Consider the following 128,244-nt stretch of genomic DNA (forward strand, 5'->3'; position numbering starts at 1 on the left):
GTCACATGGATTACTTTAATGATGTCTTTACTACCTTTTTGGGGGTTGAAAGTGGTAGTTGCATGGGCTGTCAGTGGAGGGACAGAAAGCTCTCAGATTTCATCAAAATGATCTTCATTTGTGTTCCAAAGATGAACGAAAGTCTTACAGGTTTGGAATGACAGAATGAGTAAATAATGACAGAATTTTCATTTTTGGGTGAATTAACCCTTTAAATATGAGAAGGTAATTGGGTAAGACAGTATATTAGATGTATGTCTATCAAACAAACCTCTTGCATTCTCCATGAGATGGCGCCACCTCCTAGATGATTACGGTGCAGCAGTTGTGAAACACTTAGGGCCTGAATGACAAGTTATTGAAAACTATCTAAAGGTCTGTTTAAAAAAAAAATCCCAAAATTATAAAAGATTATAACTTTATCAGCATATTTTCCAATTTATCCAGATTGTACAGTGATATTTTAACTAATCCGAGACCATATTTTTAATTTGAGACTAACATTATCTCTCTCTCCCACCCTTTCATTTGTAGCCTACGTTTCTTTACTCTCAGCACCTCAGTCTATAAAGAAGGTGGATGGAAGTTAAAGTTGTAAGCCTTCTGAAAACAATTATACAGTGTATTGAGAATTAAGGAGGGAGGGAGGAGATGGACGTGTGTGTGTGTGTGTGTGTGTGTGTGTGTGTGTGTGTGTGTGTGTGTGTGTGTGTGTGTGTGTGTGTGTGTGTGTGTGTGTGTGTGTGTGTATTTGTTGAGATAAGGAGGCATTCTATGTGCACAAAATGAGTTCATTAGGCAGTGGGCTGCAATGAAGAAACCCAGTTGCTTTTGATAAAGGGGCTGCAACTGGGGAGGAATGAAAGGTTTCATTTCCTGTCTTCGCAAGGCAACATATCACCCAGATCAGTTAGTGGCAAGGCAAAGCAAGGCGGCTGGGTGACAGACAGGAGAACAGAGGACGAGGAGGAGAAAAATACCAGGAATCAAGGAGCTAATACAAAGAGAAAAAAACAAACAAATCAGACTTCTATGCAGAAAATGTTCACAATCTGTTCACAAATAGGTTTCTATAAAAGAAAATACAGCAAATGTTTATAGGCCTATATAAAGATGAAACTTTAAAGTCACCATGAAATCAAAATTGTTATTTTTGTGGAATATTGTGTTATGAATTATTCATCAGTGTACATTATTATTATTATTTTAATTCATGTGATTTTGTAATATTTAATTAAAATAACTCCCTCTTGCAGCGACATCTCTTCTCTGATGAAATGTGTACTGGAGCGAGGGTGGGACAATTTTAGTCTTAACCCTATTCCTACCCCTAAACCTAATCCTTCCCATAACTTATCCCTAAAATCAGTGGGGAAAGATAGGTGAATAACAAGCACCTAACTCTGGTTGCAAGCCTAAACTTGACATAAACGGTAAACTTGTCCCTCAAATCTGATTGGTTGATTGGACTGTTGTTCCAGGATCAACAAAGATGTTGATCCAGGAATATGTCGTACTTGGCAAAATCATGGTGACCTGAGAGGAACAGCCAACCACAACAATCCAATCAATTCCTGATGAACAAAATCAAGTCTCGCCCTACAGTTTGTCTTGTTGAGAAGTTTCAGGCCGCACACAAAAAAATAACAAAAAGTCACAGCACATGAATGGATAGGAATGAATTACAATCATTAAACCACATGCAATGTTAAATGTGTGCAGTTTTGAATTCGAAAACGGCTTCAGTATTAATTTTTCCACCCACTACATGCAAACTGAAATAAATCTACATGTTGCTCTGACATTCTCTGATTGTGTTTCTTGTTTGCTGTTTAGTGTTTATTCGTCACACATTTATAGCCTGTTTGGCACATGGTATAACTGCCTGTGATGTTTATGAGGTATGATGTGATCTCTCCATTAAATATTCCAAGGCAACTTCGGCTTTCATAATCTGCCAACATTTGTAAGGGTCACTAAAACACAAAATACAACAAGTATAAAGTGGTTTAGAATGCAACTATTAAAACCAGCATTGTAAATGTAACACGTGTGTACTGCCTTTGGTTAAGATGTGGTTTTTCACTTTGTCTTGATCAGAAAATTTTTGAATGAATAGCTTAAACCTATATGCTTTCGTGTGCAGTGCAACCATATGTACTTGCAGAACTGGAAACCCATTTCTGCCTCAGAATGAAACAATTAATGTAATCGTTTAAAAATACGAGAATTTTTTTTTTTGTCTGGAAGCCTTCCATACAAAATATTTTAACATGTTGCTTCTGTTACATTCTCAGGTGAACGTGATTTCTATTTCTGTACTTGTATATAGTAAATTTCAATATAAATAGCCTATATATGAATAGTACATTTACTGGTAGGGAAAAATTCTTGCAGTTGAACATGTTCCCTGCAGTTTCGGAGTGGCTAGCAAGCTAGCTTTGAAAGCATAAGAGCCCACGGAGCGCTCTCCAAAGCCACGCCTCCTCCAAAACACATGAACGTGCACAGCAGATTCTGCAAACTGCAAAGCGTCACAACCAAGCGGCAACCTCTCCCAGTTTCTCTTGAAGAAACAATTAATTGGAAGTGACAAATTCATCGACTGGCCGCTAGGGACAGGCTCCAAAAGACAGAAGAATCTGGTCCCACTTTATATTAAGTGGCCTTAACTACTATGTACTTACATCAAAAAATAAGTACAATGTACTAATTTGGTTCATACTGAATTGCAAAACACTTTTGCAGCTATTGAGGTGGGATACGGGTGAGGTTAGGGAAAGCTTTGGTGGAATGGGTAGGGGCAAGGGTTAAGGGATTGGTCAACAGAGTAATTATAAATGTAATTACAGAAATTAATTAAAGATGTAATTACATGCAGGTGTTTTTAAAATATAAGTACAATGTAGAAACATGTATGTACACAATAAGTGCATTGTATCAAATTATTCATTTAAATGTAAGTACATAGTAGTTAAGGCCACTTAATATAAAGTGGGTCCGAATCTTATTGACCCCCATGTTAAAATGCCCAACGTTACAGCAGAAAAAATATGTTTACAGCCTGGTACAAATTGTGGTTTTGGTCTATATAGCTAATTTTGCCCTTCATGACAACTCTGAGGGGGGTGAATTTTTTAATAACTCATCTGTTTAAATTATATTAAGCCATAAAGTTCTGCATAATTAAGGGCGTGGACACTTGAGTGACAGCTAATTCCAGCTGTTGAATTTGGCATCTCTGCCCAGTTTGTGCTTTTTTCGGGATTATTTTATACAATTATCTGTGCGGTTATATGGTCGAGACAGATGTGCATCTGTGCGCATATGCGGAAGATAAACAGAACACATGTTGTTGGCTAAAAGTTTTGTTTGTGAGATTTACTACTATGACAATGGCTGGAAAATATGCCTCTCAAGGCATCACAAACTCTGACAGCACTGCTTGGATATTATAACTAAAACTGCTGCACTATTTTGAAAAATTATACTTTGGACGCAGGCTCATTTGTTTGTGAGAGTCTAATGTATACGATTATATACAGTTTTACAACATAAACGCTGCTCAGGTTGCATAATTTCTTGAAGAACGATGATGGACAGCAGATCGTTCAGAAGAAATGTGATGCAAACAATGGATAATATATCAATATTTCATGGATTTAATGCTTTCGTGGACAAAAAGAGCTGTTGTTTGTTTTTCAGTTGGCGCTAATGGACATTTTACCCAAGTGCGACGGATTGGATTCTACTTCATTACAAAGGTATGAAGTTCGGTTTTGATTTTGCGTGTTGTCATTTGCACACCCCACACATATTGTAAAAAAGACACCGTAGATTGTCAGTAAACCTTTAGCACTTTCAAATGATATAACTTGTTATCTTTATTAATATTTTAGATAGTGTCTAAGATAGATAGATAGCTTCTTTAGCCTGCTAACATGATCATGGTTTCAGCAACCAAGCACCTCAGTTCCAACCAAGTCCCGCCTCTTTGCCCATTTTCAGTTATCCGAGAGTGAGTCGCTGCTAAGATGGCAACGGACACTTTTTAGCTTCAAAAATGCTCTTCACAAACCTATGGGTGGCGTCACGGACACTATACGTCCGCTATACGTTTTTACAGTCTATGGCCACGGCATGAGAGACGCCGTTAAATTACCTCATGTCTAAAAGCACATAATATACAATAATAATGAACGTAAACAACTTACAGAGCTCTAGCTGTACCAACTGACTGCTGCAGATTCATTTCGGCGATGACAGTGTTGACATAGAAACACATAGGCCGCTAAATCAAGTCTGAGGACGTGAACAGCTCTGGGTAGATTGTCACAGCTTGTCCTCTTGTAATTACGGTTACAGCATAATGTGAACGCAACATAAGCTTGTTTCTGGTTCGGAAGGAACTGTAAAAGGTGGCAGCTGTTTGATTTACAAATCTGCATAGCCTATGAATGTGCTGATGACATGTGATGTCTGAATGCAATGACTGTACAAACTTTTTTTGGTCCCGAGACTTCCGCAGAAGATACATGTTTTAAAGGTGCCCTAGAATTAAAAATTGAATTTATATTGGCATATTTAAAGAGTTCAGTACATGGAAAAGACATACAACGAGTTTCAAACTCCATTGTTTCCTCCTTCTTATATAAATCTCATTTGTTTAAAAGACGGAAAACAGGCGAATCTCAACATAACACCGACTTACATAACAGTCGGGGTGTACGCCCCAATATTTGCATAATGCCAGCCCATGATTGAGGCATTACACAAGGGCAAGAACGTCTGGATGTGCACTGCTGAATAATCAGACTATGTAAGCAAGCAAGGAAAATAGTGAAAAATGGCAGATGGAGCAATAATAACTGACATGATCCATGATTACATGATATTTTTAGTGATATTTGTAAATTGTCTTTCTAAATGTTTCATTAGCATGTTGCTAATGTACTGTTAAATGTGGTTAAAGTTACCATCGTTTCTTACTGTATTCACGGAGTCAAGAGCCGTTGCTATTTTCATTGTTAAACACTTGCAGTCTGTATAATTCATAAACACAACTTCATTCTTTATAAATCTCTCCAACAGTGGAGTGTTAGCCAGTTAGCCACAGAGCATAGCCTCAAACTCATTAAATATCAAATTTAAACACCCAAATAAATACAATACTCACATAATCCGACGCATGCATTCAGTATGCATGACGAACACTTTGTAAAGATCCATTTTGAGGTTTATATTAGTGATGTGTCGTTCTTGAACGATTCGTTCATTTTGAACGAATCTTTAATGTGACTCGGGAAGAACGAGTCGTCTCGGGGGGGGGGGTGATTCGTTCAGTCGCGCATGTGCAATATTCTACAGGTTCTGTACTGCTAGTAGTAGTTCACCTGATGATTCAATTGATTAGTTCATTTCATGAGTCTTTCGGGTTTTGAGGTATTGTGCATTCCAAGTAATAACAATCAAACTGCAGTTGGGCTGTTTTGATTAAGTAAAGATAACTCTAAAAAATACAGGTAAATTAAAAAATTAAAATTCAGTGAAAGTATGTTTTATATATATATTAAAACTTTGTTTTTTAGCAAAAGCAGATAACTCCAACAGTCGTTTTTTGGCAAAAGCAGATAACTCCACATTTCACGTTTATAGTTAAACAAAACCCAAGTAATTGCATTTAAAACACTCTCAAACACACATGTGCACACAAACGCACACACACACACACACACACACACACACACACACACACAAACAGATCGGCACACACATACACACATACGCACGCTCTCTCTCGCTCTCTCTCTCTCAAACACACTCAAACACACACACACACACACACACACACACACAGATCGGCACACACAGTAGCGGTTTTAGGCACGGGCGAACCGGGCAGCCGCCCGGGGCGTAATTTTTTCGTGACACATTGGGGGCGGCAGCACGAGCAGATAAAAAAAAAAATCCTCTGCGTCGCGAGGCGGTTTTTCATCATTTATATAATTTCACTGTGTTTGGAATTGGCAAATTGGCGCTCCCTGCAGCTGCCGGCGCCCCTGCTTGCTGAAAATGTACCATGCACAGAAGCTGTGTGTGTTGTGAGAGAAGTGTAAAAGGGGGTGGGGCGAGAGGCGCGGGCGACATTTCACCTCTGGGTCTCTCTCAAATGGAACGTACAGGGCAGGGGGGTGGACGGGGACGGGGGATCCACACCAAGGCTGCGTTCCAGTTCGGTTTTTAAATGCCCTTCCCTCGCTAACTTCACTCGGTCTCGTTGACTCGGATGTACATCATTGCTTACGTTGCACGAGTGCCCACTTCTGGCGGAACCTTTGTATGGGCTGAACTGGAACGTCTTAAGCCCTTGATCACTTGGAATCCGTAATGGAGCTGATTTATTATTTATTTTTTCCCCTTACAAAATTGTTTAATACAGCATTCTATATGTATATATGTGTGTTTTAAATGTTTAAAAAATAATTAATATATCATAGAGTTGTTTGTGGTGGGGTAAAATAAACGCGATGTGCGGTGACGTCACAATCGTGTTGCATTGTGGGTTATGGAGCTGCCTGAAGTGTACATATGAAGTAGACTCGCTCCCTCGGTCAAAATCGAGGGAGCGAGGGTCTGTCCATATAAACTTCCCTCGTCCACTTCACGAAGTGGAACGCACTTCAAAATGGCGGCAGGGATTCCCCCGAGGGGAAGTGTGTAGGGAAGAGAGCGTGTCTAAAACCGAACTGGACGCAGCCCAGTAATATAATTAATAATAGGCTAAAGTCAGTCACACACCTCGACTTTCTTCCAAACAATGCACATTTCATTCATAATGTTATAATACATATTTTATTTGTATAATATTCTTAATAATATTGCTCGAAAGGGGTCTCGCCCAGGGTGTATTTCAATGTAGAACCGCCACTGGGCACACAAGTACACACACACGCACTCATCTACACACGCACACACACACAAGCAAAAGGACAACCAATTTTTCAGCATGTAAGTCGTGTATGGTGTAACGTTACAAGGACTTATAGGAGTCGAAATCATAAATCCTCGATCACTTTTAGTGAGCTTTGATAAAACTTCCCTCAGCTAGCGCGTCTTTTTGAAGTGACTAGAAGCCTTGTCACCTGACCTGAATACTGCGCGCTGATTCGCTAAAACGGACTGTACACAAACAACATGGGCGCTTGTCGGCTTCTGCTGTAAAACGTGAACTTGCGATGCCTGAAAGTGGGCAAAACCGGCTCTTCTGACAAAATGGATTTAGGGTACAGAACGTGCTATATATGGAGAATAATGCACAACACTTAGTTCATTTTTTTTTTTTTTAAATGGCGTTTATCGGTTTTTGCAAATGAACTCTTCAGTTCTTTTTATGAGTCTTTCGGGTTTTTGAGTCGTTCCTTAATCACGTGACAGACCCATACGCTATGCTGTGTGACAAGCACATTATATTTATTAGTAAATAACGTTAACTATCCAGTTTTGTTTGAGTTTGTGTTACAACTGTTAAAGCTAAAGTTATCATAACCTTGATGTCTTAAACTAACATTAATAATTCAAATTCAAAATGTTATTTGCTTTTAATTTATGTCATTATGTCCTTTTTGAGCAATCTTCTTATACATATATTAGACTAATATGTCAAGTCTGACTAGGAAAAGCAATTATTATAACAGCAAACTCAAAATTGGAGTAAAAATGAACAAACTAGGCTATAAATACTTTGTATTGTAGGCTTGGATTATAATATTATTATATATGTTTATTTACAGATAGACAGTCAAAAAGATAAATTAATCAATACTTTATGTATAACAGGGCTTTATTTATTTATAATAACACACCACAGATCCTCAAGAAACAGTAACAAAAACAGTGACAGAAATAGCGTATGGGTCTGTCACGTGATTAAGGAACGACTCAAAACCCGAAAGACTCATAAAAAGAACTAATCAATTCTCTTTCCGGCTCAGAATGCATTGGCTTAGTGTATGGGTCTGTCACGTGTTTAAGGAACGACTCAAAAACCCGAAAGACTCATGAGATGAACTAATCAATTCTCTTAACGGCTCAGAATGCATTGGTTTAGCATCGGACTGCCTGTCACGTCATTAAGGAATGACTTAAACCCGAAGACTTGTCAGACAAGAGGTGAGGTGAGCTTAATCAGCTTGTCATAAACTGAAGACCCAGGTAAAGAATGAATTAATCATTTCTGAATCTTATAGCATTGTAGTTTTGTATTGTTTGTAGTGGGATCAACGTTTGCATAAGTAGTAGATGTGTTGGGGAAGTAACACGTAACATTTTAATTACATTTTGCTAAAATGAACGAAATGACTCGAAAAAAGATTCGTTCATTTTGTTGAACGAGACTCAAAAGTCAGAGTTAGTAAAATGATCCGAACTTCCCATCACTAGTTTATATTAGCTGTGTAAACTTTGTTTATGCTGTGATAAGAGTCGAGAGCTCGGGAGGGGGCGGAGAGCGCACGATTTAAAGGGGCCGCCACCTGAAATCGGCTCGTTTATAATTATGCCCCAAAATAGGCAGTTAAAAAAATTAATTAAAAAAAAATCTATGGGGTGTTTTGAGCTGAAACTTCACAGACACATTCAGGGGACACCTTAGACTTAAAGTTCTAGGGCACCTTTAATATTTAGACCACTTCTATTATTGATTGCTATCTGAATGCGAAGAGAGTTTAAACCAGTATAACAAAAAGTGTTTATAAAACAAATTACCTACCCTACCAAGTGACATGATTAAGCGTAGTCAGAACTGAGAAAAGGAAACTTTCTTGAGCTAATATCAGTGTGAAAGGTCAAAATGATAGGCTTACAAAATCACAGAACAAAAACATTAAAGCAAAAATATGAGCACAGTGGGCGTGTGAGAGCAGACGGACAGATAAAGAGATGGTGTGATCGTTGCAGGGGAGAGAGGGAGATGTGACAGGGTGTTTAATATAGATCCTCCAGTCTGATAAAACTGACAGGAGGTTCCCATTCCCAGAAGGGACTCATAGGAAATTGCCAGAATGAAAAACAGAGAGAGAGAGGAGAGAGAGAATAGTTACGTGACTGACACCCCTCATTACTCTGTATTTCTTCTCTCTTTTTAAAAAAAAAAAAGTATTCTGATATAAAAAAAAAAGTATTCTGATATGTTTTTTGTCCAAAAACCTGCTTGATGTGGTTGTACAACTTAATTAGTGTAACATTTTGAGTAATAAAAAAAGATAGATCCTAAAGAGACATTTCATTGCAGTTGCTGTAACTCAACACCGTATGTATCTGAGTTAAGTTAGTGTGAGCGCAGTGTTTATTCATTCTCTGGGTTCAGAGGCTACACATACAATGTATTGATTAGTCCTTGATGACAGAAACTCTGCATTACTGCTTGTCACAGGAGTGTTTTTGCACATCCAGAACTTGAGATGCAATAATAAATATTAAACAAAGTTTTTACCCATACAAATGAGTAATTGTTAATTTTTATAAGTTATTATTATTATGGAAGATAACATATAAAAATCCAAATGGACCCTATTAACTTATATTAATAGTATGATTAAAGTTTATTAATGCATTTAGTCCATTAAGAATAACCATTTAAAACACACCAGTAAAGACAGTAATTTAAGCATAAAACATATATGAGAATTAAATGTATCATTTAAGACAGCCAGATTATTCCATTGGTTTGATAATCTATCTCAAAAACCAGAAAATGCTCTTGTAGTTCACTATGTGGAGAGGCTCTCATAGGGAATTAGGAACATGACCGATAGCTCACACGAGGAGAAGCTCGGAGTCCTCTGTGACTTGTGGTGGAGAGTACCAGTGTGTGTATATGTGTGCAATGTCTTTGAGCCAAACCTAATTTATCTGTGTCCAAACCCACCTGATAACAGGCTCTCAGGGAGGAGAAGTGGGTTTCTAAAGATGGGATAAAGTGAATACACATGACTTAGCTCGAGGAAGTTAGATGTGATTCATCTATAATCAAATTGTCAAAGAATTTAAGTGAGTTATTTTTTATTTTATGTTCTGTCATAATGTTCTCAAGTTTTGGGTCAGTAGGATTTCGGAAGTCTCTTATGGCTGCATTTATTTGTTCAGAAATACAGTAAAAAGTAACATTTAATATAAATAAAATGCAAGTTATGATACAATTAAAATGTATAAATATACCTTTGATGCAAAGCTGAATTTTCAGCATCATTACTCCAATCTTCAGTGTCACATGATCCTTCAGAAATCATTCTAATATGCTGATTTGATGCATAAGAAACATTTGTTATCATTATCCGTGTTGAAAACAATTGTGCTGCTTAATATTCATAAATATTTTATTTTTTATTTTTTGATGAATGGTATTGCTTGAAGTACCGTAAAGTAAATAACATTATATATGAATTATTCAGTACCATGGTAATACCACAGTATTTCCTGTAAGCAACAAATTCTGTACTTTAAAAGTGAAATGATAGTAACCCATTGAAAGCATCCAGGAAGGCAATCAAATGCCTCCATATTTGTATTATAAACTCAATAAAGACACACGTCCATTATTAATACATATACTTTTATTTTATATCTCTAATAACTCATATATGTCTTTGTCCTATACATATTTTCTCGTAACAGTCTTGGAGACATACATACATCATAGTACAATAGATTTTCAATATTTGATAGACAGAATATTCAATTCTGTTGAGAAAGAAGAGGAAAAGTCAGCACTGGACTGAAGCGCGCACACACACACACACACACACACACACACTCACACCCACAGATGCACAGTATAGACTCACGTCTACGGCATGCACACACACACACACACACACACACACTGATAGAACTGACCATGGCTTATTACTTCTCTACCTCAATGCACAGCTCACACACGTCAGTTCGACAGAGAAATCGGCATCCTCACATTTGCCCACTCTACAAAATCAAAGAGTCAGCACAGAACGTCAGACCGCACAAACAGCAAGACTCACAAAATACACATGCACATACTTAGATGTCCAGTCACACCATTTTTTTCTCATGAAAAAGAAAAAATCTTGAGAATCAAGGCTGAAGCATTTGAAACAAGCACATTAGTTTTTGGTTTCTGCTACTATGTGTAACTCGCATAAAGAAATATGTAAAAAATAAATGCTCAGAGCTCCCCGTTGATATTAAGGAGCATGCTAGTGGTCGATCAATGTGAGTTTTTCAATAAACGAGTCTTCAGACTTATACATTTGGTCTCCCCAGTCCTGAATATTTGGTCCCCTCCTTGTAAATGCTACATGTACATGGAAACTGGTATAGGACAGAGTTATGACAAAGGTATATGACAAAGAGTTCCAGTTGTAAATAAACTAAATCAGCAATATGTGGATGAAATCCCCCACAAATAAATACACATGCCCAATTGGTACATATGCACCAAAAGTAGGCTAAACACTTAATAACTGTTACATATACAGGATTGGTGGACAAAGACATACACATGCACACATATTCACTCAAACATACCTGTGCAAAACAAACAAACCAAAAAAAAAACAAAAAAAAACAAAACACATCTGGACAACCTAAATAAAAATGATTTGGGCTCTTGCTTCTCTCATAAAAATATTTCTCTCTATCTGTGTTACATTACCACATTTACCCTTTCCACATCTGAAATGTAAAATAAAACAATTATTTAACAAATATAAAAAAAAAATAAGACAATATATCCATAATTAGTGATGGATTCAGTCCCTAAACCAGAAACAGATTCATTGAAGTCATACTTGCTGTACAAAGTCCGGTTATAACAATAAAGAAACAAAATCATTTTTGGCCTTATATAAATGTGTGTAAAATATACCTGAAATTGGTCACAAAACCATAATATAGCAATCTTTATGTATTTAGGTACTATTTAAAGAACAAATTATTGTAGAAAAACAATATATATGAGTAAACTGAATCATTTGTGCATCCATTCTTGTTCCTATCCCAAACATCACTGAACAGATATACACCACCATTCAAAAGTTTGGGGTTGGTATGATTTTTTATTTTTTTTTAAATGAAAGAAATCTCTTATGCTCACCAAGGCTGAATTTAAAACAGAAATATTGTGTAATATTATTGCAATTTAAAATAAGTGTTTTCTACTTTAATATATTTTAAAATATATATAAAAAAGCAGAATTTTCAGCATTATTACTACAGTCTTCAGCATCACATGATCCTTCAGAAATTATTCTAATATGCTGATTGTTGCTCAAGAAAATGTTTTTATTATCAATGCTCAAAACAGCTGCTTAATATTTTTGTGGAAACCGTGATAAGACATTTTTCACAGGATTCTTTGATTTGAATAGAAACTGACTGTCACCTTTGATTAGTTTAATCCATCCTTGCTGAATAAAAGTAGTAATTTCTTTCAAAAAAAAAAAAAAAATCTTAGTGACACCAAAATTTTGAATGGAACGTACATATAATCATGAGCCACACACGCACACACACATATTATATATATATATATATATATATATATATATGCACATATGCACAATGTAATGACAAAAACACAATCTCAAGAACTTTCCACGGTGGTCATATGAGCAATGACACACGGACGGCAAGAATACAAATAAACATTGGCTGTATTCAGAGGCCTGGCCCCACCATCACACAATACAGGTAGCAGACTCCTCTGGGGTGAGGTGTGAAGGGAGGTCGGCCGGGGCCCTTACAGGAGCCACGGGTCCTTCGCGTTTGTGCTACATGTCCAGCAGAGGACGAAATGTGTCACACGGCATTGGTGATGACAATTGTGTCTCTCTGAGGGCCGCTGGACCCCGAAGCCACAGGGGTAATGCTTTTTAGCAGACGCTACGGGGGTAAGCATTGACATTTTTGGAGTGGTACAGAGTGGCACAAAGATTTTACATCATAAACAGTGAAAACATTTAAGCTACAGGTGGTTACAGCAAGTTAAGTCAGTAACATCTCAACGTTCTCGAGATTATTTATAGATTAAAGGATTTCATAATGCACTAAGTGATATGTTGCAACACTTTCGCAGTAAAGTACTGAATAGCTGTGGGCTAAAACTCCTCTGCGAGACACATAATTACTCACCCAAAACCTGACAGGATAAAAGCACTGGTAGTTACATCACAGAAGCAACAAAGGTTAACCTTGTTACATTTTCACCATCTGCCAAACACAAATCCTGTGACTAAACACACTCTCAAAGTCACTGTACGGATGCATATAGTGATGGACAGCCATGAGGCCCTTTGATGTCTATCTTCACGTCTCAAACAGAGGAAGTTTACTAATGCATCGCAGAATAATTGTGTTTGCGCTGATGTAATGTGTTTAAATGTCATAATTATGTCTGTCTCACTTATTAGACCTGACCAGTTACATTCATGTATGCGTTTTGATGTTTTCGTCTGTCTAGGCTCACCTGTTTGAAGGTTCCTTTGGTGGTGACCAGATAGTAGACCATATAGGAAGGCACACAGATGAAGGAAGATACTCCAATGCAGTAGCCGAGCACTGTGGTCCAAAAAGGGTACTTGTAGTCAAACAGCTTCACCTCAGGAGGGAATGCGAGGAAACTCCCAATAATAAACTACAGGCAAGAAACCATGAGGAAAAAAAAAAAAAACATTTTAGCAAAACCTTATTTGCATATCTGACATGCTGGGATCTGTTAACTGATGAATGCAGTATGTGTGAAGTCTGTCTGATAAGTTTAAAGGAATAGCTCAAAATAAAATGCAGTCATCATTTACTCACCTTCATGTAGGTGCAAACCTGTCTAACTCAATTTATTATTATTATTTTTTTTTTTTTCACACAATAAAAGTCTGGGTTCCAATGTTAATTTGGACCTCATTGACTTATTGTCAGGGCAAAAACATTTGAAACAAATCTTCAACAACAACAACAACAACAACAAAAATCCTTCTGTTGTGTTCTGCAGAAGAAAGTCATACATGTTTGGAATGACATGAGGGTGAGTAAATAATGACAGAATTTTCATTGTCAACAATCTCTTTTAGTGGATTTGTAAGTGAATGCACTTTCTGGGCTGGGTTTCTATAGCCCAAGCAGCATAACATATGACAAGGTCATGGGTATGAAACCTAGGGAATACATAAACTGATACAATGTATACACTGAAAGCAATGTAAGTTGCTTGGGAAGTCACCAAATGCATAAATGTTATGTAATGGACTGACCAATAGGAAGCAGGGACAGATGGCTATCCAGCAGACCCTCCAGAAAATACCAGGGGAAAAGCCAAGCATCAGCTGCACGTCGTTGCAGAAGCGTGTCGTCCCTGCACGTATTTTACAAACACACTTAGTGCACATTGCCTGAAGCGGCATATCAAATTATGAAACTATTGAAGTGCATGATAAAATCTTGGGACTTATAGACGGTAGCTGGATAAGAAAGAACAGATGGACAACAGCATAGTATAAAGTGATAGAATGACTAAAGTGTTTTATAGTTTGACATTATGACTTCTCTCCCTGAAGTAGTGACTAAAATAGACTCTCATAGGAAAGGGTGCACAGTCCAAAAGAATCAGAATGCTCAGACTTGAAGAGTTCTGAAGGAGTTGAAATACTGTAATGCAAAAATTGTGACATATCAAAAGTATTCAGTATATTTTCTGGCTCCAGCTCAAAAGCCTCTAAGGATGATCTTGTCTAGACAAATCATTAAGAAACTATGTAAGAGTTTGCGTGCTCTTGGTTGCATCAAACCGACACTGAATTAGACCAAAGGAACAATCAAAATCAATTAAAATGATGTTTTAACACATGATTTCTCTGGAATCTAATACCTACCATAGAACCAGGAAACAGCAATGACTTCAAGGAAGACTACGGTGATAACAGCAGGGCCTGTGGCATACTCCTCAAATAGTTTAACAACAAACGCACCACCCTACAAACACATTACCTCAGTATTAAAAGGAATAATGAATGTGCACACTTTGGAAAATGACATGTTATTTTGGTTTGGTTTTGGTTTAAGTTCGGTCTCTGGACAATGTTTAAAGACTTTAGTTAGAAGAACTAAAAAAAAATCCTCCAATGCAGAACAAGGTTTTTGTTAGCTGTGCCGTTAGACTCACGTAGGTGAGAGTGGAAAGAGCGCCCAAATAACAGACACACACCAGGCCGAGCACAAACCATTCTCTTCTTTTGGCCAACAGGTGGGGGAACTCGTCCAACATGGCTGTAATTACACCTTCCAGACCTGCAAACTGTAGTGCGTAACACACACAAGAGAGGCATGGGATAACAGAAAAGTAGGTCAAGGACCCATTGAACCTGTACCGGCATTAATCCAAATAACGGTCCTTATGGTAAATGTAGCACTAACTCAGTGGTTTTTGACAGGGACAAACATTATAATGAAAGAAGATTAGACTAAATATGGAGTGATGTCATTAGCAGACTGTAATAAGCCATGCTTAACATGACTTCCATAAGGACAGGAAAGGGTTAACTCGGCGCACTAAAGACCTAATGTAATGAAACACTGTTGCAATACATCATACTAAATTCAGAGACAATAAGCTGCGTAAACAGAAGGAAAAAAGCTCATTCTTTAAGAGAAAATTGTCAAGAAAGAAAGAAAGACTGACCGTGCTGTCCAGCCCCAGCATAATTATCATGAGGAAGAATATGATGGCGAAGAACGTAGCAGCCGGCATATTTGCAATAGCCTCAGCATAGATAATGAAGAGCAGACTGGGACCTTAAAACAAATGCATTCAATCAGCACAGGTACATCAAATGCAATTTCAGTGTAAACAGTCATATCGCATTGTATGACTTTCATATGCAGTGATTTATTTCATATTATGGTTTAAATAATTTGGTATAACTTATTTGAATGGAAATGGGAGCAAGCATAAAGAAATGTGGTGCTCACCAGCATCCTTAGCTACAGTCTCCACACCTTGATGGCGCATCTCTGCCATATATCCCAGCACTGTGAAGATCACAAAGCCTGACAGGAAACTTGTCAAACAGTTCACTGAGCTTGTGATCAATGCATCTCTGCAATTCAAAGAGAGATATAAAGATTTGAGCGAAAAGAAAAAAAGACATAAAGACTTAAAATAGGGAGCAACAGAGAAAAGGGGTTCTAGAAAACAAATCTAGAAAATCTGAGTGGTGAGGCTGCCGTGTGGTTTCTTATAGCACCAAATCAAAAGATCCCAACCCTCAAGTCGCTATGATATTCTGGACCCCAGATAAGTGAACATAATTTCCTACCACCTGTTTTATCATAAATAAGGTTGCTTAGAGAAGCAATAGCACTCCTCTCCTCAACAAGCATTAATAATTCAAGGTAACATATTGGCTGTAGCCTGAACAGTGCTGGAAGATTTAGGGCCAGTTCACACAGAACACATTTTTCCATTCCACAGCGCTGCTTTTCCATTGTTTTATGTAAACATGCGCTAGACAAACGTCATTAACCGTTGCGCTCACGTCTTTTGCAGCATCTCGTGCATAACACGGCGTTCTAAAAAAGCAGCGCTCAAGTTAAAATACGTTTTTATTTTACTGTGTCTTGTGTTATAACCCCAAAAAAACATGTTCTGTGTGAATGGCCCAAAGTGTAATTTTCAGAATCAGGGTTTTCTTCAAACAAAAGCAAATGATGCAAATAATAAAATTGAGAGAGAGAAAAAAAAAAAGCACACTTCAAACCTGCATAGAAACACATGTAAAAAGTTGCAGGGGGAATAAAAATGGTGCAGGGGGAATAAAATTCACATTTTAAGCTAAAGTTCGTGATGACAGAACCTAACAGAAAAGGTATGAATGTGAGCCACGTGTACTTGTAGCAGTTGTTATGAAAGGGATTGTAGCTGGCAAAGGCCAGGAGAACGCCAAAGCCTGGGCCCAGAGAGAAGAAGATCTGTGCAGCTGCATCAAGCCAAACCTGAAAAAACATGAATGGAGTCATTTGTCTGTAAAGATTTTCATTCATCCATATCATACCTGACAGATGGCAAGAAGTATGTGTTTAGGGGGAAGACGGGTACAGGAACCAACACGGATTGTGCAATATCTTATTATTCAGAAAGACTGACTTAGTTTCCACTCACTGAAGTGGTTAGAAGTTTGTCCCAATCAGGTTTCAAGTAGAAGATCACTCCTCTCCATGCTCCCGGCAGGGTGGCCCCTCTTATCAACAGGATCACCAACACCAGGTATGGAAAAGTAGCCGTCACCCACACTACCTACCAGAGAGAGTCATGAAGAAGCTGCTAATCAAAGGGTCTAACAGTGCAACTCCTGAACAACAGTTTAAATTCCTGTGGAATTTGCCATTTTCCCCTTTAGGTTTTCTGTATAACTTACCTTGCCGGATGTCTTGACCCCCTTCCAGATGCTGAAGTAGACAACAGTGAAGATGAACAACAGACAGAGGGCTAGCTGCCAGCTCACCCAGCCCAGTTGATGAAGACCAGGGGACAGATGAACCTGCAACACCTGCCGTCTGAGGACATGAGAGAAGTTGGTTGGGAGTTTAAAAAGGTGGACACAAAGGCCTGTAGAAGCTACTATTGGGAGATAAAGGTGCCACAGAATAGTAAAATAAAAGCCGGAAGGTGAATCTTATTGCGCGGGAAAGGACAGTTAGACATAAACAAGGAGCAACATTTATATGGAAAACAGGAAATTCCGGCATCACATAAAACATATGGGAGCAATCAACTAAATAAAGTCTCTAAATCTCTCCTAAAGCAGCGGATACAGAGCCAATCCCACTGCATCTTTTGAGAGGGAGCAACACATTCTCTTTCAATCACAAGAGTGTCTTGATGGTACAAGAAGCTTGGTGAAGGCAACGTTCTTAGTTTATATCCCTTTAAACCTTGCACTAACATGCACTTACATGCACTTACATATAGAACTCCTCAGCGGGAGAGATGGAGTTTTCGGTCCAGGAGACATTCAAGTCGGTGGACAGGTAGCGGGTGCAGTTGGGAGTGTTCCACCGGTTGTTGCAGGTGGTCCAGGGCAGTGTAGGGCGAAAGGAAGACAGGAGGTAGTAGAGAGCCCAGGCCATTATGGTATTGTAGTAGAAGGCAATGTAGAGTGCAATGATACAGATGGCAAAGCCTATACCTGGAAAAGAACAGGAAAAACTTGTCTAACTCAGCTTCAAGCACCTTCCACTTTGGGGCAGTGGGTGACATTTAGGAACAAGTTCCATTTACATCTAATTAAGTTTCTTAAGCAGTTGGCATTTTACTAGGTAAATGTGACAATTTCCATAATAGAGTCTTGGCTATCAACAAAGAGAGAGTGGAATCAGTAAGAAGTTTTTGAAGAACGTCAAGAGAGAGTGTACTATCAGCCCAGCACATGTCAATCTGCCGTTATCTGTCTGACTGTTAACCTGGTCCTCTGTCTCAGAAGTCTGAGCCTTGTGAAGTGAACTGTTCTTACCCTTGAAGATGGGGCAAATGTGTTTCCAGATGGAGATACACCCACTGCGGTGAAACTGGCCCAAAGCCAGTTCCATGTAGAACAGAGGCACGCCACCAAACACAGCCATCAGCAGGTACGGCAGGAGAAAGGCACCTGAAGCACACGGATTTAGACAGGAAGTGAGACTTGAACTTCACGGTTGCATTGCATTGGTCTCAACATATCCTGAAAGCACTATTATACCTACGAAAACAGCATAAAAGGTGCTAACATACACAAAAAGTTCCTGTTCAGACAAGTCTCCAGTGCTTGATTAAAGCTTTATATGTGAGCTTTGGACATGAACGCTAGATAGCTGTTGATTGAGTAGCAGCGGGCCAGATTATTAAACAATATAAGAAAGTCTCACCCATGAGAGCCACAATTAATGGTGTTGGATGCGACGAGTGTCTTTCTGCCTGCTCTATCTCTCATGCACTCCCCTTGCATGGTGAAACAGGAAATTACAAAGATTTTATTACTTCAAATTCAATGAAAGGAGACTAAAGCCTGTTTGCACCGACGAGGCGAGCTGGATCACACAAAGAGCAGAGACAACAGCAGAATTCCCCATTGTGTGTTTGTTCTTTTTAAACAAACAGTACCTAGTTGATCTTGTCTTAAAGACGGAAATCTTTCTTTTAATGTGATGCAACACAATATTTGTTTAACTCCTCAAGAGTGCATCACACTTATCTGTCTCAGTGTCACCTGCACTATTGCCTAGTATTCCTCTCTTTTGACCTTACCCCCTCCGTTTTGGTAGCAGATGTAGGGAAAGCGCCACACGTTGCCCAGGTCCACCGCATACCCGATTACCGACAGCAGGAAGTCCATCTTTTTGCTCCAGGTCTCCCTAGGTGGATCCAGGCTGGTCTGCTGGACCACCAGAGTCCTGAATGTTCCAGGGGTGCTGCCCCTGTCCGTTCCAGCGCCTGCACCTTCCCTGGGACTTTGTGGGGATGTGCTGGGATAACCGTTGGAGACCTGCCCAGGCCCGGAGCAGGATTTCTGATCCTTCTCCGCAACGCTGTCCGCAACCAGTCTGCCGTTCTCTTGCGACTCCTGTTCTTTCTCCTGCTTTCCCCCGTCCTCTTGATTCATCATCATTGGTTGTTTCATCTCCATGGTGAGGACTGCTGTTAGGGCTGAGACGGTGGTCCTCTTGCACTGGCTGATATCGTGCCCATGAGGGGATAGAGAGCCTGGAGAAGAGGGGCTGGGTGCGGAACAGACCGGGCTGGGATGGAGAAAGCAAGGAGAAGGTGACTGGTCCTTAACCTGTACGTTTTAACAAGCTCAGGTGGGAAAACAAGGAAAGACTGCTCAGGCCCAGCTGCAGGACAAAGAAAGGGGAATTTCAGATTGTGCTGAAGGGAATTTAACATGGATTTACCCCTGTCATTCTCAGAAAAAGTGTTCTTAAGAAGTGACACATCATCGTTGACAGAAAAAACATATGTTGTTTTGAATGTTTTGATTAAATGTGCCCTTAAAACATGGCTCTAAAAGCTAAGTGAACTCTGTACATGCCACAGCAACATTAAGCCTTGGGGAGCTGTCAGAACACTTATTTATTTTCATTATCCCTGACACTGCTGATACTTAAAATTACAATAAGTGACTGTACCCGATGTTACACACAGATGCATTACATCAAAAACATACAATTAAGCCAAACTTGACAATGATTTAAAAAGATCACGTATACAGATCATGTATTACATTTAACAGTGCAACATGTGAGAGTTAAGTAATACCAAACATTACACTCATGTAAAAGATAGACTAATACAACTATTTTACTTTTATTTCAGGGCAGAAATAAAGGATCAAACAAGTTTAACACTTGTTGATCAATACCAATCAACTATCACTATCCAATACAAATATATTTCAATATCAGAAATTAGCTGGAGGGTAAGTTGCTTCCAGCAACTGCATTACTTTCCGCATAGCATTCTCTAAAAGCTGTTTGTAATTACTAGCTGAAGTTGAGGGAGTGAGAAGATATTAACCAAGTACTATTCATCACAACATAATGATTATCATAATAACGTCAGGAATAATTGAAAGGGGAATACAAATTTTCCCTGCTTTCCTTTTCTTCATACTATTGCCTAATTATAAACAGCTAACGCATTTCATTTAGTTTCCTTCAGGGGATGTTTCCCGCCAAAAATGTTTATTATTTATTCAAAGTGAATAATTTGTTCCGCTAAAACACATTTTGAAAAAAGAAAAATACTATTAATGATTTTATGATAGCTGTGGAGAAGGTGGAAAGCGTTCCGCACTATTAAAATCAGACAAAAAGTGAAATGTTAAAATGCTTGCGCATATCCAGCATGGCAACTTATCAATACAATTAATTTGAATATAAAAGTTGAATTGTCAAACATACAGGAAAATTACACTCAAGCATTTTTTATGTGGAATGATTAAAAAAGTTAATTAAAAAAGAGAACATAAGGACAAGCAAAAATTAAATTCCATCATGCCATAATATCAATAATTTAATTAAAACATAATTAATAAAATGTAAAACAAAATGTCGTGTTTGAGCAGCCTCCAGTCATTCTTTTTATCCAAGTTTCACAAGAAGAAAAGATAAACAATATTGATTTATAAGTTTTACCTAAGATGGTTTTCTGGAGAAAGATTATCTGATTGGCAAACTGTCGGATTTTTATTATTTACAGCTGTATCTCTTTGCTACTTTCTATCCATTCTTCCTTTTCACACACTAAATCAACCCACAAATCGGCTCTCTTTTACACAATGCTAAGACACCTCAGTTCATTTTTTTTGTCCATAATCATAGATAATAACAAGGTCGAGATCAGTGCAGCTTTGTTATGGAAGGAGTTTGTTCGGTTACCAGGATAACAAGATTACCAGGATCTCAAGCCAGATGTGTGTAAAATAAGCCATTACTCCACTATCTTCATTATTACACATCTGATATTCACATAAATGCCAAATGAAATAAAGTTAATATGAACAGTTTTACAGCCACTAGATATTAAGATAAAACACTTCCAGCTCCATTATAGCATCATTAGACCCATTAAAATTAGCTGCCAGAGTTCTTCTTGGTTCTCAAAAACCTTCACTACAGCAGAACTAGACTTCCACATTTTAATGAACTTAAAATGTCTGTTAAAGTACAGCTTGAAGATTTCACAGCACTACATAAATTAACATAAAACTTTGGATAAAGAATCAACGGCGTACATAGAAACACCAAAATGCCCCCGTTACACATGCAAGCGCGTACAGACACACACAAGCAAAGACTTGCCACCCAAAAGCGCTTCTTTAAAACACACACAGAGCCACAAACACCATGCACAGTGCAACCCTACCGTGCTGCGGTTGAGCAGTTCTGTGGGGGTCTGTGTTAGGGTGGTGACCAAAAACATCCCTGGGAGCCCAGCGCTCAAGACACACCCCCTTCACCCCTGCTCGCTCTCTTTCTCTCGCTCACTCTGTCTTCCTCTACTTTTTCTGCTCCCAAAGAATCTTTTAAACTTGCTTTGTGGTTGTCACCCTAAGGCACTTCAGATGTAGTCACATAGAATTAAGCTCAATGATATAATTATGACCCCTACTACCAAGCATCTGTTCATGCAAAACACACAAGGCATGAATGGAGAGCTCCAGTCCTCATCAAATGGGTATCCGCATAGTATTTATACGTGTCAAAAGAAGCCTGACCTACATTCTCAAAATCCCACTAAGATATTTGACTTACCCATAGGACCGTAACTGACGTCAGGTTTAAGAGGGTCTGCCTATTAGTTTAAAAGAATCGCTTATGTCTTAATACACATGCAGGTCAAACGTTTGGATACACTCACTGACTCTATCACTTTTTAATTATTGCACTATTTCAAATTACGTAACAATAAAATGCTTAGCAAAAATGTTTTAAAACAGTACTGAATGAGTTGGTGGGCGCTTGTTGTTGCCTGTTTTTCCTTCATTATCCAGACTTGACTTGTACTGTATATTACGTGCAAACAATGATCTTGCTGGGAAGCTCACTGTAGCCTACAAATAGACTAAAAACAGGTAAAATATAGGCCCTGTTTGTCAATTAATCTTCTAAGTGCCATGGCAAATAAGTGAATTACGCACACAATTGGGAGTCTAATTGTAAACAAGATTTTAGAGATAAATATGAACACGCAACATGGTTTCCACATTGACTTTTAAGCTGTACATAATGTAACAACTACATATTAGATGTAAACAATAAGGGTTGAATCAACAGGAAAAGATAAATACATTACCCTTCTGTCCTCCTGAATGATCTGCAATCCAGAAATAACACAACTTAGTGACTGACACAAAACATATCTATCACCTTTTGAAAATTCAACGCCATGCACTACAACACAACTGACACTTCAGCTTCATCAGCAGGCTATGAACTTTTCTAATACAGCAAGGTATTTTTTTTTTTTTTTTACATTGCATTAGAATGCATTGTTTACTTGAATAAAAGCCATTACCTCAGGCAAACATACAAACTAAACACACACACAAAATAAATATTGTAAGATAATAATTAAAGATTTGCATTTTGGAATACAGAGCAAGTAAGTCAAGGAAAGCTGGATATTTTGCTATATAGTGTGTGACCTGTACAAAAACTTTCAGGGGGGTCAACTATTTTGATCATTTCTAAGTAATTTATGCGAAGAAAGAAAGAAATTCTAACCGTTTGCTGCATTAGTAAAAGTCATTTTCGAGGTGCAATCTGTCAAAATGCACTTTGAGCCCTGCAAATTAGCACCAAAAACTGTTTGTGATATGAAAATCTATAATAAAGAGTTAGAAAAAGACAGCATGTCTAATGCTTCATCAACATAAAATGAACAAACTGACCAACCGAACCTGATTAGATGATAGTACGAAGTTCACACAGGTGTTCCACTTCGTCATATTAAAAAGGAATGTTCCACTAATGTCCAACAAAGCTGTCCAAATACTTTTCTGTCTTATTTTTTTAACAGCATACCTATGTTGCTGTTGTTCTTGCTATCATTTAAAATCGTACTAGCATCTTTTTGTATGTCAATATATGTCATAATCTGAGCAGAAAACAAGACAAGTTGGCAGCTTTGCTAATCTCTTACATATTGTTGTGCTTGTTCTAGTGCCCTTATATAGACAATAAAGCCTACAGAAGAAGGGACAATGGAATCAGGACAGAAGAAGGAGTGCTGGCAACATGATTAAAGCCCAAAAATGGACCGAAAGAGACAGGACGTTTAATCTGTATAATGACCCTACAGGGAAAAGTGCAGAGAATCACCTCAGGTGAACCGCATCACAGATTTTTATTTTTTTAAATTTACCTGCATAAAACCGTTTTCAGGTGTTTTCCAGTTTCTTCCATCCATCCTTATTCATTCGCTATCAAATTTTTTATTTTATTTATTTATTTTTCTATTTTTTTTATCTGTGAGTTCTTCTATCCTATTGAAAGCAATGCTCTCTGGACATGTGTTGAGAAGAAACAGCGCCCTCTACAGAGCACTGAATTTACAGGTAGCCTACATATAACACACTCGATTTGACTCAATTCTTTTTAAGATTTACTTAGCGTATAAGATGGAGAAAGTGTAACCTACCTTACAGATGTCAAGTTGAGTTCTTCAGCTCATGCTAATTTGATGTTTTGCAGCATCCCTCAGGGCTCACAGTGGGAGGGGACATACAGGGGACAATACAAACTATTTCCCCCACATTAATGATGTAAAGAACCAATAACATTTCCATTACATCCAGTTTTTCTTGCCCATCTAAAGGTTCTGATAATATTGTGTCTCAAGCGTCCCCAAGAACTAGATGCAATAGATGCTACAAACCTGTTTTAAATCCCCAAAGACAAACACATACAAGATCCGGCACACAGACAGCTCTTCTCGAAGAACCAAACTTCTCTGACAGACATACAAATACACTTACAGTGTGGAGAACAGCGAGTCTTTCCAATCTGTCTGAGCTAGTAGGTTAATCCACAACAAGACCAATGAACTGAAAAGCAGCAGGGAAACAGAGGGGTGGGGTGGAGGTATCTAAACTAGGTGAAACAGATTTTTAAGGAGGGAAATAAGAAGCTTAGATTGTGTCTGTGACAAATGCACTCCCCTTAAACTTTCTCTTTAACAGTGGCAGATTGGGATGTGAAAGAATTAAGGGCACAAACATTCAGTCAAGAGTCTCGTCCCATATCAACACTCAACAAGAGAGTTCTTGGAATCACTCTTTGTTGGGATGAGGGCTCGGAGGCATAGTTGTTCCATGGATTGGCCAACACAAAGGTACCATTCCTCAGAAGTCTTTATAACTCCTTCCACTCGTTTTAATCTTTTGCGATACCCTGGTATTTCCACAGTCTCCGCAAAGTTCAAAAAGATACTATCTCTCCACTGTAGTGGAAAAATTGTATTAAATCCATGCAAAATAGTCTGATAATATCATTTTATGTTGTTGGAAGGCATTCTTAAAGAGACGCTTTGCTGTTTTGAGGCATTTAAAAATGGAAGCGAATTGTTATGGTAAAATAATAAATTGAATTAAACAAATACAATTATAAAGAAATTTCCTAGCAAAAGATTATTTTTTCAGTCAGTTATCTGATATAACCTGGTGAACAGCCCAAAATAAAAAAATAAAAAAATCAGCCTGATCCTCAACAGACCATGATTTCTGTGACCAAGATTTTTTTTTAAAGAAATTTTAATGCCTATATTAAGGAGCTTCTGAGAGAAAATGTTAGTAGACTCTAAAATAAACTAAAATATTAGAGATAAGACCATAAATCATTTAAATTTTTGATACTTGATATCAACTTGCCTGCATTAAACATAAAATTGCTACTAGATAGTGATAACACTGTACAGCCCTGAGAAAACCTACATTGTGAAACCTACTTAAATGACTAATGTATTAACTTGCCCAGCCCTGAAATGTGACAACTCTATATTTAATTAATATATTAAATGAAAATATAAAAGTTGTTTATACATTACATCCTATCTATATCAGTCTATTATATGTCTCTTAAAACTGGCTGATTTTAGACTCAGACTTGAATTAAGATCAGCATAGGTAAGACTTTGGAGTTATGCATATGCAACATTTTCTGAACCCATATTCTAATGTGAACTCCAGCATATAATAATCATAGATCTCAGCATATGCTATGCTGAGAGTCATCCAAAGGGATCTGAAATGATCCTGTCTGTTGGTAATGCCCTTTGCACTTAGGATGCTGTTGTAGGGAAATTGACATGACTTATAGCAAGTCATGGCGACTACATAACCCAAGAACTGTTCAAACCACAAGCACAAATAGCATCTTTCTTTATTGATGGCCATTCAAAAACATATACACTACTGTTTGGGGAAAGAAGTCTCTAATGTTCACCAAGGCGGCATTAATTTGAGCAAAAATACAGTCAAAACAGTAACATTTTACTACAATTAAAAATGTTTTCTATTTTAATAGATTTTAAAATGTAATTTATTCCTATGACGTCAAATCTGAATTTTCATCAGCCAGTTTTCAGTGTCACATGATCCTTCAGAAATCATATGCTGATTTGGTGCTCAAGTAACATTCTTATTATTTTCAATGATGAGAAACAGTTTTGCTGCTTTGAAAAATGTGAGACTTTTGATGAAGAGAAACATTCATTTTGAAATATGTTTTTTATTACAATTTAAGAGTTATCACTTTTGATCAATTTAATGCATCCTTGCGAAATTAAAATCTAAAAAAAGAAAACTTACTGACCCCAAACTTTTGAACAGTAGTGTAATATATCATCTGAAAGAAGCCAGAATAAAAAAAGAGATGCTAGCAGGTGACCTCTAAGCAAACGGCGCATTGAAATGACTCGTCACTCAGACTCCAGTGATAATAAAAAAGAGACAAAAAAACTTTATTTTTTTTATCTAGACCAGGCTTTTTGTGAGAGTTGATGGGAGGGTTAAAAACCAGTTGGAGGCAGAGTCAAGGAGACCAGCCTGAGACTGGTGCCTTTGGCTCCTGTGGTTAAGCCAGGGCTCCCATGGGGTCCCAGGCCGGGAGGACGACGGGGTCTTGCTGCATGACGTCCAGCACTTCAGGAGGGATGAAACTCTTATCCACCACCACCTCGTATACATACTCCGAGAACCACTCGTCTGTCATGATCAGATATCCTGCAGGAAGAGGAAGAGATGAGGCACGGACAGACCGAGATAAACGGGTAAAATAAGAGAGGAGCAAAAGAAAGATAGCAGGATGGAGAAGGGGAACACTATTTAATTTGCCACAGCAGAAGCTCTTCAGATTGCATAGGTTTGAACAGAGCTCAGTCTACTAAACTTGTAATTAAGCTATATATGCCGCTATATATGCCACTATATAAAGTCCATGCATGAGAGATGTCCGATTTAGCGCCCACCTCGTGAGACAGGATTTTTCGTCACACTCTGAAAGCCGATTAAGCTTGTGAGTAAAACTTAAACAGCAAACAGTGTTTAACCAAATCTGATGTCAAATGAAATCCTGATCCAATTAGCGCGGCATGTTCTCCATTGTTCCACACAGAGGGAACGAGCCACACCCTGTCTAAATCTCCGTCTGTTCTCACCTCTCAAAATTGAAAAGGTTTGATTTTAAAACAAGCAAACACACGTATTTGAACATTATTTTTATTCAGGGTGTGTCTGGATCCTCTCGTGTCTAACAGTGGCTCCCAATAAAGCCGGTTCCTTTCTTAATCGCTTAAAGAATGCACAAACTCTTGATATCAAAGTTTTGCCCTGCAAAAAGCAGGAAGACGATGTTGATAAGGTTTATTTCACACAGCGCTCCCTCTCGGGTCATGTCCGGTTGACTAAGACGCATCAACCAGGCCAACGAACAGAAGAAAAACACCTAGTGAAACAGAGCACAACATGTACTAGAACAAATAGAGCAGTAGAGCTTGAATTTCCATGTATCGGTACCTCAGCTCAATGCTTTGGTAATTAAAATACTTGTAATGTGTGTGAATGGAGCAAAATTTTTGGACTTTTAACGAGCCAGAGTCAAGCCTCAGTGACAAACTGTTCTAAATCTTAAGAACAAACTGATTTGTGTTACAAAACACCTTATTTATTTATGCAGCTAGCAGTTTTTGTATTTGCAGTAGAAATCATCCATTCCTGGGGGACTCAAAGGATCTTAAAGAATATTTATCTTTCTATTCATCACTCCATTTTTACAAGCATAAAATCTACAATCTTCAGGGCCCCCAGTGAGCCACTGAACACATTATAAATATACGGTCAAAATCAGTTACACAAATACCTCTCTTCAAACTCTTGTTCGTGCCACAGTATGTAAACAGGCAAAAATAAGTGGGAACGAGGCAGAAATACAGCTCGAAGCCTGTATTTCTCCAGAAACGTCAACCCGGCCCCTTTGAGTATATCATGTTATGGTCTAATCTTCAGGGGAAACAACTGTTATGACCAATTTGAGAGCCCTTAACCCCTTTAACCTCAACAACACATTTTTTAAATTCCCCTCCTCTTCTAGCTGTCAAACAATATTGCTCGAAAACCACAAAAAGTCCTGATTTATGTGCAGCTGTGATGTTTTGAATTCATCGGCAGCTGTGATTAAATGTGATTTGTCATGTATTAAAACGCCATGTGTGGTGTAAGATAGCTGTTTTTATGACATTGGCAGATGATTCTACTGAACTCAGTGGGTTAAAGGTGAACCGTGATAATTCTGCGCTACTAGCAGGATGTTGGAGTTGGCACTCAGAATGTTCTAATTGTTGTTAGGGTGTTGCTAGCAGTGTTGGGGGTAACGCATTATATGAAACTTGAGTTATGCAATCAGATTACTTTTTTCAACTACCTAGTAAAGTAACGAATTCTTTTTAAATTTACAACAAAATATCTGAGTTACTTTTTCAAATAAGTAACAAATTACTTTTTCACATTTATTCACTGACAGCTCTCCTGTCCCCATGTTGAGAGAAACTGTAAGTGCCGAGGCTTTGAGTTTTGTTCTGATTTAAAGGTGCTAAGAGGATCTTTTCGTCGACTGAGAAACCAAAGACTGTTAGTGAGTTTTTGAAATGAGCGCATGCGTAAGAACAGCCCCCCTCCTTCACAGCTCATTTCGAGGAAATGATTCCCAAAACTCGTGCGTGAGTATTGGAGCACGAGTGTTTACCACCGGCATTCGCTATGTCGTGTTTTTTGGATTTATTATGTCGGACTCACCGCAGGTAACTCATAATCTGCAGTTGTTACTCCTGTCTCCGGACAAAAGCATCGCATGCGGCGCCTGTAGAGTGTGGAAAGTTACTGGAGCGCGCAGCCGCGCACGTCTCTCACAAGGAACGTCATGGGGCCAATGTGATGATCACGTAAACGATTGGCTGATGTTTTTAAGGCCCTACCTCATGCACAGATGATGTATATTAATATTATTACTTTCAGTGCATCTAATAAATAGTCTTTTATCAGTTAGTAAAGACAGTTTCAAGTAATATTGCAAAAATGTATAAAACAAAACATCCTCTTTAGCACCTTTAATCTCACTTTATTTACAAATGTCTTTGCTGCTGACCTTCAATGATTCAATTCAAACATACTAATAGCAAAAAAGACTTTATATAAACAACACATTTGTGTTCAGCCTGAAGCTTATTAATTTCACTTTTGATCTGAAAGGGCCTTTACATTTGCTATAAATAGAACTTTTTTGTTGTTATTAAAAAACAATCAAGCCCAGTCCAGGTGAGAAAAAGTAATGCAAAAGTAATGTAACGCATTACTTTCCATAAAAAGTAACTACTTTTTTAGGGAGTAACTCAATATTGTAATGCATTACTTTTAAAAATAACTTTTCCCAACACTGATTGTAATTTGATAGTAATAAAAATAAATAAATAAATAAAAAAAATCAAGTGGTTTCAAGTGAATTTCAGCATCACAACAATGTACAGCATGAAAAATGAATTTTCATTTTGATATCTGCTAAAGAATTTAACAGTTATTAAATTATTTTAAGATTAACCATGTCAACATTAGGTAATCTAAAGCTGGGTGCACATTAAAAGTTACATGCGGGATTAAAATGGTGGCTAGCAAACAATAATCAATCTGTAGTTAATTTTGATCATGGCTTGTCTTAAAAAAAAAATGAAAAAAAAAAAAATGAAGACATTGTGTGTGAAGGGGTGGTTTGTTGTTGTCTCACTAGTTGCATCATCAGGTTCTGCGCTCCTGTTGGTCTTGATTTGACGGTTGTCGCAGTGACACTGCAGGACTGTGCGTCAAATCTTCTGACACTCCCAGAATTTCATCTGAGGTAAAATTTGATCGCGATGGTCATTAATCAGCTGTCAGGGAACATGTCAACTAGTGATCAAAGACTTTAGATTTTGGCCTAGGATCAGAGGATATTTTAGGATTCTCAACATTTGTCTCAGACAGTCAAATTGTGGCCAAAAAAAAAAGTGTTTTTAAAATAACAGTTTTCTATTTTAATAGATTTTAAAATAGATTTTATTCCTGTCATGGCACACCTGAATTTTGGGTATTTATTATAGTATTAATTACTTTCCAAAAAACATATCTTACTAACCCCACACTTTTGAACGATAGAAAAGTGAAATAGAAACAGCAACACCACAAAGCCATAACAATTACACTCTTTGAGGAAGTCAACCTATGAAAACCTTTTTATAGTTGTCTCCTCCCATTAAACCACCATAGGAAAATAGTATTTTATCATGGAAACAATGACATGCTTCACCTTTAAGGCAAACTTTGATCTTTTTAAATGCAGAAATTAAGCAATCTGCAAGGAATAATTTTCTACGATAAACGAGCAGGCCAAAAAAAATCTTTATAATCTTCTGAGGAATGCAGGTCTAAGTAAGCAGAAAGAAAATGGCCATGTGTGCATGTGCACACACTCTTTCTCTCTCCAGGCAGCCAGAGCTAATTAAACAGCCCCTCGATGTAGCGTCTGTTTTAAATAAGACAGTGGGTATAGACATTGGGTCCAGCTGTGAGCGGGTCTACAGATGTGCATGACAAGACTAGCGCACACAGCGTGCTTTAAACCTCTGAAACAAGAAAGGCCCAGCATAGACCCCATGCTAAATCAAATATCCGACTCCCAGTGTTCTCAGACAAGGGTAAAATTAAGTCATTGAAGAGCGGACTAAGGAGCTTCAAGAGCTAATCCTGCTGCAAATTGAATTATTCAATGTCAAAAGCCAAATATCTTTAAATTAAGAAGCATGTGTAATTGTCAGACAGATGGCGACCCCCTCACCTTTATTCCCACGATCGTCTCCCCACGAGTTCTCCACACGCCACTTCTCATAGCATTCCTCCTTTCCATTCTGAGAATGAGAGAAAAAGATGAAGAAACAGAGAAAAAGTCCATCCCATTCACATGACACTCATATTGGTTGTTTTAACATAGTGGATGTGGGCTTGTAATGGAAAGGTTTTAGGTTTGCAACGGTTGATCTGTGAACTAATACCAATGTGACCTTGGGAAAAGCACACCGTAAGTTATTCCAGTTGTTTAGGATAATAGCACCTGTTGAATTGACTACTTACATGAACAAATGGAATGAAATGAGACTTTCATAGCATACACTACTGTTTAAAAGTTTGGCATGGGTAAGACTTTTGGTAAGACATTTATTTAATGAAAAACATAATTAAATAGTATAATTGTGAAATATTATTACAATTTAAAGAACTATTTTCTATTTTAATATATTTTAAAATGCAATTTATTCCTGTGATGCAAAGCTGAATTTTCAGCGTCATTATGCCAGTCTTTAGTGTCACATGATCCTTTAGAAATCATACTAATATGCTGATTGGTGCTCAAGTCCATCAATCAATCAATCAAGAGAATAAAAATAAAATGTAAAAGCAGTTTATCAGAAGTGCTCTAGAGGGTGAGTGAAGGAAGAGGAGATCACTAATAGGGGTGCAAGGCCTGTTAGTGCCTTATAAACACAGGAGAATTTTGAAATCAATCCTAAATTGTAAAGATGCTAATATGGAAGTAATAGGGTCCCTTTTTCTCACCCCAGTTAAAAAGCTGTGCTGCTGCATTTTACACCAATTGCAGGTGATTTAACGGGTCTGGGGGAGACCCATTTACAAAAAGTTATAACAGTCTAACCTTGATGTGATAAGTGAATGGACCACAATTTCCAGTTCGCTTCTGTTAAAGTGCTTAAAGGGAGAGTTCACCCAAAAATGAAAATCTGATGTTTATCTGCTTACCCCTTGGGCATCCAAGATGTAGGTGACTTTGTTTCTTCAGTAGAACACAAATGTGACCTGATCCAGCAAAATGAGTCACAGTGACCCAAATTTCAAAATTGAGATTTTGGTATCAATGGAAAGATGAGACAATAAGCTTTAAAATGATATCCTAGTCAAAGTCATACCTTGAATGGTTTTAAAGATTTGAAGACCCATTTGAATTATGGTCGTCTGCCCTCTTTTTCCAATTGAAAACCTGAGAAAGTTTTCTTTCTTTTAAACTTCTTTTAAAGTTTTTTGTTAATATCTTTCAAAATCCATTGCATTTAAAAGGGACAAACTATTTATTTTACAGCTGATTTGACCAAAGACATTTTTATATATATAAATGCTATTAAACCAGGCTGAAACTCAAATTATTTTAAAGTATTTATTTGAATTAATATTTTTTAAGGCATTTTTACAAAGATTTACTAAAATCAGAAAGATTGAACAGAGGTGCTACATTTTTGCTTGAGAGAGAGGGTGTGTGTGTGTGTGTGTGTGTGTGTGTGTGTGTGTGAGAGAGAGAGAGAGGCCATAGACTGACGTTTCTCGTAAACGAAATCTTCATCAAATGACAGAAAACACGGCTCTCCATTGTTGAGTTTACACCCTTTACAGCAAAAGGCAAGTATTTTGGCTAACTCAACATCTCGATCACCGCTAACTGATTCACAACTAAACATTGAGGAGATTTGCTAGCTTGTTTACACAGAGCCGCGCGCTAGTCTGACAGGATGGCTGGACCGATCGCGTGCCTGTCAGTCGAAACGAGGCTTCCCATTGATAATAATCAGCGTTTATGTCAGTGTGTTTACATTTCTAAGCTTTTTGATTGGTTCTATACAACGTGTAACACCATATTTGGAGAGCAGAGACGTTTCAGGGGATACCGGGAAATGCTCATAAGTGACGAAAGGGGTTCCATGTCAAATTTAATAGCCATTTAAATACCTTTACTCAATTATCTGGACTACGAAACTTTGGGAGATTATTTTTGAAAGTCTGTTCTTTGAAATTAGCTTAAAAAAATTGATTTTTTCATTGTTTTTCCACATTATCGGCCCATATCTTAAAATAGAACGTTGCGACTTCCGACTCATTTCGCCAGAGCGGGTCACAAATGATGATTTTTAACTCCAACCGCTGCCGTCTGTCAGTCTGTCAGCACAAACCGATCGTTTCGTGTCTTAGGACATCAATGTGTCGTCACGAGCCGCAGGGTTTCATTTGGATTTGTCTAAGCAAGTTTTATTTACTCTTATAGTAGAAGTTCCAATTCACTCCTATTATTTGACTGACAGATGGCAGCGGTTGGAGTTAATCATAATTTGTGTTCTACTGAAGAAACAAAGTCACCTACATCTTGGATGCCCTGGGGGTAAGCAGATAAACATCAAATTTTCATTTTTGGGTGAACTATCCCTTTAACTTAAGTGATTGATCTCAAAAGAAGCTACACACACAACAACAACAACAACACTAATCTGCTTATTAAAATTTTTTAATTACCCCAAGACTCCTTACGTGATCTTCTAAATTTAAGGACAAAGGTTAACTGACCTGCCAGGGTAGATAGAGATGATGTGGAAGGGCCTACAATCAGAACCTCTGTTTTACTCTCATTTATTTGAAGGAAATTAGCCAAAGCTTAATTATAGCACACAAAAAAGAAAATGTCTAAAAGAAAATTTCTTATTTATACTCACTGGAACAGTAGCAAACATAGAAAAATAGAACTCGAAAGGAAGAATATATAGGGAAAATGTATGGGAGATGCCTCATACTAAAAGGGCAGATTTAAATAACATTTCTTATTATCATCAGTGTTGAAAACCATGATTCATTTTTTCAGGATGATGAATAGAAAGTCTAAAAAAAACTGCATTTATTTGAAATAGAATTTCTTGCAATATTATAAATGTACTTACTATCACTTTTAATGTTTCCTTGCTGAACAAAAGTATTCATTTCTTTTAAAAAAATCTTAATGACCCCAAACTTTTGAACAGTAGTGTATATTTCACAAAGTGTAATGTCAAGGTGCTCTTTAAACCTGGGCTATCTTTTACTGATTAATGGACAGACTGAAGAAGGCTTTGCTTTACAGCTCAAGTACACTGGGGCTGCCAGAATAATGAACTCTGGACATGCATATGGTGACTTATGAGGGGAAACAGACAAACTGTTCGTAATTAAAACAGCCCGGATGTCAGCAGAAAGGGAGAAAAAAAAACTCCAGGTCACACTGACTGTAAGAGCTGTTAATGAGCAGGCAGGGTCATAATAACCCATGCGATATAGTGGTAGATAAAGAACTTGCTCAAATTTCTGTACTATCCAACCCGAGTGTGTTTGACAGTGTGCGCTGTGTTTTTGAGCATGCTGTTCTCTCAATACCTTGTCAGTAACGGCAGTCAATATCATAGCGTGGGTCATCATGGAGTCTCCATAGATCAACCTTTCTGCCTTAGATAGGTTTTTCACTGAGATGCCAAACACCAAGTCATGGTTAAACCTACAAAAACATACAGGGAATCCTTAGTGTCATAAATACATTCAGAAATAACTTACTTTTTAACTGAAGGAAGAGGCAATACTTACACATTCATGTCATTGATGCCCAGTTTGCTATGGAAATGTTTGCCTACGTCACAGCCAAACCACACCGCCTGATGCCAGAAAGACATTCATTAATACAGACATACAGAAATCCACTTTCAGCTGCTCGGTAATGAAAATCACCATCCTAAAGCCCTAGCTAAACAACTGCATCACTGTTCTAAATCCCAACAGTAACATTGTCAAGACAAACATGTACAACAAGACTTTCAAACAAAACCCAGACAGAATGCAAAATATTGCAACAGCAAAAAAATGGTGATTTTTTGCATGCCAAAAATACACTTAGGCAGTATAAACCTCACCAAATTACTATGGGAAAAAAAAAAAACTTCAAGAATAATTTATACTTGTGTCATTTAGTGGGATCAAACTCAGTGTAAAAAAGCACATTAAGTCTCATGAGGATGGAATATGTGGCTAGAAATAGTGATGGGACAATCATCCAGCAAATGGCTGTTTGGTTAGTGAGGTTTATCAAGAGATTTTACATATTTTTAGCTTTAATATTTTTTAAATAGTAGTGCTTTAAAGATGTATTTTGATAAGCAACTTTTTTGTAATTTATCTGCACTACAACCATCAAAAAATTTCTTTTGTAACAAATTCACCACCTTCAAGAATAGAATTTAGTCTCTTACACTCCCCAAGGCTACATTTATATGATCAATAATACAGTAAAAACTGTAATATTGTGAAATATTATTCAAATTTAAGATGATCGTTTTCTATTTTAATATATTTTATAATGTCATTTATTCCATGGCAAAGATGAATTATCAGTATAATTTTTCTAGTCTTCAGTGTCACGTGATCCTTCAGAAATCATGCTAATATACTGATTTCTTATTATTATCAATGTTGAAAACAGTTAACATTTTTGTCAAAAACATTTTTTCATAAAGTTCAAAAGAACAGCATTTATTTGAAATAAAAACCTTTTGTAATATTATAAATGTCTTTACTGTCACTTTTAATGAATAAAAATAATAAAATGCTGAAAAAAAAAAAAAAATCATACTATCTCCAAACATTTGCAAGGATGACTGTAAATCAGCCTAATTATAAAGACCTAACTGTTCAGACAACCCATCAACTAGTTGATTTTACCTCTCCATTCTTGATGGAATTTGCTGCAGCTTTTTTGAGCAGGTCGATGGGCTGGTTGTTGTAAAGTGTTTTACGGCCGCCCACCATGTTGCCCAGAAACTCCACACTGTACAGCTTCCCATAGGGGTTTTGGGGCCGAGGGTCGTTTACGAGGCAGACCTGCATAGAAATTACACAACCTGTGAGTGAGCACTACAACACGCTGAAGGTAACTAATGCTGAAGCTGAGGTAGTCTGTGCTGCTTGAACCTTGTCCTGGAGGTTATAGAGGGGTTTGACATGCTGTGTGTAGAACTCCAGAGGAGTTAATGGGCCCATGCGGTGAAAGTTCTTGTCCTTGTCCCGGTATTCCCAACAGATGGTGTCTGGAGGACTGCCCAGACACACACTGGCCACTCGAAACACCTGGCATTTAATGAAAAAAAAAAAAAAAGACATGAAATCAAAATTGGCCACTATTCACACAATCAATGGATTTGGTCCACGGATAAAAATTATTCTGATTTCCTCTTGCTAAAAACAGTAATATTGTGAAATATTATTACAATTTAAAATAACCATTTAATATTTTTGTGGAAACAGATACATTTTTCTTCAGGATTGTTTTAGAAGGAAATCTTCTGTAACAATATAAATCTTTACCAACATTTTTTTATCAATTTAATGCATTCTTGCTGAATAAAAGTACTAATATCTTTCAAATAAAACAAAAACATATCATACTGATCCCACACTTTTGAATGTTAGTGTACATTTTAAAAGCTCAATCTAACAAGTATCCAAAATTCAAAAATGTTTGATTGAAAGCTCACATTAAGTTTGAACTCTAAAGATGGATGACATATGGATGTGATATGTTAAATAAGACCTGGGAAAACAAACCACATTAGAGAAAACTCTGGCTTTGACTGGATGTAGCAGAGATGAGCACTAAGAACACAAACACTGTGTGTGAGGCGTCTAATGTTTGACTATGGTACTCTTTATTCTGAACTCAAACTGTTTTTAGTTCTCAGAACTTAGCCTTTGTTACTCCAATCTCAGGCATTTCCTGGCCTCTCCTGACCGTGGCCTCGGCTTTACATATTGGAGCGCGGATTTCTCTTAGCCAAGATTAACTTGACCTTGATAATACGCGCTTCTTGGTCAATCACAAATTCGCAGGCAGTAAGGCAAGAAAATGGACAGATAAGATGCGCCTGTCTTCTTTCTTTAGGCATATTCAAGTAGGTGGATTGAGAAAAACATGCGCCACATGAACTGAAGTTTACAGACACTTCTGGTTGACACTATTCACACTGTGTGAAATAGTAAATAGAAAATAATAATTACAATTCTGAAGCTTGTAGGAGATTTTAAAGGGAAAATTGGGAGAACAACAGCTTAATTTTTTTAGATGTTGAGGGAAAACTACATATTAAATAAAAATAAAAAAAACTACCAACCCAACAAAATGATATAAAACCCCACAAAAATAAACAAAAACAAAAGAAAAAAATCTGGACATACAGACTCATGATAGCTACTTTTAGTGGTGCTTTTTTGTCCTATTGAGAGTTTGACAGCATAAATCATCCACTTTCATTTGCAAAATGTCATTTGGACACAGAAGGCTTTGGAAGAACATGAGGATCAATAAACCAAAATATTTCACTTTAATGTACTCTTTAAATGCTCTTTTCTCCAACCAACCTTCTCTGTTCTCTCTCACCCTATTCCAGCACTATCCTGGAAAGAACACCCTTTAGCATTACAGTTTGTTTTCTCTATCCAGTCTACCCAGAGGGAGAGTAAATACCAGCGGCGCCCGGCCCTCTTTCCTCCCCGTTGACCCGGCATTGGACCCAGATGCTCTAACCGCACAAACAGCCTCTGCGTCGCACGCTCTCACATCCTCTCTCCTCCTTGGCAGGTTAGATAAACTTGCAGGACCGTCCAAACAACACGGGCGCCTGTTTTTTTTTTTTTTGGTTCTTTTTTTGCCTGTTGAAAAGTGCCGCTTGCGCAAAACAATGGCTGAGGCTCACTGACGTCAGTACAGAGCCAGAGAGTCAATATTGAAACACCTGTCTGAGGATGGGTGGCCACAGGGCAGCAGGAAGGGCCGAGGGGCACAACCAGGGAGGAGCGGCTGGCTCACAGGCCAGTAAGATGAGCACGTATATAAAGCTTTTTCTCAAGAAAAACAAAATGTCTCAACTAAAAGCACTAAATCTCATATCCTCTGGTTGTTCTGTCATGCCTTGACTTGGGATAATGTAGGATCTGTGAGTCAGAGTAACTTAACAAAAGCAAGGTGTACGGAGGCAACGTTTGTTTTGAAATCAAATGTGCATTTGTGTGTATAGAATAAGCAATAGGCACTTGATCTAAAAGAAGGTGCATGAAAACCTACTATATCCTAAGCAGACTGGCAAAAGCATTTGTGAGATGTTATAGGAAAACATTTTAATTTTCTCCAAACGGCCAGAGCTTGGTGCTTATGCAGGGCATTATGAGATCAAATGTGGCTTATGATATTTAGTAGTCATTGCCACTATAAATAACAGTAGTATAAAGGCAAAAAAACTAAACCAATATTAAAAAGAAAAAGAACAAAGGACTAAAAAAAAAAAGGCAAATTAAAAAAAGCAACAAAGCACACAAAACAACAATAAAAAAATAAATTACAAAGAAAAAATGAAATAAACTAACTTAAAAAACAAACAAATAAAATGAAAGACCCCACAGAACTAAATAAAAATAAAATACAAAAGAAAAAATTATTAAAAAAACTAAATAAAAAAAACAACAAACTGAAAATATAGCTGCAAACAGCAATTGGGGGCCAAGCACCGAAGGCATCGAAAATAAGAATAGAAAGAAAAATGAAATAAATAATGAGAAAAATGTTTGGGTTGTAGCGCAGTGCGGAGCTAGAAGAGAAAAAAACAGCAGAAATTGAATGTACATGAAAAAAGCTGGTTCAGAAGTAGAGGTGAAAAAGAACTCAAAAGAACAGAATAAGAAATAATCAGAAAAATGTCTGGGTTGTAGTGCAATGCAGAGCAAGAAGAACAAAAAACAAAAAAACCAACAAACCAGAAGCTGAGATGAAAATGAACACAGAATGAACAAAAACAGATTTATTTCTAATCAGAAGACGAAAGACTAGTACAATACTTATTGGGATAATAAAGGAATTGAAATTACACATTTCAAACAATTTCAAAAGTTGCCCCACACAGGACTTGAACCCACAGTCTATGGATCTGGTGACTGACACTCATCTCATTGCGCCATTGGGTAGACGCTTTTGCACACTTACCAAATTTGAGTAGTTCATGTGAGAATGGACTCACAATGAAGATTTTTTTATGTAATAAAAATGCACCACATGTTATATTTATTCATTTTAGTTAATAATTCTCTTTTTCATTTATTTCAATATGGTGGACATTTACGGAAAATGATGTACATTTAAGGAAAATGACAAGTGACACATCGTCGGAATTGGCATTAGCGAGAGAATAAAATGACAAAGCATATACATTTTGGAAAATGTTTTCAAAAGTTATAAGCATTTTTGCAAATTTGGAATACTCTCTGGAATACTAGGTGGAGTTAAGTTTAAACTTCTCAGGTTCCTTAAGGACATTCAGATGATGATACGTACCAATTTTTGTGAAGATATGTCAAATTGTTTAAAAGATATTGCAATTTATGACAAAATTAAAAAATTCAGCTGATATTGACAGAAGTGGTATCCTCGGATTCCCAAGGAATCCATAGACACCAAGATTTTGATTTTCTGACAAACTGTTCAAAAGTTATTGGCCAAAATAGCCATTTTTCAGATCTCATGACCTGTAGGTGGCGCTGTTCCCATATTTGGCATGGACCCTCAGATCCTGGTTCTGATGAAGCGTACCAATTTTTGTTTCAATTGCTCAAAGTTTGGCCGAGATACAGCCTCTGAACCAATTTTGAGTCGACCTAGATAACTTTTTTTTTCCAGTACATAAAAAAAAATTCTATTCAGTCATTTTTGTGCAGCTTGGTCCAAAGATTATGTGATCAAAGTTTGGACAAAATTTGATGGAGTAGCAAAAAAAGGGAATACTGTACTTTTCAAAATGGCCGCTACTGTAATGGGTGGAGTCTTAATGTAAGATGTTGAATGGTATCAGCATAAAGAGACGAATCAGATGTACTAAATTAGATTTTTCTAGAGCAAATGGTTAAAATGTTATAAAAGTGAATTTTTGAACTGGTGGTGGCGCTATAGAGTTGGTCATAGAGACTCGAAATTTGGTCCATTGACTTTTCTGGATTATCACTACAATTGTGCCAAATTTAATCATTTCTCATGTTACGTTGCCATTGACTCCCATTCGGGAAGTATAATAAGAAAACCAACGGATACAATAGGTGCCTTAGCACCTTCGGTGCTTGGCCCCTAATAAAACAAAAAATAAAGTTAAACAAATAAATTAATTTACAAAAATGAAAACTAACAAAACAAAAAAGTTCATGGAGTGGAGTGGGACTGATGCGTGGATGGTTCAGGTCACCTACGGTCATACCCATCCAACGCCACACACGTCACCTCTCATTCTAGTGAGTTAAGATACCGGCTTATCTGGGATCACAAGCACCTGCTCCTGACTGAAAACATGCCTTCATGTGGGCATGACGTGCTCCAGGTATGATTATAGCATACAGGTGTTTGTTGACAAGGAAAGGAACACACTGGCTGACTGTCTCACGTCAAAGTAATCGATGTGCAAGCAATCAGCTATGCAAATTGCTAGATATATGAAAACATAACATGGCACGATTCCAGTAGCCTGTGCGAAAGTATGTGGATCTGTTTACAAGCTCTTCATTGTAAATACTGTTCTTCTATACATTTGCCAGACCCTTGTACCGAGACCACAGAGCATATCCTTCCATTTTTGTTGTCTGCATCTGCTTCTCAAACATAGCTTTGCAAGTAAACAGTATGGAGTTCAACGAGGGACAGTGTGTCAAAAATTTTGCTTTTGTTACATGGCAGATATGACACAACGCAAGCCAAAATATAATTTAGAGCATGACTGGATGAGCCATTAGAGGCTGCGAACAGCTGACAAATTCATCTGATTGATTAACTTGAGCTTTTCCTGTAAACATGAAACACATTTGGCCCTTGCAAACAAACTCCTCAAGGGAATTTCAGTATGTGTTTGCAGAGAATTATGCATAACAGTGATGAACCAGAGCTCAACCCCGCCCAAAAAAAACAAAAAAATCATATCTCTATCATAGCTAGACTATGACAGAAAACGGAATGTTTATAAAACACAATCATGATGAATCGATTGTGTGATTAAAGCGGTTATATCAGCAAATTTCCCTTGGAGTTTGATGTACTATAAAAACATATTGTAACTTTCAAAGCTCTACATACACTCTCACACACACACACACACACACACACACACACACACACACACACACACACACACACACACACACACACACACACACACACACACACACAAAAACCCTTCAAAAGATAACTTTCATTTCATTTTCAATCATGGATGCATTAAATTGATTAAAAGTGACAGTTAAGTTTAAAATTTTTAGTCATTAAAGGATCATGTAAAAGTGAAATATTAAGCAGCACAACTGTTTTTAACATTGTTAATATTAATAAATGTTTCTTGAGCAGAAAATCAGCATATTAGAATGATTTCTGAAGGATCATGTGACACTGAAGACTGGAATAATGATGCTGAGAATTCAGCGTTGCATCACAAGAATAAATTACACTTTTAAATTATACATTTTTTGTATCAAAAAATTTTAAAATTGTAATATTTCAGTATAACAGTACTGTGTGTGTGATTTTTTTCCCCCTGATAGGTGTAGATAGATAAATAAGCCTCAGGGACAAAAAAAAAATAAAAAAAAATATATATATATATATATATATATATAATAAAAAAACATTGTCAAAGGCTGGAAACCTGATTGTGTGTTCTGCTGCACAGAGTCCGGATAGTGTAAAGAGTGACACTGTCCAGTCCAGCACTGCCAACACACCAGTTAAACAAGGGCACCTTTGATCTACTAGAGATTATGAATGGAATGACAGATAAAAGCCAAGGGAACATGATACAGGCTGATTTTGAAACTTCGACTCTCATACAAACTCAATGTGCAAGACCACAGCTCTGACTTCATGCGTAATGCTCCTTTCATTTACGCTAGACTAGCATCCAATCTTAATTACATAAATAATATGCCCCCCCCCCCCCCCCCCCCCCACGTGTTCTCATCCACTGTAACTCACTATTTTGATAGGAATAAAAGTAACATCTCTTCACGTCCCTATTAAATACACAAACAAACTTCTCAACAACTCCTCCGCCAGTGAAGTGTTACAGAAAACAAACCAACACCAGGTGGACAAACAAACATCCCGTCAAATACAAGAAAACACACAAGCGGGTGAGAGGAAAGTGTTTCACAATCAGATTTAAAGGGAAGCGGATCGTACTTGGGTATGTGTTTGTCCAGGGAGAGAAACGCAGAGCATGAGCCTAGAGATATTAACTTAGACGTGTGCGCTGTGCGTCGTCCCTTCACAGATGGCGGAGGTATAGTAATAATGCGAGTGAGATTGCCTTTGCCACTCAACGACAGGCACCGGGTGATAACAATCATGTTTGTGGAACATTCTATCATCAAGTCCTGCAGGCACTTGCTTTCTCTCTGCCCAGCTCGCTCTTTCTTCCGCTCACACGCACAAAAACACGTGCAAACTTTTAAATAAAGCTACGCAGGTCTTCACAAAACCGGGGCATGCTTTGTATGTGCTCATTTTGGGACACAGGTGGTTAACAATGTTATTGTTTAGCTTAAATCATTAGCGATTTTTAATTATTGATGTGCATGTTTTGTCAGATCAAGTTCTTACGTCACTTACAGTTTGACATACATATACAAACGACTGAGACTATTTAAAGTTTAATAGGCTACTATTTATTCTTTCAATTCTCAATATATATATTAGCAGCATAGTAAATTTGCTTACCTAGAAATATTGCAGAATCTTAAGTATTTCAAATTCCTTAAACTTTATGTCCAATTTGTTTTTGAATGATATATTTGCAATGAAGTTTCGTTTTTTTTGGACCTCATCGTATGCGATTTTGAAGAAGAAAGGTTTCTTTTTAAAGTGAAATGTATAATACTGTTTTATAATGGAATTGTTTTACTTTGTACATTGTCTTATATACATTTCATGTTAAATATTACACCAGGTATATGCTGATCTTTGAAAAAAGACCTGTGAAAAAACTGTAATCATACTGCCTGTCTGTTGGTTGATTCTGGAAACATGTCTAAGAAAATCTTTTATGTTTCTGAGAGCTGATATGACAGGGAAGTTCTCAGAGCTGGCAACCGCCGATAAGGAACAAACAGTTGCAAATCCCGTCATTTTAGAAAGTAAGCTTGACTGTCCTCATACAGTTTATGTGAAATATGCAAGAGTTTTCAGCCAAGACTGTGAACGATAACCTTGCAATATTGTCTAGCAACCTCAACTGGTGGTCTCATCAGCAGTGAAACAGCTCCCTCAACAGGCATAAAAGAAATGCACAAATGAATATTTCAGCTAAAAATAGTAATTATCTAATTATGTCATTACAAACTCATATGGTGTTATCTTTTTAGTGTGAACACAAAGGAATTATTGAAAATCAAATCAATATGTTGCCAGGATCTTTAATGATGTAATTTAAGTGCATATGCATTTAACAGCATAGACGTTTAGAACGACGTGAGGGTGAATAAATAATCAGCAAATTTTAATTTTAAGCTCAACTATCCCATTGTGATAAAACAAAGCTGCAAAAATAAACTCACCTCCTCAATCATGGTGTCTATAGTGTCAGATAGCTCAGTTTTAGTGGCTTCACTGGCCACCATGTTCCTCAGCCTTAGACAATATTCCCTCAACTGCAAAACAAACAAACAAATGCTAATCATTAAAGCAATTCAAAAGAAAATATATGTTACTTGTTAATATATATAGTAGAGAATGTGCCAAATTATATAAGACCATACTAGGGGTGCAACAGAACACAAAATTCTTTTTTGGATTATATTACAGTAATTAATTCATGGATCTGATAATTTTTCGGATCAGCAAAAAAAAAAAAAAACCTTTCCATTCCATTTATTAATTAAAGAACACAGCAAAAACTACTAGCCTAACAAACAATTAAAGACAAGTGAACAGTTTGTAAAATAAGAGCAAGTACACACATTGGGTCTCATTCGTGAAACATTCGTAAATATATGAGTAAATATGTGAGTGATTTGCGCGTAAAGAGACCTTCCCGAAAACTCTTCTCCTGATTCACAAATACTTCGTAAACGTCAGAAGTGATAGTGAAATGTGTGTGTGTGTGTTAATGAATTCCAATCAGTCGTAAATGGGACGCGCGTGCACGCTCATTCTCAATTACCATAAATCCCGCCCATTAAACCCGACTGACAACTATATATGGGCATCATATTATGACACCAAACGAAGGATTTTGGCCATTTGGGGCCATTAGTTTGCCCAGCCCTATTGAAATCAATTAATTATTTGATTAAAGTGCTCCGTTTGCAGATGCTATTACTGGCTCTAACAATAAAAGTAAAAGAAAAAACGTATGTAATTACTATATATAATATTTTTTCAAAATACTGTGTAAATATATACCTTATTAAGGTGAATTAAAATGCAGCCTTATTAATGAGCAAAACGTTCGGATGTTAAACGCACTATTTACGCGTGGCTGGGAGCAGGTGTAGATTTCTTTCGTACCAACTAATATTTGGAAAATACGAACATTTTAATGAATCCGAAAATTTACGCCAGAACCACTTTACACACGATTTACACAAAAATTCGTTCTGCTCGTGTTTCATGAATGAGACCCATTACAAGCATAGATAAATACAATAGAACAAAGTTACAAATAGAATAATGTCTAACAGTAATATTCAGGAACAGAAATTTAAACAGAAACAGACTTTGGTGCTCCGAACCACTTATTCGATTCATAAAGCTCCGAAGCTTGAAGCAGTGTTTTGAAATCGGTCATCACTAGATACTGTTAAAAAGTTGTTATTTTGTTTTTTTGGCGCACAAAAAATATTCTCATCGCGTTATAACATTAATGTAGAACCACTGAACTCACATGAACTGATTTAAATATGTTTTTAGTAACTTTTTTTGGATCTTGAGAGAGGAAGTACTGGCAAGTTGCTGGCAATAGAGGCCTCACTGAGCCATCAGATTTCATCAAAATTATCTTAATTTGTGTTCCGAAGATGAACGAAGGTCTTACAGGTGTAGAACGACATGAGTGTGAGTAATTAATGACATTATTTTCATTTTTGGGTGAACTAACCCTTTAAGACCTAATGGACAGATTGAATATAATGATAAACATCCGATTTCTTTCTCAACAGTTTACGTTCACTTCAGACATAACCAACTGTGTTTACGAGAATACTGGCAGAGATGGGAATTTTGAGATAATTGTGTGCAAGTGTCCATTCAAGCGCAAGGAGACATGAAAGAGGAATTAATTCTGTGTTCAGAATCGAGTTCTCTTTTGCCTCTTCATGTGCTCTGAATGATTTAAAAATCCCTTGAATGCTTAAATTGGTAAGACTTAGAAACATGTGCAAATGATAAACTTTCACTTTATGATGGTTAAACTTAAAATCATTTGTTGATCCGTGGGGTCTGGTCCATATGGAAGTATGATCCGTCACACCCCTAGATTAGATGCTGACAATCTATGTCTGCCTTTCTCATATTTTTTTTTTTAAATAAATAAATAAAAATAAATATATATATATATATATATATATTTATATATAATATATATATAATATATATATATATATATATATATATATAAACCCCAGACAAACAGTTATTTATAAGGCAATGTTGGCAATCACATTATCAATATACTCATTTTAGAAACTTATTTAATGACTCTTAATTAGGCTGTGAAAAAAGATTCAGCCTTCAATCTTTTCAGGTTGCCTTCATAGTATAGTTATGGTTAACTAAAACTAATAAAATCGTTTTGGGTAATTAAAATAAAACTTAAATAAAATTAAATATTAGATACTTAAACTTTTTAATGTTTTTTTTTAATGAAAATTAAAATGTTGCCTTGGCAAATAATTGAAAAGTAAGTTTAAGCTGAAGTACTAAAATAATTAAAATAAAGCTAAACAGAAATATAATAATGAAAAAATAAAAGCACAAAATTGCTAAAATTAAAATAATATTAAAATGAAAACTGAAAATATAAACAATAGTGAATTAATTAAAAAAAAACAGTATATAAATACTATTAGATTTATTTTAATATTACTTAATACTAAAATAAAACTGGTTGCCTTTGTTTAATCGTTTCTGGTACATTATCTCATATTTGTTTTAGTTCTTCATTAAATGTCATGCGGACCAAAACTGCCATCTTCTTCATTTATCTACAAGACAAGGGAAGTGACATTCTCCTCTGCTCATCCGGTGACTCAAAGAGTGCTTCTATGATGGAGTCCCCGCTCATACACAGCCACTAAATCCTCATTCGGTAAATGTCAACATGAAAGCTTGAGGGGATACAACGCTGCAGACTCAGAGTTGAGCGTAACTTCAAACCCACCTTGTGATTGAGGATATCGTTCATTCTACGGGAAGCCTCTGAGCTGTGAGACTCTGGGAAGCACTTCTTAGGGACGACACCGTATTTTTCTGAAAAACACATAGAAGTTTAAATGTATCTCGAAAGTGAAGAATTTCAATTCATATATTTAAACCAATTTTGGTCTGAAGTGAACGACATGGATATCAATTATCACTTATCACTATCAATTGACAATAAACTCTTTAGCTGCAATAGTTGCACCAATGCAACAGAGCTAAACTGACCAATGAGGTTAACCAGCATATCCCACTGTCCACCATCATTGGTAGGATTTGATAGCAGGAACTGGACCAATCTGCCATCTACTGACTCCTTCCGCTGGGCTGTCTCCACACAGGCATGCAGAAAATAATAGCACCTCTCCACCTGAGACAAAAACAGAAATACACACAATCAGGGGGTGTGTACCATCAAGGTGAAGGGCCAAAGAGGGGACACAGTGGGCCACAAACATCCAGGCAACACAAAACATTTCACACAAAAAGAGGATTTACTGCACCTTTACCATTAACACAATGAGAGAAGGTAAAACACAGCAAAAACAACACAGCACAGTTACAACCTCGGAACCTGGTGCCAAATAAATAGTCAATTCTCAAATTAAACATTGTTTTTGAAAACGCAAATCACAAGGAGTGGTAACGCTGACTTACCTTATCCCAGAAAAAAAGATAAGACTGACTGAATTCAAATTCTTCAATGTTAAACTTCTTCATAAATGGAAGACGCATTACATTGAGGCATGAGAAGATCCAACATCTCCCTGATGGAAAAAAAACAAGCATAGACAGTGAGGCCAGGTCAAATCTAACAAGAAAGTAGTTAAAGGGTTAGTTCACCCAAAAAATACATTTCTGTTATTAATTACTCACTTATTTCTTTTCAAAACCGTAAGACCTTTGTTCATCTTCGGAACACAAATTAAGATATTTTTGATGAAATCCAAGGGTTTCTGAACCACACAGGCAGCAACGTCAGTGCACCTTTAAAGGCCCAGAAAGGTAATAAAGACATCGTTAAAATAGTTCACATAACAGTGGTTCAACATTAATGTTATGCAGCGATGAGAATACTTTTTGTGCACAAAAACAAAACAAAAATAATGATTTTAATTATTTAACAATATTTTCTCTTCTGTGTCATTCTCATATGCTGTTTACATTCAGCACTTCTGTGTTCTACGTCAGAACGCCGACTCATTATTGGCCGGCTCCTGCGTCAGCATCACATGTGTGCGTCGTGCTGCTCACATGATCAGCGTCAGCCAATACTATGCCGTAAAACGTAAACAACGTACGAGAATGACACAGAAGAGAAGATATTGTTGAATAAATTTGTTATTTTTGTTTTCGCACACAAAAATATTCTCGTCGCTTCATAACATTAAGGTTGAACCACTGCAGTCACGTCGACTGTTTTAACAATGACTTCAGTACCTTTCTGGACTTCGAAATTGGTCTATGAAGGAGACAGAGAGCTCTCGGATTTCATCAAAAATATCTTAATTTGTGTTCCAAAGATGAACGAAGGTCTTACGGGTGTGGAACGTCATGAGGAACTAACCCTATAATGGATGTTTTTCAAATAATACATAATACTGTATTTGCTATGCAAATATTACTCCCGTGTACTTCCATAAAAATATCCTGCTATAGCTTACTTCCTTGTTCCAAACCTAGTACAAGTGAAATGTGTCTTTTGAAAGGGATAAACAAAGTAATTTTGTTGTTTTGCTGATTCTTAGGAAAAAGTTAAGCAGTAGTCTTGGACTTCACATCATGCAAAAACACAAGTTTTCATTTACTGTTTTGACTGACACCTTCCACTCAAGTGGACATCTTTTTAAAGAAACTTTATTTTAGTATAGGTTGGTACCTGAGTTTTTCTGGTTGGTAACAGGTTTGCCCTCTGTGGGAATGCTGTGCTGGAAGATGTGTACTGTGTCCTGGACTGTCTGCCGATGCAGACACACCTCTAAAGGATCAATGCAAGTCGAGACGTTCTGGGCGAGCAGATATCGAGGCTCCGAGCGGAAGCGCTTGACAAAAGCTGATGCTTTCTCCTGACTCAGTCCTGGGCAACAAACAAGGGCACAAACACCAAAGAAGGGCACACAGTTTACAGTCCTGCAGTGTGATACTGTCCATTTAAACATTCACTTGTACATTGCGTAACGTTAATCATAAATGGTCAGACATGTTGATCTATATATGACTTTCTGGGACACAAAATTTGTTAGACAGAATGACAGTGTCAGAAATGACTGACAGCCAGCTCTCTTGACTTCAGTTTGACTCCATTCATGTTTCTGGAGTTTGCCGGTGTTTAGCTTCTCTTTCACTTTACAAACCTTTCCTTTTCATATAATTACACGTAGGCACTCATTTTAACCCATTAAAAGTGTCAGTCCAGTGATTAACTCGAGCATAAGCTATCAAAAGTTAAAAGTCACATCTTTGCTTAGTCACTTTCAGCTGTAGTAGTAAACAGCCCGGGCTAGTTAGCCACACAATGCTACTACATTCACATGAACATTTGTGAAGCTCTGAGCCCTCAGCCCACACCCACGATCTGCGAGAGACAATATTTACACATACGCACCAGTGTCCATGTTTGCAGGTGAGGAGAGGAGGTGTTGGAGTCTGATTTGTAAGTCTTTGTTTATTTCATTCGCCGACAGCCAGTCAGTCCGTTCGGAATTCCGGAAACAGGAAATCCAGTAAAATCGCGTGTCTTTCTGTCTAGGTTGCCATGTCTGGCGAAACCCCTCCTTTCGGGAGGGTACAAACCTTACAGTCTATGGTACAAACTTTGAACCCTACTCGTGGAAAGTAACCTTGAGTAGGCTACCAGGTAAATACCATGGTATTCATTAAAATACACTGCCCCACTGAAGCTCCTGAAAGGAGGGATTTCAGATATGGCAACCTCAAATTGAATTTAAACTATTAAGTACTTTGTATTTTCTTTTTCAACAATGGTTTAAAATAAATAAATAAATATATAAATGTGTGTGTGTGTGTGTGTATGTATGTATGTATGTATGTATATATATATATATATATATATATATATATATATATATATATATATATATAAACTATTAAGCACTTTGTATTTTCTTTTTCATATATATATATATATATATATATATATATATATATATATATATATATATATATATTAGAGAGAGAGAGAGAGAGAATACCAAAATATATAAATATACAATAGAAAATATGATTTATTATATATTAAATATAATAAATTATTATATATTATATTATTATTATTTAAAAATATTTAATACCACAAAACTTTTTACATATATATATATATATATATATATATATATATATATATATATATATATATATATATACAAAGTACTTAATAGTTCAAACATAATTCAATTCAACATCCTGCCCTAAATATGCACAAATTAGGGACACTTTCTATCCCGATTTCACAACTCACCACAAAGCCTTTCAACAGAAACCAAATGTGGACAAACTCCCATACCTGCTAGGAGAAATCCCAGCAAGCTCAAACCTGGCCGCCAGGTATGTGAGGTCCTGTCACCAGGAAAGAGCCTCCAGCGGGACAGAACTACCAACACACTCACTAAATGCCTAGAGAAACTTCTATAAATATTGTAAGATTTAACATTTTTATTGCAATTTTATTATTGTTATTATTATTGCTATTTTATTGCTAGATTTTATTTATTTATTTATTAATTTTCTTTATTATTTTATTTTATTTTACTGTACAGTGTTATTAATGCTCTGGCAATGTAAAGATTTCTTTCTCCATGCCAATAAAGCTATTTTGAATTTGAATTTGAATTTGAGAGAGAGGGAGAGAGAGAGAGAGAGACTTTTACAACTCTTTATTTTAACATATACTAAATCTCTATAGTACAATAAAGTCTACCCATATAGACAAACACCCATTTACAAAACAAATTTCAAAGCCAGAAAGAGAGAGAGAGAGAGAGAGAGAGAATACCAAAATATATAAACGAAAATTAAATGGTTTTACTTATTTAAAAATATTTAATACCACAAAACTTTTTACATTTGTGTAAAACATACCTATAATAAATGTTATCACACAAAAATTCAAACATGAAGTTCCTAAACTTAATAAAATGTTGACTGTCAGCTTCTGTCAAACAGATTTATAAGCATAAAAAAATTCTATATTCTGTTCATATTCTGGTTTTGCCATTTAATTCATCCAATTAAATGGGCATAAAAACAACAACAACAAAGTAACAGGGTAAGAAATGTTGGCCAGATTAGCTCATTTAGGATCAAAACATTTTAAATAATACAAAATAATAGTTTCATTATTTTCTCTTGCAACATGAGTAACACACTTAAATGGTTGAGCTTGATGAATGCAGCTCTGACTGCGCTTACAGGGCTGTAAAATGCAAAATTAAATATTTGACATGTTGATAATTAAAAAAAATAGTTGTTTTTCTTTTGTTTCAGTTGATGAAAATGACATTTTATGCATTTAAAACTATTTTAGTTATGCACTCCCCCTTCAAAGTCAATTTGTAACATTGTTTAATGTTTGTTGTTGTTTTATTATTATATGGACTCTTGTTTTGTAGTATGTTGTATTTCCTGTACCTCATTTCTGTTTCCTGGTTGTTCCCCAGGTATGCTTTTCTCATTTATGCTGCCTTCACGTGATATTAATAATTTCACATTCTACATTCTTGTCTTGCCTTGTTTAATAAAATAAGTTTCAACCAGATTCTCAAACTTTGCTCCTTGAAACGCCAGTTTGACATTATAGTGGTTATACTGTGGTTATGAATATGATAATGCTACTTTTTTCATATGCAATGAGAAATGTTTCAGTATTTTTCCAACTGCTATGACTACAGGCCTAATTTATTTGATGCCATCGCCCAATAACATTTTAGACTTTGCCCTGAAAGTTTAGCTTCTAACTAAATTGGAATAAGGGTGTGTGTCACTTAAGTCTGAAGTTTAGTACATTCAGTAAAGCAAAGGCAACAAGGTTGAAGTCCAATACCAGGTAACATTATCAGCAACAGATTCTTTAAATCATTAAACCAAACCAGGGCTTGCTTTCTTTCTTTCTTTCTTTCTTTCTTTCTTTCTTTCTTTCTTTCTTTCTTTCTTTCTTTCTTTCTTTCTTTCTTTCTTTCTTTCTTTCTTTCTTTCTTTCTTTCTTTCTTTTACTGTCATAATCATGAAAATGAAGGAAAAAATTCAAGCAAAAAACGTTGTGAAAATGCTGCCCTCTAGTGGCTGTAAATTTTACTGTCACATGAAAACTACAAATTAAATGCTATAACCTCTACAGCTGCACTGACCTGAGTAAATACAATGTTTCTTAATAAAAATTTTTTTTTTAAATTATCAATTCAAATAACTTTTTTTTTTTTTTTTTTTTTTAAATAGTATGGATGCTGCTACCGATATAGGCAATGTTTACTGAAGTGGAACATTGTGTTGTAGTTCATGTAGATAATGTGCATCAAAATATGAAGAGAGCATTGAAATGAATTGTTAGAACTGTACTTAAAGTTGGTGTGTTTGTCGTCTCTGCAATCCCACATTCTGTCAGGAAACGCTGGACAAAGAAGCAGCTCTTCTCAGTCTTTGACTGATTTCACAATTCACCCACAAGATGGAGACTCTTGTGTATGTCCCAATCTGACAAACAAATGATTCCATATTTATTATTCTAGCTGAGGCAGATAATAGCAATGTATAAGGAGTAACTCAGTATTCTCATTGGGTTTATAAGTAGTTGTTTATTTGTAAAAACAACTTGATAATGATTCGAAAAAAGCCAGTTTGTGCCAGATGAATTATCAAATACCCTCGCCTCCTTTTAAACCTGCATAGTGCAATGTTGTTGCTCATAAATAAATGTGGAATTTAATGCCAGATGTTGCTCAGTCCGGCTAATTCTTAAGGTTTTTCTGTGTTAGTTGCAGAAACAATAGTGCGGGTGCTCTTATATAGAAGGGGGCAGATGGGGTCCCCTCTTCAAACAATGTGTGTAGCGTGGGGGAGGGTGCGATGCATTGAAAGTCATCCTTGACGAGATATCACCCTTTCACTAGTGTGACAGAGGGGGGAAAACTGCACGGGTTTATGTGAAAGCTCATAAACCCATATTACAGGAATGGAGAGCTTTAGCCACCGCCATCTGTCCGAAATTAACATTTGCGTGCAATGAGTTACTGGTAAACAGAACGTGATTTTTTTATTTTTTTGCTTGTTTCATGGTATGTAACTAGACTTATGAAGTGTTTTATTTATTTGTCAGATTGGGTGCATATATATGGTACATATCATGCAAATATATTTAGTTTATTCTACAGGAAAATAAAGAAGTACACTATACACACACACACATATATATATGTATTCATGCATCCCCTTATGAGGTTCCTCTGAGGGTTTCTTTTTTCCTCTGTGGAATCTGCTTATATCAGTTAAATGTAACACGGATAAACCATAGCATATGTGAACATGCTCTAGTCTGACTGCATCATCCCAATCCCATCCTATCTGGCCTGTATTCAACTGCAGATCCGTGAAAGCACACACCATTTTTACGCAATGGCATCATGTATCATGATTTCCACATTACTAAAGCTTCTGTAGTTTAAATGAAATAATCACCCATTTTATTTCCTGAGTAATGAGCTTTTCTACAGTGCGACTGGTAGAATAAACAAAGAAACCGAGTTTGATTGTTTCACATTGATTGCATTTCATGGATGGCCAGACTCAAAAGAACACAAGTGTTTAATAGTCATTTATTTTGCTCAATTTTCCCTCTGTAAATAGGAGCCAAATGTCTCAGTATCGGCTTGCCACATACCTCCACTCACACTGAGCGTAGGCCTATGTATTTCAGATGACACTGGCGCACTGCTGAGTTTTTCCACAGAAATGTGAAATTGCGTGAGGTGGCTCTTTGTGTTCATGTAGTAGACGGCGCAGCATCACCTTGATGCGAATCTGGAATTAGAGAAGCGCTCGCCTCTGGCCCTGTGTTGACACAGGAGGAGAGTGAGTGTGTGTGACAAGAGGAGCTCACTGGGCACTGAGGACACTGTAGAATATGTATTCACTCTGTTTGAACAACATCCTTTTGTCCATCCATTCATTTATACTCAATTTTATGATTTTATTTTAAAGTGATTTTTGTTTTTATTAGTAATGTAAATTCAAAGTTGTGCAACCATTTTTACTTTTAATTGTTTATTTGGTTATCTACATTTTTCAGATTTCAGTTTTTGTTGAGTAGTATTTTGCACATTGAAGTTTTCAAAGCTCAAATACTGCAATAATAATAATAATAATGTAAAATTAAATAATAAAAATAAAACTACATTAAAAATTAAATTAAATAATAATGATGATAATAATAAAGTTATTGTTAATAATAATACAATTACATTAAAATACACTGGGTTATTTAAATATTTAAATGCTGGGTTGTTTCAACCCAAGTTTGGGTCAAAAATGGACAAACCCAACCATTGGGTTAAATTTTTAAATGCATTTTTTAACCCAACGGTTGGGTTTGTCCATATTTGACCCAAATTTGGGTTAAAACAACCCAGCATTTTTTAGAATGTACATATATCAAAATGTTATTTTATTGGTACACATTGGTACTAAGTTTTCAAAGCTCAAATACTGCAATAATAATAATAATAATAATGTAAAATTAAATAATAAAAATAAAACTACATTAATAATAAAATTAAACAATAATGATGATAATGTTATTGTTAATAATAATACAAATAAAATTACATTAAAAATACATATATCAAAATATTATACATTGGTACTAAGTTTTCAAAGCTCAAATATGGCAATTATAATAATAATAATAAAAGTCAAATTAAATAATAATTATAAAAATAAAATACAATTAAATAATAATGATGATAATAAAGTTATTGTTCATAATAATAATAAAATTACATTAAAAATACATATATCAAAATATTATTTTATAAGTACACATTGGTACTAAGTTTTCAAAGCTCAAATACGGCAATAATAATAATAATAATAATAAAGTCAAATTAAATAATAATTATAAAAATAAAATAACATTAAATAATAATGATGATAATAAAGTTATTGTTAAAAATAATAATAAAATTACATTAAAAATACATATATCAAAATATTATTTTATGGGTAGGGTTGGTACTAAGTTTTCAAAGCTCAAATACTGCAATTATAATAATAATAATAATAATAATAATGTAAAATTAAATAATAATTATAAAAATTAAATTAAATTAAACAATAATAAAGTTATTGTTAATAATAATACAAATAAAATTACATTAAAAATACATATATTAAAATATAATTTTATTGGTACACATTGGTACTAAGATTTCAAAGCTCAAATACTGCAATAATAATAATAATAATAATAATAATAATAATAATATTAAAATAATAATAATAAAAATAAAATAGCATTAAATAATAATGATGATAATAAAGTTATTGTTAATAATAATAATAATAATACAAATAAAATTATATCAAAAATACATACATCAAAATATTATTTTATAGGTAGGGTTGGTACTAAGTTTTCAAAGCTCAAATACTGCAATAATAATAATAATAATAATAATATAAAATTAAATAATAATAAAAATAAAAATACAATAAAACTTTTAAAAATAAAATTAAATAATAATGATGATAATGAAGTTATTTTTCATAATAATAATAATAATAACAATAATAATAATAATAATAATAATAATAAAATTACATTAAAAATCTAAATATTATTTTATTGGTACACATTGGTACTAAGTTTTCAAAACTCAAATACTGACATAATAATGTCAAATTAAATAATAAAATTAATTATTTATATAAGAATTAATAATTAATACAAAAATAATAATAATAAAATTAAATAATAAAATAATAAAACAAATTTTTAAAGATATTGTTAATAATAAAAATAAAACAATTACATTACATATCAAAATATTTATATAAAATATTTTTTTAATATTATATATGCATATTTTTATAACAACAAAAATTATTATATTATTAATAATAACAATTAAATTAGATTAAAAATACATATATCAAAATATGTATTAAAATATTTATATATTTTTCTTTAATATTATATATATAATATATGCATATTTTAATAACAACGAAAAATATGATATTAATAATAACTATTATGGTAGAATTCTTAATCCACCATTATTCTTATTCTACCACGTATCAGACAGAGACGAGCTGCGCATTTAGAACTACGACTTTTATTTTTCACAACCCTGCGCCTATTTTTCAATGATGCTCTCGCATTTTTATCACCACCACCACCTCCTCCTGTGTTGTCATGTGACAAGCAGGATTTATACTTCGCTTTGCCGGAGAAAATCAAATCTCGACCAATCGCAGCCCGAGGGGGGCGTGTCTGCTGCTCCACATTTGACAGCCGCGGTCTCGGCTTCACATGACGTCACCCGCTGCTCTGCGCTCCTCCGGCAGAAACGCGCAAAGATGCTCTGAAAGCAAGACTGCAGCATCTCCGAGTCAGAGCCTACAAAAACATCGCATCTCCTTCAAGCGCTCGTCCAGCGCTTCAACACCATCCAGCTCTATCTGCAGGGTTCGCATACCTGCATGCGGGATCCGCTCTTTTCCCCTTTCGCCTCTTGTACATTTCCCGTTGCTATTTATTATTCGCGCATCTTCCCAATTTTTAGCAGTGAATCTTTTGAGTTGTGCTGACCACTGAGGTCGCATTTTGTTTTCAGCAGGAGAGCGCCATCGCAGAGGCACGAGTGAGGACGTTCCCCACATCACTTGTTATTAATATCAGTAACAGCCTGAGCAAAATCGAGCCACTGGATATCGATGCGTCTCTCGTTCTGTATCTAGGCTGCTACGGAGGATCGACGCACCCCAAACATTCATATCATCGTGGTTTCACATTTAGAAACAACATATCTGCGTATCGCGTGTAGGGAAAACGAGAGCGAGCCTACAGCTTCTTTATAAAAAATGATGGCCGGTGGGGCAGTGCAGCAAAACGGGATTTTCTCCAATCCGCATCATCACAATCAACAGCCGCACATGGAGTCTGATCCCCCCGATTCCCGCAAAAGACCCCTGGAGACCCCGACGGAGGCCAGCAGCACCAAACGCACAAACACAGGAGGTAAGAGCCAACTGCTGCCTACACACATGCAACTCACTCTTCCCAAAGACAAGTGCTTTGATGGGAAAGATGAAAGCGAAATCCTTCATGGCAAATTCATTCATTTTCATCGCCATCTAACGGGGTCATGCTTCACCGGACATGTGCATCTGAGATTTTAAATTCATATTTACACTTCGCGTCCATTTTAAGTTGCCCTGAATTGGCGCTTGCGTCTAGTCTTACGCACCTACGACAGTCGTTTACCAAACACATCCTCGGTATTCCTAAATTAAAGGCTTATGTATGGAATAAAGGGGTTGTATATTACTAAATATAGGCTAATATCATGAGCACGACGTACACAAACATTAGAAAAAAATGGCTCGTGCGTTTACGCATCCTTGCTATCACCACAGATGACCTTGTGTTATGCTCCGGTGCCTTGAATCTATACTCTTTTATTTTGAAATTTAGCCCTGGAGACTCCGGTTATGAATGATAAACGATTATAATATTTGTGTGAGGTATAAAAATATAGTGTTATACCGCTTGTATATATGAATTCTAATATAGGTTGCAATATATGTTAACGTAACTCAATTAAATTAAGTAAAAGCCTGATTTTTTTACGCATTTGCATGCTTCACCTGCTAAAATGATATTTGAAATTTCAGTGCTTGTATTGTTTACACTGGACCCATGCTTGCTTTTTTATTATGCATTCCGGCAGATGCCATAAGAAGTGCACTACACTTGTCTGCTAAACTGTTATACAGGCTAGTCACCTAATTAAGCAATTAAAAACAACATTAGCTTGTATTTCTTTAACCCTTAAACTGTTTTTCAGCCGATTGGTGGATCTTAGTTTGTTAAGAGTGTAAAACGTTGTTTTTCTGATCTGTGATGATTAAATCCCCACCTTTAGTGTCATTAAGCAGGAAATCATTCTTATTTGAACTTCATGATATTTAAGGCAGAGCAGAAGATCTTGATATTAGTGATATATCTCAGCTGATTGGCTGAGGTCAGTGTTTGTTTTCAGTAAAGCCCAGAATCTCTTATTTCACTTGCCAAAAGGGTTATTTGAAAAAAAAAACAAGTATTAGTAGTTACAGTTAAAGGGTTAATAATGGCGCATAGATGAAGCGATAGGCGGATGTTTACATGTGAAAGAATCGATGCAGAAAGCATAATGAATTGTCAGTCAGAAGAAGCATGCTGGACCCGTGGGAGGCATAACCTGCAGATCCATTTGCTCAAATGAAAAGACTTTGATGCTTAAGAGATCTAGGCTTCACTGGAATTTATTTACCAAGTTCCCATAGCTATGGAAGGCCTGCAAATGACAAAGAAATTATTCAAATCTTGAAATGTCATGGAAGGATAATGGAAATTTCTATTGGTAATGTACAATTTTGTGTTGTTATGCTTAACTGTTAAATATCGCCAGTTAGAAATTGCTCTTTGTGCATGCAATCTCTATTAAATTATTTTTAAAAGCCTTAGCCAGTTACGTAGTGTAAAAGTTATGGAAATTCATTAACCAAAAGCTGTATATTCTGTGATTCCATTTTCAAATTTATTTCCATTCATTCAAAATAGTGTATTTATATGGTATCACATACAGTTAAAATTACATTTTACTTATTTTAGTATTATAATATGACATTGTTGTTCTGTCTTTAAGCATCTATATTTATATTAATTTATACATATTTTTTAACTTAAATGTTAGGAATTCTGACAAATAATACAATGCAAATGTTTATTTTAAAAAAAATGATTAATTTAGTGTTTTGCATCTCTAAGACATGTTGATAAATATGTGAAAGGGAATTTATATTTATATTAAAAAAAGAGAAAAGAGAAAAATATGGCCTTTATTAACACGGTTGCATGTTTAGAGTCAACATACCCGAAGCTTCTGTTTTGCGGCTCATATTTAAACACCAGCAGTTACACAGGCAAATCTTCAGCAAAGTTAGTGTAAATCTGAACCAATTATGTCATTTTTTTTTTGACTACTTTTGAGTTAAAACTAAGGATCCAGCATAGCATACTGAAAACGGGAATAGCAACAGTCCTGCTACGACAATAAGAGGTCTAATTTGTTTTCTTATAACATTTACTCTTTGATTTAATGTTTACATACACGTAGGATTAGTATCATATTTTGTATGAATTGCATATTGTTTTAACTCTTTATGTAGTAGATTAAATCATGATGTGCCTGACAAAGGATTGCATTTTGAAAAGCTGCCTGAAAACAAAGTTACAGACATTAAACTGAAAGTCAGTTGGCTTAAAAACAAGAATCATTTTCCTGCCAATTGTTCGTTAAGGCTTCGTCTTCAAGTTCACCAAAGAGCCTCTCTCCACGTTCCCGAGCTGTCTCATAAGATGTAATGTTTTAATTTTGTAAATGGATGGACTGGCACAGGACAGTGCTTCCATTTACAAAAGGTTGTTTTAGGGGATACATGTCCTCGCTGGATGGCGTGAGGGGACTGTGACCCTTTGAGGTCGCAAGAAAGCGTGGACGTGTGTGGTTGTACAATCCTGTGTTGTTTTTACTATATAAAGACATTTTCGGATGCTGCTCGCCACTAGCGAGTAGCCTCTTTTTTAGATTCTCTTGCTTGTGCATTTCAGCCCGCAGGATGAGAAAATAGACGCAGGATCCGTCTTAGAATGGGTTGTTACGTAAACATGATTTGCCAGCTGTGTTTGAAGATTCACCCCCACCACCTCAGACATTATACGGGGGACCAATAACCGATTCGTCGCTGTCGCCCACCTTGTTCCCTCACATCCTACAATGCAATACTCCCACTGGTTTTCAGATTAAGTGCACAGTTTTTGATAGGCTCAGCAGAAAATACATTTAGGGTGCGCTGTGTTCTTCTCCCGCATCATTTGTTTGTTTCGCCTCTAATCATGATTGTAGGTTGGGGCGATCGTTTCTTCCTCCTCCCCATCTCCCATCAATAGTTGCAATTCATTGATTATCCATGCAACCCTCAACCCATTGATCACCATCTTCAAAATGAAGGGGGCGCTGCTTCAGTTTTTTCTTTAATGCACTGCGTCAAAGAAAAAAAAATCTCATGCAGGATGGCGAGGATTTGGGAGGGCGTTGTGAAAGGCAGCCCCACATTGGATGATTTGCTCGCCTCTCTCGGCTTGCCTGCCTTGGAATGGAGGACGGGACCTGAGATGAATATGGATGAGATGAATGAAAGAAGCAATGCGAAAGCTTCGCGTCTTTGCGCTTGTTAGAACAAAGCATGCTGCTTTCTCTCACGTGCAGCGGTAGAATGTTTTATTTCGGAGTGCAATGTTTATATCGGAAGCCATTTTGGTCAGGCAGTTGCTTGGACAGCCGTGCAGGGAAAGCGGTCCTTTCATCACTCCACTAAAATTAGATGTTTGTTATGCTTAAGCACAAATGCTGTCTAACCCAATGATTAATTTGAAATCGAATACAGTATAGTCAAAGACTAAAAAACAAAAGCAAATGTAAAAACAAAATATTCATTGCGTTGTGTCTGTTTTTGTAAAACCCCCAACATAAGCTCTCAGGAACCTTCAATCCTCAAGCTGACGTTGCTTATTCTTGAACCACAGGTCTCTTGGGAGTCTCTAGCAACCAGTGATTTGTTTTTACACCCACTGGTTTATTATGAGTAATACCCATTTGGGTTTTTTTATTAATTATTCAGACTTCTCAGTGAGTATATTGCGTGTAATCATAGATGTACACGCAAGATGAGGCTTATTAAGATATGAAGTAGGTTGGAGGAAAGAATAACAGCATACCAACTTGTTCTTGTTTTGTTCCCGGTGTAGCACAATGGGAGGGACTCATTTCCCTCAAAGGCACTGCTACGGATATGCGTGTAGTGTAATCCACTGATTTTTCTCAGCCAGGGCTTTGTGTTGACAAGTGACAGGAAATAGGATTGATCCAACTCAAACTTGGGCTGTAGATGCTCCATGTTTTAGAAGAGAATAAACTGAGAATGCCTTTCGTACTAATGTACTGATTATGGTTTACAGGCTTGTTTAAAGGAATATTCCAGGTTTAAGTTAAAGGATTAGTCCACTTTCAAATAACATTTTCCTGATAATTTACTCATGTCATCTAAGATGTTCATGTCTTTCTTTCTTCAGTCGAAAAGAAATAAAGGTTTTTGATGAAAACATTCCAGGATTATTCTCCACATAGTGGACTTCAATGGGCACCAAACGGTTGAAGGTCAAAATTACAGTTTCAGTTTCGTTTTTTTCCGTAAGTAGAATAGGGAAGGCGTAGGACATACAGCGTAAGCTTTTTGAAGAATACGGAAAGCGGAAGCACATGCAAGGCGATCATTTGTGTTTATAAAGCATATACAGTTGTATTTTTTTCTAAAATGACAGATCGTTTTGCTAGATTAGACCCTTATTCATCATCTGGTATCGTTTAAAGCCCTTTGAAGCTGCACTGAAACTGTCATTTTGACCTTCACCCGTTTGGTGCCCATTGAAGTCCACTATAAGGAGAAAAATCCGGGAAGGTTTTCATCAAAAACCTTCATTTATTTTCGACTGAACAAAAGAAAGACATGGACATCTTGGATGACATGGGGGTGAGTAAATTATCAGGAAAATTTTACTTGAACGTGGACTAATCCTTTAAGCTCAATTTGTGGCATAATGTTGATTTTCTTTTGATTATTGACTGGTTCTTCATTAAATTTAGTTTTTGAAAAATAAATAAAAAATCAGTTAGGCACTTACAATGGAAGTACAGTGAATTTAAAAGCAGAAATGCTTAAACATAAAAGCACTTACATGAATTCTGTTAAATTGTATTATTAGCAGTAGTATTTGAGCTGTAAAGTTCTTCTATAACTGTACCCAGAAAAGTTTAGTTAGGGTTTTTTCCCGCACTGAAATCATGTTAGCACGCATATTGTGGCTACACTCTAAAAAATGCTGGGTTAAAAACAACCCAAGTTGGGTTGAAAATGGACAAACCCAGCGATTGGGTTGTTTTAACCCAGTAGTTGGGTTAAATGTTTGCCCAACCTGCTGGGTAGTTTTACTTAACTCAACTATTGTTTAAAAAATACAGTATTACTTACTTAAAATAAACCCAAAATATCTTGAAAATTAACATTTATGTTTACTAAATAAACATTTTAATTTCATTTTAGATTCATTTTAAGTCAGCCATATAGTCATTTTCAAACAATAGTTGGGTTAAATAAAACTACCCAGCAGGTTGGACAAACATTTAACCCAACAGTTGGGTTAAAACAACCCAATCGCTGGGTTTGTCCATTTTCAACCCAACTTGGGTTGTTTTTAACCCAGCATTTTTTAGAGTGTATGTTGTTAAAACAATGATTAATCAATATATCAATGTCTACAGATTGGTCCTCTTTACTAATTTGTTTTTTTTTTAAGAAAATGAGGCATTAATTCCTTTTTGTGGTAATCAACATTATGCCACAAGTGCTGTTGTTAATTGAGCATTGAATAATTTTTGAATTTACAATAATGCCATTGTATCTAGAACATTGTTTTCAGGTCATGTTTAATTTAAAATAATAGTGAAAATCATTGGAAACCAAGAAGTCATTACTATAAAGTTCATTATTACTGCATCCTGTATCTTAATCCATGACGTCAACATTCATGTTCTTGATTAGAGCAGGAGGTTTGAAGGTAGACTCTGTCATTGACTCTGTCATGTGTCACTTTGTTTTGTTTTTCTATCTGACATTTCCACAAAGATTAATTTTCTCATTCACATTCTTTTAGAGAGATGCAACCAACCGGCCATCCATGATCCTCCATTTTCATCAGATTTTGTCGGATTTCACGGTAATGTTTAATTTTCTGCCAAAATTACATACAGATCTTGTTATCTGCAAACCAGAGTCTACCTTTAACTTTATGATGTTTCTTTCTTTCTTTTTTCACTGCATAACCGCCACAATGCTTTGCTGCTCATAATTAAAGTAAAATGTGTAACCTTTAAAAATGAAAATGTGATGCTTGACATAATATCATGTGTCTAATGTATTACATTAATTAGAGTAGATAATGTCAGTCTGGATGCAGCCCCTTGGTCCAATTTATGACAGACTTTTGTTAGATGCTTTTTGAAGAGAGAATACTTATGTATGCATGATACACATTATTTATGAACCCCACGCCATATTAATCAAGGTTAAATTTAGACTCATCCAAATCAAAAGGAGGACAGTCTTAGCTCTGTGAGAAATCTGGGTCATTGCAGAAAAGCATGTATCTGTAGTGTTCTGTAGACGCAGTTTGAACCGCCTGTTTATAATGTGTGAAAACAACAGCAATTTTTAGTACGTGAGTGAAAAATCAGAAGTTGTCATTTAGAGGTGTTTGGGAGCCTAGTTCTGAGTACATTTATTTATGTCACAGTAACCTCCATTATTCCCTTGTTGTTTATGTAACTCATAATCTGGTAGCATCCAGTACTTGTGTGGCTAAATATGAGATTTCTTTAGTTAGAGATCTGCTTTGTTACACATCCAGATCAATTGGCATGTGATTCTAACGAGATTACATAAAGAAGACGTAAACATTGTTAAAATCGTCCCATTGCCTACTGTTAAAGGGATAGTTCACCCATAAATCTCACATCATTTACTCACCCTCATGTCGTTCCAATCATGTTTGACATACTTTCTTCACTGAAACACAATATGTGTTGTTTTGATGGATATCCAAGCCACTATGTTAAATATAATCAAAGGGAACAAGAACTGTGATTTTCAAGTTCCAAAATGACAAAAAAGCACCATGAAAGAAAGTTTCATAAAAGTGCTCCATATAATAATCTTCTGAAGTTATAAAATAGCTTTGAATGAGAAACAGACATTAAGTCATTATTCATTGAAAATGGCATTTGCTTGTTGAAATTACATCTGAATCATACAGAATCATTCTGGCGAGTCAGATCTTTTCAGTGAATCAGTAGATCACAAAAACTCACTGAATCACTCATCAGTTACCAGCTCACCAGAGGCGACAACTGTCAGTGAATTACGAGTTAAATTTCAGTTAGTTCGCCACGCGAACCTGCGCACAAATCATATGGACTACTTTTATAGTGCCTCGTTTTTTTCAAGCTCAAAATATCTCCGGTCCCCATTCATTGTAATTTACATTGAAAAGAGAGATCAGTATATTGTTCAAATTTACACTGTGCTCCACAGAATGCCTAATATGTAGTGTCTATTTACACTAAGTGCAAATAGCATCCCTTGTTGGCAAAGGCTATTTATACTAGCTCCGCCGAGTTTTGGTCTATTAATGTTCTAAAAATGGAAATAAACTGCGAACGAGTGTTTAATAATATAAAAACAAAAAGGGTTTATTGGGTAGGATTAGGGGAAGGTGTATGGAGGGTTTTTAATTTCCCAATAAGGCAGCATCCATTTAATAATTTTAATAAATATTATCATTTACACTCTATGATACTACTGCATCCTGTTAATGTACAAAAATACTGAGGTGCAAATAGTATCTGCTAATATAAAGTATAGATAGCATCTAATTATTATTTACTCTTATTGCAAAGAACTGATACTTTTACATGGTGTAAATAGAATCTATTGCTATTTTCACCTAGTGTAATTAGCATATCGCTAAGAAAATGCTGCTATTGTCACTAAGTGCATCAAATAGCCGCTGCCTAAAAAATATCAGTTACGGAGCCCCTCACATGATATGCTAGAAAATAATATGTACTGTATATCGTGGCCAATTCGTTTAACAATTCATTCCCAGGACTAATATGTCAGCATGTTTTTACTAATTTGTTCCCTCGTTGTGCACACAATATAATAATTTGTTCCCTTGATTTACTAAATCGTGGCCATGTTGTAATAATTTGTTCCCTTGTTTTAGTTAAATCAAAATGAGGCAATGAATTAGTTCAACGTGGCCATCATGGGAATGAATTCTTAATGCATGGCCACAATATATATATATATATATATATATATATATATATATATATATATATATATATATATATATATATATATATATATAGGTGAGTAAATAAGTTATTTTGAACTATCCCTTTTACCTTAAAACAAATCTCAAAACTCTCTATGATTTCCAGCTCAAAACAATCTGATCTGTGACGTTCATCTTGTTAACAGAACACTAACACTTCTCTTAATTTGGCTCACACGTAACTACAGACATGTGTCATTACTTTGTCAGTGATGCAGTTAAGTCAGGCTTTCGACCAAAACATGCCACGCATCCCGCCGTTGTTGCTGTTGTTTGTCCAGCTGCACTCTGAGATTAGTACTCTGTGCAGTAGTCTATATCAATTTTACCCAATCATCAGTATTGGGCTGCAACTGCATGTAGCTTAGCCTAGCCATCAGCCTAGCTTGACAAGATAAACTGCTTCTCCAGAATAACAATCTAATCTAAAGCGGCCGTCTTCTGGGAGCCGACACAGATTAATTGTGGTGGAATATTAAGTGCGTACCCAAGCGGCCCAGGCTGAAGGATACAATGTCATGTTAAAGTCACGGTGTAGGGACCATGTACTGTGCTTCTGCTGACCTGGATATGCTGCAGCCAGGTAGAGCCCAACAATAGATGAAGCACTTTTCTGCCCCACCGCTGCTCCACTTTCAAGAAAACCTTTGCTGACCTTCCTCGAGAGGGAAGTGAAATCAGGATGTCTTGTGCTACATTATATGTGCCATGCTATTCACTTGCTGTAAATGGCTACTTCTATATATTACAATGTCTACTAATAGGTGTTTTCAAATTCACCTTCTCTTTGCACTTTGATTGACATGTTTAACAAAATGTACCCTCATCCCTGATACTTTCCTACTTGCATAACTTGCAATTTTCTTTTCCTACTAACCTGCTCTAGATTTTTTGTTCCTCTCTTGACTGTTAGCAGCCCTGCTTAACTTAAGCATTAATACTTGTGGTTCAGCTTTAATTACAACTCGTTAAGTCCACTGATCTTATTATAGTGGTCTTGTAGTTCTTTGCTGGTTTAGTATTTCAGTTTGACGTTTATTTATAGCTACCTTCTCTGATTGCCACTTAGCCAATCTGTTCATTTTCTCATAAGTCAGGCATTAAAGCGTCTACCAAAAATGTAAAGAGTCGAGCAAAAAAAAAGTGCTAGCATATGGTAGAGCTACTTTCTTTTTTCAGATAACAATTCAATGCTAGACACTCTAAAAGCCATAGGAAATAAATTCATGATGCATATAGTCACTACCTGCTAAAATTTGGACATACTTTCTAATTCTTTACTACTTTATTCTACATTTCAGAATAATAACAAATAAAATCAAATCTGTGATGTAGGACAAATGGAAGTATGTGAATTATGTAGTGGCTAAAAATGTTTTCTTAAAAAGAAAAGTCTTGTTTTAGCTTCTTTAAAGTAGCTACCCTTTGCATAGATTACAGCTCTGCACACTCTGGGCATTCAACCAGCTTCATGACGTGCCACCTGGGATGCTTTTTAAACAGTATATATTATTAAAGAAGTTCCCATGTATCCTGGACACTTGTAAGCTGCTTTTCTTTCACTCTCCCTGCTAAAATTAATCCATTAAAAAACATTAAAATATTAGGTTGTAGATATAAAATGTCTATAAAACTAATTTCATACATTTAAGCGCAATCTTAAATTTAAACAATGTCAGATTACATAAAAAAGTTAAAATCTATTGCAAATATTTATTATTATTATTAATGTCAGAAAAATGTTAAAAAATCTATTGCAAATATTTATTTAATAATAATCATAATAATAATTATTATTATTTTAAAATATTTTATTATTTATTTTGTACATTAAAGAAAAATGTTTATTTAAATCTATTGCAAATATTTATTATTTTTATTATTAATGTCAGAATTTGTTTTAAAATCTATTTCAAATATTTATTTAATAATAATCATAATAATAATTATTATTTTAGAATGTTTTATTATTTATTTCGTATATTAAAGAAAAATGTTTATTTAAATCTATTGCAAATATTTATTATTTTTATTATTAATGTCAGAAAAATGTTTAAAAATCTATTGCAAATATTTATTTAATAATAATCATAATAATAATTATTATTTTAGAATGTTTTATTATTTATTTCATATATTAAAGAAAAATGTTTATTTAAATCTTTTGCAAATATTTATTATTTTTATTATTAATGTCAGAAAAATGTTTAAAAATCTATTGCAAATATTTATTTAATAATAATTATTATTATTTTTGAATGTTTTATTATTTATTTTGTATATTAAAGAAAAATGTTTATTTAAATCTATTGCAAATATTTATTATTATTAGTAATAGTAGTATTGTAAATGTTTGATTACAGAATATGTTTTTTTAAATCTTGATATTTGTTTGTTTTGTTTATTTGTTCATTTATTTTTTATTGTATGTGTCAGATTTTGGTAAATCTATTGCTGAGTTCATTTTTCCCCCTTTTTCTTTTTCCAGAGGAAGGCGAATATTTCTTAAAGGTGCTGATTCCAAGCTACGCTGCAGGCTCCATCATTGGCAAGGGAGGTCAGACTATTGTCCAGCTACAGAAAGAGACCGGGGCCACCATCAAGCTGTCCAAATCCAAAGACTTCTACCCGGGTAAGTCTCCTAATTCCAGAAAGCCTTGAAGGGAACCCTCATCAGCCTCCTCATGTTTACTGCACCACTCTACCATCCAGTCTTTAAAGCACCTGGATTACTTTATATCTTAATCAATCCATGTTATTAGTCTATGCTAATACATTACCAAAGGTACCTCGCTCCCCAAGTCACTGCGACTCGTTCTTAATGAGAATCATATGGGACGCTGTCACCTTTGGGCTTGCAGCCACACCATATGGCCTTTATCAGAGCTCAGGTTGCACATAGTGCCAGATCAAGTGAGGACAATGAGCTGAGAGACTCACAAGTATGGAGTTCAGAGCTCAAATGAATGCCGATACGATGTTTGAATGCTACTTGTAAGTACTATTAATATTCCGAGAGAAAAAGAGATGTTTTGTGTCTGTGTGTGTTGGAATTCTTTCAGATGTTTTTAGGGATGGGGTGACAGAGGAAACGAGAAGTGGTGGGGGGTTTCTGGGCTTTTACTTAAAAGGGCTTTGTGCGATTTGCTCATCCTCCCATCATCCTGGCACGTCCAACAGGGCACCTCTGTCCCTTTCCCCTTGGGATGTAGAGCACAGAGCGATGGCCAGCCATGGCAGATGCCAAATGCAAGACACCCCCTACCCACCCCCCCTTTCATTGGTTTTGGCAACCTTGAGTGCTCCAATGTCTAGAGCGAGGGGGTGGGGGGGTTGCGATGGCTACTGAATTAAGGGAGAGGAACGTAGGCGAATAGTTGCCGGTGCTGTGCTAGGTTGTTCGAGTGCTTAATGGGGGGTTCTTCCTCTCCAGTGAAGCGGGCATCTGTATGGAAATTAGCTTGAGCTTTTCCTTGGGTGCGAGTCAAAAGTTCCACCTGCTGTGCTGCTTTCACAGTGGGGAAGGAGAGAACTCTTTCGCTTTTTAGGAAAGAAGTGTCCGGCGGTATATCTAAATCGCTAAACTGTTTCAATAGGCGCATCACATCTCCGAAGACATCGTCTGTGATAGAAGCCGCACTGGCATTTAATTTTGGCCAAAGCAGCGCTGACCAGAGCAGAGACATCCATTATTTCTGCAGAATGGATTTATTAGTTGTCTTCGCTCCAAATATAGCTCCTGCAGCATTTATTGGGAAACAGCCATATTTGACAACGACCTTGCATCTGTAAAGAACACCGTTCCATCTTAAAGACACCACAAGAGACTGCATTAATGTAGTTTGATATGTTGACTTTTTTATTAATTAGCATGCAAATTCAAAACATAAAATGGGATGTTACAATTTTAGTCATTATTTTTACACCCAAATGCAAATTCATGCAAATGCTTAAGCAGGATGTTAGTGTTAGTATTCACTACTTAAAAGGACAATTCACACAACAATGAAAATTTGTTCATTTACTCACCCTCATTGTTCATCCAAACCTGTTTTCTGTGTAACATTAAAGGTTATTAAAGGACTTTTATCCACAGAAAAAAGTCATACAGGTTACAAAACAACATGAGGGTGAACAATGATGACAGAATTTTATTTTTTGGGTTAATTACTAAAAACACACTTTGAATTTAAAGACTTATGTTCCACAGCCTTTTGCATGAAAAAGCTGCTCCAAAAGTCTCAATTTTTCTCACAGCATTTTCATATACGAGTCCAGAGAATTGCATCACCCTTTCTTCTTTATAATTGGCCAGCGCTCTTCCTCTCAGGTTTCCTGAGTGTGTGTACATTCTGATTTTTCCCTGTCCAAGTCACTGATCCCCATGCAGCCTTTCTGTCCCTTTCAGCAGCATCTAGCACAATATTAAAGCTCACTCCTAATCTAGCACAGTGATTGCAGTTTTTAGTGTTTAATACCCAGAGAGCCATGCTGCCCTCCCCCACACATTATCAACATTACTGATTTCTCTGCTGTGTAATCTGCTTAAGACCTAAGCTTTGTGGCCAAAAGATGAAAAGCCGCAATATTACAAATCTAGGGGTAGAAATTAGATTTCTGTGTTTTTTATCTTGCTCTCTTACTTCAGCCTCATTTACTACCTTAGTGTTGCTTAGTATAATTCAAGCTGAGTCATCTTGTGAAAAAGAAGAACACTTTAGTACACTTTTACAAAGAGTACTTAGTATGTACTTTAGTAGAAATTTTAGTAATGAAAACTGAATGTAATATTTAAGTTGCAGTTGCAGTCAAATTAATGTCTTATCAATTTAAATTTAAATTCAGTGCAATTAGTTGCACTGAATGGTGTACATTAAAGGTGTACATTTTTGACATACTTAAGTAGGACTTAAGTATATTTTTATATGTAATTTCATAATTATTACAATTGTCTTTTCCATATGGTTAAAGTGTACGGCCAAGCATTTAAAATTGAAACTTGTATGTCATGTATTTAAATATATTTGTAATAAACAGTTTTTTTATGATGTTGCTGTTTAGTACATTTACCCCTGGTTTCACAGACAAGGCTTAAGCTAGTCCTAGACTAAAATACATGTTTGAGCTGTTTTAGAGGGATAGTTCACCCAAAAATGAAAATTTGATGTTTATCTGCTCACCCCCAGGGCATCCAAGATGTAGGTGACTTTGTTTCTTCAGTAGAACACAAATGATGTTGCGGTCTGTCAGTCGTATAATGCATGTCAATGGGAGTAAAAAAAAACCATGCACAGACAAATCCAAATTAAACCCTGCGGCTCGTGACGACACATTGATGTCCTAAGACACGAAACGATCGGTTTGTGCGAGAAACCGAACAGTATTTATATCATTTTTTTACCTCTAAAACACCACTATGTCTGACTGGCAGTTTGACATAGTGGTGCAATTCTCATTCACTCGCATTATACGACTGACAGAACGCAACGGTTGGAGTTAAAAATCATCATTTGTGTTCTACTGAAGAAACAAAGTCACCTACATCTTGGATACACTGGGGGTAAGCAGATAAACATCAATTTTTCATTTTTGGGTGAACTATCTCTTTAACTGAAAGCCACTTACAGTGACATATCTTAAAATATGTCAGTGCCATTGTTCTGTATGAAGATGCACACCAGTAATGTTTTTTTCTAGTGAACGTTTATAAAAGATATTTAAATATCCTAATTGAACTAAGGCCTATAATCCTGGCTTAGGCTAAGCCTTATCTGTGAAACCGGGCCTTAAAATACTGTGTTTACTTTAAATATAATATTGGACAACACACTAAAATTAAAATCAAGTACTTTACATGTGTTTTAATATGTTAATCAACACATCAAAATCAGTGCACTTCTTTAAAGCATGATAAAAGGTTAGTAAAACTTTTGATTTGACGTTATTACAAAGTGTAATTAATATATATTATTTGCAAGGACGTATACTATTGGGCGTTTTGGAATGGTGTTTCTTAGGGTTTTAATGTAAATACCATGATATATATATATATATATATATATATATATATATATATATATATATATATACATATATATCAAATTACCTTGTAATTACCATCGCTGTACTATAGTATCACCATAAAATGTTTTTTTGTAAGGGAGCGCTAACACTTTAGAGGTTTGTGATAGAGTTAGCCCTTATTGCTACTTAATTAGCAAATGTTAGCAAGTAATTATGCGACTTTTGTTTGTGTCTTGTATTCAGCCTGTGGAAGACGGTCATAAAAACTTTTCACACTCGAGGAGTGTTATGTTCAGAAGGTGAAGTCGCTCAGGTCGCTTGTTAATCAGCCTGTCTGTGATCTCCGTTAATATAGTGCTATGTGTAAGTGCTAGCCCACATGCTAACTGTCTTTAGCATGTAAAAGCACCATTGTCAGAGGTGGCGGGATAGTCAGCATCTGGGTTGTGGAGGAGAGACGAGGTACCCTTAATCCCTGTGGCTTTGTTTTCTTTTTCAGGCTTGTGACGTCATCTTTTGTGGCCGTTAGCCCACAGTGCCAGCCAGTGCCTGAGACTCACACAGTCAAACTGTCTTGTACAAAAGAGCCTTGCTTTCTAGAGCGAGTTTGACCCGAGTCTCATCATAGACAGAGTGATATAGAGAGAAACACTTAGCGAGGGGGATGATGGGAGTGATGGCGCAGACAGTGATCTTGAAAATGATGAAGATGCTAGTACATCAGAGTACATTTGTGATATAATTAGCATGTTGCCCACTTAGCCTGCTGACGCTTCCAATTAGATATGACTAGACCTTTTTCAGTGATCATCAGGAAGATCTTTAGAATGTGACACTTTCTTTCTTTCTTTCTTTCTTTCTTTCTTTCTTTCTTTCTTTCTTTCTTTCTTTCTTTCTTTCTTTCTTTCTTTCTTTCTTTCTTTCTTTCTTTCTTTCTATCTTTCTTTCTTTCTTTCTTTCTTTCACGATTTCTTTTCTTATTTTTTGTATTAAATTGTACTAAATTACAAATTCATCAAATAATTTCACATAATAATTAAGTGAAAAGTATATTCTTCAAGGTATATTATTTAAGTACTCTTTAAGTATACATCTTTTAAAGGGTATCTTCCTAGTTTCCCCCTCTCTTTCATTTCTCTTTCCTCTTGGGTGTTGTACTTTTGCTGCTGTAATGTGTGGCTTTTCCGTCAGATGTAATAAAAAACCTCAGAGGGACCTTCCATTAATAGAACACAGCAAATTTATTCCAGGGATCAATTTTTGCATCATGGGAGTGGTGCCGTGTCCTTTAGTCCAACCCTCCCCCTCGGCCGACCAATACCTCCAGTGCATCTCTATGAGGCTTTAGTACAAATACTATTGATTGATCCTTCCACTGCAAATAGACAGGATAAAGGAGAAAATTCACCATGAGAACCGAAGAGAATAGCAGGTGCATTCCCTTTAAATTTGAAAAGCCAGTCTCCTTCCACCCAGGAAGTCCACTGACTAAATCATTTTGATAATTTGCTCCTCGACTCAATAGCGTTGATGGGGGATGCGAGTAACAGAACAATAAAATGAGATCTTTCACATTACTGGCTTAGAAACAATGAGGCTTATCTGCAGCCCCACACTTTGTCATTATTTACATACCGTCATGTCATTATAAAGCTGTATATGGAACACAAAAGAAGATCATTGAATGAACATTGAGAAGTAAAAAAACTCACTGACTTTTCATTGTAGTTTTGTACAATTGTATTGAGACATTCTTCAAAAGATCTTCTTTTGTGTTCCATAGAAGAAAGCCAGTTATATTGTGGACTACCAATAAATCACCTTGTAGAAATGCTGACCAATATTTGACATTTTTATCACATTGGCGGATATATTTTTCTGTTTGGCCGATAAGTGTCTGAAGCGAGACTTTTATTTTGACAGAGCTAACAAGACACAAAGGAACTCCAATTCGCCATCTTTGTTAGTTTACTAGAATCAAAAAGTTACTATTTAAAATGTAAATCTTGTATTTAATATTTAAATTGAATATTGTGAATATTGTCATATATATCGAATTTATATCGGCCATCGGCTCTCTAAGATATCGCTATATTTGATTTAAAAAAAAACATTGGTTGTCTACTAATATGATTATACAGGTTTGGAACAACATGAGATTAAATAAATGATAGAATTTTTATTTTTTGTGTAAACTTTTACTTTAATCTATTTTTTTTCTTCTGAATTTCAGCACCAGTTTTGTTGGAAAATCAACTGATTGACTGCTAAATTGACTTAAACTTTGTTTAAAATATGTTAGAATCATAAAATAAGTCAAAAAATGTAAAACACACACATTGAAATAGCGTATATATAAAGCTTTCTGAATATTGACCAATTCAGTTCCTCCAGCAGGCAGTGATTGCGTATGGTCCCGCTTATCCGGAGCCAGTGTTTCTTATTGCGCTTGTAATAATAGATTTTCTCATCATGCAACATGTTTGGATTGTTTTTAATAGTTTCTCATGGAAACTGTGAAAACAAACGAATTGATGTCAGTCCTGGAAACTAAAGCCAGTTATGAGATAACGGTAAACCATTTTGTAGATCTGAGAGCCTTTAATCCAGCATTCCTGTAGGTCTGAGCGGCGTTCCCTGTCTGTCATCCCTCAGAGTCTGCATCATTAGACCAGGCACCGAGTGGGCGAGAGCTTATGGGCACAGAGCTTAGGACCTCAATAACTGTCCCATGCTTGGGCGATGTGCGGAATAGTAAATTCTGACGAGGAGGATGTTGGATTTGAGAGCCAAAAATATCCCTCCCAAGGTTTGACCCATCTGTAAGTCCTTCCCGTGGTCTAAATAATAACCTCTGACACTGAGCTTACCGCCTGACACTCCTGTCATCGCTCATATTAGACTCTAAGTTGTGAGTGTTTGTGTCTCTGTCGGAGTATATCAAGGGATTTGAGATATTTATGACGGTGCAGTTATGTCTGGTCCCTCCGAAACACTGGGACAAAAAGATGCAGACATGGAAAGAAGTTGAGAGGGGAATGTCACAGTGAAGGGGGAGGAATGATTGAATATCTAATTGTTGGAATGGTCAATGATGGGTCTAAACTGTGGAGGACAAAGAGGAGTGGTGGGCCACTCTTAATGACAATAGAAGCTTTTGACATTGTTGACGACACAGCTCCTCAAGTGTGGGGGGAGGTGCAGGCGCGCAGGCTGGTCTCCCATCTGCCTGAGGAGGTGTTGGTGTGTGTGTGTGTGTGTGTGTGTGTGTGTGTGATGATGCAGAGACTAAAAAACAAGAGTGAAAAGGAGAATGGCAAAAGTGAGAGTGCTGTGCATTGTGTAAATCTGAGTTTACTTAATTTGTTTAACATGACGTATAGCAGTTATTAACTCATTTTGAGATTATCAGCATTATTATTATATAAAATAAATGTCATTTATATATATTATATATATATATAGTTTCTTTATATATAAATATATTTATTAGATCATTATAGTAGAGTTCAGTATACAAATCTAAACATACAATTACCATCAATAAATTATTACGTATACATCAGCATCTCATCAGACATCAACTAGCAAGCTCTTTATAGCAAATGTCTGTAACTCATAGTAGTGTTTGTAGTTGTATCGAACAAGTCCTTTTTTTTTTTTTTTTTTTAATGCATTCTGGGTGTCAGTGGGAGTCCTGACGTGTTACATAAGTGGGCCTGTCTCTGTGCTTTTGTCTGAGTCTGTCAGTGGAGTAGATATGATGAATGTGTCAGTGGGAGACAGCCATCCTCATCTCTCGCTGCGTTCACTCTGTCATCTGCTGCACATTTTATGATGAGCTCATCAGCAAAACCCACCCCCCACGCTCTACGCTCAGCAATTCAGGGGCTTGACAAATTTTATCTATATGCATGGATTTTTACATACTTTTGGTGGGAGAAGCTTACGTGCAACTTTTGGCAAAAGTGAGTCACTTAGTTTGGATAAAATAATTTATAAATTTAATGTAAATGTATATCGATTTGAGTAAGTGGATATATTTTTTGGCACGAATACAGGAATTGATTTTGTGATACTGAAATAAAATGACCTTCCTATTCATATTTTTAAGATAAAACAGGGTATATATATATATATATATATATATATATATATATATATATATATATTAGAGGTGTAACGTTACCCTCATGTCACGATTCGATACATATCACGATACTGAACTCACGATACGGTATTATTGCGATACTCCAAGACATATGGTAAATGGTTAACAAAAAATGTACTTTTGATTAAAATGCTAAATTTGGTATATTATTGGTGGAAATGAATAAGCTCAGGACTCGCACAGGTCAATGATGACAGCAGAATAAAAATATTCACGATTCTGAAGCTGAAAATACAGAATTATTTTAGACGAGTATGCTTGCACTCTGTCACTCACTAGATATATTTAAAATAATATAAGCCACTTTTTACTGGTAACATAACACATTTGGCATTATCAGGACCCACAAATATTCCCCCATTGCAGTATTATACATTATATTCAACATTATATAGTAGTTTAATGTAGCACTGACACTAAAACTCTGTTAACTTGATTTTTTCTCACACAGTAATCTTCATTTTGGGTGAACTATACATAATACATATTGTTACTATCCATGATACATATTGTTGCAGTTTTATATTGTGATATATTGCGACACAATAGATTGTTACACCCCTAATATATATATATATATATATATATATATATATATATATATATATATATGAAGACTTTAGATGCAAAAGCCTCTAAGTGGCATCTGAAACATACAAGCTCGATAAAAATGCTCATTTTATAAGAAAATTTCAGACAGCACTTAGAGGCTTTTGCATCTAAAGTCTTCATATATATATATATATATATATATATATATATATATATATATAAACATATCTATATATATATATATATATATATATAACCATGTATTTATATATTTGGAAGAGGCTTAATAAAGTCTTGTAAATTTTCATATTTTTTTCTCAAATTTGTAATACTTTAAAAAGTGTTTTTAATAATAAGCCCCCCCCCCCTTTTGTGATTGTAAACAAAAGCTTTAAATTATTCAAATAAATTATCTAAAAAGAGCATAAAATTTCCAGCCTTGTCTAGATTGTGCAATGTGACTCTGATGTCTTATAGCTGCATGCAAGGTGCACAGGATCTGTCCCATGAAGGTGGGACCTCTCCTGGGGTTTGTTGCAGAGCTGATGGGGGCGACACCCCCCATCCCCCTTTGTCACAGACACACCCTCCTCCCTACGGTTTCTCACTCCCCCCTTAGAGACAAAGCATGCTTTGTTAGTCTCTACACTCGGTTGCCTCAGAGATGGGAATTAAAGTGACGGCTCTAGAGGCAAGAGGTTCCCCTCTACCATCATCATTATTGCCGTCTTTCTCTGTTTCCCCAGCTACAGCAGGCAGGTAGACAGGCGACAAAGATGTCTCTCGCTTCTGTGCCGATGTCTGCCTCTGGGTTTAGAGCGAGACAGATGCGTGGTCTGAGAGAGAGAGAGTCAGCCGCAGTAAGGATGGATATTCTCGCAGTCCGGTCACGTAGAGAGGCCTTAGACTCCCATAGCCAATCGCATAACGGCATGGCGTCCATTTTGAAGTTCCCGCGAAGGAAAAAAAAAAGCGGTGGCAGACGCCCTGCTGCTCTCACTCGCAGATTAAAATGTAACGCAAACCATACAACAATTTTGCATTGAGATATAAATTCAAATAAAAAATTATGTTATGTAAAATATATATTACATTAAATAAAAAATATTTTCTTAAAATTTACTTGAGAAAAATCCTATTCAACAGGGTTCTCGTTAGATTTCTGAACTAAAATAATATAGATATTCTCAAAATTGCTTACAAAATATACATCTCATTTTGAGTAACATTAAGATGAATGTATAATTAATATAATTGTTTTATTTTGACACTTAATCCAAAGAAAATTATTCAGAAGCAATCTTTAATCAAAATCAAACGTCATCATGTTAATCAAGCCATTTAATTAATAATCATTTTTTCACTGAAGCACAATCAAAAGACACAAAGGCCTCCAGCACATTTCTACAATCGTAGATCCACCATAATGACACCTGGCGGTTGCTGTGGCATGCCCTCCCGTTGCATAATGAGGTTATAAGTGCAAAATCATTTAATGCCTGTGTCCTGCATCGGGGCAATTTAGCATTTGCGCTGAGACATTTGGGGCTTAAATAAGAAAAGCCCCTTACATAAGATTAGGACAATGGAAAGCTGCATTGTGTAGAGTAGGGGGGCACCTTTCCTCTAAAACGGAAGGTGGTGAGGGATGACAAAGAAGAGTATTGAGTTTTGGCGGTGGGTTTCTTTTTGGAGCAAATCCAGCCTCGTCGCAGAGGGGACAAAGCTCCCCCTCTGTGCCTCAACAGAGCCTCTAAAGGCACCGAGTTCCGCAGCTGCCTCCCGCTCCGCCCATTTGCCTCCCAAAATCTCTAATCCCCACTGAATGACCCCCCGAACTCCCTTTCCCTCTCTCATACACACACTACCACCTTGAGCCCACCAGACTAGTGATTCATTTCTCCTTCGTTCCCCGTCAGCTGTCGAAACGTTCCCTTCAACACACCGGCTGTATGCTCGTATTAATTGCAGCAGATCGGCCATGGCTAATTATCTTTGACCCCTTTAGCCTTGTAGGAGTACTGTGTGTCTATGCGTCGACTACGGGTTAGAGAGTGTACAATCGTGCACAGATATCTAAATGCAAGACTGCTATTTGATATATATCCAGAGATATTGTACAGCCTTTTTGATCATTTCTGGCACTAAAGCACAGGTTGTTAGAGCTGTTTGTGGGTCAGCTTTGGAGCTGAGGAGAACAGTTGTTCCTCAGGGGGACTCCTGAGATGGTCATGTGACCATGGCCTTCTAGAATTATTTAGCATGAGGACTAAGAGGGGTGCGGCCCATTGACCTTAACCAATTGTCACATTGATTTGATACCTTTGATACCTTTAATCATAAAAAAGAAATATATATATATACAGTCAAACCAAAATTTATTCAGACACCTTGAATATTTCATTCATTAATACAGTTTATTCACTATAGTTTAAAAAATAAAATATGACAAGATCTCAGATGTCAGATAACACTTGAGCAAAACATGGTCAGGTCAAAGTGTCTGAATAATTTTTGGTTCTAGATTTTTATAATTTTTACTGGTAGTTTTTTGGGTATAATATGTCACAGTTTACTTTATTTTGCTATTCTCACTTACATAAATGAACTATAGTGTCCCGCACACACTAGTAAAATATACAAAAAATATCAAAAACGTCTCTAAAATAATTTTTGAGTTGACTGTATGTGTGTAATATATATATATATATATATATATATATATATATATATATATATATATATATATATATATATATATATATATATATATATATATAGTTGAAAATATAAAATATATTTTTTGTATATTTTAAAGTTTAAATAATTAATTCAATATTCATATATATATATATATACAGCCAAACCAAAAATTATTCAGACACTAGATATAATTTTTTATATATTTTTACTAGTGGCTGCAGGACACTATAGTTCTTAAGTGTTATCTGACATAATTAAGAATAATTTTTTTTCTAACACAGTTTAACTCTGAGATCTTGTCATATTTTATTACCATTTTTTAAACTATAGTGAATAAACTGTATTGATGAATGAAATGTTCAAGGTGTCTGAATACATTTTGGTTTGACTGTATATAGGCTATATAATAGTTTTTTGTGTGTAATTTCTAGACTAGTAAAGTGAAAAAAAGATGCAGATTATAGTTTGCTATTCTTGTTGCAGCAAGGCTGTATGATGTTGCCTTTTCAGTCACATGAAACTTACGACCGCAGACACAAAGGAGATTGCTAATTGCTATTTTGCTGATTGCTAATTGCTATTTGCTTCTCAGCTATCGCCAAAGCCAAATGTTCCCCAAAACGTTTAGTTGATGCACCACTTGGGCTTTCCCAAAAAACTTCAAGCAAATAAGCAAGGATAAAACACCTAAAAAGATTGATCTTTCAGTCATTCCTGTTTGTCTTCTACTACTAAACTCTCAGTTTTCATGCCAAAACTTGAAGCAGAGGGGGGGAGATCCACACGTGCACTGAAGACTTCACAATCAGTGCTTTCAACCTTCGTACCCACTGTTTCACCTCCCTTGCCCACGCAGGGCAGGTGCAGGCAGAGGGGGCAGCTTTCAGAGCCTCCTTTGTCATGAAATGTTAGCACTATACTGCACAGGGTTTGCCTGGCCAGCTCCAGGAGCTCTATGCCAAATTTCAGGAAGGAGGATGAAAGCCAAGTCGATTGTGAAGACACCCACACCCTTTAACCGTAGAAACAAGCGTAATGCTTCTGTGTTCCTAACGGGGAGCTTCTTCATTCGGAGTGGCGTTTGCTAACTCCTGAAACTCCCTCAGCAGAGCTGAATAATGGTTCTGGTTACGTATGCATTTTGGCAGCCGCAGCAAAATGAAACTTCTCCTGACAGCCAGTGCTGATCGCATCCTTTTAGACATGAGCTGTAGGTTTACCTAAGGCAGCCTAAAGGGGCTTTGGAGCTGAATCCTAATTGTACAGCAAGTCAAGCGCCTCTCGGTTGTGTCTATAGAGCTGCACAAGCTGAGTGCTGACTGCTGTAGTGGTGACCTGAGGCAGTATCATGATTGTCTGTGCAGCAGGGATGCTCAGAATTCAATTGAGAACGTCTTTCAAATTCTTGTTCACTTTCTAAATTTGAATTGAATTTAAATCGAGGTAGCAAACAGGATGCACAACTGCAGTTCGAATTCAAATGTAAAGAAGTAGAATTAAAATAGAGCGTAGATTTCAACTAATTTTTAAAGAGGTGGTTGATTATGATTTCACTTTATTAACTTTAGTTAGCTTGTAATGTTGCTGTTGGACCATAAACAACATCTGCAAAGTTACGACGCTCAAAGTTTAATGCAAAGGGAGATATTTACTTTTAGAGAAATTGCCTTTTAAAGGGATAGTTCACCCAAAAATGAAAATTTGATGTTTATCTGCTTACCCCCAGTGCATCCAAGATGTAGGTGACTTTTTTTCTTCAGTCGAAGGCAAATTATGAGTTTTAACTGCAAGCGCTGCCCTCTGTCAGTCAAATAATAGCAGTGATTGGGAACTTGAACAATAAGAGTGAATAAAACTTGCTTAGACAAATCAAAATTAAACCCTGCGGCTCGTGACGACACATTAATGTCCTAAGAGACAAAACGATTGGTTTGTGCGAGAAACCGAACATTATTTATATAATTTTTACCTCTAATACACCACTATGTCCAACTTCGTTCAGCTTCCTGTTAGTGAGGTCAAAAAACGCGTTCTGGTGACAGAAGTGATGTCTCACCCATATACTTCAATGAGCGCGAGACATCACTTCCGCTGTCAAAGCGCGATCAGACCTCACTAACCGGAAGTTGAACGAAGTTGGACATAGTGGTGTATTAGAGGTTAAAAAATGATATAAATACTGTTCGGTTTCTCGCACAAACCGTTCGTTTCGTGTCTTAGGACATCAATGTGCCATCACGAGCCGCAGGGTTTAATTTGGATTTGTCTATGCAAGTTTTTTCGACTCTTATTGTTCAAGTTCCCAATCACTGCTATTGTTTGACTGACAGACGGCAGCGGTTGCAGTTAAAAATCATAATTTGAATCCTCTACATCTTGGATGCCCTGGGGGTAAGCAGATAAACATCAAATTTTCATTTTTGGGTGAACTATCCCTTTAAGGACTACAACCAACGGCTGGTAGGGACTACAACGACCTTCCAGTAACCATTTAGCAACGTCCATTTGCATTCTAAAACTTCTTCCTGAGTCTATCCATCAGTGTCCGACTCCGGTTTGAACAATGCAAGGCTGAACAACATGACTAACAATCATTAGATTCTCCAGCTTTGTTGTTGTTGAGCAACCGAAGCGTGAGCTTAAAGCTCCACCCTCTTCTGGAAAGTGGGCCGGGAGCAGCAGCTTATTTGCATTTAAAGGAACACACACAAATAGGGGCAAATTTGAAAAGCTATAATAAATGATCTGTGGGGTATTTTAAGCTGAAACTTCACAAACATGTTCTGGTGACACCTTCATTACATGACCCCTTTAAGTAGAAAAGCAAAACAAGACAATTGCAATAAATTTCAATATTGAATTGCAAATGAATTTGAACTACAGTAGAGTGCAACAACTGGGTTCTGGAAGTAAAAAATCCCATTCATTTTCTCCAAAGGGGAATTGATATTTAACAATAACTTATAAACCATTCAAGATAGACCTACTGTGAGTTAAGAGGTTGTTAATCAACAGTATATGCTTTTGTTGAAGCCATGTATTTTTTAAATAATTCTTTTTAACAACGGGCATCCTGGTGAGAATCTGTATTACCAATTTTTCTGCAAAGAAATCTGCAAACCAATCAGAGAACAGAAACAAGCAAATCACACCAAAAGAAACTTTTAGTGCCTGTCTACTCCCATGATGCACTGCAAATAACGTAATCATGTCAGTCTCCCTGTCAAACTAGTGTGTATATATATGCATATTTTTATATATATAATTCACATGTTTATATTTATCCATCATATTTAATTTGATTGTCATTCGCAATGCTTCATGGGATTATAGTTCTTTCCCTCACTGAAGCTGTTAAATACACAGTCCTTCTCTTTTTGTCTGATTTTCAACTTTTTTGCTTCAAATCAAAGCATTATGTTGTGATTCACTTCGTAGCTGCTTGGTTTGGCTCATGGCCTTGTCTCTTTAATGAAGACCCTATGGGAAAAATGCATGTAAAACATATTTCCGGAACCAAGGTTGCTGAAAATGCGGGTGAGCACTGTTGCATTTTTTTCAGTAAATTTTCTCTTCTGCTCATTCCAGTTCAAATTTCAGGTCAACTTGTGTGGTGTTGCCAAATAATTTCAGATTCACACTTTGAATTGAAAAGGAGACAATTCTTCAATTCAACCCCAACCGACTTTCAGAAGTGACGTGGCTGCTACCAGAGCACAGTTCTTGGACCGCCAGCTCTGCATTACACAAACGCCTTCTGTCTGCACATCTGCATGCACATGCGAGATCCATTCATATGTTGGCAGATGCATTCAGTTGCATGGTCATTTCAAACACTCTGTATTTCTGCACGAATGTTAGTATATTCTCATGGTGCTGAGAGCCTTAAAAGGGGGTGGGGGTGTCTCATTTTCAGGTTGACTTCTCCGGCCTTGCTTGGCTCCTTAACCCCATTGCCTCACTCGAATTCCAGCTGTACGAAATGGGGAACAGATTGTGTGCATGATGTAAAACGGCAGGCATTCTCTCGTTGCTATGGATAAGGTCAACTGTTGAGTAAACTCTAAGCAGATTAATACACATTATGAAAAGTAGAAAACTGAAAACATGAGACTGAAGAATAAAAACAGAAAGCTTTTCTGGTGGTCTCTTGTAGCAGACAAAGAAATAAAAGAAGTTAGTGGTAAAGGGTTACGATAAGGAGTGGGCTGGAAACTGAATCTTGGCTCAGGGTTCGGAGACACTGAAAACACTGATAAAGAACCAGAGCAGAAAGCTGGCCCTGGACCTTCAGGCCTCAGCGCCTCAATCGGCTCGGAAGAGATGACTCACAGGCCAGTGGAGGAGGCCCAGACCGAAGAGGACTTAGCAATTAGCAGTGCTTTTATACATGACAGCTTTGGAGGAAAGTGGCAGCGGGTTTGAATGTAGGTCTTGTTGTAGGTTGTTTGGGGCAGCCATGCCAGCTGACTCAATCCGCCTATCGTTCAGGCGGGCAATGTTTAGACATCTTTGATGGACAGCAGGCAAGCAGAGACAGGTGTGTGTTGGGCTCCGAGCACTTGTGTGGAACCCAATACCTCCACAGGGAGATGCGCTCAACGAGTTGAGGACACGGAATATTGGGGACGGGAAAAGCATTTGGATGTAGATTTAAGAAGGAAGTGTTTTGAGAGTGCCAAACAGGCTATGCTACGTTAGCATTCTGATATTCTAATATTAATGCCACGTTTTCCTGTTGCTCGCCATAATCTTCGCTTAAAATTAGATTTTTTGAGCTTTCGATTTTCTTTTTCAATCCTCCTCCACTCTCGTTAACTTGCACTTTATGGTTAGCAAAATGTGCTAATGTTGCTAGCGCACTGCTAAGCGTTTTTACTGAGATGCTTGGTTTAAATTCAACTCATTTTGCAAATTGAGCTCTTTTTGTTTAGTGTTTTCATATTGTCTCTCTCATGTTATATGGCACAGTGTCGATTTTACCAGTTACACTAGCTAGCCTGAATTTATTGAAGCTGCAACCATTCATACTGAAACATAAATAAAACTTTATTTTGCAGGGATGTGATTTTTTTCTGTATTTTTACGGATTTCTGTATTTTTAAATAAATACTATACAATTTTAGACCATACAATTTTTAGAGAAGTAAATCGGATGAAAAATAATTAATTATTATTAATATTATTATTAAATAATCATTTTTATTTTATAGTACACTACTAAAATTAAAACAGTAATGCATTTAATGGTTTCATTTTTAAAATTTAAATAATAATAAAAAATTATTATTATTATTATATAGTCATATAGAATAGAGAAAAACATCTTATTTTTGTCCTTAGCTGATGATCACATACCGGATTATGGAAACATTGCAATTTAGCATATTTTATATTTGAAAGGAACAAAACTCTTTAAGTAGACAAAACAGAGGGACTGATGGACATTTATCAAGTGTCCCAAGAGTTTCGCACCTCTTATGGGGCAGACTGGGAATGTGATGACAAAGGCATTGTGACACAACCTCTCCATCTTCTTGCTTAGTTTTCTCCTCTCTACAGCTTTCTTACAGCTGTATTATTCATACTAAAGGACGAAAAGAGGTGGAAAAGGGAACTTAATTGGGTTGTCCACGCTTTATGTACTGAATTATGGGAGCCAGTGGGTTACTCTCTTCTCTGTACCCTAATGTAGATGACCATCAGTGACTGGTTGAATCATTTGTGCAAGCCTGGAATTCACACCAGCTCCGGTTACCGCACGGCCTTTGGAGATTGCAAATGCGCCATGGGTTACCAGGCGGTGTATACTGAGTGTATGTGTGTGTTCAAGTGTGATAAAATTCCTGCTCTTGTAGCTTAATTCAAGCACATTTTGAAGTGAATTGATACATGGTGAATAATGAAGAGAGTTTTTGTGTAGGTGTGCGACAAGCAAACATTTCCGAACATAAGTGTATTAGTGCGTGTGCATGCTGACACGTGGGTCAGGCATTTTACTTGGGTTAGCGTGCTTTCAGTATAACAAGCTGTTATACGTGCGATGGATCTTCTTGTATTTGGCTGAGCAGTTGTTTGGTTGTAAACTGGACCAATATGCTAACTTAACATCCACAGGACCCTCTTGAGGATAAATGGTTTTGATAAATCTTCACAAACACAGATGCAATGGATTTGCAATGGAGTCCCAGTCCCAGTGTTCAATGCACATGACTAGAAACAATTAAAAATTCACATAATCCCTCTCAGGTGTGCGGAAGGTCTGACTGAAACCATAGTCTGTGTAGCACTTGAAATCATTTCAGCAGTAAATTCATTGGCTGCAAAGCAGGGTGGCCTCTAACAAGGAGCAAACACTAAAGCATCTATGGATTTTACACCTTCTCTCCGTTCCCCTTGCAAGGCATAGGCAACTGGTCTGTTTAAACGTCAGCAGCCGTAAATCAGGGACTGTAACTCTTTCGAAAAAAGATCTGCTGAAAATACCTTTTGATATTTTTATTAGAAGACATAACTCATGCCGCGATCGATGATGCAAATGCCAAAGTCGTGAGTGTTAAGTGAAATGCTGCTCAAGCTAGTTTGTTAAACTTTCGATTCGATGAGTTCACGTTGAGAGAGCTGTCTGTCAGAACCTGAGGTATTCGTCCAGTAATAACATCACATTCTTGTTTGAGTTTTACATTTGTATGCAACAGATTTATGATAGTAAATAGCTGGTTGTGATCTTCAGGGCTTAGGTTAGGAGTTTAAGAACCGAGTCACATAGGATAACAGACCCAAATGTCTTTTGAAAACGACCCGTTTTGGCAGTCGTGTCCCTTTCTTTCTTCTGTCCCTTGAGATTAACCATCTCCAAATGCAGTTCCCTCTTCAGAAATCTGCATAACACACCCGTGGAGTTGGCCTGGGCTGCCTCTTGAGTCATTTCCTCATCAACAGTGAGTCAGTGTCTAAACCCATGGACCTAGTCTTTATTTTTATTCATTTCATATGTGAAATGTAAGAAATATATCCGGTCTATCACTCGGTTACATTTTATATTTTAATTAGTTAAATGAAATGCCAATAATTATTCTGAATGATCACAAGATGTCATTTATATAATTATTTGCCCACAAATGAAGATAAATCAAAGACATTACATAACATTAAAAGGTTTGAAGCCATTTTTTTTAAAATTATTATTATTTCAAATAATAATAAAAAAAAGTTTTTTACTTTCAATGTATCAAATAATCTTGATTATTAATAGTATGATAATCCTGATCCTAAAATGGTTTCCATAAAAACTGTTTTCAACATTGATAATAATAATAAGAAATGTTTCTTGAGCAACAAATCAGAATATAGACACTTAAGACTGGAGAAATTATGCTAAAAATTCAGCTTTGCATGGCAGGAATAAATTACATTTAAAAATATATATATATTTTTACAGTGGTCATGTCAATTTTGAATTCTAATAATATTTCACGATATTATAGTTTTTACCTGATTTTAATCAAATAAATAGCAGCCTTGGTGATCATAAGAAAAAACAATTAAAAAACACTTACCGACTCCAAATGCTTGAACGGTAATGTAGGTGGGTTGAAAACAGTGATAAAAACAGATTATTCTGAATTTTAAGGGGACCATTTTTAAACCTTTTTTTAGTTGTTTTTAATTATTTTACGTTTCGTTTTTCATCATCTCGCACCACTTTGAAGAACATGTCTTGAGATCCTTGCACTCTTTTTTTTTAAATTCTATTCCATTCTTCCCATCTGCTTTTAAATGCAAGAACGCATGCTGTATGACTCAAAAACATCACGGAGGTTCTTAAAGCTTTTATTACTCTAATAATGAATTTTATGTGATGGTCAGGGGGCGTGACTAATTAATTTTTTATTACATTTCTTAAACTGACAGCCCTAAATATATCACATCTCACATCTAAAATGCACAGATTACAACAATCGAGGAAAATATCCTCTTTTAAGCTAAAGTGGAAAGCTCCCTGGAGCCTTTGAAACAGCGTTAGGCACCTGGCAGGAAAGTGTAGACCCCCCTTCCCATCTCCTACCTCTTTTTTCATTCTTCATCTTTCTTTTGGAGAGTTTAGTTTCTCTCTGAGTAATGTTACCCCCTCTTTCCTCTCTTTATTGGTGGGTTGGACATATTGAATAAAGAATCTCTTTTGCTTTCCCTTTTATCGCGTTCCCTTCCTCACTGTGCTTCTTTCTCACTCGCTGCCTGTTGTTTTGTCTCTTGCTCTCTCTTTGTCCCTCTGTGAGGTCTTGGAGGGTGTGCAAGAAGGTCTTGAGAGGGTGAGAGAGAACATTAGGGAAGAGATGAGGACAGGATCCCTGCCCAGGCCAGGCATCTCTTCAGCTGTTTGCACGACATGGGCCCCGTAACTATGACGACGTCACTATAGATGTGGGGGGCTGGGGGACGGCTTAGGTCAAACTGAGGAAAAAGGGGTGGACAAACCCAGCACTTCTCAATAAGAGTGACATCACTGAAGAGGAATTCACTCTTTCTTCCAGATCTTTTGTTATTCTTTGGAGACCCTTCTATCCTTCCTCTGCTGTTTAGAGAGGCTTGATGCATTGGAAAGGCAAAGCCGAACTGATTCAGGTTCGCTTAAAAATAAAAATTCTGTCATCATTTACTCATCCTCATGTTGCACTAAACCTGTATGACTTGCTTGTTTCTGTGGAAAACAAAAGAAAAGTTTTTTTGTTTGTTAGTTTAATCCATGCAATGAAAGTCAATGAGGCACAATGTTTTTTTTGGACCCCATTAACTTTCATTTTATCGACAAAAACCAGTTCAAAATAACTTTTAGTGTGTTCCACAGAAGAAAAGAAAGTCATAAAGGTTTGAAACAAAGACTGAATTCTCATTGTTGGGTGAACTATCCCTTTAAGAAGACTTGGAAAGCAAAATTCCCATCTGCCCTAGTGACTGCTTACATGGGTTAGTTTAGGCCCATAAAGAAACGTCTGGAACTGGAGCGTCCGTCCAGCCTGACAGACTATAAAATACCGGTTCAAATGGCAGAAAGAGATTTGAATGGAAACTCTTTCCGAATTTCCAGTCCCCATCTTTCTTCTTCCTCTTTACTGTTCATGATTACATAAGCACATGCAACACCCCGTCCTTTCTGTTTTAAAATAAAAACACATTACGTCATTAGCAGCTGCCCCACAATATTTTCAGGGTCTGCCAGTTGCTGTGGTGATGTGTCTTATGTCATATGCCTGGACTGGCACCCCTCCCAAACATTCATGTAGTTATTAACATAATAGTGCACACTGACACCAACAGGACCCAGGTGTCCCCTGTTTTAATTTGCCCATCTCTGCAGTCAACACTTCATCTTGTAGTGGGTGCTTCATGCTGAAACAATGACCCATGTGCTCCTGTGGGACTCGTACGTGGAGGCTGCAATCAGCCGCTCTTTGATGGGCGGACAGGAAAATACGAGTCACTGAGGAAGGGAGATGGCTAGTTTTTTTATTCCCCCCACCTCCCCAACTCATTCTTCCTCTCGCTCTTGTCCCCCCCCCCCCCCCCACACTTTTTTTCTTTCTCCTAACACCAAAGCCAGGAAACATCTGTAACCTCGTCCATGGGCAGGGTTGTATGTTCATTAAATCTCTAAGGCCGCTGTTGGAGTCTTTGGAGGGAGGCAATCAGGAAGCTTGTCAAAATTTGCTCGCACTGAGATACAGTTTAAAGACATTTCTTGGACAAGCCTGTACGGTGTATCTTCTGAAAGATTCTCCATGTGTCCCGGCAGCTGGTCTCGTTTGTCATGTGGTACGCAGCAGTTTAATTGGTTATTAAGCCTCCTGTGGTCTTTTCTATGGGTTCAGAGCCCAATCTGAATCTTGTCAATCAATGGACCGATCCATCTTGCAGCTTTGGTGTTGTGGGACTTGTGATCAGCATTTGTGATCTCCATGACAGTGCACTATTCTCCCAGTGGACAAGCACTGGACATCTGGTTTGGGAAGCATTTAGTGCTTTAAACCTGCTAATGAATTTTTTTTATCATTATTATTAAACAAAAATAATTCAACAAATTCGTCTCTCCCCTGTCATTCTGTTATGCTATTTATGCTGCAGAGTGTCCGTGTTTTATGTCCGAACGCCGGTTCAGTATTGGCCGAATGCGTGTGATGCTGACACAGGAGCCGGCCAATCCTGAGCCGGCGTTCTTATATAGAACGTGGGAGCTCTGCAACGTAAAAAGCGTAGCAGAAAGACAGCGGAGAGATGAATTTGCGCAAAAAAGTATTTCATAACATTAAGGTTGAACCACTGTAGTCACGGTGACTATTTTAACCCTTAAATGCATGACTGTTTCGCCAATCATTCTTGCATATTCGGGTCTTTATCGATCTATATCTAACACTGATGGATTTCTACCTGTTGCGATAATATAAAACTCCTCTGATATTAAAGTAACAATTACAGAAGAATAAAATAAAGCATATTTTGTTACCTTTTGGAGCTTGAAAGTGCTCCGTTTGAGCAGATGTTTTATGCCATCATCACTGTCCTCGTCAGAGCTCATTTCCCAGTAAATTCAGCATATAATGGGCTATTTTTATATTTGAGGTCACGAATATGAGCCCATTCGCGAACGTATTCTCAAAACTACATAATTTTCAACATCTTCACCAGATCCATCCAGTAACAGTTACAGTCATATTTTATTGCGTTCAGTACATGCTCTGCAATAAATCGCTGAGCCATTTCATGTTTTTCTTATTATTTCGTTTTCTGTCACTTCAGCATTGTGTATCAGACATTGCCACCTTGTGGAATAAAGGTGAATTCCACTTATTCCGTCATCTAAGATTTAATTATTGTTGTGCAGAAAAAATATATGTACACTCATACACACCTCGGGTCGTTAGCGACCCTATACAATTTTTACAAAAAATAAATACAAAAATACAAAAAATTCTTTATAATGAATTGATTGAGGAATACCAAGAAGGTTGATGTCTAAGTTTAAAAAATGAATGAGGAGGAGGGTATTGAATGACATCCCGGGTCACTAAAGACCCGAGGTATGCATTTAAGGGTTAACAAATGTTTTTACTAGTTTTCCAGACCTTGAATGTGGTAATTTCGTTGCTTTCAATGGAGGAAAAAAAAGCCCCTCGGATTTCATCAAAATATCTTAATTTGTGTTCTAGTCTTATAGGTTTGAAACGACATGACGGTGAGTAATTAATGACAGAAATTTCATTTTTGGGTGAACTAACCCTTTTAAAAAAACACCTTATCGGGGGGAATTGGTTATGGCATCATTTTCAAAAGTACCTATCATCCTGACAGCAGTTTGCGGCAACACTGACTCTTCATCCGTGGCAGCAGCAGCAGCAGCGCTCTGAGGAGAGATTAGAGGGTGTTCACACAGGACGCTTTCTCTTTTTCAAACAGCTAGACAGAGCTGGAACAAGGCGATGTCTTGTGACACGTTTCTGCTAGACTATTTTTAACCTGACACACCTTAAAAATTATGCCTGGCTATGCATGTCTGTACATAGACCAACAAAATAATGCAGATCTACCCTCTTCTTTCCACCTTCCTTGAGTACTACTAAGATTTATATGTGTAGTGCTTGAGTAAACAAACTGATCAAAATATCCATCCATGTAGATAATTGGCAGGATATAGGCATTACCTCATATTGCTGCACTAGTATTTACCAGGTTTAATTGCCTCTTTTTTAATGAGCTAACATTACATTCCATACAGTACATGTTCATGTTTTGTACATGCTCATGTGGTTTTGTTTAGTGGCCCTTATAGACTTCCATTGTCTGTTGCTGCAAGTCATGATGGAGTTGTTCTTTAGAACAGCCTTCCAGACACTCCATCACTCAAGCAACTACAGAAAACAGGCCCTCAACCCCTCCTCTGTTTTACATGCTTTTGGGAAAAAAAGATTGCCATTCCTGTGAAGAAAGATAGGATAGCCTGTGCAATAATAATAATAATAATGTTCTCAATAGCTAAATCACCAAAGAGAAGCTCCATCTAGCATCAAGAACAAGGAATGAATGACTCATCATCTTAACAACTGTATAAAAACTACTTAGTATAAAAGTGTACAGAGCCAAGTAGGCATTCCCTAGGCAACTATATAAACTCCTCCGCACTGCCCAATACCTTTTCTTAGTTGTAACTCTTGGTCTGCTCTGGAAGCTGATTGTGTTTCCTTTAATGCTACTAGCACAAATCTCACACTTATTCTAAAATCAAATGATGATTAATAGGTTTGTTAGATAGTCTCTGGCCTCTGTGTCTATATGGATGGAGACCAAACCCTTAATTTCAGAAGCAGCACAGTGACTCACAGGGCCTGTATTCTAAATCTAAATCTAAATCTAAATCTAAATCTGAATCTAAATTTTAAACTACCACCTGCGCAACTAGCATTCATTCTCTATGTACTTCGGCTATGCAGGAAAAATATATCTCTATTTTTTATCCTTTTCATGATATATATATATATGGAAGAATTTTAAAAATGTTAAAAATGTATGTACACTGTAAAAAAAGTCCCAGTAAAATTTACGGTAAAAAACCGGCAGCTGTGGTTGCCAGAACTTTACCGTAAAAAATACAGTAGCAATGTAAAAAAAATCTGTTAAATTTACGGTAAAATAACATATTTCATTAACTGATATAATGTTAATTTACCAACCTAATGAAGTACTAATATCTGTTTTGTACCTTTATAATACACTAGCAATCACCAAACACAGTGGTGATAAGAGTCACATGATGAATCAAAGTTCATCACAAGCTGAGAAGGACAACACTAACATATAGAAGGAGCACACAGTGTCATTCACACACATACTAAACACCATCATGGTAACATGCATGAAATTTTAAAAATGCAATAAACATTAATTTAACAACATTAGATGTAACATAAAACCCTAATGTACATAACTGATTAGAAAAAAATGGGAAAAAATAAGAGGAAACAGAGTTATTTCAAAGAAAATATATCAAATGTGAAGTGTCACACAAGGAATTGTGGGAATGTCAATTTACGTTTTTTCACTGTAAATTTTACAATGAATTGTTATTTTTCACTTCCAAAAACTGAATTTAACGGTATTTTACTGTAAAATTACATTAAATGTACCGTTAGATGTATTACAGTTATTCACCATATATGGTACGGAAACTTTCTGTAAACCAATTGACAGTTTTTCACCGTAGCATTTTTACAGTCTTTTACTGTTAAAATCACGGTCATTTTTTACAGTGTAATGTAATAAAATATTATCTGTAATATTATTTAATATAATTAGAAGCCAGAACAATCAACATTAATATTTTGAATGCTCTTGAAAGCCTTTTCTGCTCACCAATGCTGCATTTATTTGATCAAAAATTATGTAAAAACAGTAATATAGTGAAATATTACACTAATATAATTTGAAGATGTAATTAATTCCTGTGATGCAAAGCTGAATTTTTTAGCATCATTACTGCAGTCTTTAGTCACATGTTCGTTCATACATTAAACTAATATGCTGATTTGGTGCTCAAGAAACACTTCTTCTTATTATTATTCTGTTATTATATTATTCTGATGAAAATGTTTGTACTACACGATTGTTTGATGAATAGAAAGTTCAAAAGAACCATGCATTTGTATCAATGTAAAAGTCTTTACAGTCACTTTGATCAGAATGTAATGCATCCTTTTGTTTAAAAAATATATGCTCCAGTCCAGTTTTTGTTTGATCCGTTCTCTCTCATTTAATAAGTAAATTTTATATTGTCAACCAAATAATATAAAATATATTGTGTATACTGTACATATAGTATTGGCCAGCCCTATGTGCTGTGTCTTAATGAGGAGGCAGAGAGCTGCTGAGGGGGGTGTTTATGTGTTTGGATGGGTGGTAAAGCAAACTGCCCATCACTTTCAATGAGCTTCATAGGCAGAAACTTAAACGTGTGTCAGAAAGTGTCCCTTCCGTTTGCAAGAGGGAAGAAGATCCTCAGTGACCTCTTTCTAAACCCCCCACCCCTTTCCCATATCCCGCTGAGTACACAACAGACACATCACAACCTCTCCAGGAACTCTTCATCCAGACAGTCAACACATCACATAAGCTTTCTGCTTGTGTACAGCTATTTGGTATTTAACAACCATTTAATGGTCATTGTGTGTGTATACGGTATATATATATATATATATACACCATAAACTTACAAATGTTTCAGAACTAGTTCTCCATCTCTGACAGTTGTTTGACTGGTGTTGTCCACAACCAACCCCCCCTCGTCTCCCTGCCAAAACAATGGTGATCTCTGCTCTAATAATCTACCACCCCGATTGGTCCGTCACAGATTACTCTTGGGCCGCCAGCTGTCAGGAGCTCAGCAAAGCTTTTTTTCCATTTCTTTTTTGTAAGATCACATCCATGATCCTGAGATTCCTCAATTTGTGCGTATTAACACGGCTTCATATAGCTAGTCTGGGACAGAACCCAATTATTTTCATGCTAGTAAACAATAGAAGGTTAAAGGAAACCGGAAAACCCTACTGCGCCGTGCCGATAAGGCCCGATTCGCTTCCCAGCCTCTCGGGAGCCAAAAGATCCTGGCTTCGGATCAGTCTGCTTTCATTTTTTTCCCTCTTGCCTTCTACTTCAGGCTTTTGTTTTATTTCAGAATCTGAATGGCAATGTTTAACTGCCTCACTTATGGTGCAATGTGATTTTGTGTGGGTTTTGTAGGATAAATATCCCAGAAGCACTCTTTCAGGCAAAATGTTATAGTGTATAAGGATTAGTAACCAATCAGAGAACTGCAGTCGGCTAATTCCTTTAGAGTCTGCACCGAAACACAGTTAAACAATGGTGATTGTATGTGTGTGCATGCACTGAACATCCTCATGTTTTGCAGGAGAGATGGTGGAATTAGAGTTGAAACGCCGATATTGTATCAGAATTAATTGAAAGTGGAGACTTTGGGGCGTCTAATGGAAGGCTTTCTGTGAATAGGCTGCCAAAAATAGTAGCATTGCCAGGCGACTGTTATTGCAGCTGCTCCCATAACTTAAGTCTGCATGTACATAGATCCATGGTATTTACATGGGCAGATGCTCTAATGCTGCTTGTTTGACTCCTAACACAATGTCTGTAGTCTCTAGTGTAATGTGATTGATAGCCCAATGACTGACGGGTTCACTCTATGATAACACATACTACTCTGATATGCTGTGCCTGTCATACAAACAATGCTCTATAATATTATATGATTTGGTTGAGTAAAAACAGAAAGTAATGAACAGCCATTTCTGATTTTGTCAGCTGATGATATTTTATGTCACTTCTACGTAAGGAAAAAAGTATTCCATTGCAGTTTCAGCTCCAAACACCATCAATCGCAAGAACATGCTGTACGGCCTCAGTCTCACGCCAGCAGCCGTAAAATAACTTTGGGTTACTGCAGAAATGGGTTCATATATAATTCTATTGAGGTGATTTTATTACATTTAATTTTTTTGATGACATGGCAATCATCTTGGACTTGTTACGCACTGACATTACTAATTTAATCTGTTAGAGAAAGCATTCGAGAATAAGTATTTTTTGGCTGGTCATGTGATCTTAATATGGCTGCTCCAATGAGGCAACCTGAACTAATGTTTCCTTTAAAAAAACATTTTTAAAAACAATTATTCACATTTGAATGAGGAAAAAACATGCTCCTTTGGCCCTCACCTCATCACAGCACTGCGATTTTATTAATCATTTTACAGGACAACATCTGTAAATCACAGTGAGGTTAAACTGGAGTTCTCTTTGTGTGTGTCTTTCAGGAACAACAGAGCGTGTCTGCTTGATCCAGGGCACTGTAGAGGCACTGAATAGCGTCCATGACTTCATCGCGGAGAAGGTGCGGGAGATGCCGCAGAGCGCTCAGAAAACAGAGCCAGTTAGTATACTTCAGCCACAGACCACAGTCAATCCTGACCGTGTCAAACAGGTGAGGCTTCACTTCCTTTAACTCGCCCCATTTCCTGTTTCTTTCCATTTCCAGTTTCCTCTATATCCTTGCTGAATTGCAGAGCACATGTACTAGATTGTGAACTTCCTTTTTATTTATTCTATATTTATATCAGTTGTTTTTTCGCACTTCTTTTTTTGATCTTATTCCCATTTGATAAGTTATAATAGAAAGCACAAGCAAACAGACCTATGAATATAGCCACAGAATGAAATGAAGTGTGAGGAGGGACATTTTGATTATATCATCCCTTCTAATAAACTGTTAACTCAGTCAAACAGGCCCCACTTGGTTTGGCCTTTGCATTACACAAGCAAACAAACTCTCGAAGATTCTGAGTGTGTTCCAATTAGACAAGTCATTGATTGTGTACCGGCTATCTGTTTAGGAGATTATCGCCACCGGTCACTCCATTATTATGGTCCATTGATCTGCTGGGCTTCTGCATTGTTGTCATCCACATCAATGATTCTTCTCCTTTATTTATCAGTTGCTTAATTAAATCACCCTTAGGACAAAGAGAGAGAGTTGGCTGTCTTCATGAATAATTTACGACCGTTTTCTGTTCTTAATTTTTAGTTAAGCCTGTCCATTAAGGAAGTTTCTTCTTTGTGCTTATTGAGCAGTTTCTGTGAATACAGCACCATAACCTGAATTCCTAGAACATAAGTCCAAGACGCTTACCCCTGCAGAGTTACCGACCTAATTTTTTATGCATGTAATTATAGGGCTTATCAGCGGAGCAACACATCTCACTTAAGTGCACACTATTGTCTCTGCTGGGACAGCATCACTGCATTCTGCTGCACTCTCTGCAATATGACAAACTATATTTGTATGATATATACATACAGGGATGCAGAGAGATTAGATTCTGGTGATATATTAAAAATGTGCAATATGAGAATGTACAGTTGAGCCATAACTGACTGTCCTTGAAAAAGTTGATCAAACTGTTGATAGGCATTAATACTTCAATTCAACATATGTTTTAGCTATATGATTAAATGTTATAATGAATTTTTTTTTTTTTCACTAAATATGGTAAATAAAATGATTCCATATTTAATGAATTTTGGTATACAATATTTTATTATTTATTTAAATGTATATTCATTTATTTTTATATATTATAAATTACAGCATGATGTTTATTTTTTTAATTTTACAATGACATATTCAGTTGTATAATGAAATATTTAACAAATAAAGTTTATTCCAAAATATATATAAGCAATACCTTTTTGCTTTTATAAAACGGTTACTACACAATACAAATATTAAAGCCAGAAATATGTATCAATGCAACTTGAATGAAAACTTTTTCTAAAAGGCTTCCTTCCGCCGGAAAAATTCCGTGACCGTGAACAGCAACAGAAGTTACATTATTACGCCATTAGATGGCGGCAAAGACTCTCTTTATGAGCGTGTCATTCAGTAGCGAAGACATTTATACTGAAAAGAATGAATTGTTGTGAACACAGAACAAGACGCAACCGACAAATGCTTTGACTAGCGCTGTCAGTCACGGAAATCCCCTAAACTGTTAAAAGGACAAGATAATACATCGGACATTTAAACAGATTTTTTATCATGAACATAGGACTGACCTGAAGGAAAATGCTAAATCTGAATGCAGGTAATAAACTCGCTCACACAGTCTCTTTCTCACAATACTCTTCTACATAATACAGTAAGCTTCAATGAACAATATCAATTGAGAACATACAGTTTACGTTGCTAAGAGTGGTTGCTAAGGGTGTTGTGTACTGATACACAGAATCGTTGGGTGAAGCGGTCATAGCTGTGTTTTATCGTAAACACAGCTATTGACCAATCAGATTCAAGGACAGGAACACTAACCATTTTATAATATGTATATATATATATATATATATATATAGAGAGAGAGAGAGAGAGAGAGAGAGATATTTATAAGGGGTGTAATGGTCCAAGTATTCGTCCTGAACTGTACAGTTCAGTTCATGCAGACAATGAATATATTCAGTCACAGGTGAGCCACACTTCAGTTCAGAAGGGGGTGACTGCAGTAATGCAACAATGTTTGCTAACCACCACAATAGGAAAAAGTGCAGAAGAAGAAGAACAGAAAATCTAGATGTGTAATCTCTCAACCAGTGTTTCAATTCTGAAAAGACATAAATAAAACAGCTTGAGAATAATATCTCATGTACCATTACATTTACCTCAGGCAAGTCATTTAGTGTCCACAGCATGTTAATTCACTAAAGAAATTAACTCCAGAGGGGAGCATTTCAGTAAGTATATGCACTATATTAGCTTATATATCCATTCATTATATTTAATTTACCTGTTAATAATGTATTAATTATTTAATATGTTTAAATAAATTCGTCATGAAAAGTTATTACAGTAACTGTGTAAATTATTATATGAATTGGAGTAATAATTTTATAATTAGATTTAGAAGTTAATGCAAAACCTGCCTTATGTGCAATTTACATTTTTTTTTGTTTGAGTGTTGATTATTATATCTAAAAATAAATAGCAACTGAATTTAATAGTTTAGGCTCTTTTGTTATTTGTAACCTTTAATATCATAGTAATGTGCAATAAAAGGCTCCTTGTATATAGTTTACAGCATTAGCTGATTTTATCTTTAACAAAATGTTAATTATAATTGAATTTATTTAAAGGGAGAGACACAATTTGTTCAATAAACCACTGTTTAGTAAAAAAAGTAGGGAAAAAAGCCATTTTATGTTTAGTTTTCTCCCCGCTGCTGTACCGAACGCGTACTGTACTGTGACTTCAATACCGAGGTACGAACCGAACCATCATTTTTGTGTACCGTTACAACCCTAAAACATATGTGTAATTCATTAATTCATTATATATTTTATGTCAGTATTTTGTTTATATTTATTTCATTTGGCATCTCACTTTTTGCTAGTCAGAATTTTGCCAATGCCAGTCCAGTTTAGGCCACAGTGAGTTGTCATATGATCTTGCATTGCCTTTGCGTTCTTTTCCAATTGTCATCACACGTGCGGCTGTCGTGTGGCATGTATCTCATTGCAGTACACACTGATTGAGAGATAGAGGGCAAGAATTAAAGTCATATTAACCAACAGCTGCTGATTTCGGGTCAGGAACGTCAACCGCTGAGCCTGCAACCAAATGGTCAGGGCAGGAGTGTGGCTGACACCTAACTTAATCCACCCGCCCTTCCACACACACCCATCGGCACAGGAAATCAATCTGATCATCTAGATGGCTCATTGTTATGGACTTCTCATTGTTTCAGACAGAGTTTAACTAAACTCAAATGTTGAATTGCCAGCCTTCAGTGGCTTCCTCTTGTCAGCACAGGTTTCCTCTGCCTGCTTCCCACATCCTGTTTTTTCCTATCTACAAAGGAAATGGATCATTAATGCACAGGAATGCGAGAGTCCCTCATGTTGTCTATAGGTGGACACAGTTGGGCATTTTCGTCGCTGGCAGATACTGTATATATGCGAGCAAAATGATGCACTTACTGCACACCCAAACAAATCAATCTCATTGTAATTTATTCAACTGAAAATCTTTAGTACTGCATATTACAATAATTCACTAAGCAATAAAGAGAAAAGAAACGCATATTCTGGACTTTCATTAAAGATCAGCTACAAGATTACTTTTGAAGCTTATTCACATAGTATTTATGAATATTTTGATTTGGCACTGGAACTCCTGCTTCGCTAACAATTTCTCTGTAATCTCTATTTCTACATCAAAGAGAAAAGAAGGATTTTCTCCATGCATCACTGGCCTTTTCCATAATAACCCACAGCTTTACTTCTATTATATTGATCAGTGGGATTGCCTTAAGTGGCTGTGCTGTTTCAAACCATCCTTTCCCTTCACGACACCACCAAAGCCAGCCTATTTAATTATCCTGCATCGTGAATCTAATAAAAGTTCTCATTGGAGCACTACGCCGCACACACACATAGACAGCCAAGCGAAACACTGCTGTGTTCCCTGCTCATCTCCTAAATTAAAAGCGACATCAGGAAAATTGCTATAACGTCTAAAATTGAAAACAAACAAAAAAAAACCTCTCTCTCACCCGATAGCCCAACCTTCCCTCCCCTCCCTGCTCCGGTCTCTGGAGGGATGGTGACTGGCTAAAATATTTTATGCCTTTTTTAACCTTCAAATCCATCAGCCTGCCAGGAAAAAGGTCACTGTCTCTCCACGGAGTATCGATCTCATTTCCAGAAGAGCCAATGGAGAGGGAGAATCTTACACAACATTGGTTGTTGGACAAGGAAGTACATCCTCTAATGCCGGGCTCAAATCTCTTTTGGGTGAAAGAAAGGACAGATGCTGTCTGTGTTGTGTGTCTTTAGTATTTGCAGACTGGCAGTTTTGTTTGTTTATACAGTCACAGCGTGTTTGTGAAAAGCATGTGTAGATCTTACGCATACTACCTTACGATTTTTACAGGGTTCTCGCAGTCATAGAATGTATGGACATATCAGGGAATTATGGTTTCCAGGTCTTGGAAAATCATGTTGTTGTTTTTTTCATTTATATAAAATAAAATATTTAATTGGCTAAAATGTTTTTTTTATGAATGTAATTCACAATTTTTCTTTTAGTTTTATTCACATTTAAACATTCTTTGTGATTGCAATAACTAATAATTTCAAGAGTTATTGCATTCACAAATTGCACTCAAATACCAAGCCAAATCTACATTAACTCTAATTAACTTGAGGCCCATTCAAACCAAGAACGATAACTATAAAGATAAAGATAACGATAAAGATATAGTTCTAAATATAATTCTAAATATAAAAGAATAGCACTGTCCACTTCACAACTATAACAATAACGATATAGAGAAACGATATCATTAGGATCACTTTTAGAACGATAAAACACTGACAGCCAATCAGATTCCATTCTAATTTAAGGGCTCACGCATTGACAACATTGCGGAGAGGTTAATCGCCAAGGTCCAGAAAAAGCCACCACTGTTTGACAAGTCAAATCCCCTTTTCAAGTATACTTTAAAGAAAATGGATACATGGAAAACAATCCGTCATACCCACGGAATAAATGGTGAGAAGTATTAATGATTATGCTTGGCTAGCAAACAGTGTAATATAAAATAACCTCAGGTATCCAGCGCTAGTTTCGACAACATTGTCTAGCTTCCTTTAAAGTCTAGGCGTTGTTTTTATTCCACTATATTGAATTTGTCAGCTAAATTCTCTGTTAGATTAGATCGATTACACTAGCTATTCACTCGAAACATAGCATGCTGAGGACATCTGCTGGTTAAAGGCTTGTAAATCCAACAAGAACATGATGTACACACTTTGAAACCGCAGCGTGAGCTTAGAATAAACAGACTGTTATTGTTCGTTGGTGTGGACGCAAATATAGTTATCGTTACAGTTATCTTTATAGTTATCGTTCTTGGTGTGAACAGGCCTTTACTCGGTTGTTTGTGATCTAATAATTTCAAAACATTATTTTATAACCAGAAACACCAAAAAGTCATAAAAATGCTGTTGTCATTCTACAATATATGCAACATAAAGCTCTGAAATCACATCTCCGATGGATGAAACAAGAGGATATTTATAAGTCAGAATGTTGAGCATTATTATCAGGGATTATATTGGCCATTCCAGAAGAATTGACAGGTCTATATCAAGTCTCACAGCAAGTGTCACACTTACCTTAAAAGCAGGTCGTCCTATTGATATTGGACTGTGGTGATCTCGTATTGTCTATGTGCGAGAGGATGTTCTCTATCCGAAGCTCGCACATCTCTAATCCTGAGCCAGACCCCTGGAGATATGAGTTGTAACATTCTTTGATGGATGCAGGACTTGAGCTGTCCGGAATGGCAGAAAAATCAATAATAAATTAGATCTTTATTAAATATGCATTTGCAAGGCGCATACTTCATTTAATGTTGCTCTGTGTTTGATTTCTGAAGAGATGTTGATGTTTCTGTGTCAAGGCTAGATCATAATGTCGAGATGGATATTTTCTGATGAAGTTTATTTTATGTAGATATCCATATTTAAATATCTTCAATCATGCAACCAAATCCTGTCATCATTTACTCACTCATTTCATTCCTGTATGACTTTCTTTTTTCTGTGGAACACAAAATGAATTCTGAAGAATGTTTTTTCTTCAGTTGATGGGATCCGATGTCATTTAGGACCTCAGTGACTTTATTGTATAGACATGTTACAGAGAAGAAAGTGTCACATGGGTCTGAAAAATATGATGTACATGATGACAGTATTCTCATATTTTTATTCCCTGTATTTTCCATTTAAATAAGATTTCAGAATGTTTTTCACATTGTAGATGTTTATTCAAATTAATGTCAATCCGAGCCTTTTAAATATTAATATTTATTGCTGAAGAGAGCAGCGCACTGGATTTTGGGGAGGCTGAGGACCTTATTTTAGTGTACTATGAGCTTGGCTATTACAGGACAGACTGTAGTTTGTGATTTGGGGTTGTTTAATGCAGTCTAAAGAGCTGAGGGTTAAAATTGCTTGTTTATATATGAATGAACCTGATATATTTTAATCATAAATACATGTTAATTGCTTTGATATGTCTCCAAATATATCCGTTTTTTAGCATCATCATGTCTAAAAGTAGAAAAACAAAAAATTTAATACAGGTTAAATGCATTCCTTGGCACTGCAAACTCATTGAGAAGCTCAAATGGTGTAATCCCTTGCCCGTTGCATTTTGCTCTTGTGCTCAAAATATTAAACGACTTTCTGTGCCTGAACCTGACAGAAAGAATTATAGGCAGTGAAAATTGAGAGTGTGACCACTCATACGGACTCTCGCTAGCAAACAACAACCTCTCACGACAGTCATAAGACCAAGGTGAGAAGGAGGAGGAGGACAGGGTGTTATTTTTAACTCGTATGGAGTCTTTTTTTTTTTTTTTTCTTTGTCAATGCCAGCAGCCAGAGCACACAGGCAGATGCTGTATAGAGATGGGCGGCTAAGCCCGGGATCAGGAGACAGGCGATTAACCCAAAGGCAAGCGCTTAAGACTTCAAAGTGCAAACAGCTACGGCTCTAGAGTCAGGCACTGTTCCGGGGACAGAGGTTGGGAGGGGGGGAACAGTTGCTGTGTGCCCGAGTCGGGTGGGTTGCGCCAGGGGTCATTGTTTGAGACCCCTTGCCACCTTCAGGACTGTGTACATGTTGCTGGCACATCAGTAGAAAGTAGGGCTCCATGATATATCGGAATAAAATTGATATCGCGATATAGCTCAAATCGTGCAGACTGCAATTTAATTTAATAAATATATGCGCTACTGACTCCAGAGTGGCTCATCCACATCCCATGATGCAGTGCTTCATCGGTACACGAGCTGCCCGTGTGCAAAGTTTCACTTTTTTGAGTTATTTCAACGAAAATATATCAAATGTGAAGTGTCACGCAGGGAATTGTGGGAATGTCAATTTACGGTTTTTCACTGTAAATTTTACAATGAATTGTTATTTTTCACTTCCAAAAACTGTGAATTTAACGGTATTTTACCGTAAAATTACATTAAATGTACCATTAGATCTATTACAGTTATTCACCGTATATAGTACGGAAACTTTCTGTAAACCAATTGACAGTTTTTCACCGCAGCATTTTTACAGTCTTTTACTGCTAAAATCACGGTCATTTTTTACAGTGTACAATATCACAGTCTCTTTCTTATTTTGTTTAATATATTATTTAATTTTGATCACAAATAAAAAAAATCACAAATATTATTAATATTTTATACTGAATTGTTCAAAAATAGTGGGAATGCGACCAATGCAAACTCGAGTGGAGAGATATTTTATTAAAACTGTTCCTTTTATGGTTACTGAAAGAGGTTTGTGTAAAATAAAATAAAAAGTCTAAACTAAAAAGTCTTCAGAAATAATAAAATAATAATAAAAAAAATCATGGGTTTCCAGCTTTTTAAATCATTTTTATCTTGCATTTCTTCATATTGCAATATATATAGCAGAACAAGTAAATATTGTAATGTTAGTTTTTTCCAGTTTTGTGCAGCCCTAGTTGAAAGAGTTTAGAGGAAGTTTGAACTGCTTTTTTCAGTGGCAGAACGTTTTTTCAATGTGCAGCCGGATACGAAGACTCCTGGGGCTTCATCTGCCCGTTCAGCAAAAACCCACACAGAATGAGACTGTATCCTTTGATTAATTTGTTCTAGTCTCAGATGCTGCTCTCATTATTTTATTATTATTTTATTTTTTTGTTGTTGCAGCAATAGAACAAAGTAACACAGTCTGCATAAGGAGTACATACATGTCCTTCATGGCTGACCAATCTTTCATTGCCCATTACCCACAACCCCCTGCAGCATCCTCCCGACAATTCATCAAAGGCTTCTAGTCCCAGATGACTGGTGGCGCAGCAGCAGCAGGCGTCTCTCTCTCTCTCTCTTTCTCTCTCTCTCTGTCTTGCACTCTTTATTTCTCCGTCTCAGCCTCCTCTTCCGCTCACTCTTTTATAGATAGATGGAGCGGGCTCTAGCTCAGCACTTGGATGCATTCAGTGAAATTAACCTGCATATGTGTTGACGCTGCTTGATTCCTACCCAACAAGCTCGATTCTCTCAGCACTTCTCCTGCCAAATGCCATCATAGCAAATGATGGCATCATAAAGAAAGAGGCGGAGAGGAAGAGGAAGGAGCTGGATGTGCTAAAAGTAGCAACAAATGCCACTTAATTATGCTAATAGTTATTTTGAAAAGAATCTATCATCTGTGTCATATTGTGGATATTTAGTGTACACGTAAGAGTGTTGGTAATAATATTTTTTTTATAGATAGATATATATTGATTGGATAAAGTAATTAAACATTTATTTTCAGATATATTTTCTTTAAATTTAAGCATTTTGTATGCATCTCATAAGCATAAAACAACACTTTTATTCAGCAAGGTCAGTATATTGACAGTAAAGACATTTATAATGTTACAAAAGATTTAGAATTCACAGTATTTTTAGTGAGCATATTCAAAAACATAAAAAAACAACATTTAAACAGTATATATACATATATATATATATATATATATATATATATATATATATATATATATATATATATATTAAAAGTTTTTATTAAATAAATATACTGTATGTATACTATTAATTAATATTAATCAATATTTATTAATTAATAGTATACATACAGTATATTTATTTAATAAAAACTTTTAATATATGAACATTTGTAGTCAAGATCTGGAGTTTGGAGGTGAAATTATTATTATTATTACTACACAAAATTATTTTCATGATTAGTTATCACAACATTTTTTCTTTTGTCAAATCAGCTTATAATAATAATTAATGTGGCTCAGATAACACAATATTTTGAGTTTCTGTTGATTAAACCAATCGCCTTCATTGCAGTAACTCAAATTTTTAAAATCAGTGAACTCAAAATTTAAGGCAACCAGGTAACTTACGTTTTTAAGTTAAACCAACAATTCTTTTTTACAGTGCATGAATTCAAAATTGCCTGGCAAAAAGTTTTAGGATTTTGAAAAGTGACAAAAGAAACATTGTGATGTAAAAGCAAAAATAAATGGATGCTGCACATTGGTGGTGGTTGAGGAGATTCCCCCTTACATATGTAAATCGCTTTGAGTACCCAGAAAAGTGCTATATAGTAAGGAATTATTATTATTATTAAATATTGCAGATTCAGATTTGGGGGTCACTAAACAATTAGTGACATTATGTGAACTCCCTTACACAAAAGGTCACAATTTTAATAGATAATGTAAAAAATAAAAAAAAAATAAAAAAATGTTTTTTTTTTTTTTTTCACTTTTAGACTGCACTGTATATGTTGTGATCAATCACAGTTCATCTCTGGTGCCAAAAACAATCCAGTGTCCAATGCATTAAACAATAATCATGAATATGATTAATTTGCTCAAAATGCTCCCTATACAAGGTTCTGTTTATTCTAGCAAGATAAAAGGTGAATGTAGGAGTCCATGAAATTTCCTGTCGGCAGTTTTTCATTTCTATGCTAATTCAGTTGAGCTGAATGAGAGTTCGAGCTACAGTGGCAAGGCTAAACAGCCTCTGTAAAGACATGTCTGTGGGCAGCGAGCTTCAGCAGACCTTGAGGCAAAGAGTGAAAAGAACGAAGAGACTCACAAAAGAAACAAACGTAAAGGCTGAGCCGATCACCACCCCTCCCCAACCTCTCTCTCTCCTTTTCTGTAGTCTCTCCTTCGCTTTGTTCCTATATACACACACACACACACACATACAAAAACACGCCCCCACAGACACACATCCTTCTTCACTCACATCTACCCGCTCCTCTCGTCTCCCCTTTTTACAATTTTCATCTCTCTATCTGTCATTTTGACAGTGCAGATATTCTGAATCCAGCATTGTCAAAGCATTCTCGGAGGGCTGGAGCTTTTCATTATACAGAGTAATTAACTGTCAAAGCGAACACCACACCGCATATTTTGTTTTCTCTCAATGCTACAGTGCATAGATATATCCGGCAATGATCAAAGAGATCAAGCGCTAATTTGTCGGTTAAATTAATAAGTGAATATGTCAAGTTCTACAAATGAAATACAGAAAGTGTGTGATGTTTTCGTACAGAATTGTTTGTAGTATATGAGCATATGCACTAGTATGGTACAAGTAGCTGGTGGTTTTAAGTGAATGGTTGCGAGAATATAAGGTGGGGGGTGGAAGGGTGGTTGGTTGGTTGCTATGCATCATTCCGACTCCCTTTCAGTCCCTCTTGAATGCTGGAGTTGAGTTTCCATGGAAACACTGACCCCTGGGAGTCGATGCTTTTCAGGAGGAGCCTCTTTTTACCTAGTGATTCACTGCTCAGGAAGTGCAAGAACAAAACACACAAGCATCTTTATATTTATCTTCTAATACAAAATTTTCTGGGCTCATCAGTGCTGCAGCATTTTCCTATTTTTGTAATGTTCATTTCTATAATAATATTACATTAATATTTCTATTTGCTATCCGTAAATTGCATATATATACTTTTTGTTTGTTTTGCATATCAGATAAAGCAGTCAATTTAGTATTATTAATGTACTATTATAGTATTGATTCTTATTTTGAATTAGCTTTTATTTAAAATAAATATGTATTTTTGTCATTTTTAAAAAAAAAATATATTTTATATCCTTATTTATCCCAGTTTTAGTTTTTTTTTTAGTTTTAGTTTATTAGTTTTTAGTAATTTTAGTGCTTCAACTTAAACTTATTTAATTCATTTAGCTGCAACATTTCTAATCAGCTAAGTCTTATCTAATATTTATTTATTTTATTTATAATGTTTTATCAAATTTTTTTTTTTATTTTATTTCAGCTTATTTTAATTAGTGAAAATTATTTTTAATAGTTTTAGTTAACAATACCAACACTCAGATAAACATTTTTTTTTAAAGATTTGTTGTATTTTAATGTGACATTTTGCAGACAAAAGTGAAAGAATTGTTTGGGGGGTTTTTTTTGAAAAAATTATAGATTTGGCTCATTGTCTCAAACTATAATTTCTTTATAACTATTTTAAACCAAATGTTTTTAATTCTTTTATACTATTTTATTGTTTTTGCAGTTAACAGCACCTAAAATATATTGAACTATGAATCATGATGCTATTTGTACTGCCAACTGCCAACATTGAAACAAATTCAGATATTTGTAGGCAAGAAATCCGAAATAATTTTAATGAACATTTATCAACTGTGCTTTTAGCAACATTTTAACAAGATCAGTATGTTCTGTGTAAAGCTTTGGTAAAAAAGTACCAGTGTGAGTCACTGCTTGATCAGAGGAACAAGCCTTTCTAAGTTAGGGAAGAAACCATGGTAACCACTGTTTACACTCCCCCCATTATAGAGGAAATTGTTTTCGTAGACATTGTCAAAAACATACTCAGAGAGAACATTACGTTGCTGTTGCACTAAATTACAAGATTATGCTCAGATGTCTTGATTTATGCTTTAATGATACAGCAATTGATGAAATGGCAACTTGAAGCAAAGTAATTACTGTAAAGTTTAAAATCCAGGCTTTGGCTTAAACACATACAAGTGCAGTTGCCACAAAAGTAGTTGTTTGTGTTCAAAGACATTGGTTGTGCTGCAACTAATGGGCTCCCAGCGGATTTTTTTTTATTTTTTTTTACACTTTTTACTTTTAAATCCCAAAACTGAGAAATGGCACTTGCTAGACTGGCATAAGTGTACTAGTTTCACTAGAGTGACTCATAAACTAACACAGGCCTCTTATGCTTATGTTTCCTTCAGGCAAAGCTGATAGTGCCCAACAGTACAGCAGGGCTGATCATCGGTAAGGGCGGAGCCACAGTGAAGGCCGTCATGGAGCAGTCCGGTGCCTGGGTCCAGCTCTCACAGAAACCTGAAGGTATCAACCTGCAGGAGCGCGTCGTCACCATCAGCGGGGAGCCCGAGCAGAACCGTAAGGCTGTCGAGATCATTGTGCAGAAGATCCAGGAGGACCCACAGAGCAGCAGCTGTCTGAACATCAGCTACTCCAACATCTCCGGCCCCGTGGCCAACTCCAACCCCACTGGTTCTCCGTACGCCAACTCAGCTGAGGTGATGCCGGCTGCTGCCGCGGCAGCGGCGGCCACAGCCTCCAGTCTCCTGGGGCAGGCCAGTCTGGCTGGAGTGGGTGCTTTCCCCACCACCATGTCCAGCTTCTCAGGGAATGACCTGCTGGCTATCACGTCCGCACTAAACACGTTAGCCAGCTACGGATACAATACCAACTCCCTGGGTCTAGGGCTCAACCCTGCAGCGGCCTCAGGAGTCCTCGCCGCCGTAGCTGCAAGCGCTAACCCTGCTGCAGCCGCAGCCGCCAACCTGCTAGCCTCATACGCCAATGACGCGTCCACCAGCGCCGGCCACCCAGCAACCAGCCTGGGAGGTTTCACGCTAGGTTCGCTCGCCGCCGCCACCGGAGCCACCAACGGCTACCTGAGTGCCGCTTCTCCGCTGGTGGCGAGCTCCCTACTGGCCACCGAGAAGCTGACAGAGGGGGCCAAAGATGTGGTGGAGATTGCAGTGCCGGAGAACTTGGTGGGCGCCATTTTGGGGAAGGGAGGCAAAACGCTTGTGGAGTACCAAGAACTGACGGGAGCCCGCATTCAGATCTCTAAAAAAGGAGAGTTTGTTCCTGGCACCAGAAACCGTAAAGTTACCATTACCGGATCGCCAGCCGCTACACAGGCAGCCCAATATCTTATCAGCCAGCGAATCACATACGAGCAGGGTGTGAGGGCCACCAATCCGCAGAAGGTGGGCTAAAAACAGGGAGTATGAAAAAAGGAGAGAGAAAGAGTGGGGGATGGGGAAGATACAGAGAAAGATGGAGGGCGCGAATAACGACGAAAATCAGCCACACTGTTTGTGGGGAAAAATCTCAGTATTAAAAAAAAACAGAGGAAAAATTCCTCTCCAAGTGGAAAATCTGAAAAAGAAAAATGTGTAAAATGTAAATATGGGTTTATTTCTTAAGTTTGAATCTTTTTGGAATTTTTATTGGTTGATTTTGTTTTGTTTTTCTTTTTGTTTTTTGTTTTTTGTTTTTTTGTGCATTTTCCTGGACAGCAGTGAATGGCATTTCAACCTGGCATGCTGCCGCGCTGCAGTTCCCAGCAGGTGGGCAAGGTGGTCGGATGGGGGACAATGGGGTGGAGCAATCCCAGGAATCAGCCCTTTCCCCACCCCCATCCCCTCCTAGCTGACAGATTTTTGTTCTTTATTTTTAGTCTTTAGTTTAACTCCCACCCTTTCGCCCATGCCTCCTCTTTAAGAGGGTTTGAGACTGATTATATATCCCCCCCAGTCTGTGACACCCCATACCCCACCCCAGCCCCCCTCGCCCCAGCCCTCACGATCCCAGCCGGCCTGACCCTGCCCCATGCCGGGCAGGATAGGGCAGGGGATGCGAGGCTGCAGCAGGGTCTCAGCGTCACTAGACATTGACCTGGGGTTCCAGTTCGACCAGGTGCATTGCCACTACAGATGTTGTTAGCATAAGGGAAGCTTGTAGATCATGTTGCGGACATAGGCCAGGACGCAAAATGCACCTGAATCTTTCGTACCAGAGCTCCTAGAGTTTGTGGCATTTCTCTATGGGATTCGAGGTCTGGTGTTTATACAAATACTATTATCATTATTATTATTACTACTACTATTATTATTATTATTACAAATTATCATCACCATCAACGTTATTTATTAATATGATTTCACCCATAAGAACTGAGGTATTTCCTTTTTTTGTTTTTCTTAATCTGTGAATTCAGGTTGACATGAATGTAAAGACAATATTTTGGATTTAGTTTTTTATTTAAGTAGATTGAATCGTGTGTCCATGTAATATATGTCTTATTTAACGTCCAGTGATAACTGCACCGTCGGCACCAACAGAGAGAATAGGGGCAGATGTACTGTACAGTGATATTAATACAAAAAACACACACACAAACACACACCCTCAGCAAACTATTACCAGATTTAAATGCTGAAAATGCAACTAAACATACGCAGACTTGAAATCACAGTGGGACAAGACAATTTATTCACATATCTACTGAATGAGAATGTAGGTCTTTGCACAAGTCCAAGGGAGTGTATCAGAAAATGACTTTATATGAAAGCCAATCTCTTTCTGTAACGTCCCAAAACATATCCCCGTCTTTACTCTATGCTGCCCTTCTGCAGTGCGAGACATTGTGCACTTTGAGCCGCTGCAGTTGAATATCTGCGCAAATGTGCTGGAAAATTTGCGTAGTTATTCCTTATCAAATCAGAAATTGGCCCTCAGAGCTCTGAGGCGTTTCATGAACACATACTACTGAACGACTACGAACAAATTCTGATCGGCACAGGTTGCTTAGTAACATGGTCTGCACTGGAAGTCCCTGGTTGTCTGCTCTATTGTGGCTAATATGATAGCCACCACATTTTTTTAATATGCGTATCGAGTAACCAGTTCCAACCTGGTTCTGGTTGCATTATACCGAACAGGCTTGCCCATGTGAAGATCTTCCTGTGCAGGTCAGAACTACCCATGTGCGACGTATGTGCTGCTAATAAGGTCCTGTTTTCTTTTTGTTTTGAATCTGAGTACACTGAATTTCGTCTTAATGCACTGTGAAGTGTGGAGGCCGTGATGGAAGGCCAAAAAAAGTCAGGGTTTCTATATCGTTATCGTATTGATGCATCACCATGATGGAATGTACTCATGTGGAACGTCTCATTTTTATAACAGCCTCCATGGAGTCAATGTATCGCTCACCGTACACTCTTAAAAATAAAGTTCCGAAAAGGGGGCTTTCGCATCGATGCCATGGAAGAACCGTTTTTGGTTCCTTGAAGAACCTTTCATTGAGCAGTTCTTAACAGAACCATTTTTTTCCTTGACGTGAAGAACATTTTAATCACCTAAAGAACCTTTTGCCACCGTAAAGAACCTTTTGTACGATGGAAATGTTCCATGGAAGATAAAGGTTCTTTATAGAACCATCAATGCCAATAAAGAACCTTTATTTTTAAGAGTGTAGGGCGGAAAGGAAGCCTGGATGGTTTGTTAGGTTGAGGTCAGACTCTTCTGAGCAGTTTTTTGGCATCATGTTGCAGTATCCAACCTTAACTTTCCAAGTGTGCACTAACTAACCGCCAGCCTACCGTGTATATTTATCGTGAAGGGGCAGAGGATGGTATATTTTGTATGTTTAAACTATGTGTCCTCCAAATCTATTCTGTGTCTAAACAACATATTGATTCTTTACCGGCTGGAATGAGCTTAAAAATACCAAACTGTTCCTCATTACCCACAAGACTTGTACACGTTAGCACAGAGAGCATTTCCCAAAGAAGAATCAGACCAACAGAGAAAGACAGAACTGTGCTCTCTCTCCCCCTGACTAAAATTATGATTCTTTCCTCTCCTTTGCTATTGGAGCACCAGGGAGAGTAAATCTGAACCAATTGGTAAGGAGGCTTCTTTATTCTCATCTAAAAACCATCACCTCCCCTCACCTCTTCTCAACCCCCCTTTTTACCTTTGTGCACCCCCATTCTGACACATCAACCCAGAGACCCTCTTTTCTCTCACATCTCTCCATGGGTGGCGATGTCTGGTGTAACAGTGCATGTCTGCTTGCCCTTTCACGAAACTGACTATGGGAAAGGGACGACGCGCCTACAGTTTAGAACTAGAAGCTTGCCGTAGATCATGTTCGAGCACATCACACCTTCAAAAAGGGACTTACTATGAGCCATCGATGTGTTTGTATGGTGTGCATGTGTGTGTAAATGCGTGTAAAGTTGACAAGTTATAGTATGGACAGATATGAATTTGTCAAGCAGTTGTGCCCTAGGTGAGGAGGTCTAACAAGCGTTTGAAACAGCAACGACCCCAAGTACTCGGAAAGATAGTTGAACGTTTTTGAGGTGCAATGAGCATTTCTTTTTTTAAATGAAGGGACACAATAGTTCAGACTTGAAGATCGAGACGAGGAAGCGATGGCAATCGAGCGCCTCCGCATTTTAGAGTGCATCTGTGCATTCGGTTTTATCCATGATGCAGTACTTCATCAGACACTTCAGAGCTTGTTCAGAGCTTGGTAGAGCCCCCAGATTAATTTTTATGTTAAGAAACGTTACATGAACTTTCGATTTGATTAAGACACACAAAAAGCAAGATATTACTGTGACAATTCAATGTGAAAACTATAAAAAGGTGCCAACATAGTGTCAAGGAGCAGCTTTCTGTTTTGTTGTTTTTGTATTCAGTACTGAAAGTACATATGGGGGTTTCTGTTTGTTTTTTTGTTGTTGTTTTTTTTTTTTGTAACTGGGAAAATAGAACAAATGTGATGAGTACTGAAAGCAATATACGTAGTAGCATGTCGTCATGTCTTGTCCTTTTATTCTGTCTGTGTAGGAGCTTTGGATTTACCTAGATGTTGAGTAGATTTGCATATACTATTTTTTAAGTTGTGAAGATGCTGCTATTGAATAAGTGATGTACTAAAATTTAAGATTAAAAACATATCTGGTCAGTCATTTAGCAGGATGTGGTAGTTGTAAGAGGTGTAACTAAATGCTACATTGATAATGAAATAATTGCTATATCAATGGATTAAATAAACCTGTGCCAAAATAGATCTTTACAGATTTAAATGTGATTTAAACACCATTAGTTAAGAGCAGACATACTTTTGTAATTTAAAAAAAGAAAAAAAAATGTGAAAAGTGCCAAACAAGCCACAGTTAAGATATAACTAGTGGAGGTAAAGTGACTAGAGAAGCAAAAAATAGACATTAGCACTATAAGGTTGAGAGTTTTCTGCCCCCTTAAAACTAACTAGTCCTTGTTAAAAAGAAGGGATGGATTCATCTCATAGGCCAAACAAAAGCAGGGTGCCATGTGGCCATTAACACGCATCCCCGGGGCTAGAAGACTGCCGAGTTAGCTTAGCATGGTTAAAGTTTTATAAGTTATCAGCATTCTTAAGTCAGCCTTTTATAGTTCTGAAAATGTATTTTGTGAAGATAGATGTTATCTTTTTTGCACGTTGATATTTGCATGATACCAAGTGAAGCGTGGATTTAAAAAAAAAAAGTGAAGACAAAAAAATCATACAAAAAAAACAAACAAAAAAAACAATTAGGCAATGTGCATTCATTTTGAGGACAAATCTTTGCATGGCAACAACAGTTTGAGCTATTAAATTAGCTTTTTCACATTTTTAACTTATTCTTTTTTAGTTTTGCTAAGACCAAGCTGGAGTTTTGTTGTCCTGTGAAAACTAGGCCACAGAAAACCAAAATCATTCATAGCCATGGTCATATCCAGCGTCATAATAAGAGCACTCATTTTGTACAGACTTATCAATGTTTTGTGATAATTTATAAGAAAAACAATGGGAAAAGTTGGAAACGGAGGGTTAATTTAGTGACATTAACATTCAGACATGGTCGTGAATGTATCCACCACTACATAAGTTTGCATATCACTCTTTCGATCATGATTTTAGGGCTTGTGTTTGCTGTGTCAGTACTAACAACATCATTAGGCTTCTGTTCTTTAGCTTGTTCTGCCATCACTGCACATAAAGCTTGACCCATTATCACGAGAATATGCACTTTATAATTCTCTTACGCTTCACGCCACCCCAGATAAGAACAGCCCTGTTTCCGATTGAGAGCAAATGCAATGACACCGCTAAACTGCTTGAATCCTTTACCTCAGATTTCCACGAATAAAGGAAAGGGACGGGACTTTCCGATGACGTCACAATGCAATGATTGCGGCACTACTGTTTGCATGAGAAAGGATTGGCCAGATATTCGAAGCTGACCAAAAAAACGACAGAATAGTTTTTACAGAAATTGGAAATGTTGTTATTTTGACAGTGTTTTTTATGAGTAATATTAATGCTAATAAGTGCCAAAAAGGGCATGTCTGATATATCATGAATATTGTTTTGTTTTTTCCTCTCTCTTTCTCTTTAAGGCCATCAAAATTGCACTGTGCTTAGTCATGGTTGCTTTTTAAGCTACGTTTCTGTGCGCAGTTGTGTTTTTGTGCATGCGTTTAGCAGTTTCGCGCCCATGTTTCTCTCCCAGGTCACTGGGATTGTCACACGCGGTCAAGTCGAGATGAATGCAAACTTATGGTTTAGCTGATGTCGAGAAGGTCATTGCTTTTATGTGGGCGCATGGCTAGAGCTCGTCGCTCTTCCCAAACCCCACACGCCCCCCAAGTCCAACCCCACCCCCACCCCGGCCCCCCACCCCCCACGCCATCAGAAGACGACAACCCGGGGTCACTTTTGAGCTCGTACCCATTGAAGCACCAGCAATGTTAGAATACATTTGTCATATCACTGTTCTGTTCTCTTTTTTATTTTCCTGTTTTTATTTGTACGACACTCTCTAACCTAGACCAAGTATAACAAAAATGTCATTCATATGTATCCTGTTTACTCTCCCTTTTTCTCCCTTTTGCACTTTCACTGCTCCCCTTTTTTCCAACCACTCCCCACTCTTCTGCCGACCTCCCCCTCACACCCTCCCAGACTTTCTCCTGAGTGCCAAACAAAAACAGTACCATTCCAAACTTTTTGAGTTCTCTTGTATGTTGGACATCCATTGGACGCACCCATGAAGCCAGCATGTTTCTCCATAACATGATGTCAGTCATGACGCCTCAACATTACCCAAAAAGCGAGCAGTAAAAGCAAGACCTGGATTAACACGGTAAAAACACGGCTGGCTACCTCTCATAAACTGCTTTTCCTAATTCTCTGTCATCTCTTCAACCTCCAGGACATCACTGATTGTGTGCCATAATGTTGGGGGCACTGTCACTCTCCTCACCCCCGAGTCTCTCCATTTGATTTTCTCAATGGAAAACATTAAGCGCAAGCAAAGAAAAAAAAAAATCCATTTTAATGGCAGGTTTCTTTTTGTTCCTTTAACATAAAACATGCTCAAAAAAGCTGAGGAGTGTGTAAACATCAGCCGTGCAGCCATCTTCTGTCTTCTGAACTTTGAACTTCTCACCCCTCATGAACTTTATTGACCTTCTTCCTCCCCTTCTATGTTCATCAAATGTTTGGACTTAAAATCTCCATTCCATCTCCAAACCTTTTTGAGACTGTGCAATTCTAGTTGAGATGATTGGATTTATTTTTCCTTCTTTTTTTTTTTTTTTTAAGTCATCATTGGGGACGAAAAATAATAATAATAAAAAAGACACACGTACACAAACATCAGTAAGATCCAAACTGTTTCCTCCACGATTTCATTATTTTCTCTCATTGTAAATATCTGTCAGATTTGGTTGAACTGTAACCAGAAACAACGTGTTCATCGTAATGGGGCTGGCAGCATAAAATCGCTTTTGTGGAGTGCGATGTGAAGTTAAACTAAAGCAGCTCCTTTTTAGAAGAGCGTCAAGAAATTGCTCGAATGATTTAGTACTGTTGAAGATGGTCATAGAGCCACATACGCAGTGCTGAGACTGAAATCTGGATGAGGCCCCTCCAAATAATGCATAATCACCACTAACTAGACGCTAAACTAGATTAAGGTTAGCTTGAACTGACTAATCTCATTGTACATATCAGACGTGTCGAGTGTAAATTGTGATACGTGTTGATTAGGTGTCTTGACCATTGCAGCATCTGTTCACGAGACGAAGATGTTTCCCTGTGATGCCGAACGATCATTTTCATGCGTCTCAACCATGCTTGAGCTCCACATCTAATGTTTCTATGCTGCCAGCTTTGTTTTCTGATAACCCTTCATGAGCTTATTTATTTTCAAACTACTATACATTATTAATAAATGGCATCAAGAAACTAGACAAAAGGGAATGACTGGAAAGATGAATTACTGTTTTGTTTTTAGTATTTTAGTGTTTTTAACATCATCCATTAACTGACTTAAAAAAAGTATTAAATATTTAATGTAACTGTAGCATTGTGTTTGTACAAAAAATAGTGAGTTGTGTTTCTTGACTTGTGGATTACCAGTGAAGTCAGCAATTTAGTGCTAATATCTATTAAGTCGTTCCTTTTCTTTTTCTCTTTTCTTTTTTATTTAAGGGTTATTATTTTCCGACAGCAACAGCAGTCATTATAAATGTTCATTTTACCATCACCTGTCTTCTGTTGTCTTATTCTTCACCTCCCACTACACTCAGTTTCATCAAATAACACATTGCAAGTTCGTGCCTGAAACCATGTGCTCGGTCTTGGGGGAGGGGCCATGCTGCGTGAGTGATGCGAGCGAGCGAGTGAACGAGCGAATGCGACTGCTTGCGAGAGGCTTGGCCGGGTGGGTGTTATGTCTTCTGTCCACCTAAAGCTAAAACCTGTTGGGTTTCCATTTACCAATGGAACCTGCTGATGTTATAGCTGAATCCCATCATGTAAGCCTAGTTGATTTTGATCGTCCATAACTCCCCCTCCTCCGTTTGCCAACCACTTTCCACCACTACCTTTTCCCTCCCCCTCTTACGAGCCATTCCCTCGCCACGCACCTCCCACGCCATGTGATGTTCTCCATCGATAACATACTACTCGACCAGACCCACATTAACTCTGTTCTCATGCCTGCAAAGGAGGCGATTGCCAGTCAACTCACCCTCCACTCATGATCCGCCACCATCCCTTACCGGCTGCCGGGGCCAGGCCCAAATGACTAAAATAATAATGATTTAAAAAATGAGAAAAAGAAAAAAAAATACAGACAAGTGACTCTCAGGGTGTTTACGTAATCTACCTTACTCTGTGATCTCACAGAACCGCAACCCAGCTCTCCCTCAAGCTTTTTAAGGAACCCAAAGACAATTTACCATGTATGATTGCTTATCAAGTCTTCTTCAAGAAAACAAAACAACAACAACAGAATGATATGCACCCAATTAAAGGAGCAAGCAAAATGCTGTAATGTTTACAACCTTAATGAGACCAACGCTGTTGAAAGAATGTGTAGGAGTTCAAAGACAATTCTTTAATAATTACGTCCTTTCGAAGTGACTTCATTTTAATTGATCATTTCTATGTGATATGGAGTTATGTGTTAACTGAGGCATTTTGGAAACATTGCATGTTCCTCTTTTTTGCAATGACTTACATTTTTTTAAATGTCAGAATGGCTGGTACAGTGTAAAGTTAGAGCTACGTTTAGTTGCTAATAATAAACTACATTGATGTCAGTGTTCATCTCACATATCTTGGAGAAAGGTACCGGACTGTGGTCCGAAAAGAAAAGAAAAGAAAAGAAAAGAAGAAAAAAAAAACATGATTGCGTTACTGTATAGAATTTGTTCATATTTGTATATGGTGACAGTGAAATAAAGGATGTACTGGAAGTATCAGGGACACGTGGGTAGAGTTTGAAGGGCCACCGACTGTAAAGCTCACAGTCATGAGGTAAGTTACATGAGGGGGAAAGTATCAATTTTGTTTTTTACATTGACAGATTGACATATTTTATCTTTATTTAATACAGTATATGAATGAGAAATACAAGATATAGATGCTTTAATGGAACTGGCATCTACTCCTAAAAACAAAATTCAACATTTTAAAAAGTGAAATAAGCCTGATAATATAAAAATATTTTAGTATGGGTGTCTTGAGTGTGACTGATATGCAAATGAAGCATGTGTGATGTAATCCAATGTAATTTGCCATCACATGCTTGGTAAAGCAAAGCCACCGGTCGTTTTTCTCATAATGCATGTGGTTTCAGGATGGAGTCAATTCAAGATGATCTCAAAAACATGATAAAGTCTCTTGATCATTGTCATCCACCCACTTTTTCTGTGCACTAATTCATCCAACCTACAAAAACCACCTTCACCTTCCCAACATGTCTCCAAAGCCAACACCAGCTAAAAGCACCGTGGAAAATCCCAATATAGTCATCGGTCAGCGGGCTTGACCGGTCTTCATGTTGGCTTCCAGCACATTGATCTGTGGTGGAGACCCCAGGGAAATTAACATTCACCGCATGATTAAAACCTGTCTCACCAAACCAACCATAAACTAAAGAAGTATCTCCAGTGTTCAGACAAAACGGCTCAATTTAATTGTTATTTTTTAGTGGTGGTCTTTTAAACACAGCGTTCAATTCCGATAGGATGTTTTGCAAAAAAATTGAGGGATTGTTGGGGGATTTAAAAGTGTTTACAGGCAGCTTTGGTAAAAATCAAATGTAGGAATGATTCTGACGCCAGCCGTCACGCAGAAGTACTGATTTCACAATCTAGCCACAATCCCATGATATCTATATCTGCATTCATAACTCGGCCCAAAGCTCCGAGCTCCCTTTTAAACATGGAAACTGTCATGATGAATAATTAGGTCTTTCAAGTGAAATCATCTCTCCCTCTCTCTGTATCCACTGGGAATGGTGAGCTGGTGTAGCCGAAGCTCCATCATTTCAAATGTATCCAATCTCGCTAATTGTGCACCTTTACCAGCCTTAGGCCATGATTGATTTTCCCCGCTCCAGCTCGGTTCCTTCCCCTCACCTCAAACCCAACAGGCTTTTTCTCGTTTCAGCCCAGCTGTTCCAGAAAGCAAGCCTAATTGTTTCTGCCCCCCTTCTTTCCTCGGAGGGGGAGAGAGAGAGAGAGAGCAAGAAGCAGACAAGAATATGCTCTCAGCCCTCATAAATCCCTAGAGTTGGAAAGCAGACCTGTGGAACATGTGCAAAGATCTCCAGTCCTTAGTCCAGCACTTTTCAAGGGAGAACACGTATACTCTGTCCTGAGATCGCTTCGGTCTCTCTCAGCTATTTTTATTAAAATGGACTGTCTTCGGATTTACCTTGAATACTGTATGTGCATTTGTTGAACGATATCTGTCGCAAATTTTCAAGTCATATTAGTTCAAGTGACCCTAAAATGTATTTGGACATTTAAAACACACTTTAAAAAAAATAAAAAAATTATATATATATATATATATATATGTATGTATGTTTATATATATATGTGTATATATATATATATATATATATATATATATATATAAATACGTGCATCAAACAAAAACCATCAAACAAAATCAAGCTCATCTAGTCTACAATTTACAAAGTAAAAATGATATATTTAACTTATTTTATATATAAAATAAATATATATCAGTTAAATATATAATTATATATAATTAAATATGTAATTATCAGTTAAATAGTCTAGTCTATAATAGTCTATAATTTACAAAGTTAAATTATATATTTAACTGATAATATATATATATATATATATATATATATATATATATATATATATATATATATATATATATATATATATATATATATATATATATATATATAGATTTATAAAATAAGTTAAATATATAATTTAACTTTTTAAATTATAGACTAGATGAGCTTGATTTTGTTTGATATCTATCTATCTAGCTATAGTTATGCTAATACTAACCTATATAGTTTAAAAAGTTTAATAAAACAAAAGTAAAAAACTTTTGTGAAATGTATTTTTATATTTATCATACATTTTAATTATTATTTATCATAATTTGAACTGCTTAAGTGTCGAAATACTTTGTGGGGCCACTGTACATTGTTTATAGATTTGTATGACTTCAAAATGACTGAAGTACTATATTTCAACAGATGCATCATTATAAAATGCAATTCTGTGCAGAAAAAAAAGTTGAAGACTGAAAAAAATGGCAGAACATCTGTCACTACAAATGTGTAAGAGTAAATCATTTTGATTTGCAATCTGAGCAACAGCTTTCTGGCTGCAAATAGGCCTCAGGAATGCATGAGCCGTAGATCTAAACAAGCAGAGCTGTCCCTCTTGTTTCCTCAGCTTCACAACAGGTTTCTGTCTGTGTGGTGGTGCTGAAGTGAACAGCATGAATTCAGCAGGAAACCTGTACTTTTAATAGGGCTGACTCCTTAAAAACAGCTAGTATACAGAATCAGTCAGTGTGACGCAGTCTAATCAATTTAAAGCCAGTGCGTCTCGGATACATGAAGGCTTGTGCTGATACAGAGAGTAGCTGTCATGTCAAAGTGAGGTCTGGCCCACAGGAAGAGTATATAAAACAAAAGTCAGCAATCTGAGTCACAGCAGAATACCACTTTGTCCTCGTTTTCCCCCAGATTACTTTGTGTATGAAAATATCAACTCAATATACAACATATATATATTACTTTTTGTATAGTCAGTGACTAATGCTAGTCTTCAATGTACAAATCTGACCTTAAATACTGTTGCTAAGACAAAACCAAATCAGATGGTGGTAAACTAACTGTGGTCCATAAGAATATGTCCTTTTATCAGCAATAATGTTTGAAACTTTATAAGCTACCTTTTTATGGCTTTGATATATTTGTTTGAATGTTGCAACATGTATTTTGACAAAATAGTACAAAAGTGACAAAAACAATTGATTAATCACTCCAATTAATGTACATTTCGAACACATTTCTTCTCAGTTACTTGTTTGTGTTTTAAGAAGTGCAATTTAGAAAGCAGACTGTACTACGCTGAAGCAAGAAAATGCTTTCTTATCCTACTGTGAAAGAAAAGCGCAGGCTTCCAAGAAGACTTAATCATTGGTATTCAATTATATATATATATATATATATATATATATATATATATATATATATATATATATATATATATATATATATATATATATATATATATATATAAACAGATTTAAACTCTAAATTCTGATTTAATTTTGCTTCCCCTTTTCTTTATTTAAAGAGTATAACATTTCCTTAAGTGGGAATGCCTGCATTTATTTTTGCCAGACCAAAATATCCATCCAGCTCCATTTCACTCAATTTAAACTGGTTTCACGCAAACACTGAAAATGATTGTAATAGTTTTTTATGGTTTTTTGTTTCTTGCTGTTGTAATATTTCTAACAAATGAAGCTGATAAATTATCCTAGAGATCGTTCGTAATATAAGGAATAACTTTTAACATCAGTGTTTTATGAGTATATGTACATAAGATAAAGAAATAAATTAAGAAAGTTGCAATGCAAAGCTGTGATTTTAAAGCACTGTAGCGTGTACAGTGATTTGTTTTTATCAATTTTATGGTACATATGATATGTTCTGCATTTCTGCAGTTGTTGTTTTCTTTATGTTCATGAGCATATGCTTTAATAAATATGTTTTTTACAGTATATTGCTGAGGCCCAAGCCATTCTTATGACAAACTACAGTGGAGTGACTTTACAAAGCAACCTGCATATAGGTCATGCTTTCCTTATCTGTCCAGTGTGTATTTTTTCTAATTATCCATGAATTCTTGCTTCTATCTGTAATTAGCTTTGGTGCTGTTGTACATGGAAGCCTATCTCAAAAGTCTTTCATAGGTGATGTACGTTAGCGCTGATGAACCCTGCTGGGCTAATGAGGGATATAAATGCACAAGTTCGAGTCTGTCTGTGCAACTGCGCACCTCTGAGGGGCTTAATTGGGTCACTGCTTGCCACAGATATGACTAGCACAATGAAGACAACAATTTATGCTCCCAAGACGCAAGATAAAATAAGAAACGTCTTAGTTCTTGTATCCACGCTTTCTGTGTAGGTTGACGGTGCGAGACACCCGGCACGCAATGATAAACCTACATGCCTGTGGAGGAGGGTCTTTGCGATAAAAGGCTTGCCAGAACATACTAGATAGAAAACTGTAAATTGAAATATTATCAAAGTGCATACCAAACAAAATAACTGTCACTTTTTTTCTATTCCAGCTTAATATGATGAGACAACAAAGTAAACCAGAAAAGAAAAATATAAAAGTCCCCTATATATATATATATATATATATATATATATATATATATATATATATATATATATATATATATATATATATATATATATATATATATATATATATATATATATATATACAGTAGTGGCCAAAAGTGATGTCTGGAGGGGATATTTGCAAAATATTTGCTTTTCAGGTTCTATTAAACAATCAAAATATTAGTATGTTATTTTGGGAATAATAATACACTAAACTTGGTTAAGGTATTAAAATAAAAAATATTTGGCAAGAAAGGCTGCAAATATTCAAAACTGCTAAATGTATCCATTTTAACAATATCCTCCTTGGTGGCACAGAACAGCCTAATTAGCCATTTTGACTAAAGCTACGGTGGCTGAGAGAGCTCAAAGGCTGCAACTGAAAAAAAACACATGCAAATAGAAAAAAAAAATCCTTCAAAATTGACAAAAAATATAGTTCTGTAACACTGTCGAAACAGCTGCCACTATACTTAATAGATATACATGTAAATGAAACTTGTAATCTTGTAATATGCTCAATCCATAAAATTGTATATACCCTTTTCCAATATAAAGTCAAATGCACAATTTGAATTTTTTTCTGAAAGAACAGCATATTAGTATACCTTAAACACCGTATAAAACCCACAAAATAACATCTAATAATATAGCTACTACTTTCCACATAGTGATTTATTGAATTATAGGCTGGGAATAATGAGTTCAAGATAAGTATATGACCACAATTCGGTATGTACCAGTTTTCCTTGGTTGGAACATCACTTTTATATATATATTATATATACACTCTAAAAAATGCTGGGTTAAAAAAAAAAACCCAAGTTGGGTTGAAAATGGACAAATCCAGTTATTGGGTTGTTTTAACCCAGCAGTTGGGTTAAATGTTTGCCCAACCTGCTGGGTAGTTTTACTTAACTCAACTATTGTTTAAAAATTACAGTATTGCTTACTTAAAATGAACCCAAAATATCTTGAAAATTAACATTAATTAATATGTTTAATAAATGAACATTTTAATTTCATTTTAGAGTCATTTTAAGTCAGCCATATAGTCATTTTCAAACAATAGTATATATATATATATATATATATATATATATATATATATATATATAATAAAAATGTATACAAAATGTAATTATGTATAGTAAGAAAACATTTTCAATGGCAGTCAGTAGGGAAAAATGCTTTTTGTCTACAGAATGTGTTACATTCAGAGTTAGCAGAGGCTAACTAGTCCATGCGAACTAGCCAAACCTTGATCCATACAGCCTGGCACTCTAACACTGATCAACCAATAGGCAATAGCACGATTTTGAGGCAGGGCTATTCATTTGCCCTACCACTCATTATTTTGCAATTCCATTTAGTTATTGGCACAAAAATAACACTCTTTACCTTTAATGTTTATAGAATACGAGCAGACTGGGTTTGAATTTTTTTAGTGTCATTTGTAGGATATACAACCAACATAACCATTTCCAGATCTGCAAGCTAAGACATACTGTAGGCTAAAATAAAAATATAGATTCATAATAAAGCCATACATGCAGTAAACAGCATGCATCAACACAGCAAGCTATTATTTAATCACCATAGAAACTGGTCAAAGCCTTCTGACTGAGCCCAATATGTCCTCTGATGATAAACTCTCATTGTGGACACTCAAGTCTCTGGTAAGTGACCTACAGTACTTTTAGCCAAGACTCACTGATGAAGCTCCAGCACTGAATCTCTTCCAGCATCTGTTCTATTTTCCTAAAAGCTCATTTAAATAAATCGAGCTTTTAAACATCTATTCAAAACAGTTGCGTTCAACAAACATAACCATATTTCTGACACTGAGGTGAAATGCTGTTATACAGCCCGCCTCCCCAACTCCTGTCCTCCAGAAAACGTCAACTGCCAGGCTGACACCCACTGAAGACAGGCCGAATGCAGAGAATGCATTAATCTCTTTTACTTGGCCACAAGGGGACGAAATACATGTCTTGTGACCTTTCTAAGCAACTCACCACAGCACTTTGAAAGACCATACAAGGAACATTTTATGGTGAGTTGAAAGGAGGAACGATTTGCTGGCTCTTTTGCTGCAGAGACGAGCAGACGAGCGCCCTTGAATCTGGTGTATGTATGTGTGTCCCACAGGCTTTATGATGGATTTAAGTGCCAGAGTATGGCTGTGGAAATCCAGTGGACAGTAATATCACAGCATGCTGATCAAGAAAAGCATCCTGCTTACAAAATGCTTACAATCAGAACCACTATTGACTGCAAAAGCTTTATGCAAGTACACTTAAAAGTACACTTCCAGACTTACTTGTTTTTAAAGTCAACATATAATCAAAATTGACCCCATTTATTTTCTTAACTCACTTTCCTGGTCTTACAGGGTTAGTTCACCCAAAAATGAAATATCTGTCATTAATTACTCACCCTCATGTTGTTCCACACCCGTAAGACCTTCATTCAACTTCGGAACACAAATTAAGATATTTTTGATGAAATCCGAGAGTTTTTTTTATCCTCCATTAAAAGCAACGAAATTAGTACATTCAATGTCCAGAAAGGTACTAAAGACACTGTTAAAACCATCTTTATGACTACAGTGGTTCAACCTATGATATGAAGTGATGAGAATACTTTTGTGCGCAAAAACAAAACAAAAACAACGACTTTATTCAATGAATTTTCCTTTTCCCTGTCAATCTGTTAAGCAGTTGGCGCAGTGCTGCGTTTCCGTGTTTACGTCCAAACGCTGGCTCATTATTGGCCGGCTCCTGCATCAGCATCATACGCATGCCTCGAGCTGCTCACACGAAGAGGCATCGGCCAATAATGAGCCACTGTTCAGATGTAAAACCTGGAAGCTGCAATATAAATAAAGACAGAGGAGAGACAAATTTGTTGAATAAAGTCGTTATTTTTGTTTTGTTTTTTTTGTACACATAAAGTAATCTTGTTGCTTGATAATATTAAGTATACTGCAGTCACGTGGACTATTTTAACTGTTTTTACTAGTTTTCTGGACATTGAATGTGCTAATTTCATTGCTTTCAATGGAGGATAAAAAAACCTCTCGGATTTCATCAAAATAGCTTAATTTGTGTTCCGAAGATGAACAAAGGTCTTACGAGTTTGGAACGACATGAGGGTGAGACATGATTCATAATTTTCATTTTTGGGTGAACTAACCCTTTAAGGCTGTTCACACCAAGGATGATAGCTTCAACGATAATGATAACGATATAGTTCTAAAAATCGTTCTTTAAGGATATAAGGATAACAGCACAGAGAAACAATATAATTGGAATCACTTTTAAGAAGATTTTTTCCAGCTGATGAACACTAAAAACATTGACCATAGCCAGTCAGAATACATCCTGCATTACAGAGCTTGATGACAAAACTGCAGCATAGAATAAACAGAACAACATCATGCTAATACAGTTATCGTTATAATTATCTTTATAGTTCTTGGAGTGAACGGGCCTTTATTGTGCATGATTCATCAGCACACATTTTAAAAGAAATATGCCTCTGTATTGACTTCTCCTTTCATGTGACATTAGACTGTGCCTATAAATGTTCATCAGACTGAACATGAATTTATTTTCATTTATAGGCTCACTGGAGACTTTCTACAACAGCAATAGCTAACTGTAAAAATTAGTTGTTAAATACCATTAATGTGATAAATTCTGTCTTTTCACAATTCAGTCTGTTTCTAAAGGATAAAATCCTTTCGAATTCTTGTTGAATATCCCACTTAACTCTGACATGTCACATTACAGAAGCAAAACGGGTTTGCGAATGCTTTTTCAAATTTCTAATCTTTTGCTTACCAAATCTATGAACATGCCTGAAAAGGTGAATAATAATTTTTTTTTTTTATTCCACAATGCTTTGTAAAATGTTTTTATTTTAAAATACTGTAACATTCTGCGATGCAGAGCCACCATCCGCACAACTACACAGGGCTGTGTTTCCCAAAGCCTAAGTAGATCATTATATATATATATCCAAATTCACACAAATGAAAAAGTAAAAATAATCACACTCCCTAAACTGTGACTAGGTAGGTACATCTAAGCAACATTTCTGTACAGAGAGAGGGAAATCCTGTCAATTTCATTTGAATCACAAATTCAACTCAGCTCCCAATTAGCCTACTTTACCATCATCTTCCTCTTGTTTTTCACAGTTTTAGCTACAGCAGCTAGCACCTGAAGGTTAAATCTAACAACAATTCCATGAGGTTATAAAAAGCTCTAGTGACCCAGTTTCCATCTGCACTCCCCCTTTTATCTCGACAAGCCACGGAAAAGAGGCAGAAACAGAGAAGATGTCAGAGCCGCGCAGAGGGAAGCATGCGTTTGGCACCGGTGGGGAGTGAGTGACCCTTGGACAGATGGAAGCACAGCATGTCTAGCAGAGACTGTGTCGGCCTGTCCTAATGGGTCATGCAGTCGCCACCATGAACCCTGGCCCCAGACTAAATAAGGCTTGTTGGGTTTTTGTTTAGGCAGTAAAAGAAAATGGTATATTTTTTAAAAATGTAAGAGTTTATTCAACTAAATTGAGAGGATTGCCTTGCAACATCGGTAAAAGCCCAGTTTCACATAAAACATAAGCCACAGAAACTGCTTGCAAAACCAAATGATACAACAGATTCATCATATAGAGAACAGCAATAAATAAATAAATAACAAAAAATAACAAATATAATAGTGTTATATATAATGATATATTTATATACTATATTTGGTGTGGGTGTGGGTGTATATATATATATATATATATATATATATATATATATATATATATATATATATATATATATACGCATATACACACAGTACTGTGCAAAAGTCTTAGGTCACCATTAGATGTTGTTTTAGCAATGATATAATGACCAAATATTATTATTTCTCAATCTCTACTAGAATATAACCAGAAAATACAGTAAATTTGTATGCAGTACTAAAAATCAGAAAAAAAAAACAGCTTTTATAAGTTAAAGTGGTAAGTATTTGGTGACCTCCCCTTACACTTGAGCAATATCAGGAACCTGGCTCTCTTACGGAAAAGGACTGGAAGACCAATAATTGTGTACATATTTCCTGTATTTTCTGTTTGCATCATAATAAAGAGACTGAAAAATAATGGATGGTCATTAAAACATTGCTAAAACAACAAAGCTGGTAGTTGCCTAAGACGTTTACACAGTACTGTATATAATATATATCTCACAGAAGTGAGTACACCCCTCACATTTTTGTAAATATTTTATTATATTATTTCATGTGACAATACTGAAGAAATGACACTTTGCTACAATGTAAAGTAGTGAGTGTACAGCTTGTATAACAGTGTAAATTTGCTATCCCCTCAAAATAACTCAACTCACTGGCCACAAAAGTGAGTACACCCCTAAGTGAAAATGTCCAAATTGGGTCCATAGTTTCAATATTTTGTGTTGCCACCATTATTTTCCAGCACTGCCTTAATCCTCTTGGGCATGGAGTTCACCAAAGCTTCACAGGTTCCACTGGAGTCCTCTTCCTCTCCTCCATGAGGACATCACAGAGCTGGTGGATGTTAGAGACCTTGCGCTCCTCCACCTTCCGTTTGAGGATGCTCCACAGATGCTCGATAGGGTTTAGGTCTGGAGACATGCTTGGCCAGTCCATCACCTTTATCATCAGCTTCTTTATCAAGGCAGTGGTCGTCTTGGAGGTGTATTTGGGGTCATTATCATGTTGGAATACTGCCCTGCGGCCCAGTCTCCAAAGGGAGGAGGCCTGTTCTGAGTGGAACCTGTCCTGTTAAACCGCTGTATGGTCTTGGCCACCGTGCTGCAGCTCAGTTTCAGGGTCTTGGCAATCTTCTTATAGCCTACGCCATCTTTATGTAGAGCAACAATTCTTTTTTTTCAGATCCTCAGAGAGTTCTTTGCCATGAGGTGCCATGTTGAACTTCCAGTGACCAGTATGAGAGCGTGAGCACGATAACACCAAATTGAACACACCTGCTCCCCATTTACACCCGAGACCTTGTAACACTAATGAGTCACATGACACCGGGGAGAGAAAATGGCTAATTGGGCCCAATTTGGACATTTTCACTTAGGGGTGTACTCACTTTTGTGGCCAGTGAGTTGAGTTATTTTGAGGGGATAGCAAATTTACACTGTTATACAAGCTGTACACTCACTACTTTACATTGTAGCAAAGTGTCAATTCTTCAGTATTGTCACATAAAAAGATATTATAAAATATTTACAAAAATGTGAGGGGTGTACTCACTTCTGTGTGTGTGTACATATATATATATATATATATATATATATATATATATATAAAATTGGCAAGTTTTTGAAATATGTATTTGTAGGGCACCATGAGCACAGGCATCTGTTGAGTTTGGCCGATCTCCACTGGCTTTATCATCACAGCCAAAGGTTGGCTTAAAAAAGGGCTGATCTTTTTATAAAAATAAATAAATAATAAACAATTCATGCAACATCTTGGTCAGTGACAGAAAAGAAAACCAAGTCCTTGAGCACAAACACAGTCATAGAGGTGGGTATGAAACAATGAGAAAAAAACGGCATTGTGGTTGTCCTGGCAACCAGCTGAAAGACCTGCTGCTTTTATAACATATGTCTTGATTTGGGTGTGCGCATAGCAACAGTAGGATCACACTTATTTATATTTATTTTTTCTGTGCAACGCAAAAGCCAAATCCAATTGCATTCTTGCTGACATGATAAATCAATAAACAATCCTGTATTTATACTGAAATGTAAACTTAATAAAGGCTTATGAGGTGATGCTGTGCTGAAAAGCTCCCAGAATTCCTTGCTGCAGAGGAGGCGCTCAATGACACATTTTGGAATCGACTGCTTTGAGTGAGTCACGTCAATGTATTAGTATGCAAACAAGTTTCTGGTGCAGTAATTCATCCCAAACAAACGCTTCAATAGGAATTATCAAGTAGAAATATTGACTCCCGCGTCTTGACAAGAAGAATATGTTGTGCGTCTTGGTGGAAACTAGATACCAGTACCATCGTCTCTTTAATTGGGGAAGGTACCTATCGATGTGTGCCGAACCCCATTCCGAACGCCGCGCGGCTCCGTAGTCCTTGGCAAGTCCGCGTTGCTATGGTAACTCCCCCAACCCCCCCTCCCCAAATGCTGCAGGCCGCATGGAGCACGTTGAAGAGGGAGCGTGTGAGTGAGAGAGATCACCACAGTGAAGAAAGACAAGAATTGCTGCAGTGAAAAGGGGGAGGGTGTGCACAAACGAGATTGGCTCAAAAAGAAAAAGAAAAACCATTACTCCCCCACCCGAACCTTATCGTTTGCATCAGTTTAGGGCGCATAGGGGCCCGCGCTTTGCTTTACAGTCTGGGCACGTTGCTTCCAAACTTCAGACTGCATTCAATTATTTATCTGCCTCACCAGACACCCAGCAATGTTCAAGCATCTCATAACGCCTATGGCATACCGCGGGAAAATATTGTTGATGAGTGTATATGAGAAATTAAAAAAAAAAAAAAGCAAACAAGTTGCAGGCGCGTGCA

General features: G+C 36.6%; 3 protein-coding genes across 6 annotated transcripts; 1 reads left to right on the plus strand and 2 right to left on the minus strand.

Annotated features, from left to right (window-relative positions):
* Window positions 1-10,592: 10,592 nt before the first annotated feature.
* slc6a4a (solute carrier family 6 member 4a) lies at window positions 10,593-24,399 on the minus strand. Of its 3 annotated transcripts, XM_067364317.1 has the most exons (15): window positions 24,200-24,399; window positions 22,853-22,873; window positions 19,304-19,890; window positions 18,534-18,668; window positions 17,987-18,209; window positions 17,439-17,577; window positions 17,183-17,317; window positions 16,913-17,016; window positions 15,994-16,121; window positions 15,704-15,816; window positions 15,188-15,319; window positions 14,898-14,997; window positions 14,280-14,380; window positions 13,499-13,666; window positions 10,593-12,915 (listed from the first exon to the last, which is right to left on the minus strand). In XM_067364317.1, the coding sequence occupies exons 3-15, from the start codon at window positions 19,680-19,682 to the stop codon at window positions 12,832-12,834; spliced, it is 1,941 nt and encodes a 646-aa protein (XP_067220418.1). In that variant the 5' UTR covers window positions 19,683-19,890; window positions 22,853-22,873; window positions 24,200-24,399; the 3' UTR covers window positions 10,593-12,831. The 3 variants fall into 3 exon arrangements, with proteins under 3 accessions (XP_067220418.1, XP_067220417.1, XP_067220419.1); XM_067364316.1 differs by lacking the exons at window positions 22,853-22,873; window positions 24,200-24,399 and adding an exon at window positions 21,923-22,787; XM_067364318.1 differs by lacking the exons at window positions 22,853-22,873; window positions 24,200-24,399 and adding an exon at window positions 21,193-21,899.
* Window positions 24,400-26,491: 2,092 nt separating this feature from the next.
* Window positions 26,492-49,160, minus strand: blmh (bleomycin hydrolase). Its single transcript, XM_067364319.1, has 12 exons — window positions 49,016-49,160; window positions 48,290-48,487; window positions 47,068-47,177; window positions 46,639-46,780; window positions 46,373-46,461; window positions 43,551-43,643; window positions 35,898-36,053; window positions 35,649-35,807; window positions 34,521-34,588; window positions 34,317-34,434; window positions 30,916-30,985; window positions 26,492-26,780 (listed from the first exon to the last, which is right to left on the minus strand). The coding sequence occupies exons 1-12, from the start codon at window positions 49,023-49,025 to the stop codon at window positions 26,632-26,634; spliced, it is 1,362 nt and encodes a 453-aa protein (XP_067220420.1). The 5' UTR covers window positions 49,026-49,160; the 3' UTR covers window positions 26,492-26,631.
* Window positions 49,161-55,995: 6,835 nt separating this feature from the next.
* Window positions 55,996-117,746, plus strand: nova2 (NOVA alternative splicing regulator 2). Of its 2 annotated transcripts, XM_067365595.1 has the most exons (5): window positions 55,996-56,659; window positions 62,453-62,515; window positions 67,185-67,328; window positions 94,019-94,185; window positions 106,574-117,746. In XM_067365595.1, the coding sequence occupies exons 1-5, from the start codon at window positions 56,503-56,505 to the stop codon at window positions 107,594-107,596; spliced, it is 1,554 nt and encodes a 517-aa protein (XP_067221696.1). In that variant the 5' UTR covers window positions 55,996-56,502; the 3' UTR covers window positions 107,597-117,746. The 2 variants fall into 2 exon arrangements, with proteins under 2 accessions (XP_067221696.1, XP_067221697.1); XM_067365596.1 differs by lacking the exon at window positions 62,453-62,515.
* The last annotated feature ends 10,498 nt before the right edge of the window (window positions 117,747-128,244 follow it).

This window comes from Chanodichthys erythropterus, chromosome 17 (genome assembly GCF_024489055.1).
Source record: "Chanodichthys erythropterus isolate Z2021 chromosome 17, ASM2448905v1, whole genome shotgun sequence".
NCBI classification, from domain to species: Eukaryota; Metazoa; Chordata; class Actinopteri; order Cypriniformes; family Xenocyprididae; genus Chanodichthys; species Chanodichthys erythropterus.

What these genes read in the sequence shown, in the direction of transcription:
- blmh (XM_067364319.1), bottom strand. An exon ending in ATCTTTTTTTCTGGGATAAG is followed by an intron (nt 46,781 to 47,067) that starts GTAAGTCAGCGT and finishes TTTTTGTCTCAG; the next exon opens with GTGGAGAGGTGCTATTATTT. An exon ending in AGACGATCGTGGGAATAAAG is followed by an intron (nt 26,781 to 30,915) that starts GTGAGGGGGTCG and finishes CTCTTCCTGCAG; the next exon opens with GATATCTGATCATGACAGAC.
- nova2 (XM_067365595.1), top strand. Translation starts at nt 56,503, where the DNA reads ATGATGGCCGGTGGGGCAGTGCAGCAAAACGGGATTTTCTCCAATCCG. An exon ending in ATCCAAAGACTTCTACCCGG is followed by an intron (nt 67,329 to 94,018) that starts GTAAGTCTCCTA and finishes TGTGTCTTTCAG; the next exon opens with GAACAACAGAGCGTGTCTGC. An exon ending in ATCCTGACCGTGTCAAACAG is followed by an intron (nt 94,186 to 106,573) that starts GTGAGGCTTCAC and finishes TGTTTCCTTCAG; the next exon opens with GCAAAGCTGATAGTGCCCAA.
- slc6a4a (XM_067364317.1), bottom strand. Translation starts at nt 19,682, where the DNA reads ATGGAGATGAAACAACCAATGATGATGAATCAAGAGGACGGGGGAAAG. An exon ending in CATTTGCCCCATCTTCAAGG is followed by an intron (nt 18,210 to 18,533) that starts GTAAGAACAGTT and finishes GTTCTTTTCCAG; the next exon opens with GTATAGGCTTTGCCATCTGT. An exon ending in GGGTCAAGACATCCGGCAAG is followed by an intron (nt 17,318 to 17,438) that starts GTAAGTTATACA and finishes TCTCTCTGGTAG; the next exon opens with GTAGTGTGGGTGACGGCTAC.